This window comes from Passer domesticus, chromosome 24, assembly GCF_036417665.1.
Source record: "Passer domesticus isolate bPasDom1 chromosome 24, bPasDom1.hap1, whole genome shotgun sequence".
Taxonomy (NCBI): domain Eukaryota; kingdom Metazoa; phylum Chordata; class Aves; order Passeriformes; family Passeridae; genus Passer; species Passer domesticus.
In genome coordinates, this window is record NC_087497.1 from 3,487,159 (window position 1) to 3,606,541 (window position 119,383).

General features: G+C 52.3%; 3 protein-coding genes across 5 annotated transcripts; 2 read left to right on the plus strand and 1 right to left on the minus strand.

Annotated features, from left to right (window-relative positions):
* The first annotated feature begins 19,433 nt into the window (after nt 1–19,433).
* Nucleotides 19,434–50,088, plus strand: EPHA10 (EPH receptor A10). 3 transcript variants are annotated; one of them, XM_064398507.1, is made up of 17 exons: nt 19,434–19,551; nt 20,521–20,585; nt 21,772–22,441; nt 29,175–29,330; nt 30,472–30,813; nt 36,357–36,481; nt 38,526–38,688; nt 39,738–39,846; nt 39,937–39,992; nt 41,365–41,490; nt 43,210–43,395; nt 45,164–45,225; nt 45,312–45,515; nt 46,099–46,248; nt 46,409–46,617; nt 46,702–46,866; nt 47,518–50,088. In XM_064398507.1, the coding sequence occupies exons 1-17, from the start codon at nt 19,461–19,463 to the stop codon at nt 47,630–47,632; spliced, it is 2,994 nt and encodes a 997-aa protein (XP_064254577.1). In that variant the 5' UTR covers nt 19,434–19,460; the 3' UTR covers nt 47,633–50,088. The 3 variants fall into 3 exon arrangements, with proteins under 3 accessions (XP_064254577.1, XP_064254578.1, XP_064254579.1); XM_064398508.1 differs by lacking the exons at nt 45,312–45,515; nt 46,099–46,248; nt 46,409–46,617; nt 46,702–46,866; nt 47,518–50,088 and having other exon boundaries at nt 45,074–45,205; XM_064398509.1 differs by lacking the exons at nt 45,312–45,515; nt 46,099–46,248; nt 46,409–46,617; nt 46,702–46,866; nt 47,518–50,088 and having other exon boundaries at nt 45,070–45,192.
* A 9,759-nt stretch (nt 50,089–59,847) lies between these two features.
* CDCA8 (cell division cycle associated 8) lies at nt 59,848–63,679 on the minus strand. Its single transcript, XM_064398344.1, has 10 exons — nt 63,545–63,679; nt 63,319–63,447; nt 63,023–63,063; nt 62,458–62,533; nt 61,997–62,127; nt 61,675–61,748; nt 61,268–61,366; nt 60,995–61,121; nt 60,382–60,468; nt 59,848–60,054 (listed from the first exon to the last, which is right to left on the minus strand). The coding sequence occupies exons 1-10, from the start codon at nt 63,624–63,626 to the stop codon at nt 60,001–60,003; spliced, it is 900 nt and encodes a 299-aa protein (XP_064254414.1). The 5' UTR covers nt 63,627–63,679; the 3' UTR covers nt 59,848–60,000.
* A 25-nt stretch (nt 63,680–63,704) lies between these two features.
* AIRIM (AFG2 interacting ribosome maturation factor) lies at nt 63,705–66,038 on the plus strand. The gene is made up of 4 exons (XM_064398342.1): nt 63,705–64,030; nt 64,101–64,283; nt 64,756–64,877; nt 65,207–66,038. Exons 1-4 carry the CDS (start codon nt 63,705–63,707, stop codon nt 65,272–65,274), a joined length of 699 nt encoding a protein of 232 aa, XP_064254412.1. The 3' UTR covers nt 65,275–66,038.
* Nucleotides 66,039–119,383: the final 53,345 nt, after the last annotated feature.

Genomic DNA, 119,383 nt, shown 5'->3' on the forward strand with positions numbered 1-119,383 from the left:
AGTGTGGGCAGAGGGGAATTTTCAGCTTTTCCTCCTTGTTGTGTAGTTGTATCCTCTGAACATCCTTCAAATGCTGACAGGCTTCCCCAGGTGTGCAGAGAGCCCTTCCCTGCCTCCAGGTGTCTGAAAGCAAAAGAAACGTTGAGTTCACAGAGATTTGGGGTTTTAATCACGAAACATCATCTTTTAAAACCTGCAGTGAGCAGGACAGTTGGTTTCATTATTCTGAGCATGTTTGGCCAAAATCCTCTGCTGGTTCCCAGACATCCACTCCCCTCTGCTGTGAGGCTGCAGCTTTGGGGAGATGATGGATGGATGGATGGATGGATGGATGGATGGATGGATGATGGATGGATGGATGATGGATGGATGGATGGATGGATGGATGGATGGATGGATGGATGGATGATGGATGGATGGATGGATGATGGATGGATGGATGGATGGATGATGGATGGATGATGGATGGATGGATGATGGATGGATGGATGATGGATGGATGGATGGATGATGGATGGATGGATGGATGATGGATGGATGATGGATGGATGGATGGATGGATGGATGGATGATGGATGGATGGATGGATGATGGATGGATGATGGATGGATGGATGGATGATGGATGGATGGATGGATGGATGGATGGATGGATGATGGATGGATGGATGGATGGATGGATGGATGGATGCATGGATGGATGATGGATGGATGATGGATGGATGGATGGATGATGGATGATGGATGGATGGATGGATGGATGGATGGATGGATGGATGGATGGATGATGGATGGATGATGGATGGATGGATGGATGGAATCCATGGATGGATGGATGGATGGATGATGGATGGATGGATGGATGGATGATGGATGGATGGATGGATGGATGGATGGATGGATGGATGGATGATGATGGATGGATGATGGATGGATGATGGATGGATGATGGATGGATGACGGATGGATGGATGATGGATGGATGGATGGATGGTGGGACAGGGATGGATGGCAGGGCAGGAACCCCACACCTGGCTGACGTGGGAGCCCCAGGGCGGGCAGAGGGAGTGGCCAGTGGGGCTCTGTGGTGCCTGGCTGAGGATGGCTGGGATTGCAGTAAAACTAAATTCAGCATCCAGGATGTTCCTGAGGGACACCACCAAGGTGCTGCTGGAGTTGGGAGCAGGCTGGTCCTGCAGCCAGCTGGGAATGCTGCTGAGATGAGCATTTGGTGCAGAGACCGTGTTTGCTCTCCTTGTGCCCTCCGTGGTTAACACTCTGCAAATATCTGCTTGGCAATGACTCCAATTAGGCCAGGACATCTCCCTGTAATCTGGATCCCTGTTGTGCTGTCAGACTCAATTCAAATTTAATTTGCTAAAGGTGTATATCAGGCAGCTTTTTTCCTTAAAACAAAATGAAGGTGAAGATACCGTTGATGGAAAAAATAATACAAGTTCATATTCTTTTTAACTTAAGGAAGGAAAAGAGATGCCAGAAAACAGGGCTAAATTTACATTTTAATGGGAAAGGTTCTGACTGCCTGCTCTGAGAAACACAAATTGCTTTCTGGATGGGACCCTCACTTTATCCTGAAGTGCAGGGAATTAAATCTAGCAGTCCCTGATGGGATGAAAGAGATATCTGGAGCCACAATCCCCACTACCAGCCAGCGACAAGGACAGGCCAGGTGCTGTGGTGAGGCCAGGCTGCTGTCCCAGCAGGACACAGGGACAGGGCTCCTGGCCCAGCAGCTGGAGGGGCCATGCCAGGGAGCAGAGGGCTTTGCTGTGTGTTTCAAGCCTGGGTGACCGTGGCCCTGCCCCTGCTGGTGTAGCCCAGCCCATTTTGGGGTGCTGGCAGAGGCAGGGCTGGCTCAGAGGGCACTGTCCTCCTTCCTGTGTGGCGAGGAGGGGTCTCAGGAGCAGAACTGCACTGGCACGAGTGCCACTTCAGCCATTCCCACTGGCAGCTGCAGTGGGAGCCTCCCAAGAGCCGTGCCCAAGGCAGCTGTGCCCTCTGGGGTGCCTCTGCCCTCTGGGGTGCCTCTGCCCTCTGGGGTGCCTCTGCTCCTCCTCGGAGCAGCTCAAGCCTGCAGTCAGGCTCCAGCAATCTCTCTCTGCTGTTAATTTCTTTGCATCTTAAAGCATTTTTGGAGATGAAAGCACGGCACAGTGTGCGCAGTCTTATCTCTGGCAGGGCCTGTCACCTGCAGACGTTTCTGGCACATTCACCAGCGTGGCAGAGACTGGTCCCTGCTGGGACTGAGCTCCTGCAGTGTGTCCCCACCCCATATGGTGCTTTTCCAGCTGTCAGAGCAGTTGTATGCAGTGGATGGGATGTAAATTCAGTGTCGTACGGCAAAGGCATCACTCAGACAAGGAGACAAGATGCTTATTGGGGATGCTTCCAATCCAATAAAATAAGCAAAATCATCCCTGTTAGAGGTTCAGTCAGAGCAGATGTGCTGGCACCCACAAGGCTGCTTCCCTGGGGGAAACAGTATCACTGTCTGGAACCCAAGGCAGTGATAAATCACAGGTGACATTCAGCAATTTGTTACTGCCTTGTGCAAAACACTGCCGCTCCTCTGGGCCAGTCCTGGGCATCGGCCTGGGATCACAGTGATTCTGATCTTTACCACCACAACGGGTTTGTCACGGGTTAGGTGATGACAAAAGGCCGTGGGTGCAGGAGAACACGGACAGGGAGCTGCTGCAGGCAGAGGAAGGTGCAGCTGGTGTGTGCTGCTGTGGGAAGAGCTGCAGGGTCTGCAGGGCTGAGCAGAATTGCATGCAGGGAGCCCTTGATGTGGGGAATAATTGGAATCTGATTCCATCAATTCAGAATGCTGAACAATTGCTTTGTTAAAACTATACTCTATTAAAGATACTATACTAAAGAGATACTATACTATACAAAAGATACTAAAGAATACTAAAGAAAAACCCACAACTGTGTGAGACAGCCAGAACACAGCTTTGACCCAACTGGCCAAGGAAACAGAACAATCCTCAGCAGAATCCAACTGACAAATCCCTTTGGGTAAACAATCTCCATAACACATTCCACGCGTGCAAAAACAGCAGGAGCAGCAAGTAGAGGTAAGAATTGTTTTCTTCTCTTCTCTCTGTGCTTCTCCAGGAAAAATCCTGAGATATAATTATGTTTTTCTCTGTTCAGAGAATGTGAATGCAGGGCTGAGCCTGGTGGCTCTCGTGTGCTGGGACAGAGGGAGGTGGTTCCCATGTTTTCAGCCTGCAGATTGCAGGCTCACTGTGTTGGCAGCAGCAGGACTGATGCTGTTGGTGGCAGCACAGCAGGTGCTTGTGGAGAGATGGAGCAGCTCAAGGCCAGTGCTGGGGATTTGGCTTCCACAGTGCTGAATTCCTGCCCAAAAGTGGAGCCAAGCTGGAAGGTGCTGGGCTGGGAGCTCTGGGGTTTGTTGGTCACAGACAGGAGCTGTTGGCTGGAGCTGTGGTGGAACAGAGGGTGTTGGGCCCTTCTAAAATGTCATTGGGCACCTAGCTGGTGCCAATTACAGGTTTCAGGGCTTCTCCTTGGACAGGCAGCCTCGCACTGCTCTCCCTGGCAGCAGGATGCTCTGCACTGAAATACAGGGGGCTGGGAGCCCTCCTGCCACGCTGGAGTAAGGGGCTGGTGATGCTCAGGGATTGGCCTGGGAGCCACACCAGCACTGAAGGGAATTCTGAGGGCTCCCTGCAATGATCCAGGCCAGACCAAGAAGCAGATGCCTGAGTTTAACCAGCAAGTTTGTGTGGGTTTGGCTTGAATGAATGTTATTTTCCCCACAAAAATCACAGGGAGACAAAACACCTACTAAAAAACCAAAATTTCCCATGATACTTCAGTTGTGAAGCAAAATTTATGTTTTGATTTTGGAAATCAATGGCAATTCACAAATTATTCTCCTGCGCTGCTACAGGTCATCTGTCAGCATTGGTCTCTGCCTGACAGGAGCCATTGTGGCTTTTGTTTGGTGGTTTGTTCAATAGTAGTGGTTTGTTCAGCTGCTCTCCAGGTCGGGATGGTAATCACAAATCAGAGGCTCGTGGGCTTTTTTTCCAAACAAGTCTTAGAAAGTTTTAGAAAATGCAGCTGGATGACATCATCACAGTGCCACTGGGCACACCTGCAGCAACCCCTGGGATGAGGCAGTGTTGAGGAGGGCAGCTGAGTCTGCTGTGGGCCAGCAGGCTGCAGCTCCAGAGGTGTGACTCAGCCACACTGCTGCCCTTGTGTCCCTTCACCTCCCCCTAAACAAGGGATAATAAAGATTAATAAAGATAATAAATAATAAAGATAATTTATCCTTGTGCCCATGGAAATGCAGGGAGCCCCTGTCACAGGGAGTGACTGGCATTTGACTCCATGGATCCAGAGTGCTGAACAATTGCTCTATTAAACAATATTATATTATACTATACTATATTAAAGAATATTATACTACAAAGAATGCTAAAGAAAGACCCATGACTGTCTTGAGACAGCCAGGACACAGCTTTGACCCAATAGGCCAATTAATGTAAACAACTATCACCAGAATCTGATTAGGAACTCCCTTCAGGGAAGGAATCTTCCTGACACATTCCACACGTGCAGAACGACAGGAGCAGCAAGTAGAGACAGGAATTGTTTTCTTTTTCTTCTCTGAGGTTTCTCACTGCAGTTCCCAGAAAATATCCTTGGGAAGTTGTGCCTGCCTGCTCTCCATGAAGAGAGCTGTGGCTACATGTGCCCACTGACAGGCTGGAGGGAGCAGAGCACTTCAGGATCACTGCTGCCTCCTCACCCCGTCCCACCCACTGCCCACTGTGCTGGGACTGTGGCTGTGTTGGGATCACCTTTGCTGGTGATGGCCACCATTCTGGAAAAACCCCTTCGCCAGGATTTCTCTCCTGGGAAGCTGAGAAGCCTCAGAGAAAAAAGAAAACAATATTATCTCATTTGCTTCTCCTGTGCTTTGCTGCTTTGGAGTGTGGCAGGTGATTGTTTCATTGGTTGCATGTGAATTGTTTTTACTTCTTGGCTAATCAGAGTCAAATTGTGTTGAGACTCTGGAGAAAGTTACACGTTTTCATTATTATCTTTTAGCCTTCTGTCTGTATCCTTTCTGTATTGTTTAGTATAGTATTCTTTAATATAATATAGATTATAAAATAATAAATTAGCCTTCTGAGAGCATGGAGTCAGATTCCTTCCTTTCCTTCATTTGTTGGGGTCCCAGAAAATACAAGAGGTTCTTTAGGTGACCCCAAACCAGTCCTTCCTGACAGCTGCTGGTGGTGGGATGCACTGAGAGCCCTTGTGTGGCAATTTTGGGGGATGGAGCAGCAGTTCAGAGCCCGTGGGGACACAGAGGGGGTCCCAGCTGGGGTGGGTGTCCCTCAGGAAGGGGCTGTGATGCTGGCACTGGAGCCACCCCAGACCTGCTGGGCTCCTTGCCAGCACCAGGCCTGTGCATTTATGGGCAGATTACCTGCAGAATGCTTTTTTAATCTTGGGAGAAATAACTTGATTAGTAATTATTGGTGCAGAACACTTGGGGAGTCTCTGCAGAGGGTGAGGACAGGCTGTTTCACTGGAGCTGCCTGTCACTTTTGTCACCTAATTATAAAACTGTTCCGTGCCAAGACTCTGGACAGACAGAGGAAAAAAAATCCTTAGTGTAATTGTATCGGTCATATTTTATAGCCACTAATTACTTGCTTTGCAATTAGCATTTCTCTGGCTGGCTGGGGAGCTGTCACAGCCCTGGCTCGTGACACACAGCTCAGTGCCTCCCTGGCACAGCCTCCTGGGCTGGCAGGGAAGGGCATCAGGCCCTGGGTGCCTGTTCTGCAGCCCCACAGCCCAGGAGGGCCAGGGGGGCTGGCCAGCACTGGGGGGCAGGTGAGGGATGTGGTGGTGTCCAAATCTGGGATGAGATGCTGCCTCTGGGTTTGATGGCTCCACCTGAGCTCAGTGTGACAATGAATCAAAATTCACACGTCAACTTAAGCTGCATTGAGGAATTCTTCATTTATCATTATTAAAGATATGTCAACATTCCAACTCTGGTTTATAGCTGGAAATTTACATTGTATTATTGTCTCTGATGCAGTAAATATTCTTGTCCAAAGCCCATCAGGCAGTTTTCTACTTATTAGGAGTTAATGACTCATAAAGCAGAGCCAGAGCAGGCTGTTGGTGTGAATGAAGGAAAGGCTGTGCCCATTGGGGTTCCCCTCCTGAGGAATTCTGAAGGGACCCCAAAAAGCAGGAAATTGGGTCAGCCCACCCTCTGAGCTGCACCTCCAGGTGCTCTCCTCTTACATCTTACAGTACACATGTTAAGCCTCTGGTTCTCTCTGCACTGGCAAATCTTCAAAATCCTTCACCTCCAGGAGAGACCATCTGCTGCTGCAGCAGCATGGACACAGCTTTCAGCCAGCAAGAACTTCAGTTTATCCTTTGAATTCAGCCCAGTGCCAAAAGTTCAGTCATTTCTTGGGCCTTGTGCAAGGTTTTTCTCTAAGTCTCTCTATGGCTGGTGTTTGTTTGGGAAGTTTCAGGGATTTTGCATTTGTAGGAGTGTCTCAGAGTTGTCATGACATGGTGAGAGAGCTTGTCTGGTCTGAACCCATCCTGGGCTGATCTGCTGTGCTGACACTTTTCTGTAAACACACAAGTCCTAAACTAAAACTCTTCTAACAGCTAAGATAAATAAAATTGAAGATAAATCAGCAGTTAAATGCATTTGTGGTGCTCCAGGGGGGCTGGGGATGATGCAGGAGCTGCAGCCTGGCCTGGGGCTCAGCAGGAACAGCTCTGAGGGGTTCGTTCTACTGAATTGTTTGTCCATTTGTTGCTTCCTTTTGGCTTTGCAGAGGAGGTTTTGCATCCAGTGCCTGATTTTAGGACCTTTGCTCACTCCCTGGGACAAGCTTGTATTTTGGTTAAAGCATTACAGAGGGCTACAGTGTGATAGAATGTGCAATGTTATCTTCAAGAAGCACTTGCACTTCATAATATGAATTAATTAACACCTTTCACTTAAACCAAGTAGCTAATTACAGACCTTTTAACTTAACAGAGTGCGGGAAGGGATAATATAAATGGTAATTATTGAGTTAAGCAGGATGTAATGTGCATGCAGGGCGCACCTGGGACATCTCAGTCAATACTCAGTTACTTCACTGCTCTCTGAAGGCTCATGCTTCCCTGCAGTGCCACCAGCAGGGCTGTGCTGTGCCCGTGGCCCAGCCCTGTGCCAGGGTCAGAGAACAGTGTCCTGAGCCAGCCAGCTCTCAGTCTGTGCCTGCCCTGCCCACCTTGGCCCAGCCATGGCATGCCCTGGTGTCCCAGCTCTGCCCTGTGCCATGCCCTGGTGTCCCCAGCTCTGCTCTGTGCTATGCCCTGGTGTCCCCAGCTCTGCTCTGTGCTATGCCCTGGTGTCCCCAGCTCTGCTCTGTGCCATGCCCTGGTGTCCCCAGCTCTGCCCTGTGCTATGCCCTGGTGTCCCCAGCTCTGCTCTGTGCTATGCCCTGGTGTCCCAGCTGTGCCCTGTGCCATGCCCAGCTGTGCCCAGTTGTGGCCAGCTGTGCCCTGTGTCATGCCCTAGTGTCCCAGCTCTGCCCTGTGCCATGTCCTGGTGTCCCCAGCTGTGCCCTGTGCCATGCCCTGCTGGCCCTGCTGTGCCCTGTGGCACATCCTGGTGTCCCCAGCTATGCCCTGTGCCATGCCCAGCTGTGCCCAGCTGTGCCCTGTGTCATGCCCTGGTGTCCCCAGCTGTGCCCTGTGCCATACCCTGTTAGCACAGCTGTGCCCTGTGCCATGTCCAGCTGTGCCCAGTTGTGGCCAGCTGTGCCCTGTCATGCCCTGGTGTCCCCAGCTGTGCCCTGTGCCATGCCCTGGTGTCCCCAGCTGTGCCCTGTGCCATGCCCTGTTAGCACAGCTGTGCCCTGTGCCATGTCCAGCTGTGCCCAGCTCCTTGCTGTGGCCTCTGCACAGCACTGGGCTCCAGCTGTGGCACTGGCTGACTCTCAGCCCAGCAGGGAGGCAGGAATGTTCCACGGTGTGGGTCTGTGCTGCTGGCAGAGGCTGTGCCCTGCTGAGAGCCCTGCTGCCCCAGCACGCCTCGGCTGAGCAGCATTCCTGGCACTGCACAGCCCTTACAGTAACACAGAGGAGAAATTCATTTAGCCAGGCTTGAGGTCAGATTCTGAGAGGTGGCAGTTGTGAGGTCAGAACAGAGAGTTACAGGAGGAAACAAAGCACAAATCCCAAGTTACAGGAGGAAACAAAGCACAAATCCCAGCCCAGAGCGAGTGCAGGGCACAGGCTGCCTCCAGCTCTGGCTGTGCTGCTGCAGGGCTCCACGTGGCCATGCTGGTTATGTTTGTGGCCAGCAGAAACAGAGCAATGCTCCTCATGCCTTCCTATCAGATGGGAACGGATGGGAAACCATCCCAGACCAAGTGCCACGTTTCCTTCTGGGGATGTGTGAGGAAGCAAACCTTTCTGTGGGGTAGCCCTGGAGAGCTGTCAGCACTGAGCACAGCCATCCTGGCATGCAGCACAGCTGATGGGAGCTTCATGGCTGGATGTGGGCAGGCACTGGGACTCGCTGGCTGGGGAACTGGAACCTGACACTAAGCCAGAGCTGCCCGGCTGGAAAACTCTGGCTTGTTTGGGAAAGGTCACTGTGATGCTGCAGCACTCGAGCTGCTGGATTGTGAGCAGCTCCAAAAACCCAGCAGTAAATGGGAAGTGGGATGAGATGTCCCAGGGGCTCCTCAGCAGGTGATCTGGGCAGGCAGCACTGAGAGAGGGAGGGCAGGATCCACACTGCACACAGCAGGCAGAGGTGAGACAGGCTGGTGGCCAAAGCCATGAGCTGAGCGGAGAGGGAGGAAGGCTGGGTGAGGATGGCAGCTCAAGGGCCTTGGGGCTTGCTCTGGAGAGGGCTCAGCCCTGTCCCTGCACGGCCATGGAGAGGTGCTGGGGGGGATTGTGGCAGCAGAGCCCCTCCAGCTGTGCAGGGACAGGTCCTGCTGAGTCCCAGCCCTGCAGCAGGAGGTAGCACTGCCTCCTCCCCTGCAAAGGCAAAATGCTGATTTTGAGTTACAAATTGTCCAGCAGCCCCTTTGTGTGTGTGCTCCGTGCAGCACCTCTGCAAAGGGTTTGAACAGGGATGAAAACCCCCTGTTAAGGAGAGAGGCTGCTGAAATATCTGAGTGGGTGCTGGCTGGCAGCCCCTCCAGGCATGTGGTATCCAAAGCTGGGGCTGCCACCGAGGGTCCCCAGCCATCTGCAAGGGTAGAGCTTCTTTAGAATTACTAACAGTGGCATCCTGTGTCCTCTTTAGTCCAAGCTGATGTTTGCTGAAGGATATTGGAAGAATTAGTAGAGCTGTTTCTCTTTAATCCTGTCCCAAGTGACAGCAAAATCAAACTAAAAGGCAGGAGATCGTGTGCTGTTTTAGGCAAGAGCCCAGTGGTGTTAACAAAGGGTTTTATCACTGTGGGGGCTGATTTAGAGAATAAAATAATCCAAGGTAACAAAGCTGGATGAATTAAAAGCTCAACACCATGAAAAAGCATTCTAGCCCCACGAATTCTTCGGGGAACTTGTCTGGGCTATCCCACTCCTCCTTGAGACCAGTGACACTGGCAGCCAGCACTGTCCTTCCCTCTGGGGCTGTCCAGTACTTGGTTGCTGGATTTACCCTTTCTAGGAAAGGTTTTAGGGCAGGAAGATGGTGGCTTCTGGCAGGGATGCAGCATTGTGTGGCTGCTGGGGGTTCAAAGAGCCAGGACACCAATTCCCGCTGCTTGTGCTTTGACTTTTATTTGCTGAGTCAAGGGATATAAATAAATGGGCTGTGTTTGCAGGGGTGATGCTTCTGCATCTCTGACTGGCATGAACAAGGGCTGGGGGGAGGAACAGTGGGTAGGGATGTTTCTGAGAATCTTCTTCAGTGTTTGCTCTCCTTTCCTGGCAATATCAGCACCGCTGCTCTCTAATCTAATCAGACCCAGGGAAACAGGATTTGTCTGACCACTTAGATACCCACCAGCAGAGTAAATACCAGACATGTTCTGTGAGAATGGCCAAAAGCTATTCCAGCCCCTTTCAGCGCAGAGACAAGATCTCTGGAACCTGCACCTCTCCCTGCTTTGGGCTGCTGCTCCAAATTCCACCACTGCTGGCCTTGAGCAAGACTCTGCAGGTGGGTTCATCAATACAGAGCAGGATCTGTACTTGGGGAACTCAGGGGGTGTGCAGCCCCTTCCTTCTCATGAGCATTTATGGGCGTCTTCCAAAGTGTTTTCCTTTATGATTCTTGATTAGTAGATAAAAGGCCATTTCTTCTTTTAATGGAGTCTCTGATGTTAATGGTCTCCCTCCAATCAGATTAAGGTGTTTTGGCCCATTTTACTCTAATGGAGGATGATTGAGAAATATCTGGTTCACAGCTGGCTCCTTGCACTCTCACTGTGCTGAGCTGCTGCCACGGGGACACTGCAGGGAAACAAAAAACCAAAAAAAGTCTGGAGGAGTTCAGTTCCTCCCTCCACAGGGGCTCCAGCACTCCCTCCTGCCAACCCCTTCTGGGCTGTGGCCACATCCTGGGGCCATCCCAAGAATCACACAGAGAGTGGGGGAAGGCTGTGCAGGGGCTGTGCTCACCCCTCTGAGCTCCTGGGGCAGCTGCTGCCCTCATGCAGTGGGAGCTGTGCTGCCCTCCTGCCTGCTCCTGCCCTCCTGTCTGCCTGTTCCTGCCCTCCCTCCCTGCTCTCCTGGTAATCCCTGTCTGCTCCTGCCCTCCCTCCCTGCCTGCTCCTGCCCTCCCTGCCTGCTCCTGCCCTCCCTCCCTGCTCTCCTGGTCCTCCCTGCCTGCTCCTGCCCTCCCTGCCTGCCTCTGCCATGTGCCTGGACAAGGGCAAAGCAAAGCTCTGGAGTGCTGGATAATCAGAGCTATTAGATGCACTCGTGTGTGCAAGAGGGTGTGAAATGCAGATGGCTGGAGGACCCTGGGGAGCAGGAGAGAACAAGTGGGGACGTGCCATGTCTCTGAGGCCAGGCTGGAGCACTGGCTGTGGTTGCTGGCCTGGGGGTCCGGGGGTCCCTGAGCCCATCTGGCTTGCACAGAGCAACTCCCCAGGCTGTGGTTGGTCCCATTGTATTAACAAGGCACCACTTCTGCATTTTAATTGTGTGCTCCTTGATGTCATCCTGCCTCTAAATGATCCTGGAAATGCATTGTCTACTTAACTACTTTTTAATTAAAAGTCAGGGATATTAGAAAAGAGAAATCAATTCTTGTCACAATTAAGACTTGGTTTGAACAATTGCAGCATGTTTCAGTGAAGGATCCTCTCTGGGCTTATTGATCTGTATTGTCATAATGTCTAGGTTATTGCCATGGCTCAGACAGTCTTAAATGAATATTTCAGCTGAATTATGTATGTTATCTGGCAGGCAGAGGAGGCTGCCTGCTGCCACTCAGAGCTTGCAGGGCTCCCCTGGCCCCAATTTCTGCTGACTGAGGCCTGGGCTGGGATGAGCACCTCCTCTCCTACAGTGTCAGGCTCCTGTGTGAGCCTGGTGATTGTGCCAGGGGCCTGGTGACTGCTTGGGCAGGGGGTTTGCAGCCCCAGGAAATTCTCAAAGCTTGGAGGCAGCCACAGGGCAGCCAGTGGCACCAGCTGAGCAGAACTGCACCTGCAATGCTGCATCTCCCTGCTAACAGGAGCTGCAGGAGGGCAGGTGAGCCCAGGGGCTGAGCCCTCCCCACAGCTGCCTGTGGCTCCCCCAGCCATGGAAGTCTCTGTCTTCCCCTCCTTCTCCCTTTCCCTCTCTTTGTCTTCCTCCCTCTCCCTCTGCAGAGAGGGGCTGGTGGGAGGTCTCCAGCACTCTCCACTGTGAAAGTGACAGGAGAGTAGGAGGCTGATTAATCAAAACCTAATATGATGAAGGACCTTTTTAAAGGTAAAAGATGTCCCAAAAAAGATGGTTTGTCTGCCCTTTAAAAGTTCTTGAAAACTAGGGGGTCTTGGAGGAAAGAAAATTGATTTCTCATGGTTCCTCTTGTACCTTGGGGCAGAAAGCAAATTCAAAGGGGCCCTGCCATGAAAGGTTAGAGTCTGCTGCTGTGGCTGATAATGAGATCTCTCAGAGATAAATCAAAACACCTGGACATCACCACGGAGCAGCTACTGGTTTAACACAAGACCTGGAATCAGGAAGAAGAGAGGGCACATGTTAAACCTTGCCTGCCCTGGAAGCAGAGGTGGCAGCAGCAATGCCGTAGCTCCCGTGATGTTGGTGCCAGAGCTGTTCCCTCCTGCCTGGGGGTGCCTGGCACATCCAGCCCCTCTCCACAGTTTGTGCAGAGCCTCTGGCCCCCACCAATGTACTTTTCACATCATCACTACTCCCTTACATGCAGTGGCACATCAGCCAGCAGCTGCAGCTGTGCTCCCTTGTCCCTGTGCTCCCTCCAGTCCTGTGAGCTGCATCCCCCAGGCTTGGGGGCTGGGGAAGGGAAACCCTGGAGGCCGTGACAACACCCCTTGTTAATCAATGGCCGTGGCTTCCAGGGCTGCACCCCACCAAGATCCCATTTACTTTGTGCTAAGTAGGATTCACATAATAACTTCTGGCTCGTATTAACGCTTTTAATCTGCAGACCTCAGAAAGAGATGAGCCAGAGAAAACCGGGCAAGAGATGCTCAGGAAAAAAAAAGAAAAGAAAAGAAGCAGAGAAAAGTGAGTAGGATGAACTCTTTACCTCTCTATCCCATTAGCATGTTTGCCATGGATTGCAGAATCCTGTTAGGCACAGGCAGCCTGCAGATCTGGAGGCAGGGCAGAGCCTGTGGTGGCTCTGGCTCTGCAGCAGTGCCAGGGCTCTCCTCGAGTGCTGGCTGCCCTCAGGGTGCTGGGGGGCTCCAGCACAGCCTGCCCCTGGCTCCAAGTGCCTCCCCTCACTGGGACTCCCCAGCTCTGGTATTTGTTGCTCTTTGTTTTGGGTTCAGTGACCCTCAGGCTCTGTGTTCGTGTCTTTGCTGTTTGACTAATTGGAGAAGTGTCTAATCCTCTTCTCCGCCGATGTCACTGTTATGCAGCCTGTGATTAAACATGCTGTCAGCTGCTGCTGTTTATAGATAACAATGCTGCTTTCTCTCATTCCTACACTATCAGGCTCATTAGGAAGGTTTATGGATGAATTAGTCAGTCTGGGATTGAATAATGTCTGAAATGTCCTCAGTTCCACTGAGGAACTGCATCTTCCTGGGCAGCCAAATGTGACAGTGACCTGAACCATTGCACGGGGCACAGGCCCAGCCCCACAGCAGGGTGACCCCCAGATCTGGAGCCTCATTGAATTGTCCCCATGTGGGCCCACTTCCAGGAGACTCTTCCAGGGGTGAGCCCTCACTTCTGGTACTGGGCTGGAGACAGGAGTAAGTGTCTGGTTGATAAAATCCTCTCTGATGCTTCATTACAGCAGATTCTGCAATACACACAAAAAGAGGGTCTTTTCCCACTCTTATTGCATGAAACACTCATACATTTCCAGAGAAGATTCCTGGTAGGCTTGGTGCCTGGCTGTTCAATACAGCAGGAACAGACTGCAGCTGCAGATGGGAACAGGTTGTTTCTGCCATTTGTTATTTTTCCCCTAATTATGATGCAGATTGGATGCTCTCTCCAGCATTCCCTCCCTTCTGTTTATTCAAGCAGGATTTTGTGAACCTATACACCAATTTCTCTCTGGGCTGGAGTGTCCCATTAGAATGGAGCAGAATTTATTGCTCCCCTGAGCTGCAGCCCTTCCCCAGTCCCCTTCCACCACGGCCAGGGCTGAGCTGGGACAGGGCAGGCTGGGATGTCAGGATCCCCCTCTCCTGCTCAGCACAGCACTGGCAGGACCCCATGCAGGTATCCTGGGGGATGGTGTGGCTGGCAGCTGGCAGTCTCTCTCTTCCACTGGTCAAGATGACTCTGAGATGTATTAAAAGTCTCTTTTCCCCAACCCAGCTGTTGAAGGAGTCAGAAGTCTTCAGCTGTAGTTCTCAAGGTTGTTTATTATTTCTTATTTAAAATATTTCCTGTCTGGCCAGCTGAGATCTGTTCAGCAGGTCAGTCTGAGGCACACTGCCCTCCCATGGGGCTGGTGTTGTCTTTTATACTACAAACTACATATTCAATATTTACAGTTATGTTCCAATACCTATCACCCATGTTAGACAGTCACTTTCTACTTTACACCAATCCCAGAGTGCCAACATCACCAAGAAGATGGAGGCTAGCAAGAAGAAGGGAGAACAGGACAATGCCCAAATCCCTCCATCTTGCCTCCTAGATCCCTATAGTAAAAATCTTCAAAATTCCACTTTTCACCCAGTGACAACTACTATTATGCTACTTAAACTTTTGTGACTTGTGATTCTTCATACAAGGTTGGTAATTTGCTCTGTGGGTTAAAGATTGAAATCCCAAGTGTCTCTGGCTTCCTGCCAGGGTCTCCGAGCCCCTGCCAGAATTTTGAGCCATCCAGGGCACCCAGAGGGATGTTCTGGGTTCCAACACTCTCTCTCCAGGGCTGCATCTTGCCCTGGCAGGGTGGCAGCAGGAGCAGAGGCACCTGCAGGCGTGGAAAGCTGTCCTGCTCTCCTGAGCAGTGAGCAAGCGGTAATCACTGGAGAGCTTTCAGGGAGCTGGACACACCATGCTGGTGCCTTATTTAGAGTCTGCCCAAGTGCTGAGTCCTGGAGTGCAAAATGCATCTATGAATTAGCCACAACTGGATTAAATTGCTAATTATAATTTGCAAAGTGTGTTCCCTTCTTCTGTCATGGACAAATGAAAAAGACTCACTCTGCATGACCTCCCCATCACCCTCACCCTGGGGTGACTGGGGGGGATAATTGGTGAATGTCTTGTGGTGATTGAGTTGCCAAGTGAGTCCTGAAGTGTCTCTCCTCATCAGTGTGTCACACAAGTTGCATTTCTGATTTGCCTGATGAGTAAGAGCCAGAGCAGCATCACTCCAGGGAAATCCACAGCAGTTCAGTGCCCTCGTTGTTGTTAAGGGGCATTTACTGCCACATTATTGAAGGGCCAGGAAAGTTAGAAATCTTGGTAAAGCATTTTAAATGGTGATCAGCACAAAGATATAAACATGAAAAAGCTCTAAATAAATAGAGGAAACACCATGACACTGGGGAATGCAGGCCCAAGGTGCATTGGCACTTTGGGGTCCCCCTTTAGGGTGCACAGGGATGCTCTCCTCAGGAGCAGTGTGAACCAGACTGGTACATCTTAGTCTTCAAATTAACCAAGGTTTGGGCTGCAGGTTCAGTCAGTGCAGCTCGGAGCTGCTGAGGGAGGTCTGGGAAGCACTCAGCTGTGGTGGGGGCCTGGCACCAGGGCAGGCACTGGCCCTTGCTGTGGCCACTCTTCCCTGGCACTCACCTCAGAACCACAGAACCAGCAGGACCAGTCTGTCTAAAACACCTCTGACAACGAGTGATGGCCACACACTACAGATCCCTCTGTGAAACAAAACCAGCCTGCTGTAAGACCATTTCTGATGTGACTGAAAATGAAAATCCTGGTGACAGCACTTCAAAGAGAACTGCTGCAAATATCTCTAAGTGGTTTTAATGAAACCAGCCAGGAAGAGGAGGAGAGCAAATCAAAGGTAGGACAACTTCTTTGTTCAAATTACTGTAGTTGGTACCAAAATTATGTTGGTTGTTTGCACTACTACACTTGAGGTACATCCTCATTTCTCCCTCAGTTCTCAGAGGTTCACCAGCTGAGCTGTCACTCTGCACCTCTGCCTCTGAAGCAGAGCAGGTGAAGGCACAGCAGAGGGGAAGGAGCCTGTGGGGTGCTGGCATCCTGCCCTGTGCCCAGCACCACCAGCAAAGCATCTCTGAGGGGCAGGACCTGCCTTGTCCACAAGCCTTCCCACTGCTCCCGGGGGAGCAGATCCCACACACAGCTCCTGAGCTCAGGGCCTCCGTGTGCCCTTCAGGCTCTGTCACCAGGCTGTGACACCTGGATGCTCCTGTCTGGCTCTAATTAGCAGCGTGTGGTAATTTGTCTCTGCTTGAGTTGGAACTTAACACCGAGTGCATCCGTGCCCCAGCCAAAGGCAGGGTTCATACTGATGATGACAGAACAGGGTATGACTTACATAAGTGTAATGATGTTATGCTGCCTGGAGCTCTGGATTTTTTCAGTCTATGATAAATGTGAGGCATTTAAAAAAATTAGACACTCTATTTTACATTATTTTCTAGAACGTGGATATCTGTGGGCTGTCTGGAAATCCATTAGCAAGAAACGTAAAGATGCTTAAAGGCATTTACCCAGATTAGCTGTGTTTATGCAGTCAAGGGTCTTTTATGTGATTACCTTAAAAGCTAAAGAACTGCTGCAAAACATTATAGTGCAGACATTGTGAGGCAAAGAGTGCAGATCTGACAGCAAGACAGAGCTGTTAAAAAACAAGTGCACAATTCTGGTAGCTTTGTATTTGCAGACAAACATCCCAGAAGGTAGAAGGGTTTTCCCTTTGCAGCCCTGATGCCAAGCTGTGCAGCTTTGAGCATGAGATTTATGGGGAAGCTTTACATTAACTTCCATTTTCACTGTGATTTCTGCCAGTTAGCAGGAGGGGATGAGCAGGCACGGGCCAGCCCTGGCTGTGAGGGAACACTGTGCCCCTGGGAGTGTGAAAGAGAAAGGAGAGGTGCAAAATCTTCCATGAGGTTTCTGCCTGCTCCATCTTTTGTCAAGGATTGCTCCTTCAGCTGTACATTGAGGCCTGCATCCTCATGGCTCCTTTGTCCTTTAGCATAAAAAGTAATTTGTCAGCAAAAGAAGTAAAGTTTTGTTTTTCAGTACAGATCTGGCTGTCCTCCCACTGAGACTTTCAACTCTCTTTATCTCAGGAATTGATGGTCTTGATTTCTGATTCTCTTTCCTTGGTGTTTGTATTGATTTTTTTTTTCCAGGAGGGTTATTTTCACTGTGGTGTCAAAACTATCTTTCTGTCTCCACTTACAGCAGGTAATAGCTCAACTTGGCCAATTACACATTTTCTGGGCTAGCCCTGCTCTTTGCACAAGTTTCCCTGACAATCTGGAGCCTGGCTGACCCGATGCCTTTGCTTTCCTTTGCTCCTGTCTCTGCAGGCTGCAGGCAGGAGTGGGGAAGGGCAGCAGCCCCAGAGCTGGATGTGAGCAGCAGAGGTGACCAGACAACCTGGTGTTCCTCTTGCTTCACCTGCAGATACTGGCCCCTTGTTGTGCCCCTCAAGGAGCTGTGCCATCCCAGGGACAGCATCTCTCCATCCTGTCCCTGGTGTGGCTTGGGCTTGTGAGGAAATGCAGAAAAATCCATTAAAGGCTGCTCTGTTTCTCTGTTTTCTTCACACCAGAAATGACTTTGTCATCTGCTGCTGCTGAAACAAAATTCATGAGATCATTTTCCCAAAGCACGATACTTAAAATCTTAATTAAAATACCTCTGGCTGTTCTACTACCAAGATTTTATAAGTGCTTGGAATAATATTTCAGATAAATGGATAAGCTGTGTGCTTTTAACATGACAGACCCTTCTTCTAGTAAAACATATCTAACATCAAATCCTCCATATACTTCCAAAATCCTCTTTCCTGCTTGGCTCCTCAGTGGCAGGAAAGTGTATGTGCCTGTGGTGAATGGAGCTGTCCCAGGGGTCTGGATTGATTTGCTTCATGATATTGATACCTTCCACTGTCCCAGCAGCAAGACCCAGTGTGTGAATACTAAAAGGAAGCTGCTGTGCCTGGAGGCAGGCAAGCCAGATCCTGTATATTACACTGTGAGAGTTGTGTGTCATATTAGAGCAATCTGCCTTTAAAGGGCATCTTTCAAGCACAAACTAGCTTTTTCCCACACTTGACTGATCACACAAATAACTGTGATTAAAGGTCAAGTGCCTGGGTTTTTCTATTTTACTCCTTAAAAATTTATATGCGAGAGAAAACCTAGAAGTTAACATAGCATGAAATTGTTATGCAGTTCTGGGCCTTTAACGACAACTAAATATCACTTTTCTTCCTGGGTGGCTTGAGAAATTTTCAGTAATAACGGGTGACTTCTTTTGGTTTCCACTTGAGGAAGATTATAAATAAACCCTGTCTTTTGCTTCCCTGCTCTGTACCATGAAGGAGGGAGGGTTTTGATGGTATGAACGCGTGCCCCCAGTCAGCAGGGCTGTTCCTGGTCTCACCAGGAGCTCCTGGGCTGCTGCAGCAGCACACGAGGCACTGATCCACGCCGAGCTGTCCTAGGTGGGAAGAACATTGATAAATGGATGGGGACTTTCTCCTCAGTAATGTTAACACAGAAAGGTAATGACTGTGCTTGCAACAGAGCTGAGAAATGGAGAGCTGGAAATATCCTCTGGCTCTGAATGCCCAGCTGGGCTTGGCCTGAGCTCCAGTCCCAGCTCCTGTGAGCATGGGCTACCAGAGCCTGGCCGGGCTGTGCTGGATGGAGGCTCAGTGCTTTTACTGCACACCTGCAATATTTTACATTATGATCTGACACATAATCACAGCAACAGGAACACCCCACAGGAATAAATGCTTGGTATCACGGTATCCGCCATCAGGGGGAAACACAGCAGGCATTCAGCCTGACTCAACTCTGCAAGAACCTGTAAGACCTACAATTAGTAATAGTCAAACCTCGTTGAGTTCCTTCTCTGAAGCAGGAGGGTGGTGGCAAATACCTTGGCTTTGGTGAGCCAGGAATTGAAGGATTTCCTCCCCCAGCCCCGGCAGCCACAGCGCTGTCCTGGTGTGGCAGGACTCACCCTGCCCGGGCTGCCTTTCCCGGGGTTTCCCTCTGGGCATTTTGGCTTTCTGTCTGGGCATTTTGGCTTTCACAGCAGCTGCTGGGCTTGGAGGACCTCGACATGAAGCCGGGAATAAAATTTCAAGACCGAAAGGCAGGACACAGGGCTCGACAAAACCGACATTCTCGGCATCTCATTCCTCAGGGACGAGACTGCCCCGATCTGTCCAGTGCCCTGAGGGCATGAGGGGGCAAAGCGCTGCTGACTGCAGCATCTCGCCACCAGCGAGGGCTGCCCGTGCCCTGGGCAGCAGTTCCAGTAGCACAAAGCTCAGCTCGGCCCCGCGCTCCCTCAGGAGCCCGCCCGGTGCCCGAGCCCGAGCCCGAGCCCTCAGGGGGGCCGCGCTCCCTCAGCCGGCTCCACAGTGCCCGCCCCCAGGCCTGGCCACGCCCATTTCCACCCCGCCTCCGCCGCCCATTGGCCGCGCGGGCGGAGGCCCCGCCCCGGCGGCGGCGGTTGGCGCGCGGCGGCGGGGGCGGGCGCGGAGCGGGAGCGCGGCGGCGGCGCGGGGCGCGGAGTCGCGGCGCCATGGAGACGGCGCTGCCGCTGCCGCCGCTGCCGCTGCCGCTGCTGCTGCCGCTGCTGCTGCCGCTGCTGCCCCGCGCCGCCGCCGAGCAGGGTGAGCCGGGCGGGGCGGCCGCGCCTCCCGGTTCTTCGCCGCGCCCGACCGCGCCGTGTCCCCGGTGCTCCGTGTCCCCCGTGCCCGGTTGCCTCCGAGCGTGGTGTGGCCGCGTCGTCCCCGGCTTTGGTTGCCCGCGGCGGGTCGGGCTGCGCGTTGCGGTACCGGGCTCGGCTCGGCGGCGGGGTCGCCGGACGGGTTGTGGCGCGGATGTTCCGCCGCTCCCCGGGGCGCGGGGATCTGCCGGAGGAGCGGGAGAGGACGGACGGGTCAGCGCGGGGTGTCCCGGTCCCCGCCATCACCGGAGGCACGAGCGGCGCGCTGGCAGTCCCGTGACACGGGCACGGCTCGAGCCTTGGGGTCCGTGTTCGCGGGGACTGCGCTGCCACGGACGGAGCCCGCTGGTCCCGGAGGCGACAGGAGTGTCTCGGAGCATCCCGGAGCGGTGGTCAGGGCTGTGCCCGCCGGGGATGCGCCCCTCGCTCCCGGTTCCCGAGGCTCAGCCTGCCGGCCGGGGCTGTGGCTGCTTGCTGGCTGTGGAAGGATCGTGAAGCTGTGAACTGAGGGAAATAGCTCTTCCTGTCAAAGACAGAATTGGCTGTTTTGTGGGAAAAAGGTGTCGTTTGCCAGGGAAATCCCTCTTTCAAAGCAGCTGCTGGTACCTTTCTGTACCGGCATCCGCACGCTGTGGGCAGTGATTGCTGCCTGCGGTGTCCCTGGGGTTGCACAGTCCTCAGGGCATTGATCAGGCACCTGCGAGGTTGCTCTGGGTGTGCAGTGACAGCTTCGTGGCGCTCGGTGCTCGCACGGTGATGCCATGGCTGGTGGAGCTGCTCCCGTGCCCTGGGACATGGCACAGCCTGGCACTGAGCTTCCCCATGCATGGACACCGTGGGGTTTACCAGCATATTTTTTTTTACCAGCATTTCCTGTGTCAGTGCTTTTCCTAACACGCTGCCTTCCCTGCAGTTGTCCTGCTGGACTCAAAGGAATCGCAGGCGGAGCTGGGCTGGACCTCGCACCCCTCGAACGGGGTAAGCACGGGGCTGGGGCTGTCCCTCTGCGCCTCTGGAGAGCGTGAAAGGCTCTGTCAGCTTCGTGGTGCCCAGCAGCATTGTGAGAGCTCTGCTTACACAGAGCTGGGTGGGGCTGGCAGCCACGGGACCTCCTCAAGCAAGGTCGGTGGGTAGCTTGGCATGATCAGAGCCCCTGGGAGCAGAGCGAGGAGTGAGGTCCCTCCTCTAAAGGGATTTTGCACCACTAAAACAAGCCAATAAAGGCTTTGTGTTGTGGTTCCCACACCAGCATGAGCACCAAGGGTCAGTCACACCCTTAGAATCCGAGGGCTGTGGCTGGGGAGGACGCTGGGAGCTGTGCCATGTAATGTTTGTTTCATCAGCTCCTGGCTTTGCTGCTGGTGTTGGGCTAAAGCCACTTTCAGTAGGCTTGGAGTTGTGCTCCTTGCAGCTTTGGGTTAATTTTCCCGGATGGAAACAAAGCATTCAGAGGGAAGAGTGATAGGTCCTGGAGTCATCCGCGTGGCACAGATGTTTGTTTGCAGAAGAAACTCTGTTCTGGGTATGTTTTGACTGTTTAGCATAAATTTACCCCCAGAAAGAATTGCTTTGGGAAATTGCCAGGTCGTCATTCAGGCTGTGAGGGTTGAATCATCATTTCACTGATCAGAATCTCTGCTGATAGCTTTGGGGGAACACTGTTTCACTTGCTGTCCTGTTGTAGCTAAAACTTCTCCTGGCAGAGAAGCTGCTGCTGTTCATGAAGGCGTTTGATGTCCTTGTCACTGGTGTCACATCTCCTTAGAGATGGATTTCTTGGAAACCTTGGATTTCTCTGGGTGGCCCAACCCCATCCAGCATTACACTGTGTGGATGCACCTTCCCAGGGACAGACAATCTGAGGAGTGTGTGGGGGATGAAGGCTCTGGCTCCTCAGCAGACGATGTGTCCAGAATCAGGCTTTGTTTTCCAAGACCTGCTGCCAGTGCTGCCTTTCTGGTTGCGCTTTCCCATCTGCACCTCTGTGGAGAGCTCAGCTGTTGGGTGGCCCAGGAGCAGGGTTATGCAGCTGGTGGGTTTGGTGGGCTGAGGACTTCCAGTGCCTGCAGTAAATGGCTGTGCTGGGGGGCTTGTGGCAGTGACATTGATGCTGGTTGGCGTGTCTCTGCTGGGCCAGCTCCCGAGCTTTGTGTTCTGTCCCCAGTGGGAAGAGATCAGCGGCGTGGATGAAACCTACAGGCCGATACGCACGTACCAGGTCTGCAACGTCATGGAGCCCAACCAGAACAACTGGCTGCAGACGGGCTGGATCGCCAGGCGCGACGGCCAGAGGATCTTCATTGAGCTGAAGTTCACCCTGCGGGACTGCAACAGCATCCCCGGCGTGACGAGCAGCTGCAAGGAGACTTTCAACCTGTACTACGTGGAGTCTGACGCCGACCTGGGCCGCAGCGTCCGTGAGGGCAAGCACACCAAGATCGACACCATCGCTGCCGACGAGAGCTTCACGCAGGGAGACCTGGGCGAGCGCAAGATGAAGCTCAACACTGAGCTCAGGGAGATTGGGCACCTGAGCAAGAGAGGCTTCCACCTGGGCTTCCAGGACGTGGGCGCCTGCGTGGCGCTGGTCTCCGTGCGGGTTTATTACAAGAAGTGTCTGAGCACCGTGCAGAACTTGGCCACGTTCCCGGACACGGTGGCAGAGACGGCCTTTGTGACGCTGGTGGAGGTTAAGGGCACTTGTGTTGCCCATGCTGAGGTGGACGTGGATAACCCCCCTCGGATGCACTGCAGCGCAGAGGGAGAGTGGCTGGTGCCCGTAGGGAAATGCATGTGCAGCCCTGGCTTTGAGGAGAAGGACGGGGCATGCAGAGGTAAACGTGGCCATTGGTGTCCTGGCAGGTTTTGTCTGTCAGTCCATGCTGCTGCCAGAGGACAGTTTGGGCAAGCAGAATTGTCTTTTGCAGCAGTATGTTTGTTTGGGTGATGGCAGCTCCCCAGTGAAGCACCAGAGGTTTGTTTGGAGGGTGGCACTTGGAGGGCGTGGGGCTGCTCTGCAGCCTGGTGCTGGCTGGGCAGATGTGTCAGAGCTCTGGGTGCTGTCAGGCATTTCCCACAGCTTTATCTGTAATGTTAAAATTACTCTAGAACGTTAATATCCCTATTGATACGCTTTGGACATGGTTTTGTAATTTGGTGAGTTTACAGCTCACAAGGTTATGTTTAAGGGCAGCTGCAAAAATGGATTTACCCTCTGCCTTAACAAGGCATCCCACTAATGAACCTGAGGCTGTGACCACTTCCACCTTCCTTTCAAAGGCAGGTGAGAGCCAAGTGTGGGATGCTGGCTGTCATGCTCTTCCTTGGGGTGTGGAGCCTCTGAATGGAGAGAGTTGCTGGGCTAATGTCACCCCTGGGCACCTTCTTGCCAGCTGGGACCTGGGAAAGGAGGTGAATTCTTCAGTAAAGTACATCTGAAAAGACCCTTTGCTACCCATACCTGGTGTCCAGGTGATACCTTGGATGTCTCCCTTTTCACCTCAACAACAGACTGAGAGGAAAACAGCTGAGTAAGTCCCAGGCAGGTGGAGTTGCCCTGCACTGGAGGCAGGTGGTGCAGTAGGAGAGTGAGCTCTCTGCCCTTCAGCAGCACCTCCAGGCTTTTCACTGTGCTGATGGTGCTGCCTCCCTCCTCCAGGTGGTGGGATGCCCTTCCCAGTGCTCTGGGCAGTGGCTTCTCCTTAAGAAGACCTTATTAAAGCTATCAAATTGAAATCTCAGTGCTGTTGATTGCTTCAGTGGCTGCATGGCAGCTTGCCATGCTTTCCACATCTGTTTGGAGTGGGGATTTACATAGTGAGTCCCAGAAGGCTTTTGCTAATGTTTCAGGTTTCTCTGTGTTGAGTTTAAATAATTCATATTCTCTGAGGAAAAATATTTGAAGTAATTTAATGGACATAATTAAGTTTCTCTCCCCTCTCACAGAAAGCAGGTCATTAGTCATTCTCTGTGGAGCAGCGTCTGATGTCTGGTCAAATATCAGAAAATAGTTTTTAAGGGTTGAAAGTTTTGGGTTTGTTTGCAGCCCTGCATTAGCATAGTGCTAAGTGAATAGCTTTGAGAGATTTCTGATGAAAGCTGCCAGGGCTCTGGAAATTCTTCAATGAGGACAAAAGCCCTCGGGCTGGAGGCAGGTGGATGCTTTGGCAGTTTGGTGGCACAACACACCTGGCTCCACCACAATGATCCCATGGAGGTGGGTTTGGAGGGCTCAGAGGGTGTGGATCCTGCTGCCCACAAATCTTCCTGGCCACAGTCTCTGTTGCAGCTCTTGTGGGCCTGAGAGGTCTGGGTGTGGGCTGGGGCTGGTGGGGGCTCTGCTAGTGCCTGTGGGGTGGCATGGGGGCCAGGGGGATGCTTGAGGGTGGTGCTGGCAGCAGTGGAGGAAGCAGGAGATGAACTGGTGAAGGTATTTAACCTTGCTGGCAGAGCTGGTGTCCCTGTAACCCTGATTTAATTACTGAAAGCATCCTGTACCAAGAGAAGGTTTGTGTCCTCGCTCTGAAATTAGGAGAGATGACACAAAGGCCAATAGGACTTCTGACTCTGCTAATTCTGGCTGCAGGAAAGCTGAGTCTTTCCGTGTCCATCCTCCTGTCCTGCACCACTGCTCCAGCCCTCCTGACAAGTTTGCATGTTTCTGATGAATTGTTTTGGTGTTTGGTGGAGTGCAGCCATCTCTGGGGTGGGACTGCACGACTTTAGTGTCTGTTTAACACCCACTCACGAAGAAGAGGAGAGTTTGTCACTGAAAATACACTCAGACTTGTCTTGTCTGATGTATCTCTGTAGCCAGCTGCTGCTCTGTGCTTACTCTGACCATAAAACCCATTCCCAGAAGATGCATGGCAGGCAATTGGGCAGTCCTGTGCTCTGTGGATGATTCCTTGCCCATCCCTGTTTTGTTTTCACTTGCCTTCTCAGCTTTGATGTCTTTTTGCCATTAATTTTGTCAGGTGTGAGCTGTAGCCCCTTTGTGCTGGTTGTTTTGATGTGTAGCAATAGTTTTTGTGTAAATGAAGCCGTGATGTGGGGGAACTGCCTGACATTTTCATTCAAAGTTGTCTCCTTCTGCTTCCTCTCTTCTATCCAATCCCTGGTAATATCTGCAAGGAGAATTTCAACAAAGCTCAAGGTTAATATTTACCAGCCAGATTTGCTGCAAATAAGACAACTTAAACCAGACATTGCATTAATATGATGGAGGCCAGTTACCAAAAATAGCTGCCAGCCACTCTTCTTTGACAGAAACGTAAATTTGTGCTCTGGCAAAGTTTCCTCCTCAATTCATTTTCCTCCACTTCTGACAGCACTGGCAGGAGCCAGCTCTGCCTGCTGCTGTGTCCCATGCTCTGCTGCCCCTCACCAGCACCTGGAGCCCTGCTTGGCCTGGCCAGTGATGGTCTAATTAGTGTCCCTGTCCCTTGTCTACATGGAAATGACGTCACTGGAAGCAGTTTTAGAGTTGAAATAGTTTCTAGTGCTTTGTCAGGATTTTTAAATGACCTTTTAAAGAGATGAGTGTTGCTCATCTCTTTAAAACCTCACACAGGAGGTGGCTTCAGTGGCAGCCTTGTCCACAGGTGCTGTTTGAAATGGGGAATAACAGAAATTCCCCTTCCTTGTCTGCATCACTGGGTGGATTTTTGAGCAGCATGTTGAATTCAGCCTGCTATGGACAAGACACAAGGAAGATTTATTTGTATCTCTCTTAGGGAGAAAGCAGAGGTTTAGGGTGGGAGTGGGATGTGGGGTGAGTCAGATGCTTTTCTGTCCATTGGATATGTCCCACCACAGCATTGTGTCACTGCAGTGTCCTTAGGTGGAAAAGAAATAGTTCAATTGAAAGTTAGAGAAATTTAAAATAATAAATGACAATATTTTGTCATTTACTGCAAAGATCCCTCCCGAAGCCTGAGGTCTGCTTTTCTGTTTAAATAGAAAAAAGATGGATCCAAATGTACAGCACTTGGAGCTTTTGATTTGTTTCATCTTTTATACATTAGCTTACAAACCTGTAAGTGCTCCTGGAGTGTACTTTATCTGCTGACTGATGCTGGAGGATTATGCATACGTTTATTTTTCCTCCTGGGGCTCTGCAAGTTGCACAGAGCACCAGGTTTTGCTTTCATCACGGATGCAGCCACAGGCATCCCACAGTCAGGCCCTGTGCTTGCTTCTGTGTGGAACTGGAGGAAATTCCAGAGGAATTCTGGAGCTGAGCACATTGAGGGGGGTTGTGAGGTGGGATCAGCTGGGTGTTGTTTGCTCCCACACATGGAGCAGCCATGTAAAATCTCTCTGCAGTAATGGCCAGGCTTGGAGGTATTCATCATTTGGGATTGCACGTTGTTGCATTGCTGCTCACAGTGTGTCTGAAATAATTATGGCTTTGGAAGTGGTGACAGATCCAGACACAAATCGCTCCGTGACATTTCATTTCAGAGCAAGCTACTCTGACAATTACAAGCATCACAAGTTGTTTGCAGAATTCCTGTGAGGTTGAGGTCATGGATATCTGGCTGCTGGGTGAACGTGTTGGATGGGCTGTTGAAATCCAGCTGAGGGGGTTTGTGTGAGCTGAAGTGCTCAGCAGGGCACTGGAGAGGCTGGTCAGCCAGTCCTTCACCAGGGACTGTGGGGTGGGTGCATTAGGGAGCTGAGAGAGACAGCAGTGAATTGCACTTGGCTCAGCAGATGTGCCTGCTTCAGTGTGTCCTTGAGGAACATTCTGGCATAAATAGCAAGGAGGTTCTGTCAGCCCTGGCTGGATTCATCCAATGCACTCTGTTAGATATTTCAAGACTGTCTTTGTTCTGGGCTAAATCACTAAATTTAATTTCGGCTGTTAAGAGTTCGTTGTTGGGGATGCACAAGGATCTTGCCCTTGGACACAGGTTTTCATTTTAGTACTCCACAAATGATTTAACAAGGACAAAAATTACAGAGTAGCATTGTCTAGAGGTGTCAGAATTGCTGGCAATGTGTTGGACCACAGGCTGCTTGTTGAAAACCAGTTAAAAACCTCCGAACTGTGTGGAAGGCAAGGTACTTTTGGATTCTCTGGGGTGGTACAGCCCAACATTCCCATCCTGGCAGACATGGAACCGAGGTGAGAAGAGCCTGACTCAGTGCTTGCATTGATTGCCCCTCGTGCTGGCTTTGTCCCTCTCACACTGGCACAGAGATTGGACACGAGTGCTGTCCCTGCTCTCTGCCTGCAGTATTGATCACAGCTGGTGCAGCAAGGCAAGGTGAGATCTCAGACTCAGCGTGGAGAGGGCAGGAGCCTCTCTGCTACCCGAGGATGTTTTTCAGCAAGGCTCTTTGGCCACCTCAGTGCACCACTGAAGCTCTGTCCTGTCAGTGATTTACACAGGGTGCCCTGTCTGGTTTGGGCAGCCTGTCCTTGTCCAGGGGCACTGGCTGGCAGCGTCTGTCCCTCCTTGGGGCTGCTGCTCCCTCCTTCCCACTGTGCTGGCCTGAGGCACGTTGCCTCTGAAGCACTGATGAAATGTTTGGAACATGATAAACAGTGACTTGATAATGGGATTTAGATGGATGGAGCAGGGCTGTGCCAGCCTGGTCCAGGGAGGGGTCAGCAGGAGCAAGAGCTCCTGTGAGAGATGCATTGTGAACACCTGGGATGACAGTGGTGAGACTGCAGGTTTGAGTGCTGCTCAAAGGGCTGGATGCAAGCCTGAGAGCTGGAGGGGCCCAGTGCTCCCAGTCTGCCCTTTACTGGGATTGTCAGGCTGCTGGGGTGCCTCAGCCCGTGCTGCTGTCCTGGTTCTTGCTGTGGCACCCCCAGTGCTGGCTGCCTGTCTCCCCAGCTGTGGCTTTCCTAAAGAGCATTTTTATGAATGCCTGCTTCAACAGAGAAAATTAACACGCATTAAAGCAGATGAACTTTGTCAGATACAATTCCATGACCAAAACTGGAAAGGAATTGATTTTGGAAGACAACGGAGTTGTAGTGTTAATTATAAATGCCTGTATAGGCATTTTGAGTGAGGCTGCAGCTGTTATTAATTCATGCTGGCACACTCAGTGCTGCTGCTGGTAGGACTTCACTGGGAAGGGAAATGGAAAGCTGTCCTGTGCCACTGGGGTAGGAAACCATGCATTTTCCAGGTCTGCATCCTCAGTCACCCCTGCTTTCCCTGTGGCACAGGCTGGCAATGAGAGAGGACATTGCTCTCTCCGAAAACACCGGCGCCTGCCTGAGGAGCTGTGTCAGGTGAGGTGTAAGAGAAGCCCTTCCCAAGGTTACTTCATGCTGGGTTATCAGCCAGGCTGCCCCCCAGATGAGTGCAGCTGGTTTGGCAGGGTGCAGACAGTGTTACACAGAGGGGGGAATGTGCTCTCTCTGCCAGTGACAGGGACCAGGCTGCTTGAGGAGCTTCTGTGGTCAGTGGTGGAGCTGGAGAGAGGCATTTGATCCATCTGATCCATCTGACTGCTTCTCTTTGGCTCTGGGACAATGAATTATTGAATTTTATTGTTTAATAATTTACTTGTGGTAGCACCAGAGGACCAGGAACGGGATAGAAAGCAGTGTACAAAAAAAGAGAATTTCATTCTATAAATTGATGACCTGATCCCCCAAGAGCTGTCACATACCCACTGTAGAAATAAGCACTGTGAAACGACAGGGACACCTAAACCAGCTGGAGACCAAGAAAAACACTCGTAGGATGAGGTGGAAGAGGGTGGGAGTTTGTCTGAAAAAAGAAACAGAGACACACATATGATGCATCACGTGTGCTGGGCACTTTTGTTCTTCTCAAGGGCAAGTTTTGGACAGCCAAGGAAAAAAAAAATTAACAAGTAAAGCCCATGGCTCCTCGTGGGACACTCTCACATGGGGTTGTGGTGCCTGCTCCTGGGACATGCAAACTGGGGCATTTTGTGCCATTATTAATGACAGACACTTCTGTGAACTTACTTCTGGCTGTTAGAAAACAGGGTGGACTATTCTGAAAGACACTTCTAATTGGAAATGTTCAGTTTCCTGCGATGAGATGTCAGGTTTGTGTGACAGGCACGTCTGAGGGATGGGGTCTGGGTTTAGTGCTTGGATCCCATCATGTTTGTAAACAGGATTGATTTTCCTGTCGTGTCTGATGCAGTGATGTTTCTGCCCTGTGTGGTGGTCAGTGCTGCCTAACTAAAGGAAAAAAGCACAATCTGTCTCCATTCTATGAATACACTACCAGTTCTGATTTGGTTTCTCAATTCTAAAGAGGGAACTGGAAGTTTCAGGAGTAATTTTAACGTTTGCTATTTTTTCCTGGTTTATCTAGCACCCTAGATAGGGAATGACATTTACTATGAAAGTCAGTGCAGAGCTACAGAACCCAAATGGGTAAAACCAAGGGACATCCTTCTTGGTGCCAGGATCATGCAGGTGCTCAGGGAAAGCAGCTTAGAGGGTGGTGTCTGCTGGCCAGGGGCAGCAAAGGAGGCTCCAGGGAAATGCAGTCACCAGACATGTCCCAGTTTATCCTGTGCTGCTCTCCCCTTAACAGCCTCTCTCTCTTTCAGCTTGCCTTCCAGGGTTTTACAAGCCCTCCCTCCGTCTCCCTCTCTGTTCTCCATGCCCTGAGCACAGCTTCACACATGAGGAAGCCTCCACGTTCTGTTTGTGCCAGACAAATTACTCCAGGTCTCCTTCAGACCCACCATCTGCCTCCTGCACACGTAGGTCTCTGTCTGTCTGTCCAGCACTCACTCTGTCTGTCCTGCCGTGCCCAGGGCTGTGCCTGCCTGCTCTGTGTGCTCCCCTCGGGGTCTGTGCAGTGAGGGGGGATGGAGGGGCTGTCCCTACAACCCAGACTGATCAGACAGACACATCAGGCAGATGTGCAGTCAGGCTCGCAGACTCCCTGATAAACTGGGGCACAGTCATTTAGTGACTATAATTCACAGGTTTTAATTAAATGGCCTCCAGTTAATTGGACTGGACTCCAGCTGCTCTGGTGATGGATGCTGTCCAGCTGCCAGCACAGGGATGAGGAACCCTCTGTCTCTGCAGAGCATGGCTGGGCAGTGCCTGACCAGGAGTGGGCTCCAGGGGCCAGAGCTGCTCAGGGCTCCAGCCAGGGGCTCCTCATGCACACTGTGAGCTGTGGCTGGTGGTGCACACACATCCCTGCAGCTGGGAGCCTCTGTCCCACTGTGTTGCACACACCAGTGCCTCCGTGTCCCCTCGTGCCACCCCTGTGGCTGTCCAGGACCTCCGTGTCCCCTCGTGCCACCCCTGTGGCTGTCCAGGACCTCCGTGTCCCCTTGTGCCACCCCTGTGGCTGTCCAGGACCATGCCCTTGTGCTCTACCCCCAGCGCCTGCTCTGCTGCTCCCAGAGAGGATCTTTAAGTTTGTGATGTGTTGCTCTTTGAGCCAGGTCCTACGAGCTCTCAGAGAAACCCATCACACCTGAGATAGCTCAGCAACCCCAAACGACATAAAATTAGCAGGATGGCTTCTGAGGTAGTGTTGGAAACGTAAAGAGGTTTAATAAAAGGCAAGATAACAAAGCTCTTACAGAGAAAAACCGAGCCAGGTTTTGCAGGTCCAAAAGGTTCTTGCTCCTGCTAGAACACCCCACAAAAGTGATTATTTCCTTTGTTCTTTTCCTTTTTTAGTGAATTACCTAGGTGGGACCTCTTGGTCAGACAGCCACAGGTCTGAGGTGAAGTCCCAAAAGTCCTACGAGGTGTAGGGAGAGAAACTGGCAGAGAAACTTGTGTGCTTTTTCCCTTTTTAAACAAAGAACAATTTAATCACTCCACCAACAGGAAGCACATCCCTACACCTGTGCACTGACGCTCTTTTCCTTCCAGGCCCACCCTCTGCCCCGAGGAACCTGGTGTACAGCCTGCGCCAGTCCTCCCTGGTGCTGGAGTGGAGCGCCCCGGCCGACGCGGGCGGCCGCAGCGACCTCACCTACAGCCTGTGGTGTGGCCGGTGCCCCGCGGCGCCAGCGGGGCGCTGCCAGCAGTGCGGCAGCAGCGTGGGCTTCGTGCCGCAGCAGACGGGGCTGGTGGGCCGCACGGTCACCCTGGTGAACCTGCTGCCTCACGCCAACTACACCATCCGCGTGCTGGCCCTCAACGGCGTCTCGGCCGTCAGCCCGCTGGCCGGCCAGCAGTACGCCGAGGTCAACGTGTCCACGGGCCCTGCAGGTACGTGGCACGCACGGGGACAGCTTGTTGTTTTCCCCCCCTGGGGCTGGTTTGCTCTGGTGGGTCAGCTTTGGGGTGTGGGGGTCACAATCCGCTAGGGCGAGTGAAGTTGTGGTGGTTCGTTTGCCGATCGCGAAAGTGCAAAACACAAACAGCAGGGGACTGTCGGTTTAATCGCAGCAAATGCGCCTTTATTGAGGGCCAACAGCAAATGTGATAGGGGGATCTAAAAGGAAATCAAGAGGAAATCAAAAAGGAAATAAAAGTTAGAAAGAAAAAGGTGGGAAGGGGAATGTAGCTACCAATGAGACGGAATCGTCATGATTTGTTTGCCGATCGCGAAAGTGCAAAAGACAAACAGCAGGGGACTGTCGGTTTAATCGCAGCAAATGCACCTTTATTGAGGGCCAACAGCAAATATGATGGAGGGATCTAAAAGGAAATCGAGAGGAAATCGAGAAGGAAATAAAAGTTACAAAGAAAAAGAGGGGAAGGGGTATATAGCTACCAACGAGACAGAATCGTCATGATTTGTTTGCTGATCGCGAAAGTGCAAAACACAAACAGCAGGGGACTGTCGGTTTAATTGCAGCAAATGCACCTTTATTGAGGGCCAACAGCAAATGTGATGGAGGGATCGAAAAGGAAATTGAGAGGAAATTGAAAAGGAAATAAAGGATAGAAAGAAAAAAGGGGGAAAGGAATGTAGCTACCAACGAGACGGAATCGTCATGATTCGTTTGCCGATCGCGAAAGTGCAAAAGACAAACAACCCTGGACTGTCGGTTTAATTGCAGCAAATGTGCATTTGTTGAGGGCCAACAGCAAATGTGATAGGGGGATCTAAAAGGAAATCGAGAGGAAATCGAGAAAGAAAGAAAGAAAGAAAAAGAAGGATAGAAGGATAGAAAGAAAAAGGGGGGAAGGGGAATGTAACTACCAGTGAGACGGAATCCTCATGGTCCAGCCACAGAGATTTGCTGTCGTCTGTGGGGGTTCACCAAAGTGATCTCAAAAGTTACAGTTTATACAGTCTCAATCCAAAGTGAGTAGCATCTGGCCAAAAGGTTGGGAAGATTCATGGGCAATTGTGTTGAGACCCCTTGGTCTGTGAGGCAGAGCGAGCGTGCAAGGACAAGCCACCGCTTGTCGGAACTTGTGGGGCAGGTGCAGGCATGGAAGGACAAGCCACCATTTGTCAGAACCTGTTCAAAGCAGTGTTCTGTAAAGGCACAGCAAACAATCACTTGGCATAACATCCAGAAAACATCCACCTCAGCCAGGCCAGAGCTCCTGTCAGGGGTCTTCAGGGCCCCCCTCAAACCTTTGAACATAGTTTCTCATGGTTCTTCTTATGATTAAACAAAAATTATATCTAATTATTAAGTAATCACCACATCTAACAATCATATCATTTATCATACACTGGTTACACAGGTGTAGTTTCACATGATCTAGCAAACTCAAGGCCTAACATTTCCCAGGGCCTACCTTTAACATTTTCCCAGGACCTACTAAGTCTAACTTTCTTTCTAACTCCCCAAATTTTCTATGATTTTAAAATCTTTTACTATCACCCCATTCCTGCTCAGTTTGTCCTGGGGGCACAGGCATATTTGTCCTGGGTGCTTTGCTGTGGCAGAGGGGCAGATGAAGGCTGGCCCATGGCACTATCAGAGGGTTCCAGTTGATGCCTCTGGGATGCAAGGAGTGAGCGTAGTGACAGCCTGAGCTGTGAAGGGACAAGTCTGCTCTGTGATTTGGCTGCAGTTTGAATTTATAAATCATAGAACCCCCTTTGATGAAGCAGCACTTCCAGCCCATTCATCAAAAACCCCTCCTTAAAACAGATAATTCAAATGTTGGCTATCCTTCAGAAACAAAAAAAATTGATTTCCACTTTCTATCCTGTGCCGGTCTGTGACACAATTCTTACTGTAATTTTCCCCCCTCCATTTCCAGTTTGGCATTTCCCTCAGGTAAGGAAGAGAGTGCCCATGCCTGTGGGCAGGTCCCTGACCAGAGGGGCTGGCTGAGGAGTCCCTCCTCAGCTGTTGTCTGTGCCAAAGGACAGTCAGGTCCCTCCTGTGCTGTTGGCTCTGCTGAAGGACAGTCGGCTCTGGCTTGTCGTGTCCTTGTCCATTCCTCTGCAGTTCCATTATTAATCTGTATGAAAACCCTTTCCCAAGCCACAGTTAATGGAGACAGATGATCCTCAGGTACCTCTTGGCAGGAAATGGCCAACAATTTCATCTGAAGAGATTAAACTTTGATCTTGTTATAAATAATTTTCCCACCACTTGATCAAATGGTTTTTGTGCACGTTGCTGCTTTCTCTCCCCTCATTCCATAATCCCTGTGGCTCCACGGGGGGATGCTGGGCTGCAGACTGCTCCTCAGCAGAGGTGTCATTTCTCGTTAGGATCTTTGCTCTTCAAGGATGGATTTAGCTCTGGGAAGGTCTTCTGCCTCCTGAGCTCAGGCCAGGGGGACAGAGAACAGGCTGGGGTGTGGTGAGCTAAAAGAAGTCTGATAAAAAGCCATTCCTTCAGCCTGGTGCAGGCAGAGGGACTGGTGCCATGGAGCTCCCACCTTGCCTGGGCCCCCAGGTCTGAGCTGGGCACAAGCTCAGGTGTGGGCAGTGAGTGCCCCGTTCTCTTAGAGAGCAAAGCAGCAAGTCAGTGATGCCAGCCCATACCTTGGCTGCTAAGAGCAGCTTTTCCCCTGGGGAAGGGGAAATCTCAGCCCCTTGCTCGATACCGTGTACTCCTGGGGGAACTGAAATGCATGTCAAGAATGTGGATAATTAATGCTGTAATCTGTTCAAAATCAATGTCTCTTGTTGAGCTGTCAAGTCTCCAGATGCAGATGGTGGCTGGGAATTACCCAGGCAGCCGAGGCTCGGGAGTTTCATGGAACACTGACAGTTTTTATGGCTGAGGGTGTCCCCTCCTGGGCAGTGCCAGGCCAGGGCTGCCCTGTCAGCTGTGCCCTGGTTCCTCTTGCCTTTGCACTGTTGGCAAGGGGTGGCAGTGGTGGTTAACCCGTGCCTGTCAGGAAAGAGGGGGAGAAGCTGGGGAGAAAGTTGTGTCCTGAGTTTAAGACCCCACTGTGAGGAGGGGACCCAGCATGGGCAGGACACGGAGCCACAGCTGGCAGGGACAGCCTGGGGAGCAGCTCCTCAGGTTTCTTAGTCCTGACTCTGCAGCCCCTTGTCACTAGAGCCCACCACAGAATTGCTGGATGGGGCCAGAGGTCGGGAGGAGGGAGACTCCAGGGATGCCTGGGCAGTGCTGCCTTCCATGGTGGCTGTCGTGCTGCGGTCTCGGAAGTCACAGGGGAGCCCTGTCTGCTGATAAACAGGTTCAGAGGAAAAATTAAACAAGAAACAAGACCTTATTTAGCTGTCAGATCCTGCTCCTCTAATCCAGCTCTGAGTTGCAGCTCCGTGCTGTCCTTCCCCTCCAGCAGTCACCAGAGGGAATTGTCCATCGTTCCTTGTAATTGCAGTGAAAAGAGGAGATGCAATTTAGTCTGCAGGTGGCAAAATTAATACTGTGTTTTTTCTAATCTGTCCCCAGCATGGGACTAAATAAAAGTGTTTGAGGAGTGAGGGGAACTGTTTGCCTGCAGGAGTGGAGCTGCATTAGCCATGTAAATGTGCACTCCAGGCCACTGTCATTTGTATTCCCTGCAGGAATACAAGGCTCCTGCCTTAAAGAGCTTTTAAATCTGCTGCTGATTAATAATGCAACCAGTGCCAGAATGCATCCTCCTTCCTGAGGCTGGAGAAGGGGGTTGAGCTGGATTTGGTCCTCCAAAGTAGATTTGCCTGTGTATGCCCAGGGCTGATTCAGTCACCCTGGGGCAGTGGGGCTGCAGGATGAGCCAGCTCTGGGGCAAATGTCTGAGCTCTTGGGGTCTTTGCCCTGAAAGGGCTGCCTGCAGACTGGCGAGGCAGCTTCTCTGCTTTGGAATGGAGATCTCTGAGGCGTGTTCTGTGATGGGATGTTAGTGACTGGTGAGGGAGGGGAGAGGTGGCTCTGGGTGCAGCGAGTTGTTCTGGGGAAGGACACGCTGCCACATGTAGTTTTATGCCTGTTCTGCTGCTATGCTGGTTAATCAACAGGAGAAAACCCACGTAGAGGGGAATGGAGTTTATAAAATCAGGCAGAGTGGTGAATAATTTAATGTTTGCTTTTCCGAATAGAGGCAATGATAGGAGAGCTTAAAATATTGATGGGAAACACATTTTTTTCCACAGTGTGAAATGCTTTATAGTCTGTGTGATTTTCTTTAATGTTTTTTAAACATGTTTGAGGCTGGCACCTACTTTTCTGTCATGTACCATGGGCTCTGCTCTAAAGCACATCTGTGAGTGAGTAGGATTTTTCCTGCTGACTTTGTTAACAGTCAGGACCACGCAGTCAGGTCTCTCCAGTCCATTTCCAGGATTCAGAGACACAGGAGGGCAGCTGTGTGATATTTTATTGATGGGGATCATGCAACACAGTAAGGAACACTTAGCTTATCTTACAGGAGCAGGACCCAAGGCAAGTGCTGGGGGATAGTGTTGGGCTCTGTCCCACACCCTGGGGTGGGTCACAGCAGAGGGAGCCATGTGTGAGCCATGGCAGCTGCACAGGAGCCCCTCTGACCCCTCTCACAGGAAGACAAAGTGACTTGGAATCAAGGAGCAAATCACCATGAATAAAACATCATGAGGGCTTTTTATTTCAGCAAAGATTAATGAGCTAAGTAATAAATACGAAATTTCACAGATACTTAAGTTTTCTTTCTAAGGACTTGTTCCTCTCCATGGGAGCCTTGGTGGGACAGAGATGGATCCAGAGAATGTCCTGATTTGATGGGAAGTAGGACAAGCTGGGAACAGTCACTGTCCCCGTGCAGCTTTTGCTGTGCCTGAGGCTGTGAGCTGCTGCCTGCCTAGTTTGGAGACTTGTTTGGAGCCAAACCTGGTTAAAATGGGAATATTGGCAAGTGCATCTTGCAGTGGATGAGCTAAATGGATGCGTGCATGTCGGGGAGGGAGTTTGTGCTGACCAGAAATACACAAGCAGCTCCTGAGGCACAGCCTGCTCTCAGAGCAGGGGTCATACCCTCAGCAGTCCAGCTGCAGGGGATGGATCTGGTGTGAGGTGGTTCAGGAGGCCTTGGTGTGTCCCACCAGCCCTCCTGATCAAAGATTGTGTTTTGCCTTTTCCAGACATCCTCAGCAGGGGTTCAGAGCCAGGACACCAGCCCATCCTCAGCCCCCTCAGCAGCACTAAGGGTGGAGCGTGCTGTCAGGATTTTTGCCAGTTTTCCACTGCAGTGTTCCAGGCTGCCCATGGATTACAAAGCTGTTGTGTTTTACCACTCTCTTCTCCCACTGGATGGCCACCAGCTCAGAGCTATTCCAGTCCTGATTCAGAGAGAGGGGACTGGTGTCTGCAGAAGCCACACACTCTGCAGCTGTTTGAGTGAAAGGTTTTACTGGAGCAGCCCCTCAGTCACTGCCCTTTTCCTCTCTGCATTTTCAGTGCCAACTCCTGTCACCGACATCCGCACAGACAAAGTGGAGCAGAAGAGTGTCTCCCTGTCCTGGCAGGAGCCAGGCTTCCTGGCTGCCAATGGCACCGAGTACGAGGTCAAGTACTTTGAGAAGGTAGGCTCTGGGTGTGGGAATCCTTAAAATCAGAGGGTTTTGGGAAAGCTGCAAAAGGCAGGCCTCAGAGACAGAGAACTGTGATTGGAGCTAAGCAGTAGCCATAAGATTGGTCAGCAGGAGAATTATGTAAGAAGTAGAAAAATAAGGACAAATGGAAAAATGGTCTGTGTATTAACACTTGTCTAGAATACCTCCTTAAGCTGCAGAAAAGTATATCTAGCGAGTTCTGACCTTAATAATGGAGCTCTGTGCGTTGTGTTTTAAGGCTTACAAGTAGATATTTTATCCAAAATAAGCAAGCATTATTTTAACCAAAGGTACATGTTCTTATAGTGCTTGGATGGAACTACTGTCAATATGCTTTTGCTTTGTGTGATTGGTCAAAAAACTTTTAAAGTGAGTTGTAAGATTAAGTTCGTTGTCTGCTGCCTGGGATGTGAGCTGCTGGCACTTTCCCATTGTCACAACCATGTAATGAGAGTGATGCTGGAAAACAAAACAGCTTGAAATGCCTTCCCCAGCAGTCCCATCCCGTTTGTGATCTGTACAGACCCCTGGCTGGTGATACTGGGCACTGCCATGGGCTCTGCTTGTGCCCCCTGGCTCCGTGTCCTTCCCTTGCCCCCGTCAGGAGGTGGGGTGCAGTGTGTGCCCATCCATCTGTGCCTGCAGCTAGGCAGGGACTGACACCACAGTGGGTTCCTACGTCCTGGAGGAGATGCTCTCTGTATTCCCAGCCTACTCTCCAGGAGAGTGTTGGACCTTGTGGTCTGCACTGGTTTAGGACTGAGAGCCACAAACCTGTGACTGTGGGTGGCCCTTCTGCATGGGAGGAGACCTAGCAAATATTTTTATGACAGTTTCTTGATTTTAAAAATTGCTGCTGTTTGACAGGTGCTGTAGGTTGGGAATTTCTGGAGAAATACCAGTGGGCAGAGCAGGGATGAGGCTCTGAATCCAAATGAATGCAGTTTATGACACAATTCTGCAAATTACCTTATCTGCGTGTGCTCGGGCTCGTTATGGAGCTGACGGCGTGTCAGGCACACTGTGCAGGTGACATGTCAGCATTCTGTATTTAGAAACAAGCTACCGTGAAGCTGATTCATATTAATGTGATTTTCAGCATCTGATAGATTTGAGAGGAGGGATCTGTGGAGGAGGGCAAATGCTGGAGCCCAAGACATTAATTCCTGTGCAAATGGGCTGCAGCAACATGATACTTGGGGTATGAAATGAGGAACCTTCCTCCTTAAGTAGAGAATTTAAATTCAGTTTATCAGTTATTCACTGAAATGAGGCTCTTGATGCTGACATGGATATCAACTTAGTTCCTAATTCTGCTTTTAAAGCTTTTGTTTTTACGGTGAAGACTCAAAGGGGAAAATGTGTATCAAATGGAAACACATTTGGTAGGGGTGTGAGCAGTGCAGTGAGTGGCTGCTGCTTGTGCCCATGCCAGACTGTGGGGCTGGGACATGTCTGTGCTGGATTGTGGGGCTGGGACTCTGCCTGTGCCACACTGTGGGGTTGGGACTCTGCCTGTGCCACACTCTGGGATTGGGACTCTGCCTGTGCTGGATTGTGGGGCTGGGACTCTGCCTGTGCCACACTCTGGGGCTGGGGTGCCCCTTGGGGCTCCACCTGCCATTTTACAATCCACACAGGTTTGCTCCAGTACTGCTATTCTGTTCTGTATCTCAAGCCACAAAAAAAAAATGCAGCAGGGGAGCAGGGAAGGGCTGGCTGGTGCCACAGCTGAGCCTGGCACAGGGGGAAGTTGCCATGAGGGGTGGCACAGCTGCTCCCCACCACCCCATCTTCTGCCTTCATAGCACCATCCACCTCCATCTGCCATTTCCTGTGACCTTCCCATGTAATTTCTGCTGATCAGACATCCAGGGAATGTACTGTTTCTTTTGGAGGCTCTTTGGACAGGCTGTCCTCATGGGACCCGGAGCTGAGGACACGACTGTGCCATGCTGGCTCTGTGGCACAGCTGTCACTCCAGCTCCATCTCAGGTATCTCATTATTCCACAGGATCAGAGAGATCAAAGTTACTCAACTGTGAAAACCACATCAACAGCTGTGACAGTCAATAACCTGAAGCCTGGAACCCTCTACATTTTCCAAATCAGAACATCTTCCTCTCCAGACTACGGGAACTTCAACCCTGGCATTGAAGTGGAGACATTGGCAGAGTGTAAGTGCAGCAGGGCTCTGAGCTGAGCCCTGGGGATGCTGTGCTTGTAGCTTGTGCCCCAGCTGCTCCTGGTTTCATGGAGCAGCACTTCTTCCTCTGGTTCTGCTGCTCCCAGGTCTAGGGGCCACTGCTGTCCAGGAATTTGCTTCTCCTTGCATTTTCCCATTAGATTTTGATGGGGTTGGTCCTGCTGCCCTGCCTGTCCTGGGGGAGCCTGTCCTGTCTCTTCTCAGTGCAGAGTCAATGAGGGCAGTTGCTCTCTGGCTCCTTTCTCATGAGGAGGCTGGGACAGGCTCTGCTCTTTGGCTGAGATTGCCCAAAAACAGGCGTAGCTCATGCCTGCTCCCTGCCTCCCGCTGCTGTCCTGGCTCAGGAGGCACTTGGCTTGCCTACTCCTTGGCTGGCTCAGGGCAGCCAGCATCAGTGTTATCTGCTGAGACTTCTCCTTTTAAATTCCCATTCATAACTGTGGTCCAAAAGCATCTTATTTCACTAGGAGAGGGCTGGAGGGATGTTGGGCTTCAGCACAATCCCCCACGCTGGCTGGAAGAGCAAGGCTGAGCTGGCTGGCTCAGAACAGCTCCCACAGATTGTGTTTAACAGGGCTTTAAATTGCCTTCATTTGCCATACAGAAGACATTTCAGAATTAATTGAAGCCAATAAAAATTTTATAGAGAATGTAGCTATCTAATACCCCTGTTTGCAAAAGCAGGAGGAAAAGGGATTAATGTGATGAAAGAAAACTATTTGTAAGGCCATAAATTTTGAATGCTCCTCTGATAAACAGGATTCTTCCTCAGCTCTGATTACCAGCACCAGGAGCTGGGCTGCCCTGTCTGTGCTGCCTGCATGTTGGACTGATCCCACCAGCCTGGTCTCCTAAAGCTGAGCCAGAACCTGAATTGTTGTGAGGATGGCGAAAAGCAGCCAAACTCCCACAGCTCTTCTGGAGGACACAGGCTGGCCATGGGAGCAGTGACCAGGGCAGCTCCTCTCCTCACACCTGCCCCAGAGCACGTTGATGAGTGGCTCTGCTTCCCTCCTGCAGTGACAGTGGCCTCCAGTGAGCAGAGCCCCGTGCTCATCATCGCCGTGGTGGCCATCGTGGGGCTGACGGTGCTGCTGTCCCTGGGGGTCGGTGTGATGGTCTGGAGGAGGTGAGCAGGGCCAGGCGTGCTCCAGGGGGGTTCACCTGGGGTGAGGAGCTACTGCCCAGGTGCTGGTGTGCATCTTCATTCTCTTTGCAGGCAGTGTGGGTACAGCAAAGCCAGCCAGGATGGGGACGAGGAGCTGTACTTCCACTGTAAGTGCTGCTGTCACGGCCGGCGTGACTGTGGGGATCCCTGTGTATTGGAATTTACCAATACTGCTGAATGGAACATGCCTTGGCTTGTCTGGCTGTGCTGCTGAGCCAAATAGTGGAAAATGTGGTGTTTGCACCCAGAGACACTCTGGCTAGCTGTGGGCACAATGGGGCAAGCCCAGGCACACCCAAGCTCCGATGCTTGTGGGCTGGGGCTTACTCTTTTAGGGGGTCACTCCTCAGGCCTCCCTGTGCTGGAGAAGCTTTAAGGCCGTGCTGAAGGAAGAAGACAGTTCTGATGGAGGGTTTTAATCCAGAGCTTTTATTCTGGGCCACATGGCCCCTGAATCCTGCAACAGCTTCACCAGAACTCCCGAGCGTGTGGTCTCCTTACCTTTTGATCAGGGGAGAGGGGAAGGGGAGGAATCTAAGGACCACCAACCAGGTACAGGGGAGGAGATCTCAGGGGCAAAAAGGACACCTGGATGCACCAATGGCCCCCAGGGATGGAGAGCATATTTTGAATCTGCCCAATCACTCGATGGCCCTCTGGAATTCCTGAGCTGATAGACAGTGCCCAGCAGGATTCGGGGTGGGGGAAAGGAGAGGTGATTGACACACCTGGGGAAGGACCAGGGTAACTGAGGCAAGCCATGACACCACAGCACCTGTATTTATCATTGTTAATAACCCACCAAAGCAGCCCTGAGCCTCACTCTTGAAGTGCTGTCAGCCTGTGCTATCCCAGAGCAGGGGCCAGCACAGCAAGGCTCTCTGAGGACCGTGGGCTTGACAGCTCCATGTGCCAGTGTCTGTCCTTGCTGCATGGGGGTCACTGCCTGCCAGAGGAAATGGGGATACTTGCAGCTTCCGTGGGGTGTATAAATTATTGTCAGCTTCTCATGAACACAAGCAAACAGCCTTGTTTTCTGGGGCTGCTCTGGATTATTGAGCAGCAATAATTTTACAGACAGCAATTATCGTAGGGAATTCAGATGTCTGGACTGATGAGTTTATTGGATTCCTGGCACAAGCCCATGGAGTGCACACATGCTTTTGTGTTCCCCAAAGCACCTCAGAAGTAGAAGAGCCTGCCTTGACCATTTCAGTTAGCTTTGGAGGGTGGGAGCTTTACTGGAGCAAAGGGGCTGCTCTCCTTTACCCAGTGGAGAGAGCAGTTGGATTCACTCAATCCTAAAAAAAAAAAATCTTAGAAACCTTAGAACTGAATCTTGTCTTTGCTTACAGAAAGGTGGCACGTTGGTTCTGCCCACAGACCAGGAGGTGGATGAGCTGGGATAGTGTTTCCCAGGATGGGTGGGTGGAAGTGCTGCTGAGCCCCTCTGACCTGCCCTTTCTGCCTTTCCTGCAGTTAAAATACCAACCAGGAGGACATACATTGACCCCAGCACCTGCGAAGACCCCATGCAGGCTGTGCACCTCTTTGCCAAGGAACTGGACAGTGCCAGCATCAAAATTGAGAGGATTATCAGGACAGGCAAGTCCCAGGGGGTGGTGGCTGTGCTGGTGTGCTCCCCTTTCACTGGGCCATGGCAGAGCCATGACATTGCTCCAATCCCTGCAGCAGAGGGTGGGATGGGGCTGGGAGGGTTTTATCCAGAAGCTTTGTTCCACATTCCTGGTGTTTTCCTGAGGCACTGAGCACAGCCAGGCAAACGCCACGCAGACCAGAAAGCATCAGCAATTATCTGCATCTGGGCACTTTGACAGCAGCATGAAAACTATTTATAAATACGTGAACCTAATGATTTATCGATTTTCATCAACTTCACTGCCTAAAACTTAAAAGCAAATTAAAATCCCCTGACTGGACCCTAGAGCCTTAATGGCTACTGTGTGCCAGAATGTCGGAAACGTGATCATTCTTTGTCATTTGTTTTCCTAAAGATAAATTCAGCTGTAGCAGCAGCAGAGGTGGAGGAAGGGAGGAGGGAGGGCTTTGCCTGCAGCTGAAGGACAGTGTCTAAGGGGAGAGGACACTGAAGAGGGGGTGAGGTTGCCTCTGAACTGCAGTGTGGAGCAGCTCAGAGGAGCCCCATGTACCTTTCATGAGCAAACTGGTGTTTGAAAAATCAAGAAATTAGTAAGGAAGACATTTAAATCTAAGAAAATTGGGAGTGTGTTTGTCTCACTGCTGACCTAACAATAACCTGATTTCCAAATCAATAAAGCTGTTCATAGCTACACGCTTTTTGCTGTAAAGCCAATATTGGTTTTTTATGTTGGGAATTCCGTAGCTCCTGTGGTGGAGCACATGGCTGTGCAGTGGGATGTTCTTCCTCGAGGATTGCAGGAGCCCTGCCTCACAGCCCTGCTGTGTCCAGCTCTGTGGGAAGCAGACCAGGAGGCAGAACCAGCAAGGCTCAGAGTGTGACCTCAGTGACAGGGGTTACTCCTCCTCTCATGGGCTAAAACACAATATGCACTGGAGCAGAGCATGGAGAGAGCACTGAGAGGCTCTGAGGGTCAGCACAGTGCTCAGGGTGGCCTGGTGTGAGAGGCAGCAGTCCAGCCAGGGATCTGTTTAATATTGGACTATGACCAGTATTGCAGATGAGGCGTGCCTTGGCTTGTCTGGCTGCTGCTGAACCAAATAGTGGCAACTGTGGTGCTTCACCCCAGAGACACTTTTGGCTAGCTGGAAAGACACTTTTGGCTAGCTGGGACAAGCCCAGGCGTGCCGGGGCTCCGGTGGCAGCGGGATGGAGCTGCCTCTGTGGAGGGTCACTCCTCAGGTTTCCCTCTGCTGGAGAAGCTGTAAGGCCGTGGTGAGGGAAAGGAATTGGTTCTGATGGAGGGTTTGAATCCAGAGCTTTTATTCTGGCCCGCAGGCCTCTGAATCCAGCAACAGCTCCAACAGAACTCTGGACTGTGTGGTCTGCTGCTCCCCTTTTACCCGGGGGAGAGGGGCAGGGACGGGGTAGGAAGCCACCAAGCAGGTACAGGAGAGGAGGTCTCAGGGGACAAGGGACACCTGGATGGAGCAATGTCCCCCAGGGGTGGAGGGCATCCTTTGGATCTGCCAATCACTCAGTGCCCTTCTGGAATTCCAGGACTGACAGACAGTCCTCGGCAGGGCTCAGGGTGGGGAAAGGAAGGATGGGCACACACCTGGGCAAGGAAACTTCAGTGGAGGGTCCTGAGGTAAACCCTGAAATCACGCTGCAACCGTTCCACCCCTTTCTCTGCTGTGCAGGAGAGTTTGGGGAGACGTGCCGGGGGTGCCTGAAGCTGCCCAGCAAGCGCGAGCTGCCGGTGGCCGTGCGGACGCTGCGGGCCGGCTGCTCCGAGAAGCAGCAGCGCTCCTTCCTGGCCCAGGCCTGCACCATGGGCCAGTTTGACCACTCCAACGTCATCCGCCTCGAGGGGGTCATCACCAGAGGTACGTGGCTCCCAGGAGGCTCCTGAGCAGGAATGTGTATTTGCTGGGTCCCCAGGATGAAGGAGGAATTGATGAGTCTGACTCTGTGTTCTTAGAAAGTTAATTTATTGTTTTATGATATGATATTATATTAAAGAATGTGTCCTGGAATAGGGCAAATTTGGGAGAAAACCTCCAAAAGGGAGTCCCCCTGAAAGCGAACCCACACGGTCCCTCCCCACAACCAGTTCAGGAAGGATTCCTCAGAGAGAAGTGGAAAGAACCTGTTTATTTAACAGGCAAAGCACCCCCAGCACACAAAATGAACAATACCGGATGACAACACTCTTTCACTGATCTGAAAAGGATGACAAATTCAGAAAGTCTCTCCTGAGGGTGGTCACTCTGTTGTCAGTCCCTCTGGCGCTGGGGATGGCTGCAGCAGCCACAAGATGCAAACTCTCGGTGTTTCCCAGGTCCCAGTCCGGAGCAGGTGTGAGTGGTTCCAAAAAAGGGAAAGGAAAAACAGTCCAGGGAAAGATTCCGACTGCTTAGCTAAACTAACTAACGAGCAAAAGCAAAAAGCAAAAGCAAAAGCGGGAGCACAGCAGAAGCAAGAGCAAAGCAAAAAGCCAAGAAAAAGCAAAAGCTGCACTAGGTACTACCCTGTCTCTCTGTCCCGCCAGCCGTGGGGGAGCAGGCTGATGACAAAAACCAAAACAAAACATTCGCTCTTCAGAGCCAGTCTTGAAGGCACAGAACACAATATCCAGCATTAACAGAGCACACGATTGGGGATACAAGCATCATAACGTCACCCTAGGACAGAATGCTGTACTAAAACTATGCTAAAGAGAAGAGAAAGGATACAGACAGAAGGCTTAACAAGAATGATAATGAAAACGCATGACTGATGCCTCAGAGTCTGACACAGCTGATGGTGATTGGTCATTAAGTAAAAACAATTCATATGAAACCAATCAAACAATGGCCAGCTGGTAAACAATCTCCAGACCACATTCCAAAGCAGCAAACACAGGAGGAGCAATCAGATAATTATTGTTTTAATTTCTCTCTGAGGCTTCTCAGGAGAAGAATCCTGGGCAAAGAGGATTTTTCAGAAAATATGACAGTGATAGGAGTGGGTTTAAGTTGCTGCATTGGAGAGGTAACTTGGTGCTAGAGGTGCAGTTGGCCACCTGGAGAGCAGCTGTTCCCACATGCATCAGCTGGGTTTGCCTGCTGGTGATTAATAAAAATCTTGCAGCTAGATTAATAAATGCAGGTAGTGGGACAGGCTTAGCAGCCAAGCACGTGTGCTCTTAATAAAAGTCAATTGAAGTGAGATTCTGTCAGTAAAACAGATGAGACTGACTGCTGCAGCTCTCTCCCGTGAGCGGGTGTGCAGAAGCAGGCCGTGGATGCGATAGCTAAATGGATATTCTTGTAAATCCAAAGAAACCAGAGCATGTGGGCTGATTCTAACTAGGCTTTTTATTATGAAAGGAAGTATTCTGGCTGAGCTGGTTGCTTTTGCTTTCACTGGGCTGTGCTGTCCTTTGTGATGTGCTCCAGAGTCCAGATGAAAGGAGCTTCTGATACTGGGATCTGTTCCTAGCTGGGAATGGCAGGGAAGCCTTGGCCCTAGTGCTCATTATAACCTGGCTGACAAAGTGTCCTTATCTCCCCCAAAAGCCAGGCAGTGCAGGGGTTGGCACCTGGATTTGTAACCCCTGCAGAGTCTGAGTGATGGCAGCACTGACACCGTGCTGCTTGTCTGTCTGCGCAGGGAGCACCATGATGATAGTGATGGAGTACATGGGGAACGGCCTGCTGGACTCCTTCCTCAGAGTGAGTACTGGGTGCCTGCCCAGCTTGGGCTCTGCTGGCCGTGTTGCCATGGCTGCCCTTTGGCTTTTCCTCCTCTGCTTTCACAGAAACATGAGGGGCAGCTGACAGGCACGCAGCTCGTCTGCATGCTGCAGGGCATCGCCTCTGGCATGGCGTACTTGGCAGAGATGGGCTACGTGCACAAAAGCCTTGCTGCCCACAAGGTCCTGGTGAGCAGCAGCCTGGCATGCAAGATCACAGGGTTCAGACAGCCACAGGAAGACAAGATGGAAACCATCTTCTCCACCATGGTGAGCTGCATTTCCACATTCTGTTGTCGACACTTTTCCTAGGCTCCCATTTCCTTCTTCAAGTACGAAGAGGGACTCTGCACCATGGACTTCTTTCTCGGGTAGAAATCCAATGTGTTTGGTCAGGGGCCTGCATAGCACCACACCTGCTCCAGCCACAGCCCTGCTGCACAAATCAGGGCAGAGGGACTTGTGTTTGTACAGCTGTGAGGTGGTTTTCCTTAAATATCAGTGTACAAAACGCCATCAGCTCTTCCTGGGGACATTTTCCTCTCCCATTAATATTTCAGGACTCACACGCCACTATAGCATACAGTTGCAGTGACATTTTAAACAAATGGAGGAAAAAGTTTTCTCTTAGTACTAAATGTGACATTTTAAACAAATTGAGGAAAAAGTTTTCTCATAGTACTAAATGTGCTCATGGCCCATGGGTTTGCTCGGGTTTGTGCTCATGGCACACGGGTTTGGTGTCCACCCTGTGATGCCAGGCAGGGCACCATGAGCAGTGAGTGGCTACCTGGGAATTGCCAGCATTGGCCACATTGTGCTGGGCAAGTAAATCATTCCTGCCCTTCTGCAGCGTGGGAAGAGCCTGGTGCTGTGGTCAGCCCCTGAAGCCGTCCAGTATCACCACTTCAGTCCTGCCAGCGACGTGTGGAGCTTCGGGATCGTCATGTGGGAAGTGATGTCCTACGGAGAGAGACCCTACTGGGACATGTCCCACCAGGATGTGAGTGCCCTGCAGCTGCACGGTGCTGCTGCTGAAGGAGTGGCTGTGCCACGCCTCTCTCTGCCCAGTGTGAGGAGGGAGGCTTGCCCCAGGGGTTTGCCCCAGGGTTTGCCTCTGGTTTTCATCACAGCACCTGACCCCAGCCCCTCTTGTCCTGCAGGTGATGAAGGCTGTGGAGGATGGGTTCCGCCTGCCTGCCCCAGCCAACTGCCAGCCTCCCCTCCACCAGCTGATGCTCAACTGCTGGCAGAAGGACCGCAGCCAGAGGCCCAAGTTCTCGCAGATCCACAATGCCTTGAGCAAGTTGGTGCAGAGCCTGGAGCCCCCAAAGTGCCCCAGCTCCACGTGTCCCAACTCTACGTGCCCCAGGTGACCACCCTCTTGCCACAGCTGCCCGTCCCCCCTCTGCCCTGCTGTGCCCCACTCCCTCTTCACCACCCTCTCCATTGGCAGGTCCCATGGCACGTCCATCCCCCTCTCCAAGAGAACCTTCTCAGCCTTCCCATCCTTCAGCTCCGTGGGGGAGTGGCTGGAAGCTATAGAAATGGGCAGATACAAGGACAACTTCACTGCTGCAGGCTACTGCTACCTGGAGTCGGTGGCCAGGATGACAGCCCAGTAAGTGACCCCTTCTCCTGGCTGTAACCCTGTGTGAGAGACAGAGCCACATCCAGTGTGATTTACTGCTAACCTCCTGTGCTGAGCACAGGGTGGTGGGCTCAGAGCTGTCCCACACCTGCTGCAGGCTCCTGTTAGCCCAGAATGCCTGGTCAGTGTCAGTGCTGCTTTGGCTGGGGCTAAAGGTTGGGGATTTCTTACTTGTGCAGGTCTGGAAGCAGTCAGTGTTGGGGCACACAGTGGTCACAGTGATGTGAAATGCACATCAAGAAAGTGGATAATTAATGCTGTAATCTGTTCAAAATCAATGTCTCTTGTTGAGCTGTCAAGTCTCCAGATGCAGATGGTGGCTGGGAATTACCCAGGCAGCTGAGGCTCAGGAGTTCCTTGGAACACTGACAGTTTTTATGGCTGAGGGTGTCCCCTCCTGGGCAGTGCCAGGCCAGGGCTGCCCTGTCAGCTGTGCCCTGCTTCCTCTTGCCTTTGCATCGCTGGCAAGGGGTGGCAGTGATGGTTAACCCGTGCCTGTCAGGAAAGAGAGGGAGAAGCTGGGGAGAAGGCTGTGCCCTGGGGGAGCGGCTGCAAGCTGAGTGTGTCTGTCAGACCCCACTGGGGTTGTGTGTCGTGGCTGATGTGGGGCTCACTTTGCAGAGACATCCTCAGCCTGGGCATCACGCTGGCAGAGCACCAGAAGACCATCCTGAGTGGGATCCAGAGCCTGCGGGCCCAGGTGATCCGGATGCACGGCCGAGGCGTGCAGGTGTGACGCCGTGTCTGCAGAGGAGCTCCTGGGCAGGAGAGGCCTGCTGGCCCCAGGCAGCCCCACCTCTGAAACCTGGGGGTCTCAGGTGGGCTGTGGGAGCCTCTGGGTGCTGCCCACACGTGGCAAGAGAGCAGGGGCAGCCCAGGATTGCTGGGGCTGTGCTGCGAGCCTGGGTGCACGTGGCTCTCCCCAGCACAGTTCTGTAAGATGAGTCAAAGTGTGTTGATGCCATTTCATGTGGTAGTTGAGTTCACAGGGTGGGATGGACCTTTTTGCACTGTCTTAATCCAGAGCCAACACTTCTGTATCTAGTATCCTGCTGGTGAATCCATGGGGGCTTTTATACAACCTGACAGATCACAGCAACCCCACAAGGAGTTTTTATTGCTTTTATATTTAGAGAGCAGCTCTCACCCAATGCCCAACTCCTGGAAGGTGACTTTCCCCATCTGTGCTGAAGGAAACTCTTTCCCAGTTGCATCCCTTCTGCTCTATGAGCTACTTCACTGAGTTTTGACACCTCAGTTGGTGAACAAAACCAAATATTCTCCAGTAAAGCACAGAGGAAATGGTGCTGGCTGCATCCATGACATTGTTTTGTGAGCATGGTGCTACCTGCCTGGCAAGCTGGCAGCTCCCAGAGCTGCAGCCTGATCCCTGAGAAGACATAAATAGCATCTTAATAATACAACTTTCCTTGAAGTTAGTTAATTAAATGGGTATTTGCAGCTCTGTATGGAGTTTTGTAAGGCTTTATTGTGATCTGTAAATGTCTCAAGTGAATTATTAATGCTGAAAGGCAAAGATTTACACAGGGGATGAAGGCTGTGGGAGATGCTCAGAGTCTGGCTGGAAATCTGCTCCAGTCAGCCCCTCCTGTTAGCTGCTCTGAGAGGATGAGGATGTGAATGAGGATTGAGTGAAGGGCCCTTGGGGCTGGCAGGGTGACCACTCTGCCCAGGAGGTGCTGCGTGTGCTCTGGGGAGTTTGTTGCTCTCTGAGGAAAACAAGATCTCTCCTTCCTGCCCCCTCTGCAGCTCAAACCATGCTCCCTCCCCAGTCTCTTGGTTAGTGTTTTTAACAGAAATCATTTCTCTAAGTCTGGCCCATTCCAGTCAGGTTGGTCACTTGCCATCCCGCTGTTTCCCAGCCTGAAGAGCAATAGCAGTGAACCAAGCCCTGCATTTAGTGAAACGCCTGATCCCAAGGATCAAGTGCAATTTGTGTGCTCTCTGTGTTTACATTTTATCTCTAGAGCAAGTATATTACAGGTCTCTAGGCAGGGGGTTGAACCAGCTTGACTCTGGATCTTCTCTCCCCTCCCTGTGCTCCTGCTGTCTGTTGGGATGCAGGAGCCACGCTGGGAAGCTGCTGCTGGAGGAGCTGGCTCCAGGCTGCTTCACCTGCTCTCAGGAGGTCTGGAGACATCGAGGGCTTGGTGATGGGCTGGCAGCGTGCCTCAGTTTGGAGCAGGCAGCACCGTGTTCCCTCGAGTCCCCCAGAACAGACCCTGAATGAGGGTTCTGAATGAGGAACGTGAGAGGGGCCAGCTCTGGGTGCCACTGTGGCCACTGGAATCTGCTTTTCTGTCCCTCTGGATGCTGCCCAGCTGGAAAGGGATACAGCTCAGCACAGTTATCTGTGGCCATGGCTGTTTCCCTGGGCTGCAGTGGCCAGGGCTGGGAGGGGTCCCACAGGAGCTGAGCTCTGGGGTGGGCTCTGACCCACAGGAACAGGAGTCACCAGCTTTCCTGGCCTCTCCTACAAGGAAGGAAAGGAAAGCCCCCCATGGAAGCAGCCTTCTAGCCCAGCTTTTTGCAAGAATAAACACTTTAATTGAGCTCCTCACCAACACAAGATAACAAAATTCGTAGATTAAGCTATTAAATTGTTGTTATGATATTAAAATTAACTTGCATCCTCTCAGCTTCTCTCCTTGGGGAAGTAGTATAATTAAATTAATCAGCAATGCTGCTTTGCAGCTGCAAGGGAAATGCCTCAGAATGACCCTGATCTCTCCCATCCAGCCCCTGGCAGGTCCTGAGGCTCTTGCCTTCTCCACGGGCTGGGAGAGCCCCAGCCCTGTTGGAGCAGCATCTGCAACGCTCCCCTCCCCAGAAACCAAATGGGAATCAAGTTGGTTCATCTCCAGATGCTTTTATATTCATTAGCCACATCTTAAGTACTGTAAATACACACTTGAGAAGTCAATATATATTTTTATAAGCTTGAGACAAATGTAATATAATATTATAAGGGACTCTGTGTGCATCTCATGTTTGAACTATAGTCAGACATCTCCAGGGAATCTCAGTTGGTTTAGAATATTTATTAATAATGATAATAATAATAGTTATTATAAATGTTAATAAAAATCTATTGACATTTTTTTAAATTTTGTATTTATTGAACCATGGTTGAAGCTGGCAATAAAGAGATATCTAAATACCTGAGTAAAATCAACCAGTAATCCTGCTCTGGTTTGTCTGTGTGGGTCATTTCAGTGTTCTGGGGGAAAATACCACTTTATCTAAGGTGGCATGTGGTGAGTAAGGGGCAGTTTTAGTAGCATCAGGGTGTGAAGTGATGCCTTGTTTTGTTAAATGACGTCTGTGCTAAGGCTGACATCTGTAGAGGAGCTGGAGGGGTGGTTTCTTGCTACTGACACTTTGTGGGGAGGAAAAAGCTCCTGCTTTGCTTTGCTGGTGCATGTTGTGTGGTCAGAAAGGTGCAGGGCCAGGAGCTGTTCAGGCAGGTGGGAATCCCTCCCTGGGAGCAGAGAGCCTTGGGCAGGCTGGCAGCGTGGAGCTGGCAGTGCAGTGTGACACCAGGAGTGTCAGTGTGACACCAGGAGTGTCAGTGTGACACAGGGGCTGGCTGTGGGTGTGGGGATGCTGCTGAGCAGAGGGAAACTGCTGCAGAGCTCCTGCACTCAAGGCACATAATTAATTGTTTTGTTGTACTGGCTGGCCAAGGGGTGCTGTGGTGAGACAGATGTGGGGAGCTGAGGCACAGCTGGATGACCCTGGCACAGGGCTGGGTGACACTGGAGCAGTGCTGGGTGACACTGGCACAGGGCAGGGTGACACTGGAGCAGTGCTGGGTGACACTGGCACAGGGCTGGGTGACACTGGCACAGGGCAGGGTGACACTGGAGCAGTGCTGGGTGACACTGGCACAGGGCTGTGTGACACTGGCACAGGGCAGGGTGACACTGGAGCAGTGCTGGGTGGCACTGGCACAGGGCTGTGTGACACTGGTACAGGGCAGGGTGTCACTTGCACAGGGCAGGGTGACACTGGAGCAGTGCTGGGTGGCACTGGCACAGGGCTGTGTGACACTGGTACAGGGCAGGGTGACACTGGAGCAGTGCTGGGTGGCACTGGCACAGGGCTGTGTGACACTGGTACAGGGCAGGGTGTCACTTGCACAGGGCAGGGTGACACTGGAGCAGTGCTGGGTGGCACTGGCACAGGGCTGTGTGACACTGGTACAGGGCAGGGTGACACTGGAGCAGTGCTGGGTGGCACTGGCACAGGGCAGGGTGTCACTGGCACAGGGCTGGGTAACACTGGAGCAGTGCAGGGTGACACTGATGCAGGGCTGGGTGACACTGGCACAGGGCTGGGTGACACTGGAGCAGGGCTGGGTGACACTGGCACAGGGCTGGGTGACACTGGAGCAGGGCTGGGTGACACTGATGCAGGGCTGGGTGACACAGGCACAGGGCAGGGTGACAGTGGCACAGGGCTGTGTGACACTGGCACAGGGCTGGGTGACACTGGCACAGGGCTGTGTGACACTGGAGCAGTGCTGTGTGACACTGGTACAGGGCAGGGTGACACTTGCACAGGGCAGGGTGACACTGGAGCAGTGCAGGGTGACACTGGAGCAGTGCAGGGTGACACTGGAGCAGTGCTGGGTGACACTGGTACAGGGCAGGGTGACACTGGAGCAGTGCAGGGTGACACTGATGCAGGGCTGGGTGACACAGGCACAGGGCTGGGTGACACTGGCACAGGGCAGGGTGTCACTTGCACAGGGCAGGGTGACACTGGAGCAGTGCAGGGTGACACTGGCACAGGGCTGGGTGACACTGGAGCAGTGCAGGGTGTCACTTGCACAGGGCAGGGTGACACTGGCACAGGGCAGGGTGCCAGCCAGCAGCACCCACCGTGGGTGACCTCAGCTGCCTCTGCACTTGTGGCCTGTCCCTTCGAGCAGGGCCATGTGCACAGCAGCAAGAGCTGCCTGGGAGGCACAGCAGCCATTGAATTGAATTAATTACACAATTCCAAATAACCTCAGCCTTTTTATCTTCCTGGGGCTGACAAGCACCTTCAGCAGCAGACAAAGAGCAGCTGTTATCGCTGGGCACAGCAGCTCCTCCTGGGCAGCTGCCACCCCTGGAGGAGCACGGACAAAAGCAGAGGAGCTGTGCTCTGCCAGCAGGTCCAGGTGTGTCCCACAGCCACTGTCACAGCATGGTAGGAGCCCATGGAAGCCCATGGAAGCCCATGGAAGCTAGAGCTTCCTTTTTTCTGCCACCTCCAGAGCCCCAATAGCAGGAGCAAAGGAGGAGGAGGAGAGACACGAGGTTGTTCAGATGTTTCTGGAGTTTCTGTAACAATGAAGGGCACTTACAACTGTTCTCCCCAGGCACCTGCTCCCACACCCCTTATTTTAAGAATAATGTCCGACTTAGAGGATGTCAGTGATTACAAAGTCATTTTAATGAGCTGTGGTTTATTGACAGACAAGGCTTTCAGGAGTCAGTCGTGCCAGGAGGAGCATTGCACCAGTGCTCACAGAACTCTCTGGAAAGCAGTCACTTTTGGTGCACAGCCAGGGTCATCCCCCTGCCTGCTCTGTGCTGTGGCAAATCCCTGGCACCTGCAGCACGTGGGGAGCTACCTGTGCTGTGCCCTGCGTGGTGGGAGCCCAGCTCCCTGCTGGGTGTGCAGCCATGAACATTTCATTAACTCCCTCAGTACTGAAATTCCATAATGGGGCTGAAATAAAGCAGCAGCATCACATCCCTGTGGGAGCCCTCAATCATCTGCTCCAGAGGCACCCTAGGGAAGCGTTTGGAAAAGAACTTAGAACTGGGCAATTCAGGTTTTTCTTGCAAATCCCTCCTGTATAATGAAGCCTGTTCCTGGTGGCATGTTCCCAGGAGAATATTGTGTCTCCATTTGCTGGAAGCTTGATGCAGCCCAGGTGTGATGAAGCAGTGATGGCTCAGGTTTAGCTTTTATGTTTTTCACATTCTGTGCTGCTTTAGTGTGCGGGTCTGAGCTTCATATTAAGGGATGGTGAGCTCTCTGCACAGAGCAGGGAGACAAAACAATTCCTGCTGTAGCTGGGGATCAAGGACAAATGATCCAAATCTCAGGCCCTAGAGCACAAACAACCTGGAATAAAGAGAGCAAAATAAGAAGGATGGGACTTCATAAGCTAAAGCTGTAACTGGACAATTAACTGCAATATACAAATAGAGCAGAACTTATAAAAATGAGAGACCCCGTGAGCACTCGTGCATTTTGGGACCATTTTGGTTCATCTTGGGTGCAGCCCTGGCTGGGCTCTTGTGCTGCCCAAGGTGGATCCATTGAGGCCTTTTAATAAATCCCTGCTTTATTCTTTAGCTCTGTCTGGTCTCTGCTCTAGCTCAGCCTCCCCACGGCAGCAGCAGCAGTGGGGCAGCAGGCAGTGCTGCCAGCCCTGTCTGGCTCATAAAGCCCAGGGGTCACCCCCCATTGTCACTCCCCATTGTCACCCACCTGCAGGGCCAGGGACTCCTGGGGTCCTGGGCAGGAGGTGGTGGGGCTGTGCCCTCAGGCAGCCCTAGGGGTGGCACTCAGCCCTGGGGGTTTATGCTGTTAAATATTTTCATGTGAATTCTATTAATTAATTCTATTACTAGGAGGCAAAAAGATTAAGAGGGCAACAAAGAAGATTTTTGTGAGATTCAGGTGTTCCTGGGTGATGGCAACTTTGTGTTGGATAAATGGCTGTTTGTGACTGTAAATACAGTCTGCCAGGGTAATGGAATGTACATCAGGAGTGCTGTACACCCCTGGGGAAAAACAGGGACCTCAAAAATGATGAGAGTTTTCCTGAGCTGGTTAAAATAATTGTTAGAAGTGTTGTCCCTCCTGAGGAGAGCTGGGAGGATCTGTGGGGCACACACTGTCTCACAGCAATGCACAAATCCCTGCGTTGCCTCAGGGGATAAGGATGTGTTAGGTATCACATCACACTGCATCAAAATGAGAAGTGGCACAATGAATCGAACTGCCCAAAATAAAACTTTCTTCCAGAAATAAGCTTGTCACTGCCAATTTAAACCCTTGCCAAAGAGGTGTGATTTGAGACGAGTTCCTCTTGCCAGTGACTTACAGCAGTGGGTGTGTTTAATCACTATTTCTGATCGCAAGAGTCTAAAGGGAGGTGTTTCTATTCCAAGGTCCAGCATGAAACCCAGATCCTGAATGCAGCTCTGATACAGCACAGCTGGGAGGAGAGAGCACAGAGCACAGTGCACTCATGGCATTGAAGGAAAAAGAGCCTTTCCTCCATTTCCACTTCCCCAGCACCACGGTGGTGACACAGGGGGACTCTGGGCAGGACTGCTGCCCACCCAGCCAGAGCACTGGCCCCTGCACCCCACCACCCTGAGGGGTTTTACGGGGTCACTGAGAGACAAAATAATGGAAAACTCTGCAGGGAGGGAGGGGATCCTGCCTGGTTAACAAACTGGGAGAAAGGCATCAGAGTGCCAGCCTGGGGAAGGGCTTTTGTCTGGAGAAAGTCCTGGTGTGCCATGCATGGGCACTAATCCCAGTGGCTCCCTCATTCCTTCTCGAGGGGATGGGGTGGTGACATTCTCCTGGGCTGCTCTGCTGCAAAGACAAAGCCCTGCCATGCCCCCAGTGCAGCTCAGGCAGGTGCCACAGCCCTGCCCAGGGAACCCACACAGGCACCAGCTTGTGGCTGTGGGACCCTTCAAGGCTGAGCCCAGCAGGGGCTCTGTCACCGGCTTGAGGAATGTTTCAAACTGATCATTTATTTGCATTACACTTGTACCAATATCTCTGTCCCGGTGTTCCTGGTGCAGGTCGACAGCAGTCCTCAGGAATGCTTTAATTGTGTTTTCCTGGCTTTGCACAGCTCTTATCTAATGCCTTCTGGCTTCATTAGATTAGACACCTCTTGTCCCGAGGATGTTGTCATGTTTTCAAATGGCTTCAATCAGCACCTCCCAGGCTCTGGCTATTTCAGGATACAATAAAGCTAAACCTCATCCAGGCTGGTGAGTAATGGAGGTGCATCTCCCACCCCCATGCAGCCTGGCTTTAAATTTGCCTGGCTGACATCCTGTAGCTGCAGGCAGAACACAATTAAACCTCTTGTCTTTCAGGCACCGTCCACGCTTACACACAGCTCGGGAGGAAGAGCTCAGCAACAGCAACCGGGTTTCTAATGATCTTGTCATCCAGAACAGCAGAGAGAGATAAATGAAAGAGTGAGGAAACAGCCAAGATCAAACCCAGCTCTCCAGATGTCCAGGGCAGGGCAGGTTGCAGGCTGGCTGTGCTCATCTCCTCAGACCCACGCTGGCACAGCTCTTGGTCACAGGGACGTGTCCTCTTAGTGCCAGGGAATGAAAGACAGAGGGACACAGCCTAAGCCCACCCAGCCCCAGGGCTGGGGGCTTCTCTCCTGAGCATCTGCAGGCTTGACTGCTCACAATCCTCCTTCTGCAGGAGCTTTCTTCCTCGTGGGGTCCCAGGATCCTTCGCCACCTTGTGTCCCCACCACCCAGCTGCAAAGTGCCCACAGGCTCAGGGAGGAAACTGAGGGGGAAAGGGACCAGCCAGACCCCAGGCTGGGGGCAGAGACCCCCAGCTGCCCTCTGGGTGATGGCTCCAGGACAGTCCCTGCACTGTGTGTCCCTCCTGGAGCCCAGCACAGCAGTCCCTAGCACAGCAGTCCCAGGCAAGGGCTCTCCTTCCCCACACACTCTCCCCTGGCAGCAGAATTGCTTCAGCCCTACCTTCTTATCATGAGCCACCACAATACCAGCATCGATCCCTTTCACCCCACAGGCAGTATTTTGACTTCTGGAATTCATCTTACCTAGCAAGGGACTCTAAATATATCCCAGACAATTTCCTCTCCTCATTTTTAATAATCTCTTTCAGCCTTAAATTCATTTTTGAAGATATGTATTGGGATGATGGGCTTTTTATCACAGCTGATGGACAATATTCATCACACCTGTGTCCTACTCCTCACAACACACACACACACACATTCCTTACAGCAGTCCTGCATCAATTTGAGCAGCACTTAATTCATTACAACCCCATCACTGCCTGTGCGTGCTCCCCTCAGCAATGTCACTGGTGATTTGTCACTTGGGTCCCTGCAGGCAGCTCTGGCAGAGCCACTGTCACTCCTTGAGCCATGGGACAGGATGGAATGGCCCCGTTCAAGCACAGCAGGTGTAAGGGGTGCTTCACTGTCCCCATCCTGGAAACCTCCAGAAGGTGGCAGGTGGGAGAGTAGCAGCAAAAATTCCTTTTCTGCCCAGGATCTCTTGGCTCGCTGGGCACAGCAAGGCTGAGGCAATGAGCTGGGGCTGTGCTGGCACGTCCCCCCAACCCTGAGCCCTGGTGAGACCAGAGGGGAGCCATGGGGACAGAACCACAGTGCCTCTCTGGGCCCCCAGCTCAGTCAGGGTCCCCAGGACAGCAGCTCCTTTAGAAAAACTTCAGCTAATTCCCATTTTGCTAGAAATTGGGCAGGACCAATGGTGCATCTCTGGGCCCCCATCTCAGTCAGGGTCCCCAGGACAGCAGCTCCTTTAGAAAAACTTCTCCCATTTTGCTAGACACTGCTACCAGGCCCTCACCCAGACCCTGTTTGGGTGCTGGGCATTCAGGTGCAAGGCAATTGGGCACTCAAGCACAAACTAATGCAGTGCTCAGGGCTGAGCTGCAGCTCCTGATCACTGCTCAGCTCTCCAACCTCCCCTCACCTGCCCCAGGGCTGAATGTGCACCAGCCTGGTTCCCATTGTGCCAAGGCACAGAAAGGCACAGAAAGGTCAGGATTCCCTGGCAGTTGTGACATGGTTTCTGAGTGCTTCCATGTGCTCTTGTCTCTGCACCATGGGCTTTAACGTGCTCCAGATCCCTGCCCTGCTCTGGCACATTTTGATCTGCAGGGGCTGCTTGGCCAGACAGAACTCAGTGCTGGCAGCTCTTGGCAGGGTTTCTTTGTCCAGCAGATTCCCGTGGAGACGCATTCTGTCCCCTTCCTGAGCACTAATGAAGGAACAGAAAGACAAAGCAGGAGTGTCTGAGTGGCCTGTGCTGCTGGCTCGGTGCTGCCCTGGCTGGGTCCCCTCTGCCCCCACTCCACACAGAGGCTTTTCCAACTCCACCTTCACCCAGCATCGATTGCTGCCCTGGAATGGATGTAATCACATTCCTGTGCCTTCATTTGCAGTCAGCAGAGGTTGCAGTCAGCTGCTGAGAGAGAAGGACTCCTCAGATCCCATCAATCAATTCCATCAGGATCCAGCTTCCTGGGCTCACGGGCCACAAGGTCACTTCTGTGGAGATCAGCTTTCCAGCTGAAGCAGAGCCCTGCTCCTGCTCCTGTCCCACCACAGCCCCAGCTCTGCTGCAGGGAGAGGCACTGACCCTTCCCTCCTGCGTCAGGGCTCTCCAACTATTTCAAGGATAAGTGGGAAGAAAAATCACAACCTTTTTATTTTGGGAAAGAGTGAAATACACAGGAACATCTGACAGCATCAGAGGCAGAGCTTTCCCCCAGGGCACTGTTCAGTTTGGCACTGGAATCAGGTGCCAGTTCTGCTCAGGACTCAGCAGCAGCAGCTGAGACCTTATTGACATCTCCAGCTACTACCCCCAGAGCAAAGAATTAAATTCAAATTGTGTCTGAAGCCTGTGGGCTGCTCTGCTCAGCACAGCTCTGAACTCTGCACCATCAGCAGGGTTTGTACTTTATAGGGACAATTGACCCAGAATTATTGATCTTTCCCTGGAAAGCTGCTCTGGGCTGGTGTGACCCTGACCTGGCACAGAGCAGAGCACAGGAGCCCTGACAGGAACTACAGCTTCAGAATCTTCCTCTGGAGATTTAAGGGGGGGTGTCGGGGTTTTGGTGTCTGTGTGCAATGCTAAAATTAGCAATTCTGTCTAATCCTGCTTTTTGGTGTAATAATCTGTCTGAGGGGAGTGTAAAGGTTCGTGGCTTGTGGGCAGTAATTTTAGGAGATGGACAATTTATTCCCTGCTCTCACCAGAGACAAGGCTGAAATCACCCTGAAGCTGCACCCTGTAGGTTTTGCTTCTTCCCGCTGGATTTTAAGGACATTTCTACTTTCTCCAGCTCTGGTGACAGCCAAGCAGTGTCCCCTCCCCAGCTCCACAGCCAGCCCCAGCCACAAGAGTTTCCCTATTATCTCGCTGCAAACAAAATTCACAGCCAACATGGATTAGAAGTGCAGCTCAGCTGAGACAGAAATCCAGCCTTCAGCAAGCTCCCATCTGTGAATAAATTGGATACAGTGCTTTTGGTCTCCTGAGAGGCTCAAACCTTCAGCTGTGAGGCTGTGAAAGCCAGGAGCCATCCTGCCACCCAGACTCAAGGAATCCTTGACATACACCTGGGAGGTGTGGAGGCACCTTCCAGAGATGCATTTCATCCCCCTCCCTGAAGGTACAGCTCTCACTGATTTAGAAAAGGGAGAAGTCTCATGAATTCAGTGATGCTAAGGAATATTTTCCTCCTTATGCTTTCAAGCTAACCCAGGAAACACAGATTTTTGGTGGAATTATGCAGGTCAGGGGCGAGAGCTGCATGTGCTGTCCTGCACCTTCAAATCAAGAACTCCTGCATGAAAAATTTGCCTGGAGATGGCTCTAATTTGTTCCAAACCATCATCCCTTCTGCCAGCAAGCAGGGAATTGTTATCTATTTATGTCTTACACTGCCATTGAATCAATGGCCACCTGGAAGATGTTGAGGATGACAAACCTGGCAGTGCATCTCTGCTGGGAGCTGCTGGGCAGCAGCTCAGAGCCAGCACAGCCCAGCACAGGAGCTTCACTGCCTCATTATTTCTCCAGATCAATAGCTTCACATCTCCATTAATAATTTGGGCAGAAATGTGGAGCTCTCACAGCACAGCTCAGCACACACCGAGCCCCCCAGGCCACAGGAAGCCCTGCCTGAAGCAGGGCTGAGCTCTGGCACAGCAGCAATGCTTTTTCCCTGCCAGGCTGCAGCTACCCAGCCCTGGGGAAACAGCCACATGCTTGTTCCCTGTGCTGCTGGCAGCTCTCCCTCTGCAGCCTGCTCTTTACTAAAGGAAATCTCTTTTGGAAGAGCTTTGGTTCAGAGCAGGAGCTCTGACCTTAAAGATTACAGCTACAGCTTTTAAATCAGCGTTGATTTAAAAGAATTCTCTAGGTAGGCTAAAATTTCTAGTTAATTTTGTTTTCCTGGTAACGGCGTAGTTAAAGCAGAATCTCAACTTACACATCCATAAGCACATCAATTTTTTATTAACAGCTCAACTAATTGATGCCTTTAATTAATTAATATGTGCACAGCAGAGCAAGGCAGGTGTATGTGTAACTGAGTGGGATATGTTATTGCCACCTGCAGTCAGGATTTAGAATCTGCTAAAACATCTCAAAGAGTTTTCCAAACCCATGGTATATACATGAGGCCTTCCATACAATAAAATGTTTGCTCTCCAAAGGAAATTCATGAACAAAGGCTGTTCTAGAAGCTTTCTCCCATGCCACACCCTGCACCAAAGAGCTCTGATTACAGTTTGTCTCCCTTCTAGCCATGCTGCAGGCCTGGTTTTGCCAAAAGCAGAACTTTTCAAATACAGAAAAGGTTTCAAAGTCTCAACATCCTTGTTTATAGCCCTATAAAGAGGCTTAAATCAAGGACATCTTTGGAAAGGACATTGCAACAGCTTAAAGAAACAGGCTTTTTTCCAGAAAAAGAAAATTCTAGACAAAGTTAGAGAGAGAAGCAGAGTTCTTTACTCTGAACATGGCTCTTAACATGCCAGTCATCAGGCTTTCTGCCCACCTGCTAATCTGCAAGCCCAAGAGAACAGACTCATGGTTTCAACCTTAAAGGAAATAAAAAAGTAAGGAATGTTTTTTCTCTCCAACTTAATTTTATTTCTCTCCAAAGTTCAATTTATTTTGATCCCATTACATATCATAGGTAGAATAACTAGTTTTTCATTCTGTAGATCAATAAAAGGAATATACAAATTAAAACAAGAACTACAGAGGGATGTCTTGCTCACTGACTCCCCTCTGGCATTTTTGCCTCATTGCAAGCCTGTGTGAGACAAACCTGAAAGGAAAGAGAAATCCATCAGTACTCAGAGACACTGGTACAGCCCACAGACAGTTGCAGCTCCCACCTAAAGCACAACTTTGTTTTTCAGAGCAGTGACAACAGCTCTTTTCCCCACTGTGTATTGAGGCAGATGTGATGCAACACTCCTGCTTCTCCCTTCCCTGCTCTGTGCTGCTTCTTCACCTCTGACATCAGCCAAAATTCAAGACAAAGGGCCAGGGGGAAATAAGGAGTTTCTATTGCAGCTCAACAATCCCCTGACTGGTGACAGAGGGACAGCACTGCCTTACAGCTATGGCTGACAAAAACACCCAGACTTACTGACAGCTTCTGCATGAGCCCTTGGGCCTTGGGGTTCAGCTGAAGAAAATTCTTCTTGGTCAGATCCTTTTCTGTCAAACGTATGCTCTGTGGAAACAAACCCAAATCTCAGGTTTTCTGTCTGGCCAGCTGCAGACAGTAAAAAAGTTAAATAAAATAAAAGAGATTAAGATCTAAGTATAGACAGGCAGAGAACTACATTCAGCTGCAACAGCAGCTCATCTCACACCTTTCCTGCAGTGCATTAATGCATTACTGGCTGTGGTGGTTTTAAATAGCTTGGTTTGTGGTGAGGGGGGATAAAGCCAGTGAATCAATGATTTTCTTTGTGGGTGCACTGGCATTCAGCCAGCATCAAACCCCCTACATTGGCACTATTGCTGATTTAAGTGCTTTAAAGTGAATGCACAGTGAAACATCCCCTTGTTCTGTTTCAACCAGCTCGAGCAGGCCCCACTTCTGGCTAAGAGTCTCAAGGTTTGTCTTCAGCTCAATCAACCCCTCAGACAAACTGCAGTGGCACAGCTAAAGAGATAGGAGTGGGTGAAACAAAGCAGGTGAGGCACCAAGCGGTGCCCGTGCACCCCTGAGCAGGGGAAGGGTCAGGATTTACCTCTCCCCCGCCGAGGGGCACGGTGAGGATGACGTCCTCGGGCTCGGCCAGGGGGCTGCCCTTGGCAGAGAAGGTGTAAACGCGCTCGTTGAGGGCGGGCGTGCGCAGCCCCGGCGTCTTGAACACCCTGCAAGAGCAGCCATCAGTGAGTGACACCTGCTCCTCCACTCCAAGTCTTTCATTTCGGGTCCAAACAACCTCTACAGGCTGTGTTGTAAAGCAGACTGGATCAGAGATGGAAAGGAAATGTATTTATTGTCTCTGTTAACAAACCTGGGATCAAATCTGGGTGTAACCATGGAGGTGCTTCCCCGAAGACACATGTCAACCATTCTGCCAGTAGCTGGAGTGATGAAGCTGTTTTTGCTTGATCTGTTAAAGGGAAATAAACATCTGCACATAATATCACCTTTAACAAGTGTACAGGCACTTGTCAAAGGCTTGAAGAAGGTGACCACCGCTAAACCCAGGGTTACAACTAACCAGTGACCCCAAAACTGGGGACAGCTTGTTGTCACAGGACAGGCAGCTGTCCATCCTTCATTCATCAATTTTCCCCTGTGGTGTGGCACAACTCCCACCCTCCACCACTGAAACAAAGCCCATCCCACCAAAGAGATAACTCATATTTGCACTCTGTCTCTCCATTTCTAGAGAGGAGACAGAGACATCCCCCTTACCTCTTGCCCTTGCCCTTCACTGTCGCTGAGGGGGGTCTTCTGGCCATGGGTGGCTTTTTGGTGGATGCCTTCACCTGAAGCACACATCACTCACAGATCAGCTACTGCCCTTTGGGACAGCTGAGCCCACACTAACAGAGGCTCCCACACAAAATGCTCAGTCCCTTTCCATGGCACAAGAGCCCAGAACAAACAGCACTGAAGCCTTTGCGACCCTCCCCTGTGGCTAGACTGTGTGTAGTCTCCTAAGAGCATCCTGGACAGCCCATCAGCTCAGTCAGGAATTCCCATCCTAATGTCACCCCAGAGAACAGCTGCTCACCTTGGCAGTCCTTGCATCCCCACTCTCAGCCTCTGAAGGGCACTGGCTGGCAAGTCGAGATCTCTTCTGCAGTGGAAGCAATGGAGGCTCTGCCTCCTCATCAGCTTCAACACTCCTTTTGATCTTACTCACTAGAAAGAGAAAGTGTTACCTAAGTAAATAATAACTTTAAATTATTATGTAGTAGGGAAAAAAGACAGCTATAAGCAATTTTGGCAGCAATTTGCTTCAGAAATCCAAATTCCAATGCAATCCTAATGGCTGCCAGAGCACTACTTTGGATTATTTTGAATGTTTTAACGAAATTAGTTAGATGTACTGCAGGTACTAGGGATAAAAGTAGGACTATTTTCCTGGTTTAAACATACTGAGGGATGTGAGCAAGAACTGAATTATTATTCACCTTAAGTAACCACAACATGCTTCCACCTCACCAATGATGCCACAATGCTTAAACTCACCTTTCTCAGCAACATCCAGCAGGGGATCGATGACTTCTGCGCTTAGCCTGCGGATCTTTGTTATCTCCATGTCTGCCTAAAATTAAAAACACTTGTGGCACCATTGGGATTGTTGGCAGCCCAGTGTTTATGTAAAAGTTGTAGGGCAAACCCCCAATAGTTTTAGAGCCAGGTGAGCTCCACATTTGCTGTTGTGCTCACACTGGGCCTTTCAAGCATCTCTGCCTCCCTCAGCACTCAGTGCCTGGTTGGCAGCTGCAGGTGTAGCTCTCCTACACCCTGCTGCTCCACCAGCTTGGAAGTGCTCTCCTTCACTGCCAAATGCATGTGCTCTCAGGGATTTGGGAGTGCTGGCTAGCAGATAAGGAAAGATCAACAGGGAGGAGCAGCACCAGGTAAATCCCACCTCTGATACAACATGCCTCTCTTATTGTTGAATTTTAAAGAAATATTTGTGAAAATATTGATGTAACTGTTTCTCTTGTAATGCTCCAGAACTGAATTCCAGTGTGAGGAACAGAGTGGGATGGCTGCAGAGAGCTTTATGTTTGTGCTGGAAACCTACCTTAGCCACATCCTCCGGCGCGTTTTCACTTCTTGCTAGAGCTAGAAAGAAAACAGATCAGATACATCAGAAATATGAGGGACACTCACACAGCACAGCAGGGCTGCCACCACGGGGGTGCAAAACCCAGCACAAACCAGCCCTAGAGAACAGAAGGAGCGTGTGGGATTGTTCCCTGGGGATTGCAGGGAGGGTAGATCCCAGCTCCTAAGGGCTTTATTATTAGTAGTAGTATTGTTATTATTATCCAAGGGGGAAGGGTCCCTGAGCCCAGCGCCCCCGGCCCCGCTCCGCACCGAAGAACTCCAGCCAGTTCATCTCGCGGATCTCGGGCGGCAGCCGCAGGATGGCCATGTCGTACATGTGCTCCACTTCTTGCACCATGCGCTCCCCGTCCGCCTCGATCCGCTTCAGCCGCCGCTGCACTGCGGGGAGACGCGCCGTCAGCCCTGCCCGCGCCCCGGGGCCTCTCCTCTCCCTTCCCCTCCCCGTTCCGCGACCCCCTCCTTCCCCGTGCCCCACCTTCCCTGTCGAAGTCCTGCAGGAACGCCTCCATTTTGCGGCGGCGGGCGCTGCCGCTGCCCTTTTTCCTGCCGGGGGCCATGGCGGGCTCGGCGCAGCTCCCGCCCGGGCGCGCTCCGAGCGCTCGCTCCTTCAAACGCAACCGCCGCCACAGCGCCCAATGGCGGCGCGGCGCGGGGCGATGACGGTGACGCTGACGGTGATGATGATGATGGTGACGGTGATGGCGATGATGGCGGCGCCCGTGGCCGCGCTCCGGGCCTGGGCGGAGGCGGCGGCGCGGGCGGACGCGGCGGCTCGGGCGGCTCTGGCAGCGGCGGCCCCGCTGCTGGGCGCGCTGGCCGCGCTGGCGGCGCAGATGCGGGCGGCGCGGCGGCTGCCGTGGGACGCGACGCCGCTGGGCGCCTTCCCGGAGCTGCGGGCGCGGCTGTGGCAGAAGCAGCGCGGCGCGGCCGAGGCGCTGCTGGAGCAGCTGGGCGAGCGGCGGTGAGGAGGAGGCGGCCGGGGCCGGGCGGGCGGGGGGCCGAGGGCCCGGCTGACGCCGCTGTGCCGGCAGGGAGGAGCTGCGGGCCGTGCGGGACGCCGTGGGGGCCGCGGGCAGCGCTGTGCTGCGGCTCCTGGAGGAGCCGGGCCCGGCCGAGCTGGGGCTGGCCCTGCTTCTGCGGCGCGGGCCGCGCTGCCCCTCGCTGGCCGACGTGCTGGAGGGGCTGCAGGACGTGGAACGCTACTACCGGCACCTGTATCCTGCTGGGGGTGTCAGGGAAGGGGGTCTCCGGGCAGGGCTGGGGGTGTCAGGGCTGAGGGTCTCCGGGCAGCGCTGAGGGTCTCCGGGCAGGGCTGGGGGTGTCGGGACAGGGCTGGGGGTGTCAGGGCAGGGCTGGGGGTGTCAGGGCAGCACGGGGTGTGTCAGGGCAGCGGTCTCCGGGCAGGGCTGGGGGTCTCCGGGCAGGGCTGGGGGTCTCCGGGCAGGGCTGGGGGTCTCCGGGCAGGGCTGGGGGTGTCAGGGCAGGGCTGGGGGTGTCAGGACAGCACGGGGGATGTCAGGGCTGGGGGTCTCTGGGCAGGGCTGGGGGTCTCTGGGCAGGGCTGGGGGTCTCTGGGCAGGGCTGGGGGTGTCAGGGCAGGGCTGGGGGTGTCAGGGCAGGGCTGGGGGTGTCAGGGCAGGGCTGGCTGGGCTGTTTTGTCCTTGTTGTCCTTAACCAGGCACGCAGGTACTTGGAGAGCAAGCTGCTCCTGCAGCGCCTCAGCCTGGACAGCCTGGCAGACGTGGAGGCCCTGCCGCAGTCCTGGGAGAGGATTTTGGAGCGTTTCAAGGAAGATGATGTTGTTCAAGGTAGTTCTGTGTGTGAAGAGCCCAGGGGTGTTTCCCAGGGCTCCTGCTGATATCCCCTGGCCGTGCTGGCTCTGCTGGTCTCAGCAGCAGTGGGTGACCCTGCTCTGAGATCTTGGTCAGCTTCAGGTGAAAGTACTCACCCTCACACCTGGGCACAGCTGGAAGCAACTTCCTCCCTCACAGTGTGGCAAGGGCTCAGTGACCTATTTCACTCCTCAGTCAGTTTTACCCACACTTTTTAAAATTGCCTTTAGAAGCAAGTTTTTGGATTTCAGAATACAGGTAAAGCACATTCATCTGACAGGGTTGTTGTTTTCTCTGTGTCTCAGATACTCTCCTGAAGGTCTCACTGTTTGTGGAGAACCATCACGAGGTGAGCTGCTCGCCTGGCTCCTGACAGGGCAGCAGGGACTGGCACTGACCAGCCTCTGGCACGTTCTGTGGTGCTGCAGAGGGGATGAGGAATCGAGGGAGATCTCCTGGTGCTTTTTGGAAGCTGAATGAGTTGGCCTCAGCATGAAATGCTTGAACTGTACCATTTTGAAGTGGGAATGGCCTTGGTCTGTGAAGAAGAGGCTGAGCCCAAAAAGCAGTGAGGATAGAAGAGAGTCACCTCCAGCTGTGGCACTTGTCCTTTCCCTCTTCGGCCTGGGCTGTTTTTGTCATGGTAAAAATGTTGATTCTTGTTTACATGAGGTGCTGCAGATGTGTGAGTGTAATGGAGTCCTTCAGGCTGGTGCTGTGAAAGATATTTGGGCTCTGTCCTTACAAATAAAGAAAACATGTCAGATCAGGGTTTAGAAACAGTGCTCGCCTCATGTCTGTGAGCAGTGTGTTTGCAGTCATCCCAGCTGGGCATGGAGGAGGAAGGAAGCAAATCTGGCTTGAAAATGTCATTATGGAGGTGCACAGATGCCCAAGTTCTGACACAAACACGGGCACATTTCAAGGGTGAGCAGTACACTGCTCTGTTTCCACTGAAATCAGATGTAAAATTTCACTCTCTGGTAGCCACTGCTGACAGCTCAGGGACACCTTTTGTTGGCCTTGGCACTGATCCTCTGAACATTCCCAGGAAGCAGGGGGGTGTTTGTCTCCCAGCTCTGTGTTTGCTAAGGAGCTGCAGCTTCTCAGAGAAAGCCAATAAAGAATTGCATGGGACACGCTGTGGGTGTGGTGTTTGTGCTCACGTTTCTGTGTCTCCCCAACCCAGGGTGTCCCCATGGCCTCCCGAGGGCACTGCATGTCCCAGGAACACTGGGGGGGAGCAGATTGGGGGGTGTCAAGGGTGGGAGAGGGCTGGATCAGGGCTAGGGCTGCCAGTGCTCCCATCAGGGATAGGGGATTCCTGTATTTGTGAGGTGCCCCGTGGCAGGAAGGAAATGATGCATCTGACTCCATGTTCTTAGAAGGCTAATTTATTATTTTATGATCTATATTATATTAAAGAATGCTATGCTAAAACTATACTAAAAAATACAGGATACAGACAGAAGGCTAAAAAATATTAAAGAAAACTTGTGACTCTTTCCAGAGCCTCGACACAGCTTGGCACTGACTGGCCAATAAGTCAAAAACAATTCACATGAAACCAGTGAAACGATCACCTGTTGGATAAACAATCTCCAACCACATTCCAAAGCAGCAAAACACAGGAGAAGCAAATGAGATAAGAATTGTTTTCCTTTTTCTCTGAGGCGTCTCAGCTTCCCAGGAGAAAAATCCTGGGCAAGGGGATTTTTCCAGAAAATATGACGGTGACAGGAGATCACGAGTTCTAGCTGCAATTTTTCACACACATTTGTAATTGCAAAGAAAACCAGCTGCAAAGAAAAGCTGCTCCTGCCCAGGGGGGAGGTGAGGTGGGTTCTGCTCCTGGTGGGGCTCTGGTGGCTGTGCAGCCTTGTGCTCCCTACAGAGGGTTTGGAGCAGGGCTGATGGCTCAGGGTGAATCAAGGGTGTCATCCTTGCTCAGGCCTTGGTGTATCATCCTCACAAACCACTAGGTCATAGTGAGCTTGGATGCAGAATTGTCTTCGCATGTGTGCATGCTGTACAACCCTTCAACATTCCTCTTCTGTCAGCCTCTCTTCAGGATAGCTGCCCAATGAAGAAATGGATTTAAATCCTGGGAGATGTTCAGCACAGTTCAGTGCTGGCCCTTCTGCTTCTCCCAGATGTTTGGCCCCTGATGTCTGTTTGTGCTAACAACGGCCCTGCTAAAAGTGCTGAGGGAGCTTTCTGCATTGAAAGTGGCCATGCCCTGACTCTGACTGACTGAAATGGGGTCCTCAAATTAAGAGGCAGACACAGTTAAGGGATAAAGGGTTTTTGTCTTGGTGTTTAATAAGGATCCTTATGGTGCAACACTTCATCAAGGTGGAGTACGCTGAAATGTACACCCAAGAGATTGTGTATACAGTTTTATAGGTTTTGCAAATTAGTATATCTAATAAAGATGCTTTGATGAGAGGCTTGAATGAACAGTGTGACATTTTCTCATCTCAAAGTATTCCCTCTTGGATGGGCTTAATCTTAGTTTATAGGATGTATTTTAGATGGGACCTTGGTTTTTCAAGATAGCATAGGTCTTTCCAGTTTTCACCTACAAGGCCTTTAGGATGTTTGGTTTTCTGGCTTAGCAGAATACCAGGACTATGTTAAGTTATCAGACTTAAGGAATTAAAAGTATGTATTTTAAGAGCACTGAGAATACATAAAAGATATAGAAAAGATCTATAAAAGATATATAAAAGGCAAAAATTCATCATGGCATCAAGTAGCTCCAGTCTGTGCCGTGTCTTAGTGAGGCTATGGGTAAGGCAGCACTAAGGGCTCTGAGACCAACTGGTAAAATATATGTAACCATAAAAACAAATCCAAGTACCCTTATTTTTGGAGTAGAGCTCTTAAAGTATTCTTGCACGGAGATCTGTCTTTGAGGAATGCAATAAAATGCAGTTAGCAGCTGGAGCTACCTTGTTAAAGGAAAATTGTCAGGAAACACAAAGCTCACACTTTGATTTTCAGCTTTACCTCCTGCTAACTCCATTGGAAAACAGTTATTCTTCACTTCCAGGAAAAGCACAAACTAAATTCAGTTACTGAAGTCAAATGCCCACAAACATTTATGAGGAGCATCTGACTTGTGTATGGTTGTTTTGTTTCCTCCCATAGGGGTGGGAACTGGCTTCTGGTGCAGCAGGGCCTTTGCAGTTCTGCTTAGAAATGGGGACCTGCTCTTGGTAACACTAGACTTCCAAAACAAACCCAAAAGTTTTGCTTTTGAAACAGATTTCAAAACTGAGTGTATTACAAGAGTCCACAGTTATGGAAAAGACAAAGGATTTGGCACCTGAACTGAAGTGTAAAGTGGCTCAGAGGCAGAAATATGTGATAAAAAGCTTTGTGATTAATTTAATAAACCAAGTACGGGTTTCACAAGTCCCTATGGTTGTTGAGCTTATTCTTTGAGACTTTCATCTTGGCCTGAAGCAGAACTCCTTTGTGACTTTGCTGAGGGGCTGCCTCAGTACTTATTTGCTCTGAAATACAGCAAACATTCTCCCCTACCTGTTAGCTGGCTTTTTTTCCGTTCCCCAGTCTTGGCTCAGTGTTTCTCTAGTGCCTCTGACTTTGTCACAGCTTTTGCCCTGTTGAGCTCCAAGGAGGGGCAGATTCTGCTGGTCTGATGGGTGTGCAGTGAGTGGGGAAGGGTTCTGTGCTGTTGGCACCCCAGGGTCCAGGAGTGGGCATGTGCTGGAAGGATGAACCTGCCTTGTTGCCCTGTACTTCCACCACCTCCCCAGGTACCAGAAATATTAAGCATCTATTTAATTTCCCAACAAAGCACGCTGAGGTTCGGTTCCCCTCTGTCCCCCAGCACACCACAGCTCTCACACTGGGGCTGACATGGGATGGCTCCCTGTTCTCCCTGGTCCTTCTCTCCACAGCCCAGACAGTCTCTAGGCTGCCTGGGGAAAGCAGAATGAAGAACATCAAGCCAGTTAGTCTCCTAACCATTCTGCTATGTGAGGAATGAATCCAAGAGCCTTTGCACACTATTAATCTTTTCCAGTTCCTAAGAAAGCAAACGATCTCCTCCCGCTCCCATAAATTCAACCTCTCTCTCCAGCTTCTCCCCTGGTGTTTGAACTGCTCGCCAAGAGCTTTATTAAAACCTACAAGATGCAGTTTTGTTCCTCACTGAATCCTAAACAACTGTGCTAGATGGAGAAGAAACATTTGGTGCTGTCAGCTTTAGAGCATTTTTGTGTGTAGTCCATGGCCACTTGTCAGCCAGGGACCAGCCTCAGCCCCACACTGAGCCCAACAGAACCTTTGCTCTGCTCTCCTGAGGTTGGGAGATAAATTCAAGCTGGCCAAACCTCACAGCCTCATGTCCCAAAGCTCCTGGCAATGATCCATACGGGGGCAGCAGAAGGGATGTTCCCCTGCATGCAGCGTGCTCCTGTGGCACCTTGCCCTCCTGTGCCAATATCTGCAGCTTGCCAGTGGCCCTGGGGACAAGCTGTGCCCTGGCAGCTTTCCTGCCACCTCCTCTCCTGCTCTGAGAGGCTTCTGCTACAAACCCTGTGTCTGTCCCCTCGGCATGACCCAGCCAGTGCCACCGTGGGGGTGTGGGGCAGCAGGGGATGGTCCCCAGGTGTGGGGTGAGCAGAGAACTGCAGCTGGTGCTGGGCAGCTGTGGCTGTGCTGGGACAGCCAGGTGAGGCTGGCAGGTCCTGTGGGGGCAGCAAAGGTGAGCTGCACACCAGAGTCCTGCCAGCTGCCGTGCATCACACTGCTCCTTGGCACGTCATGCAATGTGTCACAGCCTTCTCCCTTTCGTTTCCTAACGTTCCCTCAGTCTGAAACTCATCAACCAGTGCTGAGAGAAAACATTCACAGATGAAGCCAAAGCAGAAGTGAGCAAAGCTGTTCCTTTGGCTGGATTCCTCCAGCTCCTTGTGTGCCACTGCTTGGTTTGAGCAAGAGCCACCCTCGCCTGCCTTGTGCACCTGAGCCATGGGGAGGGACAGCAACCTTCAGCTGCTGTGGGGGGAGCTCTTCTTGTGGCTTTGCCTAGGAGAACTCCCTTTCATGGTACAGCCCTGCTACCTCTGCCCAAAGCCCAGGGAAGGGGGTGAGAGCAGGTTGTGTGAGAGGGGAGACAAGGCTATGGAGCATGGCTTGCACAAGGAGTGCTTTTAAACTTCATAAACCTACTTGTGAGTCAGATGGCAGGAGCAGCAGAGGGGAGAAGTGGGGGGTGAGAAAGTCAGTATAGTTGTGCCCAGAGGAGAAGCAGCCTGAAGCAGCTCTGGAGCCAAGAAGCTTGCAGCTGCTCTGCTGGAAGCAGGGGCTGGGGGCACCTCAGGCAGTGACAGAAAGTTCTGCTCATGAGGAACCTGAACAGGAGCCCCTGTGCAAGCCCCATGTGGGGAGCCCAGAGCTCACAGGGGCTGAACCCTGAACCCTGGCACAGGGGTTTGGGCAGTGCTGCCCATCCTGTGCTGCTGGGGTACCACAGCCCCTGCCTGCTGTGTGGGAAGACAGGGAAGCAGGCAAGTGGAAAAGCCCCAGAGGTGAAAAATCCAGCCCAGCTTTCACTGGACATGGCTCCCCCAGCTCTGAAAGGCTTTTTGGTCGGGTTTAATGAGATTAGTCTGTGAGCTCTGGAGATGTCAGCCTGCTGGCAGCTCCCTGTTCAGTAGTTCCTCGTGTGCCAGGGAATGATGTTCATTTCATTGGCCTTGACTCCGCTGGATCAGGCTGTTGCTCTGCTTCTCAATTAGCTGCATCTGCGTGGCAGTAATGAGCTGGAGGTCACACAGCCCAGAGAGGGGTGCTGAAAAGTTCACTTGTGTGGAAGGGAGCTCTCCATACCCCCATCCAGGGTTTTGCTGGGGCTCTGCACCCAACCTGGCCCCTGTTCTCCCCGGGAGCCCCACTGGGGTCCAGCCCCGCTTATCGCTGCCGTGGTGACACTGCACAGCTTGCTCTGTGCTGGAGAGGCTGTGCTTGTGAAAGCTCCAGTCTGGGTCTGTGCTGACATTATTGAAGCTACTGGTAATAAAACATGTCACTACAGGGGCCAGGGCCACATCCGATCCTGCAAAGGGAAAGCAAGAATCCAAACAAAACCCAAAACCTCCAAAGAGCTCTAACCAAGCACATGCTGAGGGTAGGGCTGGATTTCCAGGGATGCAGACCCCACTCCTGCCAGGATGAGAGGCACCTCCTGGCCCTGCTGGGCTGGCCCTGCACAGGGGAGTCCCAGCTTCCCAGTGCCACATCCTTATGCATGTGCTGAACCCTCCCTGTAGTGCAGGGAACTACAAATAAATGCTGTTGATGCCTCTGCCCTCCCGTCAGGGATTAGGACATGCTGGAGCAATTTGCATGAGGACGAAACTTGGAAGAAATGGCAAAGCTGAGGGAATATGATATTATTTATTATTGCCAGTTGCAAGGGAACAGCAGCAGCCTCCAAACTTGTATAACTCTGGAACACGACTATTATTAGAACGCAAAGTTAGCAAGCAATTAGCTAATTGCAATTCACATTGTCTGTTGGCAATTATAAGGAGAACAGTTATAAACCCCAACAGATGGAACTCAAATGGGTCAGTGTCTCTTTTTCTGTTTTATTTTTTCCATCCCCAAAAGGCATTTGCTATGAGCTAGACTCAGGTTCCCTCTAGGGCTCATGAAAGCAGCCAGCCTGTGAGTCAGTGTGCACCGGGGTCTCTGCAGGTCACACTCCTGCACCCCAGCCCTGCACATGGAGCTTGTCCTGTCCAGACCTTCCCGAATGACCCAGTTTTGAGGCCAGAGAGTTCAGCTAAAAGCACTGTGGTTTCCATAATTTACTGTCTGTGGTGGTGTTTTTTTAGTGGCCGTGGAAAAGTGGGGAGCAGAGAAATCCAGCTGCAATTTGTCTTTGTTCCCATCCAGTTCTTCACAGCTGTACAGCTTCAGGTAATACCTTCCCTCCCCTCTCCAGCAGTGACACAAACTGATGGTGCCTCCCTGAGCATGATTTCTAAAATCTTTTGAGGTTATTTGAGGGATTTTCATTCCCTTCTGAGGATGAGTCAGAAAAGGGATCTCTGCAAAGATGAGCAGACAACAAAGCAGCGCTCTGCTTCCCCTCTCCTGCAACAAAAGATACCAGCAGAACAGCTCCCACAGGGCAGAGATTATCTCATTGCTTTTGTTAGAAATGCCTGGGTGATGCAGCACCAGGACATGACAGAAGAGTGGAACATGAGCCCTGGACTCGAGAGGTTGCTCAGTGCATGGTTTACATCTGTTTAACCAAACACAGGTGCTCCTACCTGTGGCACTTTGCTGTCCTTCGGGTGGGATTTGTGCTCTCAGTTCAAGGGGTGCTGTGACAGGGGTCTGCTGAGGGTCATGCCTCAGGTTTTAGCTTTTCTATGTTTCAGATTATGTGCTGCTTTAGTGTGTGGGTCTGACCTTCACATTAGGAGATGGTGAGCTCTGCACAGAGCAGGGAGACAAAACAATTCCTGCTCCAGCTGGGGACCAAGGACAAATGATCCAAATCCCAGGCCCAAGAACAGGAACAACAGTGAACTGAAGAGAGAAGAACAAGAAGGATGGGACTTCATAAGCTATAGCTGTAATTGGACAATTGACTGCAATATGCAAATGGAGCAGAGCTTATAAATATGAGAGACCCCGTGAGCGGACGTGAATTTGTGGCCATTTTGGTTCATCTTGGGTGCAGCCCTGGCTGGGCTCTTGTGCTGTACAAGGTGGATCCATTGAGGAGAACCTTTTAATAAATCCCTGCTCTATTCTTTAGCTCTGTCCAGCCTCTGTTCTAGGTCAGCCTTCTCAAGGCATCAAGGGGGTGAGGAATCATCATCTACCTGTCAAGCATTTCTCTGCTGAAGCATGCCAGGGTCCAAGCTGTGCACACAGATCAGGGTGTTTGACACCAGAGGCAAACACGGGGCACACATGACAGCCCCAATACCCCAAGTGTTGCAGCCTGGCACGTGCCAGCCTGTTCCTCAGGTTTACAGCACATGCAGGAGTGTGGCAGCAAGGCTGCTCTGACAGGTGGAAACTCATCCTGCATTTCAGATTCATGGAAACTCATCCTGCATTTCAGATGCCTTTTTAGAGTAGGGACCAGTAGGGGCAGATTTGGCCTTAAAAGGAAACATCACAGAAGGTATTCTGAGGAAACATTTCACTAAAGAACCTCATATCTGCTTTCAGATGCTTTGTGGTCCTGGAAGGAGCTTTGCCCTTTATCCTTCCTGAATGTATGTTGGTGATGCCAGTGACTATGACAAAAGAACATCCATGTTTTTGGTCAAGCTGATACAGACACAGAGACAGCTGGGTGATCTGAAACAGATTAGGCCCAGCAATATCAATTTCATAAATAGCAATACAAACCCACTGCACACCTTTGGCTGATATTAAACAGGGGATGGGTTGGAATTCGTCTCAGAGCAAAGGCATTATAATGAAATGGAAACATCAGGTTTTACTTAGAACTCCCAGGTTTCCCATAGGAGGCAGTTTATGTAGTGCCCATTTATTAAAGACAAATGCTATCATTTGGAACATATCTCATGGAGAGCAGGGGACTGGCTGATGCAGGGGAGCAGTAACTGGAGATGGAGCTTTGCATTTACAAGCCGTTATTTTCAGCAGGCTCTGCATGTTCTGCCAGGTGTGATGAAAGCTGCCAGGTGCCCCAGGGTCTGCCAGGAGCCCTGGGCCTGGCCTCCCACCGTGCACAGCCCCACGAGGGCCCTGACCCAGGTGAAACATGCTGGACTTCAATGAGTATTTAACAGCAGATAGAAAGATAATCTGGTTATCAGAAGTCAGGCAATCATGGGCTAAAATAAGCAGGTATGGATGGGGGGCCCAGCTCTGGCTCCGGGTGCTGAGCCCTGCTCTCTGCTCCAGGAATCCCTTGAAATGAGAGCCAGCTCCTGCAGAGCATCTGCTGGTGATACCTCAGGTTTTAGCTTTTGTGTTTTTCAGATTCTGTGCTGCTTTAGTGTGTAGTTCTCAGCTTCATATTAGGGGATGGTGAGCTCTCTGCACAGAGCAGGGAGACAAAACAATTCCTTCTCTAGCTGGGGACCAAGGACAAATGATCCAAATCCCAGGCCCAAGAGCACAAACAATGTGGGCTGAAGAGAGAAAAACAAGGATGGGACTGCAGGGGCTAAAACTGTAATTGGACAATGAACTGCAATCTGCAAATGGAGCAGAGCTGATCACAGTGAGAGACCCCGTGAGCGCTCCTGCATTTTGGGACCATTTTGGTTCATCTTGGGTGCAGCCCTGGCTGGGCTCTTGTGCTGCCCAAGGTGGATCCATTGTGGCATCCTAAGAAATCCCTGCTTTATTCTTTAGCTCTGTCTGGTCTCTGCTCTAGCTCAGCCTTCTCAAGGCATCACTGGGGCTGGAGGAGACCTTGGCCAAAGAGCAGCAGGGACAAGGATGCTCACCTGTGCCCAGGACATGTGGCAGCTGCACATGTCACCTCCTCACAGCTCCTGAGGCTCTGCTGTCTCTGATTTGGGGTCCTCACTCAAAAAGCTTCAGAGGGGTGTGCCTTTTGGAGGGAGACCCTCCCTGGCTCAGCTTGTTCCTTTTGAGGCCCACTGGGGTCAGCACGGGCTAGGCACCAGCCTGATGTTCCTTTCCTTTGATGAGTGAGTGGTTCTGAACTAAAGGGCAAATGCTGAACAGGAATAACTGCTGTTACAGTCACATCTACAGGCACCTTTGGTTCAGGTATTCACCTGGAAAGAAACAGTGTCCAATCAATCAATTGAAAAAATTGCCCTTCTGAAAACTTTTTGGATGGGTCCTGGCATCCCAACAAGATTATTCTTTGTTCTTTTGAGATCAGAATCCAGAACAGGCCTGTCCTTCCCAGGCAGCACCAGGCAAAACTACATGATTTGGGAAGCACAAATTCTACTCTTTGCATGTAGGAGAATTTCTGCCTCAATGCAGGATGGCATCTGCAAATATGAATTTGAATAAATTCTATATTTATGCTCCATGCAGCTTTTAGTACATCAGACAAAGCATCCATATGGGACAGAACAGTAAGTCCTGCATGTGTTTTCCCTACCGTGTGACCACAGAGATCTGACATCCAATGCCACTGCTCCTTTTCCTTACAGAGCTCCCAGAGGTCAGCAGGTCAGTTCATGGAGTCCTACAAGAAGCCATGGATTCCTTTTGGGTAAAAAGCAGCTCTGGAGCAAGAGGGGTTTGAGATCTCTGCCCACTGCTCATGCTGGGTACTGGGGGAGAGGCAGATCCCCCTGCAGTGTGCCAGGGAGGAAACGTGGGCTGTAATTTAGGGAAGAATATTGGCATTGCTGTGATCCCCACAGTGAGCACTGCAGGCATTGGGGAACCTCCTGTCAAGGTACAGGCACAGGAAAAGGTGCTGGGCTCACGAGCCATCACTCAGCATCCCTTAATGAGAAAATCAAACCTTGTCCCACAAAACTGCCTGCTGCAGGTGGCTTGACCCTGGGAATATAGCTGAGGGAAGATGTCCATCTGTGCTGAGCCCCTGCACAGAGTGGAAAAAACTCCCAAAAACCAAATGGTATCAGACAAGGGATCTCCTAACTGCTTTATCCTGCCAGCTCCACATCTGGGAGGAGAGCAGGAGGGCAGAGAAGTGCACTGCCTGCCTGCCTGCACCGTGCAGACAGGCTGGTGACAGCTCAGCAATGTAAATGATGCATAATAAGCCCTAAATAAAGTGTGAGGAACATGTTTGGGATCAGCAAATCTATTCTGACAAGAAGAAGCAAAGGAATGAAATCCCTTTTCCCAAACAGACTGCTAAATCATGGAATAAATGTAATCTAATCCCACAGAAAAATGGCTACTGAAGATTTCTAGCTGTAGTCTCCCTGCTCTGCTCCATGGGGACAGTGTGCACCAGGGAACAGGGGCAAGGAGGAGGAGTTTTGGGAGTGGGGGCCACATTGTCCTCCTCAAAATGCTCAGGTTCTATTGAAACCACTTTGTGCACTCACATTTACAGCCGAGTCTGTCCCATTTCCTTACATTCCCCCATCAGCCATTTATCACCAGCAAGGGGTGGCTGGAGCCAAATGTTCCCCTGACCTTCAAGAGCCCTGTGAGCCTTCCTTCTCTGCTTAAGTGGGAGACTTAAGATAAGCCCAGAGCAGTCTCAAATAAACACAGTGAGCTGATGGGTTACAGGCTGCGCTGGCCAGCTGAGGAGAAGGGGATTCTCTTCACAGTTCTGTTGGTGCTGTGGAGTTTCTTGTCCTCAGAGGACAGGCAGGACAGAGAGCCACTGGAGCACTTCACTGCAGGACAGTGGAGGCCACAACCAAAGGCAAGGAGCCCAGAGCAGTGTCCTGGGCTGACTTCAGGATGCTCGTAGCCCCATTTGTCTTTTTAGCCCAGAAAAAAGTTTTGCACCTTTAGGACTCGTTCTGAGAGCAAAGAGGGGGAAGAAGAAGTGCACAGTTTGTTTTCAGCCACTGCACTCACCCCTCCACACTCCTGCTCCTGTGCTGTCTGCAGCACGGACAGACAGACAGCAGGACAGAGCTCCCTTTGCTTTTAGTTCGTTTTTAGCTCGCTGAGGCAGAGAAATCCCCTGGACTGTGGTTTTACTTTTTATTGGACCTGTTTAAACCTGCTCTGGACTGAACACCCAGAAGAACTCCAGCAGATCCACCTGTGGCCCACCAGGCCCGGCCTGGGCCTGAGCCTGGGCCTTTCCAGCACCGGAGAGACTGATAAGAGACTGATAAGGGTCTGATAACAAACTGGCAATAAACTGAGTGAGCAGAGCTACAGCCCAGGAGAGCATTTTCTCAGTTTGTCGTCTCTTTTGGAGCAGCAAGAATTTTTATTGTTTGATATTGCTCATTTTTTGTGCTGCTGAACACTTTACCTGTTAAATAAACAAATTTTCCCACTTTTCTCCAAGAAAACCTTTTTCCCAAACTGGTTAGGGGAGTGGACACTTGAATTGGTTTTCTAGAGGAAGCCTCTTTAGGGGTTTTCCTCCCAAAATTGCCCTAAACCAGGACAAGCAGCCACGGAGCAGCAGCAGTGCTGGGAGGAGCTGTGGGACCTCAGGGCTCCAGGGCTGCCCTGGGAGCAAGGACAGCTCTGTGCTCCATGCAAGGTGTGATCTGATCCAGCTTTGCACTCTTAATTTTCCATGGGGTTGCTATGCCCACCTGCTGAGCCACCTCCAGGCAGGTACATATTTTCCAGGGAAAATGCATTTTTTTGTCTCTGTGCCCACGCTGGGAGGTGCTGAGGCTGTTCCTGTGGAGGCTGCAGGGAATGGTCCTCCCTGGACTGTGAGCCTTTAAGCAGTGGTTTTATGTTCTTTGTTGTCCTTTCACTTGAGCAGGGGCCAAAAAGGTGGGATCCAGATTGCAGGTGTGTTTCTGGTACCTCTTTTCTGTTTGGGAGCTGCTGCTCCTGGCCCTTGTGGGCAGCAGTGAGGGTCTCTGACCCTCCCCAGGCTTTGGGAGCCCCCAGGCTCTGCAGGTTGACCAGGCAGCTGTCCCAGGACACGGGGCTGCACCGACAGCACGAGATGCAGCCTTGGAGCACAGCAGGCTGCCAGGACACCTCATCAGATGGAGATTGCCTCTTTGTTCCTCTGAAAACCACAAAAAAAGAGTTTCTCCCGTCACAGTTCACTGATGCCCAGACAAAGATGATGTGAAATCTGTGGGAAGACTTATTTTATTACAATATAGGAATGCACAGAACCAGATGTTTAAGCTTAGCTGTGGCTCCTCCATGTCCTGCTGTCCCTGCTCAGGGAGCAGGGTGATGTACAGCACTCTGAATGTGGGACAGCACTCTGTGCAGGTCTCCAAGGGCTGCTTGGAGCCAGGGCCACGGCCACTGCAGGTCCCCTGCATCCCTCTGTGCCACAGGGCCTGCTGCAGAGAGGTCACATTCACATTTTCTGAAAAATCCCTTTGCCCAGGATTTTTCTCCCGGGAAGCTGAGAAGCCTCAGAGAAAAGGAAAACAATTCTCGTCTCATTTGCTTCTCCTGTGTTGTGCTTATGTGGAATGTGTTTGGAGATTGTTTACCCACAGGTGATTGTTTCATCGCATTCTGGTGTGAGTTGCTTTTGGCCAGTGACTTTTTGGCCAGTTGGGGCCAAGCTGTGTCGAGGCTCTGGAAAGAGTCACGAGTTTTCATTATTATCTTTTTAGCCTTCTGTAAGTAGCCTTTTTGTATTTAGTATAGTATAGTTTAGTATTCTTTAATACAATATAGTATCATAAAATAATAAATTAGCCTTCTGAGAACATGGAATCAGACTCATAATTCCTCCCATCATTGGAGCACCTCACAAATACATACAGAGGAGGCAATTCTGGCATGGTGGAAGAGCAGGTGCCCCTTGGTGACCCCAGCCTGGCTCAGAGGCAGCCCCAGCCCAGCCCTGCAGGTGCTGCTCTGCAGCCCAGCCCTGCTGCCTTTCCCTGGCCTCCTGAGGCCAAACCCTGCTCCTGGTTTTCTCTCTGTCTCTGCTGCTTCTCCGCCGAGTTAAACCCATCCGAGTCCCAGCCAGGGCTGTGTCCTGGTGGGATCTGGGAGCCTGCAGATGTTTTGCAAGAGCTGGGACAGCCTCCCCAGCCTGCCAGGCTCTGAGCCCAGCCCGGCAGCTTTGGCTCCCCAGGCTGCAGCAGGCAGGCAAGGCTCACACGCACGTCCAGCCTGCCAGCCTTGTTTGTTTCTCCAGCAGCCAGAATTTCATCTTTTCCACCTCCACGCTGCCAGGAGAGCCCTCATGCACTGCCCTGACACCTCCAGGGTTTATTTCCAGCTGAAGCACGCTGCCTCCATATGTGCTCCTGCTGCTGGCTGCTGGTGATTAAGTTGGTGCTGTTGTTGGTCCCCCTGCCTCCATTCAGAAGTTGGCAGTCATTAAAAGCTCATTCATCTCGGGAGCCCAGTGGCAATTGCAGCCTCTCCTTCGGGATGGGTTAACTCCTGCTCTCCCACCAGCCCGAGGGGCAGCAGCCACGCCTGGTTCTGATTAACGTGGTGCAGAAAATCCAGCTCCACACTCTGCTCAGGGAGAAAACAGTGAAAATTGCCTGGAGGCAGGAGATGAGCTGGGTTATTGTGACCCTGCACAGAGCTGTGGGCACTGCATCCCCTCATTGAGGGGCAGTGACTGCAGCAATGATGGGAGAGGACGTGGGTATTTCCCCAGCAGGCCTTGTAAAATTAAATTCTAAAATTGTCAGTCTGATCACCCCTCATTGCCTTCCCAACTGTCAGGGTGTTCTTGGCTGTTAGAGGAAGGACTGGCAAATGTTTGTGGAGAATTTCAGGGACCATGGCCCAGGAGGTTGAGGCTGTGAGTAAGGAATTCACTGCCCGGAGAAGTGCAAGGCTCACACTGATTCCAATTCCAGAGACAGGAGGGGCTGCTCCCTTGGACATGGTCAGTGTGTAACAGAAAACTTCAGCAAATCAAATGCTCTGAATTGCCCCTGGGTACAAAACTCCCAAAGCACGTGGATTGTAATGACCAGGAAAGAGCGAGCTGAGGGTTTGTGGCCCCTGAGCAGACTGTTTGCAATTCCTCCTGCTCCAGAGGTTCCCTCCAGGCTGCAAGTCAGAGCTAATGCTAAAAAAATATTTTTTATGCAAGACCAACTCTGAAGTGAAATAGAGAAACATACAAAGGAATCTCAATTGACTATCTGGCTCTGACACTCCTGAAGCTCGTGGCTATTTATCTCTGTCCAAAAGTGTGCTTTAAAGACACAACAGGAATCTTTCTTTGGGGAGAGAAAGGAGTGTATGTCTGCCCTTCAAATGTCAAATCGAACACCAAAGATATGGGAAGCACATAAACCTAGAGAACAAACAAGCTCACTCCATACCTGAGATGAAGTTTGATTTTGGATGCAGAAATGTGTTTATTTTCTTGGAAAGAAGCGGGCTCTGGCCTTTCAGGTATTACAGATTTCCTCAAGGGAATAATTTTCCTAGCAAACCTTGTTCCTTCTGTAATCCTTTGTAGCAACTCACCGAGTCATGCTGCCCTTGCTTTAAAAATACATTTTCAAGGCCCATTAGCAAATTCACAGGTTTTTTTTTTATACGCTGAGAATTAAAGTGAAAACATAAGACCCAGCAAACTATTTTAGCTTTATATACAGCCTCCCCAGTAAACAAGTGTTGCAAGAGCCTGTGTGCTGCCGGCAGAGCAGAGGGATGGGAAACAGAATGTGGTCACATGTGGTTTTATTCAGCGAGTTATTTATATAATCTGAAGTATAGTAACAATGTCCTTGGATCCAGAGTCTCCCAGCTCTGCAGTCCCTGCTGCTGGTGCCTCTTGGCTTTTCCAATGGACACCCCTGAGCTCCCAGTGCTTCACTTCCATGTGACACTGCTCCATTCAAGGGCCTGATTCCTGGGAGTTTGGACATGCAGGTCTCTGGGACATATTTCTAGAGCTGCATCCTCCCATAGCCCAGCATCCTGCACCCTGTACTCCCTGGGTACATCATCCTGAACTCTGGTACCCCCTGGGTACATCATCCTGGTACTCACTGGGTGCATCATCCTGCATCCTGTGTGATCTGATCCAGATCTGTACTCCCTGGGTACATCATCCTGCACCCTGGTACTCACTGGGTGCTCACTGGGTACATCGTCCTGCATCCTGGAGCTCTACTGGTACCTGCTGCTGTGTCCTGGTCCTGCCCTGCTATGGCATCCTGGTGCTCCACACAGATGCTCAGCATCACCTGAGGCTGGGCAGGAGAGTGCTGTGACAATGTCTGAAGGACAGCAGGTCCCAGGAGACAGCATGGCCTCATCCTCCCTGCTTCTTACCTCTCTCTGCCTTCTCAAAGGCCCAGTTTATGCCTAGACATGTCCAAAAGCACCGGGACTCCATCTCCTGACTTTCTCTGCATCCCCTGGCATACATCATTATTGTATTTGCAAGGTGTCCTGACAAAGGCGGGAGTGATGCATCTGACTCCATGTTCTCAGAAGGCTAATTTATTATTTTATGATACTATATTATATTAAAGAATACTATACTATACTATACTATACTATACTATACTATACTATACTATACTATACTATAATAAAGAATACAGAAAGGATACTTACTGAATGCTAAAAGACTAATAATGAAAACTCGTGACTTTTTTCCAGTCGTGACACAGCTTGGCACCAATTGGCCAAAAAGTCGAAACAACTCACACCAGAATGCAATGAAACAATCACCTGTAGGTAAACAATCTCCAAACACATTCCACACATGAGCACAACACAGGAGAAGCAAATGAGACAAGAACTGTTTTCCTTTTCTCTGAGGCTTCTCAGCTTTCCAGGAGAAAAATCCTGGGCGAAAGGATTTGTTCAGAGAATGTGAATGCCACACAGCATCTGCTCCTCTGCCCTCCCACAGCCACCCCACGAAGGGATGATCCCGGGTGTGATGGGCTGTGCTGGGGTGGGCAGGCAGCCCAGCAGCACCCCGGGCTCCCTGCCAGGGTACAGGACGGGCACCCAGCTCAGCTGCATGGACTCTGCAACACTGCAGACTAGTGGCACGGCAGGAGAGCAGCTGGGGCTGGGAAGGGCCAGAGCAAACCTGAAGCAAACACCTGATCCAAACCCTCTGAAGAAATGTCTTTAATCCTGCTGGCATTTGAGGTTGTGGCCAGCCATTCTCCAGGCAGGTGAATGGAATTCTTTATTGTGCCTATTTGGTTATATCTTGGATAGAAATAAGGATTATCCTCGGATTTTTGTGTCTCACTCAGAGCCCCCAGCACGTGTTTATAATTTTCTTCTTCCTTTCAGGCAATGCCAGCAATCTCCTGAAGTTCTTAAACTGAACCTGTGAAATTTAATGGCTGGACAGTGGATCTGACATATCCCTCTAAAATTCAAATGTGCTTCTCATGCTGATTTATGATCTTTTTTCTCCAGCAAAATATCCACTGTATTTTATCTCTAGTATTTCTCATGTGATTCTGTGTCAGAAAGGAAGGTCAGGCACGCCACTGCTCTGAATTTCCAAGGAGCAGCAGTAGGTGGCTGGCTTGGATTTCTTTAGTCTGGTTTGTGCTTGTTTGTGCAGGCAAAGCCCTCTTCATGGCAGGGACAGTCAGAGCCCTGCCTGGGCAGGTCCTGCCCCTTGGCCCTGGCGCTGCAGGCACAGCAGGGGCAGGGTGGGGTCTGGGGCAGAGCTGCTGGCACTGCCCAGGCCCTGCTCCCTGCTTTGGAGCTGCCCAGGCACTGGTGCTGTGTCCAGCACACACAGCTCAGCCATCCTGCTCCACTCTTGGCTGCTTTTCTGTTATGAGCCAGGGGTTTAAAACTTGAAATAACCACAGATAATTACCCAAATTGAGGGGGACGATGCTGCTTCTCTTCCTGAGCCAGAAGAAAGAAAATTTATCACAGACATTCCATAGGTTTTCCTACACTCACACACTCTCTGCTCCTGTGGAGCTGGCTGGGTGACTTGGGGCACTCAGGTGTCCCCATACCAGATTTTGGTGAAGCTTTTGTGTCATGCTGTGTCCCTGGGGTGCACCTAAGGCTGGCGAGGGCAGCCAGCTGGGCTCTGGGGCTGCAGAGGGGTTACAGGCAGTGCTTGGTGGCAGGCGGGATGCTGAGCCCCACGGATCTGTAATTGCAAATGTGGAGTTGTGGTACTGAGGGAATTCAGTGAATCCACAGATTTCGTATCTCCACTGATCTTCTGTGGCCCATAAATGGTCTAAATACTGGTTCTTCTTGCCTGTGGTCAAGAGCTAGCTCTTGGGTTTTTGAATAAGAACTGCCATCATTTGGCAGTGGATTTGAGGCCCTGCGGAGTCATCAGCTCTGTTTCTCAAAAGCTTTTTTCAGAAGTAATTTATTTCACTGAACCTTTAACTGCTGCCCTCATCCCAGCCCTCCCCTGCTCCTGTTGCATCCCCAGTCATCAGGTCCATGCCTGGCTGCTCCCCTGCCTCCCAGCAGTGACGGTCAGTGCTTTAGGGCAGACGGGCTCTGCTCCCCACCCAGCACCCTGCACAGGTCCCAGCTCCCTCCCCTGAAGAGCTGGAAGAGGCAGCAGGAGGTGGCAGTGCCAAGACAAGGAGCTGCCCCAGGAGGTTGCACAAGCAGAGGCTTTGCAAGAGGGATCCAGTGGCACCACCACGCACCAGCGTGTGCTGGGAGGAGCTGGCACAGAAACTTCTTTTCTTTTCAAGTGGCCATCCCACCCCAGTCTCTGCCGTGGCCAAGTGTTTCCAGCTTTCAGAAGAAAAGGCACAAGGCAATCTGCTGCTGTCCCCTCCACTGTGCCTGGGGTGAGCTGTGGTGGCACTGGCACTGCCACCATCCCTGCTCCTGCCATGCCACTCCTGCCCTGAGTGGCCTCTCCTCCCTGCCAGTGCCCTTGGCAGAGGGATGGCTGCTGCCTCCTTCAGCTGCCCAGCCCAGTGCTCACTGCCCAGTGGCCCTGGCACAGCCTTGGTGGCCACCCAGCCCAGGACCCGTGTCCAGGGACAGCCAGGCTCTTTTCCAGCCCAGCAGAAATCCACGGTTTGGCTCTCTGCTTCCTCCCATTCTGCCCAAGTTTATTTTCCTTGTTTTCTGTTTATGAGCTCGGGGAGTATTGAATTTCCCAAAGTCACTGCCATCCATTGCCACAGGTCTCGCACACAAAGCCTCCCTCAATGCCAGGATCCAAGTTTTGCAATTGGACCAGTTCCCTTTCCCTTCAACCATTGTGGAAACAGCCTTTGTTTTGCTTCTGGATCTTGTTCCTCAGGCCCAAATCAAGGGCCACTGTCCAAGCCTGGGTTTTTTGAAATCCGATTTCACTGCTTTAATGAAAACAGCACATTTCAGGGGATGGGGCTGAGGTCCTTGAACAGTAGGATTTTTTTCTGCAGGACTTGTGTATCTGCAAATGCTGCGCTGTCCAGCCCTGCCAGCTCCCTGCAAAGAGCAGGAACTGGAGGGACAGGGCAAAAATGCTCCTGGGGGACTTGTTAAAAGAGAAAGCTGGCTTTCTGGAAAGCTCCATTCCAGCTGCAGACAGATAGCCAAGGTGGAACATCCTGTGCCCTCAAAGGGGCTGGGGGGCTTGGCAGGTGTGAGAGTGTCCCCAGTGTGTGTGGGGAGCAGGCTGGGGCAGTGGCTGTGGCCAGTGGGAGCCACTGTCATGCTCTGGCTCCTCCAGGGCCTCCCTGGCCCCCAGGAATGTGGCTCCTTTCACTGGAGTCACACTTGCCTCCAGTGGGAGATGCCTCTGCACCATGTCCTGGCAAGGGGCAGCCGTGCTCCTCTGTTCCATGCATGGAAGTGGCACCAACCTCAGCCTTTGCTGATGAAAACTCCATTTATTCTGGGCCTGTAGGAGAGGAATCCCCTCTAACTGCGTGCTCAGGCATGTGCTGAAACTGCCCTTGTGTGTGTCAGAGCCAGGGAACGGTTCTGTAATCGCCCATTTTTATTTAATTGTAACGCCTCTGTCCCACGAACTGTTCCAGATGCTCTTATGGTTCCTAGCTCTGGGCTCTAAACATGCTGTTCTCCTCACCCTGGTCCCCACCCTTCGAGCACAAACAATGGTTTTGCTGGTTTTTGAGCCTTTTTTGTGCCAACGGGATGTGGGGAGAGAATCCCCTTCATGCCAAATGCAGTTGATAATGCAAAACAGGAAGGGAGCTGGATGCCAGCCTCAGAGGAGCTGGGCAGCGCGGGCCAGCGGGTGTCACCGTCACCCCGAGCATCCCGGGCTGCTGAGGGGCAGGCCTTGGGAAAGAGGAATTTCATGGAGGGATAGGAAGGGGAGGCTGCACCCCCTGCAGCGATGCTCCCAAACCCCAGCTCCAGCTCCCAGTGGGTGCTGGCTGCTGCTGGTGAGCCCCTGGCATGTGCAGGGGCAAGGGGACATCCAAGGGTTCCACAGCAGCGTGGGCAGGACCCTGTGCTGGGCACAACCAGCACCGTGGGAGGGAACTGAGGGTGTGAGGGTGCTGCTGGCAGTGCCAGGAGCACGCTGTGCCACGGCAGTGCCACCACCTGCGTGTCACAGCCAGCGCCTGGCAGGTGCTGTGCCCACGCTGGTGGCACCGCTGCCCTTCTCAGGGGCTGTGGGCAGGTGACCCAGAGTCCCCTGAGCAGCTGCTCCATCCTTCCCTCTGCACAGCTCAGCCACCTTTGCTGTTCTTTGGGGGATCAGTTGTCCTTGTCCCCATGCTGATGGCAGAGCTGTGCTCACCAGGCACAGCTCCAGATGCAGCTGGGAAACTGGTGCCATCAGTGCTGGAGCCACATGGGGCCAGTGGCCACAGGAAGGGGACCCTTGCTCCCAGGACAGATTGTTGCTCTGGTCTCTGCAGGTTCCCCCATCTCCTCTTTTATCCCTTCTTTATATATATTTCAGAATGATATAAATTCTCCGCTATGGACCCTGCTGGGTGAGCACAAAAGAGAACTTGCAGGCAGGCCCAAGAGAAAGGGAGGATGAAAAAAACCACAGGAGAAAATTAATAAAGCATTTGAGAAAGGGAGAGGATGCCTCGCTGGGAAAGTGTGTAGCACACAGGGCTCCCCAAAGCACATCAAAGCCTGACTCTGAAATTAGCCCAACTGATGGGAATGTAAAGCAGGGGATTCTCCCACTGAGCTGTGGATTGAGAGTCCCCCCACAGGCTGCGAGGCACTGACATTTGTATTTATCCAGGCTCGAAGCTCCATCATGGAGCTTTTCAAAGGGCACTGCTGGGACCCAGCAGGCCTCCTCCCCAGCATGGCAAACATGGCACTTTTAATTACTGCTCTGCGCCGGCACATGTGCCCGACCCCCACACTAATTCTTGTTGCAATTACAGCGATCTAATTGAGTTTATTCACTCTCCGAAGCTTTTGTGTCTTTCTTCCTCGCACTCCCTGCCGGTGAGAGCCGGGGCTCCATTGATGGGGTAGGTAGGGACAGAGGCAGTGCCTGGTGCTGGCCCTGGGGCTTCTTTGTGTCCCCTGAGCTGCTGGGAAATGCCAAATCCCCCCCGAGGCAACGCCCTGCTGACCCCGGCGCCGAGCCTGGAGGAGCACTTTTACATTTTTATAGGAAAATTACTTCCAATTGACAGGGAAACGATGGCACCAGAGTGACACACAGGATCTCCGTGGGCAGGGAGGGATGAGTGTTCAACAGGGGCTTCAGACAGAGACTCTTGGCCCCGGGGCATCAGAGAGCTTCTGCCCCCATGTCCCCACCTCATCCCTCACTCTTTGCAGGTGCTCTGAGACTTGCCAGGTTCCTAACATGAAAATGCACCCACCCAGCAGGGAGGAGATGCTTTTGGAAGGGGGTTCCTGGCTGAGAGGGGTCTGTTCCAGCGAGCAGCAGCCCGGCCACCAGCAGGTGCCCAGCACTCTGCGCCCAGCAAGTGCCATCAGTGTCTAAATAATGTCCTTGTCACAGCCCCAGCTGTGCCTTGCACCTGTGGCAGGTGTTGCAGTGGAGCCAGGACCTGGCAGTGTCAGGCAGTCCCAGGTGAGCCATTGGGAAGAGCCCCTGGGTGCTGCCCCTCCAGCTGTTTTATACAGTGGCAAATGTTGGTGTCTACTGAGAACAAACAAACCCATTCGCAAGTTTCTCTTGGAAATAATTTGCCTAGAAAACAAACCAAAATCCACTTAAATTATTTAAAAATCTCCTTAGCTTTTGCATCTCTTGGGAGTGAATTTTGCCTCCTCTTTTGCAGCACCACCTGTTCTTTCTTTTTTTGCCCTTCTTGCCATCTCTCTGGGTTACAGGGCCATGGTGGGAAGTGACATTCCAGCTCCAGGGGCTGCTGCCACTGCTCATCCCACTGACCTCTTACTTTTCAAGCTTATTTGATTAACAGTAAGTAAAATAAAACTTGCTGATGCTTGAAATTAAAATTTCCTCATGCAATATCAGCTGAAGAACTGCTGGACGTTCTACAGGGAAACGAACAAAGCTCCCACCTGAGACAGTGCCAGGCTGAGCTGGGGCCCCAGGGGCACCTCCATTCCTGGAGGAGAAGCTCTTGGAGAGCCTGATGGGAACATCTGCCGTGGCTTCTGTGGATGCTCTTGAAGAGGGAGAGAAGCAGACACATGGTGACTGGCACCCAGCCCAATGAGGGAGGAGGGGGAGGAATTAACTCTCATTTAAGTCCACTTTTGTTGTAAATAAACTATAATCACTTCAAACCTTTTGCTTAATCAGAAAAGGCTGTTGAACATTAAGTAAACCATCGGCAGACTTGTCTTACTGCTGGATTAGAGATATTAAATGCCAGCAATGCTTGATTTTTTTAATCTGTCCTGCAGCTGCATTATTAAAACAAACACATTTGCAGACCTGCAAAAATCCAGAAATGAAAACAAAAGATGAGATTGAAGCTTTCCCAGAGGCAAGATCTGAAATCTGGATAATTTAAAAATCTACGTTTAGTCTTCATCTTTTGAACCAAATAATGGAGGGAAATGACACATAATAAAATTACCACTGGAATTAGCAGCACATTCCCTAACAAAGCCAGGTTAAAACTTAGGAATCCCTCTGTGCAGAGGCAACAGCTCTGGAGCCCTCTCAGTGCCCTGCTGGCACAGGGACTCCTCTGAGCCCAGGTTTCTGCTGAAGAGAGCAAACAGCTCTGGCTGTAAAAATGATGCTGGGTTGTTTTGGTTTTTTTTTCAGGAACTGGTGGATTTTCTGAAAGCTCCAACTTCTAGACACCAGAGGCTCTTGCAGTTCATTAAGTCTCACCTGTATTTGAAAAAATGAAGGTTTCTGGTTACCTTGGTGGCAGAGCAAATCTTGGAAGTGTGATGCCCAGGAGCCACAGAGCAGCCTACACTCATCATTTACTCAAGCTCTGAGCCCTTGTGCTGGCCAGGGGGCAGCTGATGGTGCCAGGAGCTCCAGGAGGCCACAGGGAGAGTGACTCAGTGTCTGCTGGGCCCTAAAATCCCACTGCTCCAGAAGTGCCCCCCAGACAGGGACTGGGGGCCCCTGAGGATGAGGCATGGCCAGGAGCAGAGCATGGAGTGCTGCCCTCGGCCAGGGTGTGAGCAGGCCCCTCCTTGCCTCGCCACTGCCACCCTGCCCACAGCTCTGGCATCCTTTTGTTCCTCCCTCCAGCCCTGGGGACAATAAAACCCGATTTTAAGGGAACCAGGGGAAGATGCCAGCTTGGCAGGGCTGGGCACGCTGGGACGTGCTGCTGTCTCAGGGCAGCAGAGTTACAGAGAGTGTCTGTCACTGACAGGGATGCCAGCCAGCAATTTATTTTCCACATTAATTTTGATTATGAGTTCTTATATGGTTGCAGAGCCCAATTTTCAAGAGGGAAGTTTCCACCCCCTACACACAGGACAAAAAATCAGATTGACCTAAAGTTGTTCTTTCCTAAATTTCTTGTGGAATCTTGGCTGGATACAAGTTGTCTCAAATGCAATTACACTGTCATAAATAATTTTCCACCTCTTTTTTCCGTCTCAACCATCCCGCTCCCCTGCGGTCAGTGGAAATTTCCCCCTTTTATTAGGTTAGACTCATTGGCACTGAGAAAAACTCTGCTCATGGCATCATTGTATGCTTCCAGCCAAATCCTCGGAGATTTCCCTCCCACTAACACAAAAGCTGGGGCCAGGGCTGGATCAGGGAGCCTGTAGCTGGGTGCTGCCCTTGCACAAGCCGGGGGTGTCCTTGTCCCCATTTAGGAAACTCCCCCAGGAGTGGCACTGCCTGGAGCACCCGCAGCACCTCGGGGGGCTCAGCAGCAGCAGCTCCCCACGGGCTCAGAGCTCGTGGTGCTTCCAGACTGCTAAAAACGGGACCAGACTCCTGGTACTAAAGTGATTTCAGCATATATTATAACAAAAGAAAGGCCTAAAGCAAGGGGGCGAGCAGGAGTGATCCCATCGAGGATGCTGCTGGGACAGCTTCAGCAGCGATGTCCCTGATGTTCCAGGTGGAGCAGCACGGATTCACTGGGTCAGATGTCCCCTTTTTATCCTGTTTTTTGTCCCTCTAGATTGGTTTCTGTTTGGATCCTTCATTTGCATGAAGGTTTAAGGCTCTTGATTGGCCCATGACAGTTCTGTCCCGACTGGCTAGTAGTGCACTTTACTTAGGTGTGTTATGGTACACTGAGTACCTTATTTCTTATAACTACCCTTTTAACCCCTTTTACCATAACCAAACCAACAGTACATGTTAAAAACAGGACCAGACTGCCAGTACTAAAGTGATTTCAGCATTTATTATAATAAAGGAAAACCTAAATCAAGGGCCTAGCAGGAGCACTCCTGTCGAGGATGCTGCAGCGCTGGTGCTGGGGCTTCCTCAGCAGCGATGTCCCTGACAACGTCTCCAATGTTCCAGGTGGAGCCACACACCTTCCCTGGGTCAGATGCCCCTTTTTATACTGTTTTTTGTCCCTCTGGAGTGGTTTCTGTTTGGATCCTTCATTTCCAAGAAGGTTTAAGGTGCTTGGTTGGCCGATGACGGTTCTGTCCATGCTGGCTCATGGTGCACTTTGGTGTGTTATAGCACACTGAGTACAGTATTTCTTATAACTACCCTTTTAACCCCTTTTACAATATAACAACCAAACTAACAGTACACGCCTAACAATTATCAACTATTTTACAACAGTTTCTAACCGATTTTAAACACAGACAAACACAAGAAGCGTTTCTATAAACACTTTGCTGCAGCGCGATGTTGGCGATGGGTTATCACAGGCACAGCTGTGAAGGTTTTTGGCCGAATCTCTGTTTCTCGTGCCTGCTCGGCTCCCTGCGCCGTGCTGGCTGAGTCCCCGCAGACAGACAAAGGGGATGTGACTAACAGCTGCCACATGTGGCCGTGTCCTCCTGCTGGAGGGACTCGGATGGGCTCGGATTTACCAAGCTTTCCCTACGAGCTGCATCCCCAAAGCACTTCACAGAGTGGGCTGTCAGATTCAGGGCAACCCCCATGGCAGGGGGGAACGACAAGGAGGACTCCATCTTATCAGAAGGCTAATTAATTACTTTTTTATACTATATTATATTATTTTACATGATATTACATTACGTCTAAACGGAATCTGCCAAGCACTCAACCCTGCACACAACTGCACTGAATCTCGTGCTTGTCACCAACAGTCCTGACACACACACACAAATATTTGGCCCTGGTAGGCCAAGGAAACAAAACCCCATCACTTTGGATAAACAATCTCCATATTGCATTCTACTTTTTCACAAAAACAGGCACAACAAATGAGATAAGAATTGCTTTTCCTTTCTCTGAGGTTCCTCACTGTGATTCCCAGACAATATCCCTGGGAAGCTGTGCCTTGCTTTTCTCTGTGAAGAGAAACTCAGCTACAGTGGGTAACTGGGATTGTGGGTGCAGAGCCACGTGGGGAGGAAAAGCTCTTTAAGGGGGGGGGTCGTGCTCCATGCCCTGGCTGCTCTGCAGGGCCAGGAGACATCTCTCCTGGGGCTCTGGCACACCCAGGCCACGGCTGAGCAATCCCGTTAATTCAGCCCCTTCAAGGGCTGGTAAATAATTTTAAAGGGTCATTAAAAGTATTATGTTATGGGTCCTGGGATTTATTTTATTTTATTTTTATTATTGTATGGTTCCTGGGATGACCAGTGGGAGCGCAGAGTGGGATGGCTGTGGGGGGACAGGGGAGGCTGTGGTGCTCCAGGTTCATCCCTGGCCTTGTGCCCAGCCCCTCCACTTTAAACACTGCCTTCCTGCCAGATGAAGTGGGCAGGACTGGGCACCCCAGCCCTCTCTGCTTGCCCCCCAGCCCTGCTGACACTCTGCAGGGCACAAGGAGGGCGTCTCAGGCCACAGACCCATTTTGCAATGCTGCAGGAAGCCTCAAACAGTCAGATGTATCTTCTGCTGCAAGAAGTTTGTTTCTTGACACTCACTTGAGTGCCTTCCCAGCGACGAGGCCGTCTCGCTGCAGCCTGACAGGGCTCTGGTTTCTGTCTGCACGAGGAGTGCTCATCCTTCTCCTGCTCCTGTGGCTGCGTGTTTTGAATTAAATCGTATGGGAGACATTCAGGAAAGTGTGAAGTGATTTTTATGTAGCGGATGAAAAAGTTTCGGGGGAAATAGAATTTGATGAAATTGCACTGTCCAATATTAGTAACTGGTTCACAGGAAAGTAGAGAGGAGTCTGCAGCCCCGAGTCATGTGAGTGCTGCCAGGACTGCGAGCCACATTACTCACTAAGTGGAAAGTCCAGGTAAAGCCCAGCCCCTGGCTCACATGTGGTAGTGATTTGGGCAGATCCTCTGTCAGAGTGGCTGACATCATGACGAGAGGTATTTACAGCCGACAAGGAGAGCTCTGCACAGACCTTGCCCCCCCCTCCCCTTTTTTTTCGTTTTATTCTGAGCTGTTATTATAAAGTATTATTTATGAAGTGGTGAGAGCATGAGCAGCACAACCCTGCCAAACTTAAAGCACTTTTCATTTAACAGAATGAAAATTATTTTAACATGAGTATCTGAAGGAAAGATCCACAAATTCTGGACAGCTTTATGGAGGCAGGCTATAAATTCTGAGCTCACAAAACTATTTTTCTCACCAATGGGCTTCTCTTTACCTCTGAAAGTTTACTTTCAGTAAACACAAGCTGACTCCTCAGCAGTCTGCAGAGGAGGATGCTCACAGCCATCACTGTGTGTAGTCCCTGTGATCTGTGGATCATTCCAGAGAGGCACTTGGGGACACATTTCCATGTGTGCCAGCTCTGCTCCTGCACCAGGCCTGGGGCTCGGCTCCAGAGCTGACCAAGGCCACCCCAGACTGCAGGGCTCACCCTGCTGACACCCCTGGGCTGCCCAGCAGCTGAACAGGACAAGTCTCTCTCTTTGTTACCCACTTAACTCTCGTAGCAGAGGTCAAGTTCCAAGCCATGGGAATGAGCCAGACCGAGGGCGAGCAGAACCCACGCAGACTCAAGAACCCCCTCAAGCTCAGGAGTGCTCTGCACTGGCCCCAGCGAGACAAAAACCTGCCCAAAGAGGGGAGGACAGGCACCCTGTGCCCCTCTGTGTGTCCCACTGCTCGCGTGTGCTCTGCCAGCAGTGATGGGCTGTGCCCCTGGGGTGGGAGCACCCTCACATCCCCCAGACTCCAGGTGACCCGCTGGGGTTCTGCTGGGCTGCCTCACCTGCCCACACACAGCCAGAAGGGAGCTGTTTCTTTCTCACACAGCCCAGAACGCCAGTTGCCATCATATTACTTTTATTTGTGATCTCATGTCAGCTCAGAGTGCTACTGTGTCCTCCCCTCAGACGAGAGCTGCAGGGAAACCACAAGAAGCTTTTTGAAATGCAAAACTGGTAAGCAACAAAATTATGAAACCACAGGAAACGAAATGAGCAATTCCTGCAGTTCATGCTTTCCCCCCTAAGCTCCTCCTTTGCTCTTAGAAAAATGTACATTAAATGGGGTGTTAGCAAATGCTTCCTGTCCTCCAGTAAGATTCCAGCTTCCCGGGTGCTGGGCAGGATGGAGGGATGAGTTTCAGAGGGCAATGCTGACTCATTGTGACAAACACCACAAATGAAAAAAACCCATCAGGACCACTGGGCAGAGGCTGACAAGGACCCCCCCGGTGACAGCAGGCAGTGACATCTGCTCTGATGGCAGCCTGGTGGCACGCAGAGCCACGGCTCACCCTTGGCTCCAGGGTTGTGGGGTGGCTTTTGTCTCGTTGTTGGCACCCCAGCAGTGGGACAGCTCCACAGCCCCTGGTCCCTGCTCACACCAGGGTGCAGGACAGCTCCATGCCACGCTCTCTCTGCCTGCTGCCAGCCCCAGGCCTGGCACTGCTCTGCGCTGGGGTGTTGGTCCTTCCCAGCCTCGTGGGGGGAAAAGCTGCACATTTTGGGAACACCAGCACTGTGAAGTGACAGAACAGGTACAGCACGGCCCTCAGCACATCCCCCTGCCCAGTGAGCCTTGTGCCACCGTGGAGCCCCAGAGCCCTCCATCCTCCACACAATCCTCGCTGCAAGTGCAATTGCAGAGGAAGTGCAAACAAGCTGGTGCAGCTCTGACTGTGGTTCGCTGTCGTGTGGTTTGTGTTTCACTGGTGACACGTTTATGGGGTGCCAGGCCAGGGCAGTGACCCCTGAAGGGAACTGAGAGGCATCAGCGCTCTGCCCCGTTTGCAGAGCACACAGTTGCATGAACAGCCAGAAGCTGGAGAAGCTTCACGATGCTCAGAGGCACAATTCACACTAATAATAACATAAAATCATAATAATCCTAATATCAGTGACCAGAGCAGCTTCAGGCCTTCCATCTCCTCAGCAGGTGCAGCTCTGCTGGCTCCAGAGCAGCAGGCCCACACCTCACAATGGCAAAGAGCTGGGGCTGCTGGCAGTGCTGGTCACACTTCATCCTGCTTTTGGACAGTCACAGGGTGGTGGGGCTCTGCAGACCCCTCTGAACCCTTTCTCGAGCAGCCCAGCAAGGGCAGCTGTCCTGGGGAAGGCTCTGTGCCCTTGCAGGGGCTGTCACAGTCCATGGAGAGTGAAGCAGCAGCTCCCAAGCCTTGGCAGCAGGGCAGGAGAGCAGCTGCCTGCACGCTGCTGGCTCCAGTGGGGTGTCCTGGTGCCTCCAGTGAGCTACGAGGCTCCAGGATTTCCCCAAGAAATGTCAAGGGACACTGCAGAAAATGATGCTTTTCAATAACAAGGAAATATTCCATGAATGAAACCAGATATGTTTATTTTGAGTTCACTGTTGCAAATCATTGCAAAGAGAACCCAGTCCTACAGAATAGGTCCAACATGGATGTGAACCACATGAGGTGCAGGTTTGATCCAGCACAGAAACTTTTTGAATTTGCTTTCTTTAAATCTAATTTCTTATTGAAACAATGTGGTTTGCATTAAGGTTTTGATGTTTTGTTTTAAAACCACACATCTAATTTTAAATGTTTAAGACTTATAAATAATACAGTAATTTTGATGCAGCCAAAGAAGATCTCATGCGAGAAACAGATAAATCAGTAAATCAGTACCTCATTTACATGTTTAACATGTGCCACATTTCATTCCCCATCCTCCTTGGATGAGACTCAAAGGGACTTTCCAAAGAATTTGCCCCCACATCCCTGCTTCATCCTGAGATAGAAACAAATTCCAGTTTGGAAAAAAACAGCTTTTATCACAGATGTCAGCAATTAAATTGTCCATTAAATAAAACATTCACTCACCTTATTTTTCCCTTTCCTCATTTGCTAAGACGAGAAATATTTCCCTCTGTTGCTGCAATCCTCTGGGAAGGCTTTCCAGCACATCCTTGGGGCAGCTCCCCAGGAACTGAGCTCTCCTGAGGGAGCCAGAGCTGCTCCGTGGGGGCAGAACTGCAGAGTCCATCCCCCTCCCACGGGCTCTGCCTGGTGCCAGCAGCAGTGCCAGGATGGGAGATCCCCCATGAGTGGTGTTGGGGACACCCCGGGGGCCAACACCTCCTCCAGGGCCACCTTTGCCCACCCAGGTGCTCCCCGGACATCAGGCATGGCACACACAAAGCCTTCGATGACGAAAAGAACAGCTGAGGTTGCTCAGAGTGCCCCACGTCCCCAGCAGGGCCACCCACACCTCGGCTTGCACCTGTGCTCAGTCAGGTGATAATCACCCCAAAGCAGCTCGTTTCCTCCTGCTCCCCCTCACCAGACAGCTTCTGCCTCCCGCAGAAGGATTAATTCCAGTAATTAATTCAGCCACTCTAGGCATGAGGAGAAAATGCCCCAATTACTGTCTCTCCTCCCCGTGGTGTCACAGTGAAATCTCATTAGCACTTGTGTGCAGCCAGAACTGCTCTGACAGGGGTGTTAGATGTGTTAATGGGAAACACTTTCCTTTATCCTTTGGCAAATCCAGCTGTTTCCACCAAATCAGTATGGAATTTGATCTGGAGGAGCCTGCGTGGCCAGGCTTTGGGGTGGTGAAGTGTTAAAGGGAGCCCTGACCTGGCTCACCCTGTCTGCCCCAGCACATCTCACCTGCACTGTCAGATTTGTTCAAGGTGCAAGGACCCAAATCTTGAGCCATTTTATCAGCTGATGTGCACCAATGTGTGGCTGTCAGAGTTGCTGAGCAGCACACTGCGTGCTGGGAGGGCTGGCTGCTGGGGGAAGGTGTGGCAGGAGCTCCCGGGCCATGGCACAGGGCTCCCAGGCAGTGCCAGGGCCTGTCCTCGGGGTGCCACCGTGGTGGAGAGCCCGGGCAGTGTCCTCCTGCCCAGCCTGCTGCTGGGCATGCCTCCACCAGGCCTGCTGGAAAGGCTAAAAGCATTCTTGATCTGATCCCAGAGCAGGTCTGAATTAGGAATAAATGAAAAAGGAAAGAAGACAAAACTATCATTTGACTTTTATTAAAGTTTCAGGAGGGATACAGGCCAATAATTCCTTTTTATTGATAAACCTACCATCAAACAATGCATTCCCCCATCCCTTTCCACTTTTGGCTGCGAGGTGTCTGACACTGATGGGCAGAGGGATGTGCTGTCCCTCTGGGAGCAGGGACATTTTGGGCCAGGGTGCCCCACACCTGCTGACCCTATGGCTATGTCATATATCAAAAGCCATAGGTTATCAAAAAGTTTATCAAAAGCTTTTGATAAAAGCCTAGTTATTGCCAAATAACTGTATCTATTGAAGGAAGAGAGCATGAAGTGCACGTGAATACATTTTGCTGCTGCCCTGTAAAATGAACAAACCTAGAATACAATGGCAGCTGACCCATGACTGTGGGGTCACTGGGAGAGCAGGGAATCACAGAGCCCCTTGCCACTGGTTTCACAGGGATGCTGTAGCCCTGACCAAGAAGATGCTGTTTGTTTGGTTTGGCAGGGAAAGGATTTCCCCTGCGCTGTTTATTGACACATGAATCAGTCTGGCACGGCAGCGAGGGCTCGGCACTTGTGTGCAAGCACGAGAGCGCGTGTCAGTGCAGTGAAAGCTGCACTAATGAGCCCATTCATCTTGTCACTCCAGGCAGGGACAGCCCTCGGTCCCTGCTGCGTGGACACTCGTCACTGGCTGGGTGAGGGGAGCCTGTCCTGCGGCCACTGCCCGCGGGTGCCGGCCACTTCAGACACCCAGGTGGGAGCTCGTGCCCAGATGTGAGCTCATGCCCACCACTCCCAGGCACCCAGGTGTGAGCTCATGCCCTGCCAGGCACCCAGATGTTAGTTCATGCCCACCACTGCCCTGCCAGGCACCCAGGTGTGAGCTGATGCCCACCACTGCCCTGCCAAGCACCCAGATGTTAGTTCATGCCCACCACTGCCCTGCCAGGCACCCAGGTGTGAGCTGATGCCCACCACTGCCCTGCCAAGCACTCAGGTGGGAGCTCATGCCCATCACTCCCTTGCAGACACCCAGATGTGAGCTCATGCCCAGATGTGAGCTCATGCCCATCACTCCCTTGCAGACACCCAGATGTGAGCTCATGCCCAGATGTGAGCTCATGCCCATCACTCCCTTGCAGACACCCAGATGTGAGCTCATGCCCAGATGTGAGCTCATGCCCATCACTCCCAGACACCCAGGTGTGAGTTCATGCCCATCACTGCCACAGCTGTGGGGGTCCCAACAGACACCCCAACCTGGTGTGGGAGCTGCCTCAACATGGACCTGTTCTTCTAAGCTCTTCTGAGCCTTCTGATGGTTACATTCTTGTAATGAACTTTCTCACACATTTTATGTAAATAATTAAGTATTTTACATTCCTTTCTGGAGGAGGAGAAACTTGATGGACTGTTGGTTTGTGCAGTGTCATTGGAAAGGTGGCACTGTCACCCTCCAATCCACTGTCACTTCTGGAAATCTATAAATGCTAGAATCAAAAATTAAACTCCCCCTTCTTTTACCTTAGACATTCCAGTGTGCATGTTGTTTTATTTCGTGTCCTAGAGTGACACCTCAGCCCTGGTGTGCTCGGTGTGCCTATCCTGCAGTGCTCCCCTGACCTCCCTGGAGGGACTGGCAGGATCCTGGTGCTCCTCCATGCCCAGCTGCATCTCACCCAGCTCACTTGGGTCCCCCTGCCCAGCTCTGCCCACGCCAGTGACCCTTTCTGCCTCCACATGCCCACAGCACACGTGCTCCTCGCCTCTGCCTCCACCCCTGTTCTGCCTCTTCAGAGCTGGCAGGACAGCTAGTAAAAAGCCCAGCAATTTTTATTCAGGATTAATAGACACTTTTAGTCATTATTTTTCACAACTTGAGAGGATTTATTTTGTTTGATCCTGGGATATAAAGTCCTTCCCTTCAGGGAAATTTCCACTGAAAGTACTAACCTAAATAAGAGGTTTTCTTGTAAAATCTCAGAAGGAGCTCTCTTTTGAAAATGATGACACTTCAGAGAGAGTTTGCAATGAGTTTTACTTTGAGTGCAACACAGCTTGACCTCAATTATGGAGCTGTCCCTGCTGTTTCGTTAAACAGATAAATAACAATAAGAAGCAGATTTGCTTAATGTCACTGCAGAGTTTGTGGGCCAAGTTCAGGACGTTAAGTGCTACACCAGTGTCTGTGCTGACACTTCAAGCAGGATAAATAACCACAGACATGACATGTGGGGGACATGGTGCTGCTGGAGCATCCTTCCTTCCTCCATGAGGTCTCCAGGAGCTGCTGCTGGTGGCCCTGCCTCAAAAGTGGATACAGGTTTTGCTGCATTTCCACAAGCTGGTCTGTAACCCAAACCTGCAGCACAGCAAAGCTGAGCTCCTTGTGACACGGGGAAATCTCTTTTTGTGCCTGCCCTGTGCCAGCAGCAAGACTGACCACTCCTCTGGGCAGCAGCTGCTCTGGTAGCAATAAACTACTGGAGGAGGCTGGTGAAATCAGGAAAGCTCCAGCTGGTGAGCACAGCCCTGGGTCAGCCATCAGCAGCCTCCTGGCACAGGGAGCAGCCAGCCCAGCGTGTGCTCTGTTTGTGACAGCACAGCCTGGGCACGCTGCCCCCCGTGTGCTCGGCTGGGTGCACTCAGGTCCTGCCCTGCAGCCCCCAGGACAGGGTTGTGCACAACCCCAGCTCCTGCTGCACCTGCTGGGGCTCCTGGAGCTCCTGTCCCTGCCTGGCTGCAGGGCTGCGTGCTGGGCAGGGAGGATGTGGATCAAGGGAGGCACCTGCCCTGCCCTACTCAGAGCCAGTGCCAAGAGACAGATGCTGTCAGTGCTGCTTGTGTTGCAAATATTCTGATCAGAGCAATGAAGCTGATTAATGCAAACCAGAAATGCAGTTCAGAGAGAGGAGGGGGAGGATAAAACCGCCCATTACCCCAAGCCTGCTGGGATTCTGGGAGCTGGCTGCAATAACCTGCTCCTGCTGGGCACTGCAGCCCTGAGTGCCAGGTGTGACATGCCATGAGGGCAGTGCTGCTGCTGGGGGAGCTTTGAACACAGACCATGCACAGCATCGTGTGCTTGGTTTTGCTGCAGCATGTGCTTCCGTGAGGTCTGTGCTCTGAGGAGTGCAGAATACAGCAGAGATGCAGCCAAGAGCATAAAGGGAAGGAGACGTGAGATGGGGAAAACCACCCGTTCCTGATCTCACTCTCTTGGACTCAGTGCAAAATCTTTCCAATCTTAGCATGCAAATTAACTGGTAAATTAAACATGAATTTTAAGTTGATGACATCCCTTTAATAAACAACAACATTGGTATCTTGCTTGCAATCAGCTCCTGATCAATTATCTGTGTTTTCACCAATGTGCTGTTGCATAGTGCCTGCAGTTCCTTCCTGCACTGCAGCATCCTGAATCAAAGAAACCTCTCACACGAACATCATGGGCTGAAAACAATGGAACTGAACACCACTTCTTCAACTTAAATTGCTAACAGACGACAAAATTAAATAGATTTTTTTTCCATCAGAGAGCTCTTGGCAGCAGAATCAGTCATGGGGGACCCAGCAACATCTCTGAGTGATGCTCAGGAGGTGAACCTTCTCATGAAGCTCTTGCTCAGGCACTGGGGAGCTGGAGCAACAAACCCCAGAGCTGCTGTGTGTCCAGCAGCCTGACATCTGGATCAGATGGGTGGATGGACAGAGGACATGGGATGGTGGTGGGCTGAGGTGAACTGTGGAACAGGCTGGGAGGTGACATCACCAGAAGTCCCAGGGGACCGTGCAGTGGTGGCAGCATCCACAGCTGGCCCAGCACCCGGGTGTGGTGGATCCTGAGCACTGGGGGCTTTTCTGTTAATCTTTGGTCCTAAATCTCAAAATAAAAAAGAAGTTGAGTTAAAATTTATCCTTCCCCACTGAATTACTTTCTTGGCAGAAGTATGAGCTGTGTGACAGCTGCTACTTCAGACACTAAAAATGCTCATTCATCACAGAAAATAAAACCCCTTGTTGCTGTTCAGCCGAGATCCCATGTAATCACCATGTAACTGAATTAGAAATGGGTGACTTTGCTCAGCTTCAGTTTCACACGATCCAGACAAGACCTGCTCAGCTGACTCCTCTGGGAACTGCACTTTATTACAGCTTCAAAAATTCAATAATGTTCAGAATAAAAGCTAACTTTTATGACCTCAGCCATTGCCCACCATGCCTTGTGCCACATAACATTTATATTCTGAATTTCCAACATCAGTGAGAGGCTCTTTGAACTCAGGCTTTGCTGGTTTTCTCATTGCTGGGATTGGCTTTCTGCTGCTTAATTGGAGGCGCAATGTCCAGGATTTGGGGTGCAACACCCAGGATGTGCCCAGGACCTGGTGTGCAATGCCTAGGAGCTGTAAGAGCAGTGCCCAGGAGCTGGGGGGACAACCGCAGGATCCAGGGGTGTGCTGGCCAGGACCTGGGGTGCAGCAGCAGCCATGGGGGGCAGCGGTGCCCGGGGTGCAGGGCTGGATCAGTGGCCATGGGGGGCTGCAGTGCCCAGGATTTGGGGCTGGATCAATGGCCATGGGGGGCTGCAGAGCCCGGGATTTGGGGCTGGATCAATGGCCATGGGGGGCTGCAGTGCTCGGGATTCAGGGCTGGATCAATGGTCCATGGGGCCATGGGGGCTGCAGTGCCCAGGATTTGGGGCTGGATCGATGGCCGTGGGGGGCTGCAGTGCCCGGGATTTGGGGCTGGATCAATGGCCATGGGGGGCTGCAGTGCTCGGGATTCAGGGCTGGATCAATGGTCCATGGGGCCATGGGGGCTGCAGTGCCCAGGATTTGGGGCTGGATCGATGGCCGTGGGGGGCTGCAGTGCCCGGGATTTGGGGCTGGATCAATGGCCATGGGGGCTGCAGTGCTCGGGATTCAGGGCTGGATCAATGGTCCATGGGGCCATGGGGGCTGCAGTGCCCAGGATTTGGGGCTGGATCGATGGCCGTGGGGGGCTGCAGTGCTCGGGATTCAGGGCTGGATCAATGGCCATGGGGGCTGCAGTGCCAGGATTCAGGGCTGGATCAATGGCCATGGGGGCTGCAGTGCCCAGGATTTGGGGCTGGATCGATGTCCATGGGGGCTGCAGAGCCTGGGGTGCAGGGCTGGATCGATGGCCGTGGGGGGCTGCAGTACCAGGATTTGGGGCTGGATCGATGGCCATGGGTCCATGGGGGGCTGCAGAGCCCCGGGTGCAGGGCTGCAGCGGTTGGCAGCAGCTGTGGAGGCTCTGGCTCCGCGTGTCCATGGTGGCTCCGCGCCCCGCAGGGAGCTTTGCGCAAGGCGAGCTGCTGTCAGGATTTGCACATAAGTCACAGGGTTTAACCGAAATCCAATTTGCCGGAGAGAAGTGTTGGTTTAGATTATGGAAGAACAATTCACTTGTGGGTGTGCTGGGAGGGGAGCGGGGAGGGCAGGGGACTGGGGGGGCCCTTCCCTTCCCTGCCATCGCCAGGTTTGGTGGAGACTCGCTGAGCCTGAATGAAAACAAATGTAAAACTGATAGGTACATTTGTAACCCATTACCAGGCTGACTTTATGAAACTCTAAACTCGCTGGCAAGTGGAGGGAGGTGGCGGCTTCCAAAATATTTTTTCTTAAATGAGAAAGTTGCTTCAGATTGTGCCGGTTCTCCTGGCCCAGGCCGAGCCCCCGCACCTGGAGCCCGGCTGCACCTCGCTCTGATCACCTGAGGCAGCACTGCCAAGCCCTGGTGCACGTGTGGGTGTCACGTCCGTGTCCCCCAGCCCCTGATCCCCACCATAAGGAAAAGCTGATCCACTGCCATGGGTGGGAATTAGCCAACAGGCCTCAGGGAAGTTTGAGGCAGGCAAGCTGGAGGCCGTGGATCCCTGCCCACGCTTCCTTCACGGGAGAGGCACACGGCCTGGTGGCGTGGCAGGAGCATCAGTGTCCCATTAGGGACATCTGTGACAGCCCCAGAGCCCCCCAGGCCCCACCACGCTCAGAGGGGCTGGGCAATGGACACGTCCAAGGTGTTTCCTTTATCTGTGAGTGTGTCCTGCTGACTCACTGTGCTCAAACACTTGTAGGGATGCTGTAGCCATTCCTGTAATGTATTTGTGCAAAGTGTTACACAGCACAGCCCCCTGCTCTCCCAGGGACAGGGATGGTGTCACCACAGCCCAGGGCTCTGTCCAGGGCAGGGCTCCCTGGTGAGGTGTTAGCAGGGGTCAGTGTGTGCCACTGAGTGTCCAATAAATCCCTTTTTCACCTTTTCCCATCAGGTGATGACGTGATGGTGGCAGCTGGGGCTCAGGGCTTGAGGGCACTGGCAGCTCCATCCAGACCAGGGGCGCAGTGTGGGTTCCTGAGCACAGCCAGAGACCCAGCTGTGGCCTCACAGTTCTGTTTCCATATTTACAGCTCTCAGTGACAATTCTGAAATCCCTTACACCTGTCTTTGCCCTGGTGGGGAGTCAGGAGGGGAGCAGGGGAGAATTTCCCCTTGAGCACCAGGCCTCCTGCAAGGTTGCACCTCCCTGCACTTGGCAGCACCAGCACAGGGTCTCGTGTCAGGTTCCCATGTTATGGGCCCAGGCAGGAGCTTTTGTGGGTGTGCTCACACTTGAAAATCTGACCCTCAAATCCTGTGCAACCCACATGAATTTTGAAAGGAGAAATACTGGACTTTATTTCTTAAAGCAAAATAAATTATTTCAGAATAAATCAATAGAACACAACTTTGCTCAGCGGAATAAACCAAGTGGAGACACGGAAAAATAAACTCCTTCTGACAAGTCCTGCTGAAAGATCCTCATCTCTGCAGGTCATGGGATCAGCACTGGAATGGCAGCACTTGAACCCTGGCAGGCAGCCCGCAGGCTCTGGCAGACGTTCCTGGCACTGAGGCACCAGGATGCTTTGGTTGCTCCTGGGCTGGATGAGGCTGGCTCCTGGGCAGCCACAGAGCCCCCGTGCCACGCTGGGGGCCAGCCTGAGCCTCCCCCTGCATCCCACCCCGGCGTGGAGCTGCTGGGCTGTGGCAGCACTGGTGGCCCAGGGGGCAAGGCAGGTGCCAGGGCAATGGTTGAAGAGATGGGGCCCCACCAGCAGCCTCTGGAGAGGCTGAAGCATCAGGAAAGGCTCCAGAGGCACCAGGGATGCATCTGCCTCTGCCTGTCCTGGTCATGGATGTGGGTCCCAGCGTCCTGTGAGATGGCAGCTGCCCACCCTGTGCACAGCACCTTGTTCCTGCCCTGCTGCCAGGGCAGAGCTTGGGTGCCCTCAGCACCCTGCACCCTCTGGGGTGCCCCCACCTCTCCATCCTCCTGCACTTATGGGAGGTGACAGTGTGAGAGCATGGAAGAGCAATTTGAGCAGGCTGGCAGGACAGAGCCCCACTGCCAGCCCAGGAGGTGATACCTGGAGTCCCAGCAAAGTCACTAAAACGGGGAGAAATTCTCATTTAATTTGGTTCATTTGTTATAATGATTCTTCACCACGGTCCATATTAAACACTTCAGTGATTTTTGCCTCTAAAACCCTCTTGCAGGGATCGTGATGAAAGGTATATTTATTGTACTTCGGCTTGGAAAGTTGTTTCAGATGTTTCCAATTCATCAACCAGTTCAGACATCTGTTCCTGGTTGGGGCAGAAAAGCTTAACTCACACACACACACAAAAACTGCTCATTTTGGAGGGTTTATGATGAGCTTTCTAATCCTGACAAGTTGTCAAATAGTGCTAATAGCCACCTCAGCCATGGCCCCATCACCCCCAGCCCCAGGTAGGAGCCTGTGGTGACCTCTGGGCTCGGGGGGCTCAGAGATGTCCCCAAGGCAGGGCTGTCCCTGGTGAGACCCCCCAGCCCTGCCCTGGTCCCAGCAGGACGTGCCCAGGACTGCACAGCCAGACTCGGGCTCCACTCAGGATTGCAAAATCTGGCTCTAAGTTGGAACAAAATGATAATATTTAGAAATACTCTGGTACAGCAAATCAAACCTCAAAGAAGGTTTGGGGGAGGGGGTTGAGATGTTTCAGTGAGGCAAAAATCAATGGCTTTGTTTGGTTGCAACTTGTCGATAAACACAATCCATTTCTGTACCAAAAAAGGCAGCGAGGTCATTCCAAACAAAAAAAATCAAAGTGATTCATTCAGAAAATGTCAAAACAGGATGTTTTGATACTGTCGGAGTCTATTTCCAGATTTCTTTCGAAAGATATTTTGGTTCAATGGACCAGGTTGCAGGAAGTGCTGGGATTTTGGAAGAAGAACCACATGCTCTGACAGGACAGGGCAGACACATCACCCTCCCTGTCTCTGCTCCAGAGTTTCCTTCCAGCCTGGGCTGATCCAGGCGGGCTGGGCTGGCCACGAGTCCCACGGCGCTGGCCAAGCCAAGGTGACAGCACAGAAATGAACCCCTCGAGTGTGGACAAGATGGACACACCTGGGTACACGTGCACACACGTGTGCTCACCTGGGCACCCACATGGACACAGGTACACAGACGGACATATACACAGATACACACGAGATACATACATACACAGAGACATACACACAGACACACAGATACACAGACACACAGATATGCACACAGAGACACACACATGGACACAGATACACACACAGACATACACAGAGATACACACACATGGACATAGACACACACACACACAGATATACACACACACAGAGACATACACAGATACACACACATGGACATACACACAGATACACACCATAGATACACACAGATACACACACACAGATACACACACGTGGACACAGACACACACAGATACACACCATAGATACACAGAGATACACACATAGACAGATAGATACACACAGACACACACATGGACACACGTGGACACAGATACACACACAGATACACACAGATACACACACGCAGACATACATACAGATACACACCATAGATACACAGAGATACACAGACATACACACACAGAGACATACACACAGATATACACATATGGACACAGATACACACCACAGATACACACACAGACACAGAGTTACACACCATAGATACACACACAGAGACATACATACAGATACACACACAGAGATACACACACAGAGATACACACACGTGGACACAGACACACACAGATACACACCATAGGTAGACAGAGATACACACATGGACACAGGTACACACACAGAGACATACACACATACACAGATACACACCATAGATACACACAGACACACATATGGACACACATGGACACAGACATACATATAGATACACACCATAGATACACACAGATACACAAACATACACACACAGAGACATACACATACATACACACATACGGTCACAGATACAGATACACATAGATGGACACACAGAGATACAGATACATACACAGACACACCGATATACACAGAGACACACATAGATACACACATACACAGAGATACACACACGGACACAGATACACACATGGACACATACACACAGATACACAGACACACACAGACACACAGACACACACACGTGGTTTCTCCAGCCATGACAAGGGTTTGCTGGTGGATGTGACTTTCCAGTGGCAGGGAATGAGGGGTGAGATGTCACCCGCTGCTGCCCCAGGGCAGGCAGGGGGGGCTGGGGACACTGGTGCCCTTCTGGCTGCACTGGCAGCTCTGGAAACCAGCGGCTGCCAGCGCCAGGATGCTTTCCCAGGAGAGTGAGGTTCTGGGAATGTCAGCTCCTTAATTAACCCTGAGCCTTGTCGCCTTCCTGGGGTGTGAACCCCCGGACACGCTCTGCATCTGCCCCAAAGGGAGAGTGAGAAAAGTTAATGAACTATTAATGAATTCTTCAGATTCACACAGGAGCTCCCCTGCTTCCCTGTGCCAAGCAACCTGAGAGATTCCCACAGCCTAATCTCTGCAGAGAGACAGACTGTCTCGTGGCTCTGCAAGTGCACAGATCCCGGCCGGGTGGATCTGCCCTCCGGTGCCACGCAGAGATTCTTTAATTAAAGCCAAGGTTGCCATGGTGGGGTCCAGGAGCTCCTGACAGATCCGGGCTGGGGAACAGCAGCCAGCACACAATCTCATTAGCACCTGCAGCTCCAGCTGGTTATTGCATTGGGCTGCTTTGAATTTCCACGGTGTGGCCTCCTGGTTCTCACCCCTCTGGAGGCACGAGGAGCAGGTCTGGGGCACGTTGCAATCAGCCCTGCTCTGCCTGGCACAGGCACATCCCAGCATGACAGGAGCCTCTCTGTGAGTGCTGGAGGAGCAGCAGCTTCTGCTCAGGCCTTGGGAATGAGGCAGGTTCTGGTGAGCTTTGCCAGGCATGGGTATCTGTCATCACAGCAGCTCTGAGGGGGGAGGAAGGAGCAGGTTCTGCCCTCAGCCCAGGGAAGAGCTGCTGGCAGACAGCACAGCATCCGGCACTCACCTCTGCAGTGGGAGGGGACAGTTCTGTCACGGCTCCCAGCGCTGCTGCCCACAGCCCCAGGCAGTGCCTGCCCTCAAGGTGAGCATCCCACGTGGGACCAGTCACAGCTGGGGAGCTGGAGTGGGTCACACTGGTGCACAGGCACAGGGGGGCTGCAGGCCAGTGCGTGCTGTAAGCAAAGGAGCAGGATGGAGAGGTGCCTGCCATCCCTTCCCATTATCCCATCCCATTATCCCATCCCATTATCCCATCCCATCCCAGTGCTCCTATACCCATCCCAGTGTTCCTGTACCCATCCCATCCCATCCCATCCCATCCCATCCCATCCCATCCCATCCCATCCCATCCCATCCCATCCCATCCCATCCCATCCCATCCCACTATCCCACCCCATCCCATCCCATTATCCCATCCCATCTCATCCCAGTGCTCCTGTACCTATCCCAATGTTCCTGTACCCATCCCATCCCACAGTCTCCATCCATCCATCCATCCATCCATCCATCCATCCATCCATCCATCCATCCATCCATCCATCCATCCCATCCTTAGGATCCCATCCCATCCCAGGATGGCCGTGCTGGGATTTCCCTGTCCACCAGCACCCAGCCCATCTGCTGAAGCACCGATGAGATCTCTGGGTCTGTTCCTTCACCAAATTCCTGGCAGAAAAAATTCACCTTTCTGCAGTATATTTTCCAGCTTTATTTCTGAACTGAAAGAAAACCAGGATGATCCAACCCCAAAGCCAAGCCAGGAGCCTTGGGGCAGCAGCCTGAGCTGCAGCACTCACTGAGGGGCAGAGATTTGCTGTCCCACACCCTGTGCCCACCCTGCCGTGCCCTCCCAGCCCAGGCTGTCCCCATGGCCAGTGCAATGTCCAAAGTGGGTGTGCTGAGCCTCAGAGGCACCCAGGGCAGCACTTGCTGTGGCTGCTGCTGTGCTTCCAATTAGCTCACATCTGCTGCTGCTCTCCGAGCAAGCACCCCACCTCGAGCGCCTGCAAGTGATTTGGTGCAGCAATAACAGAAATCACGAAACCTGAAATGAATCTAAACAAAAGGAATCTTTCAAATCACCCTTAACCCGTTGAAGGCCAGGCCCTGTGTGCAAGCAAGCGTTTTGATGTGCTCCATGACACAGAAGCAGCTTCTTCACCCAGCTCCTGGTGACCCACAGGAGCCCCCAAAGGCACAGGCTCCCCAGGTCAGTGGTTATTTGTGTAGTTGTGTCTGACAGATGTGTGGGGCAGCCCCCACAGCATCAGCCTCTGCTGCTCTCCCAGCCTCCCAAACTGGGAGTCCCACAGTGACCCTTGACTGCGGGTTTGAGTTTTCCATCTAGGAAAAGGAAGGAAGGAACAGATAGAAGGAAAGAACAGATTTGCACTGGGAAAGTTTGTGGGGCATCCTGCTCTGCCCTTCCATCCATGTCCTGTGATGCAAGATTTAATGCCTCCTCAGCTTATACACGCTGCTCCAGGCTCCACCTTTCAGGGCAGGCTCCTGCTGGGATGGTGAGATCGTTTTCACACTGGATTCTCTGGTCCCCAGGGGATCATCTGGATGCACACAAGTGCTGTGACTGAGCAGCAGAGAGCAGCAGCCGTGACCTCAGCCCATGAATGGAGCTGTCCTCCTCCACAGCCACTCTGGGGTTCCTGCCCTGGAAGCTCCAGATGTCCACAGCAGTTTTATTACTCTACTCCAGAATTCTCAAAGGCCCAAATACATAAATAATAAAGCTGCTTTTTTTTTTTTAATTATGTCAGGAACGCACCAGCTTCTTTCAATATAGCCCAATTCTGAGGCATTTCTGTGGGTTGTTGCAAATGACCTCCAAGCAGGAGGTTAATGCTGGTGGTTGTGGTTAGCAGTCACCCACGAGCTGGAGGCTCCTGACACTGCTAACAAGGCACATGTGTGGGAGCAGAGCATGAGGCGTGTGGCAGCACCAGGATTTCCTGTGTTTGGGGAGGGCTCAAGCTCCCTGGCAGCACCAGATGCCAGGGCTCAGGTTTCCCTGACCTGCTGCAGCAGGATCAGGGCATGTGGCACAGGGCTGGCAGCAGGATGGTGCTGCCACACCAGCCCAGTGCCAGCTCTGGGCCATGCTGGCGTGGAGGAGCCTCCTGCAGCCAGGAACCTCTGGAAGGGAAGCTCATGGGTGGGCAACACCTTTCTCCCTCTCCCCAATGTGTGCTCTCCTTTTCTGATGGTCTCCATCATAAAGGGGCACAGGGCTCAGATTTGGGCTGGAGATCCACCTCCAGCTAGGTCTGGCTGTGCTTTGATATTGGTTATCTCATCACAGAACCCCATGGGCAGGGACCTGCCTGGGTGAGCATCTCCCCACCCTGCCCCTGCAGCCTCTCTGTTCCAGCAGCAGAGAGGACACAGTGACCCATCCTCTCCTGTTCCCTGCTCTGCTCATTCCCAGGCTCCCAAATTCCCAAATAAACTCAACCCCAACCTGTGTGGCCAACTGGGGGCACAAGGGCAGAGCAGAGAACCAGGCACGGATTCCTCACATGGAGAATGCCAGCAGTCCCACACCCAGCAGGGACTCAATTTCTGTATCCCCCCTATGAGTGTGGGTGCCATAACATGATTTGAGGGGTAAAAAGGAGCATTAGAGATCATTCATGCAATAAATGAATGCCCACCTTTCCAGAGAGGTGTCAGATCAGGAAAGGCTGGGAAGGATGAAGGGCAGGAAGAAGGTGAGCTCCCCCACGGAAAGGTGCCTTGACACCTCAAATCTGCATATTTATGAAGCTCATTCTCATTTGTCTCAGTCAGATCAATCACTCCAAGCCCAGAATTTTCAGGAATTCTCCTTACAAGCTGGGCACTGCTTTGACAGACTGCACTGCCAAAGCAGTGCCATTTTTACAGCAGCAGTGTCAGTTTGCTATCACGCTGTAACAGCTACTTTTGCAGAGGGGAATCTACACTCCTTTTCCTCTGCAGTCACAGTAAATGTGTTTTTCACTTTCTTACCATGCTTAAAAATAGCATTAAGTTTTTGCTGATCACATGATTAAAAAAAAAAAAGACAAACTGAATGATGCAGGGAGTAAAACCATGTGGCACAGTAAAAACAAATTAGGCTCACATATGTTTTGTGTAACCCTCAGGACTTGTCTGTATTAGATATCGGTAATGAAAAGAATATTAAACTCTAACAGCACAGAATGCCATATGCTGAGGAATTCAAAGAGGAACAATGCATTTGCACAGGATGCTCCTGAATGGAAAATGCCCACAAATGAACATTATTTTTCCTTAGCTGTGGAAAAAACCCCAACCTATCACTCTTCTACTTTTCCATGGCTTTTTAGCAAGCTTTTAGGCACTGCTGTCACATCACTGGAAGGTCTCTGTGCAGGGAGGCTGGGACACAGGCTGGGAATGGCCATGTGCACAGCAGGGGGAGCAGCGTGGACCAGGGGCTCTCCTCTGGCCCAGCTCAGTGATGGCCACAGGAAACAGCCTTGGGTTTGCCCTGCACACCAGGGAGAGGCATGGGTCCCATCCCCATCACCATCACTATCCCCATCACCATCCCTATCCCCATCCCTGTGTCTCCAGCCCCATTCCCATTGCTATCCCCATTCCCATCCCCATGTCCCCATCCCCTCCCCACCATCCCCATCCCTATCCCCATGTCTCCTTCCTCATTCCCATCATGTCTCCATCTCCCCTCCCATCCCCATCCCCATCCCCATTCCCATTCCTATCCCCATTCCTATCCCCATTCCTATCCCTATCCCTATCCCTATCCCTATCCCTATCCCTATCCCTATCCCTATCCCTATCCCCATCCCCATCCCCATCCCCAACCCCATCCCCATGTCTCCTTCCCCATTCCCATCCCTGTGTCCCCATCCCCATTCCCATTCCCATCCCTATCTCTATACCCATCATGTCTCCATCCCCATCCCCATGTCCCCATTCCCTCCCTACCATCCCCATCCCTATCCCCATATCTCCTTCCCCATTCCCATCATGTCTCCATCCCCATCCCCATCCCCATTCCCATTCCCATCCCCATTCCCATTCCCATCCTGATGTCTCTATCTCCAACCCCTCCCCATCCCCATTCCCCTCCCTACTCCCAGCAGGTCTCCCCATTCCTATCCCCATCCCCATTCACATCCTTATCCCCATTCCTATCCCTGTACCCCCATCCCCTCCCCACTATCCCCATGTCCCCATGTCCCCATCCCCTCCCCACCATCCCCATCCCTGTATCCCCATCCCCTCCCCACCATCCCCATCCTTGTATCCCCATCCCTGTATCCCCCTCCCCATTCCTGTATCCCATCCCCTCCCCACCATCCCCATTCTTGTATCCCCATCCCTGTATCCCCCTCCCCATTCCTGTATCCCATCCCCTCCCCACCATCCCCATCCTTGTATCCCCATCCCTGTATCCCCCTCCCCATTCCTGTATCCCATCCCCTCCCCACCATCCCCATTCTTGTATCCCCATCCCTGTATCCCCCTCCCCATCTCTGTATCCCCATCCCTGTATCCCCCTCCCCATCCCTGTATCCCATCCCCTCCCCACCATCCCCATTCCTGTATCCCCATCCCTGTATCCCCATCCCCATCTCTGTATCCCCATCCCTGTATCCCCCTCCCCATCTCTGTATCCCCATCCCTGTATCCCCCTCCCCACCATCCCCATCCCCACCATCCCCATCCCCACCATCCCCATCCCCTCCCCACCCCGGTGTGCCCCCGGGCCAGCCCCGGGCCGGAGCTCTCGCGTTTCTCCTCCTGTTTACGAGCTGCGAGTGGGGATCCTCGCCGTGACTCACCGCCCGCAGCCACGGCTCAACCACAACTGTAACTTTCCAGTTTGCCTCAGAAACGGGGGAGGGCGGCGTGGAGGGGGAAGAGCTGGAAAATGTTAGGAAAAGGCAGCAAAGTCTCTAAAGAGACCAGAGGCAGCTGAGAAAAACAACAAATGGTCTTAGTAGGATACTAACATTTTAACAAGAATTCCTTTAATTTAATCACAATAAGATTCACCAAGAGGAGGAAGAAGCAGAAAGCTTCATCTGAGCATTTAATGAAAAAATCTTCACAGTACAGGCCAGTGCTGCTGCAATTAATTCCCCTTGGTGGAGTTTCCATGTGCACCTCCGGAGTCAGAGTCACAGCTTTCACGCCTTGGCATTCACAGAGCAGCCAAAGGCTTGGCCGAGATTAATTTGCTTTAATCTTCTGTGTCCCCCTCTGATGCTGGTGGCATCACAGCCATGCCGCAGCCACTGTCTGGGATGTCCCAGGCAGAAACACAGGAGGCAGCAGGAGGATCTCTTGGGGAGAGCAGCATCCACCAGGGCTCCGTGTCCCGTGAGACCCCAGGGTGCTCACAAGGTGCCATGCCCGCAGTGGGCACTGGGGTGTCACAGCTGCCAAGAGCTGCCCTTGCCCTACAAATAAAACAAACTCATTGAGGTGGACATGGAGAGCAGATTTTAGTGCCCCTGTGCTCGGCGGTGGTGCGGAGCAGCCCGAGTCAGACAATGCCAGTGGCACGTCCTAAACGGCGTTTTTAAAGGCTCGAAGCAAGCTTGTAAAGATTTTATTTGTACACGAGGCTGTAATGAATAAAGGAGCTGGCACTGCCACCCCGCCACCCTCCGGGAGCCCTGTCTGCCTTCCTGGGGCAGCACACGGGGAGCAGCGGCTGTGATGGCACAGCCTTGGTGGCTGGGCAGCTGGGGACAGGGACAGGGACAGGGACAGGGACAGGGGACAGGGGACAGGGACAGGGACAGGGACAGGGACAGGGACAGGGACAGGGGACAGGGACAGGGGACAGGGCATGGGGGAGAGGGGACAGGGACAGGGACAGGGACAGGGACAGGGGACAGGGAATAGGGGACAGGGGACAGGGGACAGGGACAGCGACAGGGGACAGGGACAGGGACAGGGACAGGGACAGGGGAAAGGGACAGGGAACAGGGGACAGGGGACAGGGACAGGGGACAGGGACAGGGGACAGGGGACAGGGACAGGGGACAGGGGACAGGGACAGGGACAGGGACAGGGGACAGGGTACAGGGATTAGGGCATGAGACACAGGGGACAGGGGACAGGGCCTGGGGCACAGGGCACAGGGTATGAGGCACAGGGGACAGGACAAAAGGATCAGGGATCAGGGACAGGGCACAGGGGTCAGGGTACCGGGGATAGGGCACAGGGAACAGGGACATGGACAGGGGACAGGGCACAGAGCAGAGGGTACAGGGCACAGAACACAGGGCACAGGGCACAGAGCACAGAACACAGGGCAAAGGCACAGGGCACAGGACACAGAGCACAGGGCACAGGGCACAGGGCACAGGGCACTGAGCACAGGGCACAGGGCACAGGGCACAGGGCACAGGGCGCAGAGCACAGAACACAGGGCACAGAGCACAGGGCACAGAACACAGGGCACAGGGCACAGGGCACAGGCAGATGTTCTGATGGGGTCTCTTGCTCCCCCTGCTCGGGGAGCAGGGCACCTTCCTGTAACACTGCAGGTGACAAGGTGCCCTGTTTTCAGGCTTGCTGCTTTGGGAAGTATCTCATCCTAAATTTTACATTTAAGCATTTTCCTTGAGAAAAAGAAGCAGGACACAGGGATGGTGAGGGGCCGGGGAGGGCTGTCCTGAAGCTCCTGTCCGGTCCAAGCTGGAGCACATTGACTGCTCTGAGCCTGGCTGCCCCCCCATCATGCCACTCCCGGCTCCCAGGGCAGCTCCTGACCCCCCCCCGGCCTCCCCAGCACAAAATCCAGTGCTGCCCTTTCCCAGACGTCCTCCCCAGGCTGCACAGGGTGATTTCACCAGCTAATCCCGGGCAACTGCTGAACCATTGTCTGCCCAGCGCTGAGCTAGGATATTATGGCTGGGAAAACTTCCTTCCGATCTGCAAGCTGTGTGAACAGAACTTGTTTAAAATAGCTGCTTTGACAAACAAACAGAGCCAGCTCCATTTTCATCAGCATCTCCCCTCCTCAAACATCAACATTTGCGTTTGGGTAACAGGAGATGGCCTTTGGAGCAGCCACAGCCGGGGCCACGCGGATCCTGGCCAGCACTGCCGGCCAAGGGCAGCACTGAGGAGATGCTGAGCAGCCAATTTGGGCAGTGACAGGATCCCTGGTGTCCCAGCAAGGCCCTGCCAGCAGCCACTCTCCCTGCCCAGATCGTGGTCCCACAGGGTGCCCGGGTGGCCAGAGGCACCTCAGGAAGGGGCTGGTGCTGCTGGGTGCATTCCCGGGGATGGAAAGGAGCTCTGCTGTCAGAAATGAAAGCCCGTGAACCACAAAGCACCCCGAGGACAGGCTTTGAAGCTCACGTTGTTTTCATTTGGATGTCATTATTTTAAAAGTCACTTGCGTGTTTTCTGGTAAAAGAGTTTGCTGCAATGTTTCCTCTTCTCCTCCCACTTGGAGAAGAACCTGATGGGAGCACCCATGGGGCCTGACCATGGGATGGGATGGGATGGGATGGGATGGGATGGGATGGGATGGGATGGGATGGGATGGGATGGGATGGGATGGAGGTAGCTGTCTCATCAAACACCTCTGCAAGTGACCAGGGCAGAGGTGGGGACAACATCCCGGGCACCATGGTCTTGTCAGGCCTGGCTGATGCTGGGTGCCCAAGCTGCCATGTCCCAGAGCTGGGGCTGAAGCTGAAAAAGGGCAGGAACTCTCTGGGCTTCCAGCTCAGTGTAGCCTTGCTGCAGGCAGTGCAGAGGCAAAAGGAAGAAGTTCTGTGGAAGAAGGAGAAGGCCAAGTGTGTGGATTGGTCTGCAGCCACTGCCACCCTGCACAGCTGGCACAGCTGTCCCATGGTGCTGAGAGAACCAGGCTGTGTCTAGAGGTGTCTGACAAAGCCAGACAGTCAGGCTTGTCCAAAAACAAAGCAGCATGGCATTGGCACGGGCAGGAACCCAGGAGTGCTGCTGCTGCCTCTCCAAGCCAGCCCTTGAGAGGAAAGGGTGTCCCGTGCTTTGGAAATCACTTTCGCTGACTTTTAAACCCAGAGGATCCCTGCTTAGCTGGAAACTACCCTTCCAACAGAGAAAATTAATTATGTCCCAAAGACAGCGCGAGAAGCAGCAAGGAGGCCAGCTGGAAGCAGCCTGAGCCCTCTCGCACCCAGGGCCAAGTTCCATTTCTCATGACATCAGTGGGTGCTTTGACTGCCGTGCCAAAGGAACCAAGGTCTGTCCCGGGTGCAGACAGCTGCCTCCACAGAGAGGAGAAAATCCAGGCCTCTGGATGGTGCTCCCTGTGTGAAAGGAACCCTCCCTGCTGCTCGTTTGCAGGGATTTGGAGTGCACTGCCCACGGCGCACTGCTCTGTGCCCAGGCTGTGTGGGGACAGGGGGACCCCATGGCCCAGAGAGCCCCAGCAAAGAGGGGAATGCCCACTCTGGGACTGGGCATCCTTCTGCCTCTTCTGCTGCTGTGGCAGCCCCAAGGGGTGGGGGAAACAAGGGGGCTGCCTTGGGGGTGGTGGGTGGTGTGTGCCAAGTCCCTTTGTCCCACAGGGAGGGCGAGCGTGACCATGGGAGATGCTTTCAGCCTGGGCATGGGCTGGCAGAGAGCTGTGCCCAGGGCCCCTCATCACCCAGACCAGTGATAGGACAGGACCCTCACTGAGGGGGATCATTTGCCTCCAGTGGCAGCCCCTGGGGACAGCTCCTGCTGGGGCCAGTGCCCTGTGGGTGACACTGTGCGTGCAGCCCGTGTGGCACCCAGCAGCCCAGGAGGGATGTGTGCAGCCTGAGGCAGCATCACCATCCCTGCAGACAGTGTGAAGTGACTCAGCAGAGTGAAGAGAGGCCTGGGGACAGCCTGGGGGACACCCCCAGCCTCAGCTGCAGCTGTGTGCCACGGATGGTCCCTGCCCAGCTCGGGTACCTCAGCTCCCCGCGGCAGCACCAGTCCTTCAATCCCAGCTCCCCATGAGGGCCATTCCCTGGGGCTGAGCAGGGCAGGATGGCCACGGGCACGGGCTCAGCTCAGCTCCTCTGGGTCCCCCCCTGCCCAGCTCTCAGCTCCAGCCCAGGCAGGCAGCCTTGCCACGAGCTGGGGAGGCCTCGCACCATGCGCTGCTTCCCCTGCCAGCAGCGCTCAGGTTACACTTGACATGGTGAAGTGGCAGCAAAATGAATTTAATTTATTTACTTTTTAAATGCAATGGTGGAAAACAAAACATGTTGCAAAAGTTGTTTGTTTCGGGGCGGCTCTGCGCAGACCCGCTGCAGGAGGAGTGGCTGCTGGCAGCTCAGCCCTCCGGAGAGCGGCGATGCCTGGGCTCGCACGCCGTGCCAAGGACCAGACGCTGCTGGAGACACCCTCCCTCCCTCCCTGGGAGCATGGGCAGGCCTTGGACCAGCCCAGCTCCCTGGCCAGGGTGCCCGTGACCACGTGGGACCAGGGCTGCAGAGCTGGTGCCAGCAGACCCCGAGCAGATGCTGAGGCAGAGGTGCTGTCAGCGTGGGGTGAGCTCCTGCCCACCACCCAGCAGCGCCCTGAGCTGCCTCCAGACCAGGCAGGGACAGCAGGGAGGGCTGTCCTGTACCTGTGGGGAGAAGGGGCACCCAGCAGTGCAGCTGGCAGCTCCCCAGGTGAGCCAGGGCAGGGGGACCAGGTGGGAGCCACGGGCAGGGCTCAGCTAGCCACCAGCAGTGAGGGCGGCTGCTCTGGCAGGGCTGGAGTGTCCAGAGAGCCCAGCCCCGTGCTGCACCCCGAGGCACCACCCCCCCTTGGCCCAAACTTTCCCATGGCACCGTCAGCGCTCCAAATTTATGAGGGACCACCAAGCCTGGGCATTGTCAAGCACCTAATTGAAAACACTGTAAAGGCAACACGGCAGCGTGGCCTGAGAGCCATGCTGATGGCCACCCAGGTGCCTCGTGGCACTGGGGTCCCAGCAGGGCACAGCTGGCACGCAGTGGTGGTGCCAGGCCAGCGTCCCTCTTGGTGGGCACTGCTTGGCTCCGGGTCCATCCCGGCCAGGCATCTGTGGAAAGGGGAGAGGCCCCAGGGAAACCTCCCACAGATGTGCTGCCTCCCACGCAGGAGGGTGCTCTTTCCCAGAACTTTGGTTAGGAGATACTCATGAGTTAATTAATCCTTGAGTTTTTAAGCAGAGACATATTTATGAGCCCTGTAAGAGGCTGGGGCCCAGAGAGACATTTCTTTATTCTTCCTCCAGCTCAGCTGAAGGAAACCATAAGGGGGAAGAGCGACTGAGCCACGAAATCATGGAAGATGGACTTCAGGCTGGTGATGGGGAAACAAGACCCAACTTGCCGGGGTGGGAACAGTGGACAAATGACTGCTCCCTTCCCTCTCCTTTGTCTCCTCATCCTTTGTCCACACTTGGTCAGTGGGTGCTGGGGTATCTCCAGTTTGAAGAGCAGATGTGGGGTTTGAGCACTCACCATGAACCTCCCCAGCTCCTTCAGCAGGAAGGAACTTGTCCTGGTCCCATTTGTCCCCTTCCCTGACACCTGTGGGGAGCGTTGGCCCCAGAGTTCCAGCTCCCCATGCCAAGGGGATCTGGCAGGCTTCTGTGTCAGGAGGTGTAGGACATGGCTGTGAGCACGTGGGAGCTGCCAGAGAGCACCAGCCAAGGCACCAATGCAAAACCAAGAGTGCAGGACACATGCACTGTGCTGTTGCTGGGCTCTGCTGCATCCCAAGCAGCCGAGAAAACGTGTCATGGGGACAACCAGCTGCCTTCCTGGGCAGGGCACATTTTTCCAGGCTGAAAGCTTGGAACGGAGGCTCTTTGGCTTTACCCGTTTCCTCAGAGTGAGCTGCTCATGGCATTCCCTGTCTCTCTGCAATCACCAGTTTATCTATCCACCTCAGATGATGCTTCCCCAGCTTTACTGCGCATCTTGGCCAATAGCAGTGGAGAAATGTGGCCACCACATGTTGGCAGCAATTGAATCCTGGGCACATTTTTTCTCTGTGCAGCCTTTAAGCTGTGGGAACCATTTCAAAGGAAACCATTCCGCCTATAACATGCTTGTGATCTGAAGATGTCTATTTAGATGGCAGCCCGGCATTAATTTAGCAATTCACTACAGAGTTTGGCGTGATGTTTAAAGCACTAAAATAAATTGTGGTGAAGTCGTTTCCCTCAAACCAGATTGTGTGGTTTACATTATTTGTCAACCTTAAGTACAACTGGCATGTTTGTATCACTCATGCAAAGCCCCATTGTGCCTCTCTAGAAGGGGGAAGAATCCGCACAGAAATGCATCCAAGTTCCTGCCCCGGCAGTTTCATGTCCCTGGGAGATCTGCCCCGGAGGCACGCAGCCCAACCGGCTGGAAGGGAGCCTGGGCTTTCCTCACGATGATGGGTGTTAAGTGCAGGCTCATATAGGTTATATTACAAAGGGCCGATTTAATCAGAGGCAGATTTGCGCTCTCCGCCTGCAGTGCCTGAGCTCCACCGAGCCGCGGTGGCTTCGCCGCACCCGCCAGAGCACACACACGCACGGTGCCATGAGGAGAGGGCTGGGGGGGACTCGGGGGCTGCTCGGTGCTCAGCCTGCCCTCTGCCCCACCGCTCCTGGGCTCCTGCCCTGCCCCGTGTGCCCAGCGTGTGCCCAGGAGCACAGGGAGGGAAGGGACAGGTGAGGGAGGGAAGGAATAGGTGAAGGAGGGAAGGAATAGGTGGGGAAGGGAAAGAACAGGTGAGGGAGGGAAGGAATGCGTGAGGGAGGGAAGGAATAGGTGAGGGAGGGAAAGAACAGGTGAGGAAGGGAAAGAATAGGTGAAGGAGGGAAGGAACGGGTGAGGGAGGGAAAGAACAGGTGAGGGAGGGAAGAAATGGGTGAGGGAGGGAAGGAATGGGTGAGGGAGGGAAGGAATGGGTGAGGGAGGGAAGGAATGGGTGAGGGAGGGAAGGAATAGGTCGGGAATGGAAAAAACAGGTGAGGGAGGGAAGGAACAGGTCAGGAAAAAGGAGTAGGTTATGGAGAGAAGGAATAGGCGAGGGAAGGCTGCCCCGAGCTGCCCACGGGGATCTGGGTCTGCCTCTGGCAGCTCCCCTCTCCCAGGGGCTGGTTTGGTGACATCCCAGTGCTGCCGGCCGCACGCAGGGACACCTGCAGAGGTGTTCCCCTCTGTCCCGGCTCAGAGCTGCCCAGGCAGCCCTGCGGGGTCCCTGTGGCCCCGCCGAGCCCGGCTGTCCCCGCTGCGCTGGGCTCGGTGCTCGGCGGGCGCGGCTGCGGGGTCAGGCGGGGACAGCACGGCGACACTTTCGCCAGCGCCGCCGGGAGCAGGTTGGCGGGGCGTGCTGTGGGGTTGCGCCTGCCTCTGGGCGAGCAGGCGGGACCTCGTCTGTGATCTCAGTGCTTTATCCCTTCCTTCCCTTGCTCGGTCGCCGCAGCCAGAGAAATCCCCGGATGGCTGTCGCAGCTCACAAGCTGCGCTGCCAGCGCCGAGGGTGTTTTCATTCCTGCACCTCCCAGCGAGTCCCCAGTGCCAGAAGAAGCGTCCCGTGCGCTCGCACATCGCTCCCAGCCCCGGCAGCTGCCGCAGGCTCCCAGCCCAGGGCTCTCCCCACCCGGGACACCGGCACGGTGGGGCTGCTCTGCTCTGCAGGATAACAGCTCCCTGCCCTCCTGCTGGATGGTGGCATCACCAGCCCTTGGGATCGCTGTCCCGAGTGACCAAAACTCTGTTGTTCCATCTTCCCCAGCCCCTCTAAGCCCCCCTCCCTCCGCCTGCCCCTGCTCTGCGGGTCTCTGGGCCCTGCCTGCAGCGTGTTCCCCACCGTGCCCCCAGAGCAGCCTGGTGGCGTGTGCCCTGCACGTTCTTCTGGCACCAGCTCCCCAGCTGCATTTCTTCTGCGGCAATTCTGAATTGTAAGAGACACCCGATTTTCTGGAAATTAAGTTGAGACAACAAAAATCTCTTGCTGCTCCCTGGAGCTGCCTCTGCTCCGGCCGTGGACATGTTTGTGCTTTCACTGGGTGGTGGCAGAAACTGCCTCGCTCGAACGGGAATTCCAAGGGACGAGCAGAAGCCGAGCCGGGCTGGGCAGATGCGTGGCAGCAGCGGCTGCTGTCCCCTCTTGTCGCAGGTACCCGGGCAAGCCGCTCTGGGCAGCGCCTGTCCACGATGGGCCGCACAAAAGCTCCCAGCCACGGCATTAAGTAATTGTCACATTTTTCTTCTGTAAGGATTAACGTTCCTGCTAACCTTGCAGACCTTCATTGAGCCATTGTCACCCCCCGAAACGCGGCACAATCGCCGGGGGATTAGGGTGTCTGCGGAGCAGCCTGTGCCCCTATTGTGCGCTCCCGGCGGGCGGAGGAAATCCTGCGACATCAGCCGATGAGTCCCTGCCGGCCAAATTCCCTGCCGGCCGGGCAGGGCAGCCCCCGGGGAGCCCTGCGGTGGCACCGGGGAGCTGTCCCTGCGGCCGGGAACCCGGCCGGGCCGATGGCACCAGGGAGCCGTGCAGCCCCCAGCCTGTCCCCTCCGGGCAGCAGTGACCCAGCTCCTGGGTGCTGAG

What these genes read in the sequence shown, in the direction of transcription:
- EPHA10 (XM_064398507.1), top strand. Translation starts at nt 19,461, where the DNA reads ATGGAGACGGCGCTGCCGCTGCCGCCGCTGCCGCTGCCGCTGCTGCTG. An exon ending in ACCATCTGCCTCCTGCACAC is followed by an intron (nt 29,331 to 30,471) that starts GTAGGTCTCTGT and finishes TTTTCCTTCCAG; the next exon opens with GCCCACCCTCTGCCCCGAGG. An exon ending in GTGGCCAGGATGACAGCCCA is followed by an intron (nt 46,867 to 47,517) that starts GTAAGTGACCCC and finishes CTCACTTTGCAG; the next exon opens with AGACATCCTCAGCCTGGGCA.
- CDCA8 (XM_064398344.1), bottom strand. Translation starts at nt 63,626, where the DNA reads ATGGCCCCCGGCAGGAAAAAGGGCAGCGGCAGCGCCCGCCGCCGCAAA. An exon ending in ACACCCAGATTTGATCCCAG is followed by an intron (nt 61,122 to 61,267) that starts GTTTGTTAACAG and finishes CTGCTCTTGCAG; the next exon opens with GGTGTTCAAGACGCCGGGGC. An exon ending in GGCTCATGCAGAAGCTGTCA is followed by an intron (nt 60,055 to 60,381) that starts GTAAGTCTGGGT and finishes CTTTCCTTTCAG; the next exon opens with GTTTGTCTCACACAGGCTTG.
- AIRIM (XM_064398342.1), top strand. Translation starts at nt 63,705, where the DNA reads ATGGCGGCGCGGCGCGGGGCGATGACGGTGACGCTGACGGTGATGATG. An exon ending in GAGCAGCTGGGCGAGCGGCG is followed by an intron (nt 64,031 to 64,100) that starts GTGAGGAGGAGG and finishes CTGTGCCGGCAG; the next exon opens with GGAGGAGCTGCGGGCCGTGC. An exon ending in GGAAGATGATGTTGTTCAAG is followed by an intron (nt 64,878 to 65,206) that starts GTAGTTCTGTGT and finishes TCTGTGTCTCAG; the next exon opens with ATACTCTCCTGAAGGTCTCA.